We start from the raw sequence: 128,480 nt of genomic DNA, 5'->3' as shown, positions 1-128,480 counted from the left end.
ATTTTCATCTCCCTAGAATTTATCTCTATTGCTTTCTCTGTTAATTAAAAATATTTTTTCTCTTTTCATCGTATTTTTTAATTCTCAATATTCATATGTGGCAATACTATTAATAAGATATACTTGATTAGATTTTCTTAAGACATAAGGTCATAATAATTTTTAATAGAATCCCTAGTTTATCAAAATAAAAGAATAACTTTAACAAAATTACGTACAACTATGTCACAAGAAAGATTAAGTGGAGCAGACACATTATCTATTGAAAAAGATATATTAGTAAAATTTAATTAGTAATTTTGTATAAAAAAGTAAGAAAATATATTTTTTTTTAATTATATTATATAAATAATTAATTATTATCATTATGTTAATATATATAGGAAAGGGATCAGTAGACAAATTTTGGGCAAAAATCCAGACAAATGACTGTGTCCGTTGGATCTCCACGTATCCAATGGTAGATATCTATTAAAAAATAGATCGAATTATTTCATTTTTAACTTTTTGATATTTGCAATTACCTCCCCACGTCTTAAAAATCCCAAATCACCCAGCTCATCTTCTTCACTCTTCTCTCAATAGAACTCGATTTCCTCACTAACCCTAACCTGCGATTTGTAGCTCCACTCACCGGAGTCTCTGTCCCAGTCGACAATAACAACTCAAGCTACGACGATGGCTATGGCGGCCTAAAACCCCACCTTTATCTTCGTCATATTCTTCTCATAACGTTCCTCTACGACACTCTGGCCTCAACGAAAACGACGGACAAAAAACTCATCTCAATGTCGTCTTCTTCATCTCTGCCGTATGTAATTGTTCATCTCAGGTTGACTTTGATGAAGTTCATCTCAAAGGTATGATTTTTGTTTCATCTCAAGTCAACTTTGATGAAGCTATAATGGTGCACTTCTTCTAGCTTTTATTTGTTTATTTCATTTTTTCGATTTTCATTTCTCATTCTCTCTTAGGATTTCAATTTTGATTTTAAAGAATAAATAAAATTAATCATTCTACTTAAGATCCTCAATAATTAATCAAAATTGAAACCCTAAGAGATAACAAGAAATGAAAATCGAAAAATCTGAAATAAACAAATAAAAACTGGAAGAAGTGCACCATTATAGCTTTGTTAAAGTCGACTTGAGATGAAACAAAAATCATACCTCTGAGATGAACTTCATCAAAGTCAACCTGAGATGAAAAATTGCATACGGCAGAGATGAAGAAGACGAGATTGAAATGGGTTTGTTCTCTGTCGTTGTCTTTGAGGTTAGAGTGTCGCAAAGGAACTTTAGGAGAAGAATATGACGAAAATAGATGTGGGGTTTTAGGTCGCCACAACCGTTGTCGTAGCTTGATTGTTATTATCGACTGGGACAAAGACTCCGGTGAGTGGAGCTGCAAATTGCAGGTTAGGGTTAGTGAGGAAGACGAATTCTATTGAGAGAAGAGTGAAGAAGATGAGCTGGGTGATTTGGGATTTTTAAGACGTGGGGAGGTAATTGCAAATATCGAAAAGTTAAAAGTGAAATAATTCGATTTGTTTTTTAATAAATCTCTACCGTTGGATACGTGGATATCCGACGGACACAGTCATTTGTCTGGATTTTTGTCCCAAAATTTGTTTGCTGATCCTTTCCCATATATACATATATATATATATATATATATATATGCGTTTAATGGCCAACACATTTTTCAAAACATGGGTTAGAGGTCTTGGAATGGGCTGATTTTTGGTGAGGATGATCTCTACGGTGAGGAGATCATCCTCACCAAAAATCAGCTCATTCCAAAACTTCTAACCCCATCAAAAATGGTTTACAAAAAATGGACGATTCACGATTTTTCAACTTGTAAACTGGGGCTAGAAGTTTTGGAATGAGCTGATTTTTGGTGAGGATGATCTCCTCATCGTAGAGATCATCCTCACCAAAAATCAGCCCATTCCAAGAACTCTAACCCATGTTTTGAAAAAGTGTTTGCCAAACTGTTGGCCATTGATATATATAGATATATATATAGAAATCTCTCTCTCTCTCTCTCTCTCTCTCTCTCTCTTCTCTATATATATATATATATAGGGTGGCGTTCAAGGGCAACTTTTTAGCAAACTTTTTGGCAAAACATTTTTCAAAACATGGGTCAGAGGTTTTGGAATGGGCTGATTTTGGTGAGGATGATCTCTACGGTGAGGAGATCATCATCACCAAAAATCAGCCCATTCCAAAACTTCTAACCCATGTTTACAAGTTGAAAAATCGTGGACCGTCCATTTTTTATATACTGTTTTTTATGGGGTTAGAAGTTTTGGAATGGGCTGATTTTGGTGATGATGATCTCCTCACCGTAGAGATCATCCTCACCAAAAATCAGCTCATTCCAAAACCTCTAACCCATGTTTTGAAAAATGTTTTGCCAAAAAGTTTGCTAAAAAGTTGGCCCTTGAATGCCCCCCATATATATATGGGAAATGTTCAGCACCCTAAGTTTTACCACACACTTTAACAAACGTTTTTTGTCTTACATGGGTTAGAAGTTTTGGAATGAGCTGATTTTTGGTGAGGATGATCTCTATGATTAGAAGATCATCCTCCCCAAAAATCAGCCCATTCCGAAATGTTTAGCCCCATGTTTACATGTTGAAAAATTGTGGACCGTCCATTTTTGTAAACCATTTTTGATGGGGTTAGAAGTTTGGAATGAGCTGATTTTTGGTGAGGATGATCTCCTCACCATAGAGATCATCCTCACCAAAAATCAGCTCATTCCAAAACTTCTAACCCATATAAGACAAAACACGTTTGTTAAAGTGTGTGGTAAAGCTTAGGGTGCTGAACGGGACCCTATATATATATATGGGAAATGTTCAGCAACAAACATTTTGACAAACATTTTGGCAAAACATTTTTCAAAACATGGGTTAGAAGTTTTGGAAGGGGCTAATTTTTGGTGATGATGATCTCCTCACCGTAGAGATCATCATCACCAAAAATCAGCCCATTCCAAAACTTCTAACCCCATCAAAAATGGTTTACAAAAAATGGACGGTCCACAATTTTTCAACTTGTAAACTGGGGCTAGAAGTTTTGGAATGAGCTGATTTTTGGTGAGGATGATCTCCTCACCGTAGAGATCATCCTCATCAAAAATCAGTCCATTCCAAGACCTCTAACCCCATGTTTTGAAAAAGTGTTTGTCAAAATGTTTACCAAAAAGTGTTTACGACTCACATTACGACTCACATCGCGACAAACCGTAGAAATCGATATCGTCGGATTTAGCTCAGATAGCGGTCCAGATATAATTTTAGTTTACAATTCAGTAAACAAATGAAGTTTGGGAAATTAGAATCACCTCCCTCTTCGACAAAAACAAATCGACAGATTGCAGAGATCGTCTTCTTCCTCGTTCCTCTTCTCGACAGATTACAGAGATCGTCTTCGATTTACGAAGAAGACGAAGACATCTCTCTCTCTCTATCTCGTCGTTTACAGTGATTTACGATGAAGACTTCTTCTTCCTCATCGAAATGGATTAGACTCACCTGTAAAAATAAAAATAGATCTCAACTTCGTTCTTCATTTTTCTACAACATCGATTTACGACTTTTGAAACCGTCAATTTATGACGAAGATGAAGACATCTTCTTCCTCATCAATTTGGACATTTTCGATTCTCTATAGATTTGGGCATTTTCGACTCTCTGCAGATTTGGACAGATTCGATTCTCTGTAGATTTGCAAAACTTCATCACTCTCTTTCTCTCTCTAATTTGTTCCAAAGAAATCACAAATTCGATCTTTCTCAAAGGTAAGAAATCAGAAACCCTTAATTAGTTTTTTTTTTTAATTTTTTTTTAAATTTCATGTTCTATCTTTTATGTATTTATTATGAAAGATTGATTTCATGTTCTGAGTTTTATGAGGGATTGGTTAGCTTGGAAAACTCTTGGGGGTTAATTGGTGCTGAGAGAGGTCGCTATTCAGGAGTTGTTGCTTATGGTTCATGTTTGGCTCGGATTCAGCAGCTAGTTCGGGTATGCTAATTTTTGCCATTTTGAATAACATTTCATCACAATAGAGAGCTATATTAGACCTGGTTGTGTGATTTCATCGATTTATATATCAATGTCTGCCACTGCCTGGGAGCAAGTGGAGAGCTATATTAGCCCCTAAAAAATATATCGATTTATAGAAATGGAGAGCTATATTAGCCCCTCAAAATTTTTAATGAAGCTTTTACCATTTTTTCCATTTAAATCTCTAGCAATACATCCATAACAGCCAGTATCCAGAATTCCAACGCTTGCACCATCAAAGTTTAGCTTCATATTTACCCTTTTGTCTGTTTTGTTGGTGGCCACAATGATCTTATTATGTTCTTGCCTTGTTATAGTCACTGTTGAGTTGATTATGAATTAATAGTTAAGATCTATAGAAAAATTATTAGGCACACATTTTGCAGAGGTCAAGGTCCACCTCGCTATATTAGGTGCCGAGTTCGACAAATTTGGTCCACCAGAACTTGTGGAACAGTTTGGAGAAATTTTATCCACAAACCCGAGGTGAGAGACTCAAAATTTTGGTGGTTAGTCTTTGTATGAACCCTTGTTACTTGATTAATATTGGTGTATACCTATCATTTAAGGGGGTGCTGGTATCCTACAGGTTGATAGCTATGTGAAGATATTTCCTAGGGTTGCACACTGATGGAGTGTGCGATACAATCTTGCGATGAAGCAGCTGTGAAGTCTGCTGAAGAGTCCCATCAGAACATGCTTGATTGGTTCATCAAGTAAGTCAAGTAATTGAATATATCTGAAAAAAGTATGCCGAGTCTAGTAGTAATTCAGTATAAATTGTATTAGCTTGACATAATATTATTATCATATTAGTGAGCATAATGGGGGCTGTAATAATTGATCTTATAATCTTTAAAAGGGTATGAAGAAATTTGGGGTTTTCATGTTTTTCAAGCACTTTACATTTAGGGGAAAAGGAGGAAAGTTAGTGTGAAAAATAAGCAACAATAACACGTGGTGTGACTCACTTCCATGGGAGAATTTTGTTTTTGTTTTTTTGTTTCCTTCAAAAATCATTCTGAATTGATGAATTTGTCAATCTAATAGTGTTGATTGGCGAAGTAAAGTGATGCTTTTTAACATAAATGGGTATTCATATTATAGCCTTTTTTTTCTTGACCACTGGCAGGGTGTGTCTTGGATTTCAGCTCAAACAAGACCTTCTTCAGCATGTCAAGTTGCTAGTTCAGGATTGGGATTCAAATTTTTGGAGAAATGGATGATTCTTGGTTCATACAGACAGACTACTGGCATCACATAAAGATGGTGATTATTTATGGATTATTCCTCGTATGTTTAATTAATATAGTTCTATCACAGGAAGCCTTTGAGACACTTAAGAGGTATCTGAATTGAATTTTACATTTATACGAACAATTCTGAATATTTTACATTGATTTTCCTGAATTTTTTTTTTTGGATGAATTTTTGTATAGATTGAGTTGATCTGTTGGAATACTTACTGGATGGAAATGGGCAGTCTCCATTTGTTTATGCCTTAATGAGGAATAACCACCAATACAACAATCTCGTGGTTTAGAAGCTTGTTGACAGGAAACATGGCCAACCATTGCAAGGGCCGAGATCTTGTGCGAGTTGTGTCACTATGATGACAAAGCATTACAAGTTGATATTAGGTACCCAAGGGTTGCTTCACCATCCTTATATCCATTCGATGCTTGCAATTGCTGCTGTTTGTGTTTGTGTGCGCTTGTTTCTCCGAGGTGCCCCAGACATTGGTCGTGTCGATCCTTTCAAATTCTTCAAATTCGTCTTGCAGGCTAGCTTACCGTACAATGAGTACATTGTGTACAACATAGGTCATTCAAGTAAATTTCAATTATAAGAAGTGATGGGCAACAAGTTCAGTAATTCATTTTATGAAGCACATTTGTACACGCCGAATGGCTATTTTGGTTACTAGAAGGAAAAAAGAAATGCTTAGTAGCTATTTTGTGTTATGTAATTTATTTATCAAATTGCCCTTGGATTTAGTCAAAGAAACATGTATTGTGTGTTGTTCTAATGTCTCAATTATGATTTAAAGTTCCATGCCATTTCTGACTCTTTTGGTGGAATATTCTGGTTTCAACGTAGACAAGAACGAAACATTGAATGTTTTCTAATATCTAAAGGTGGCACAAGGTGAACCACAGCCAATGTCAAGAGAAATCAATAACATCACACAATAACTGATTGTTGTAATGTCTTGTAACTACCATGGATAATGGGAAGGTTTTGTAACTGCAGTAACCTCTTGTAACTGCAGTAACCTCTATAAATTCAAAGGAAAATGAACAACTAAGAAAGAAGACAGCTTTCTTCCATCTTTCTTTGCTTCTTTGCTGTAATTATATTACAGTACTCAGTTAACAGAAAGCGAATGGTTTCGCAAAACAAGGGATCAGACAACATTCCATAATTTCCATAATGAGAAGATTCCACAAAATATTATTTCATAAAATACGTTTAGATGACCCTCTTCACACAATCAACACACTACTGCCACACAAACTCCATCCAGAACACGCCCCCCCCCCCCCCCCCCCCCCCCCCCCCCCCAACATACAATAAGAATTAAAAACAAGGCTTAAAATGCAACGATAACAACTACAAAGTAAGGCTTAAAATGTCAGTAAAATCATCCCATCCCATCATGCAACAGCAACACCTGCAATGCAAGGTCGTCTTTCAGATCCATTACTCTCTAGCATCAAGTCATGTTGAACTTTTCTCTTGGTGCCTATTTTGCCTATTAGTGTTATTGGCCTCACATAGCTTCCCAACCTCTATATGTCTTAATTTCAAGGGCTTCTGGATGAAATCCTCAGCTCCAGTGGCAAGACACCTGCACAATTCAAAATCAAATAACATGTAGATGCAACAGTTGTTTGGTTATTGTTATGGCATATGCTTATTCATACCAAGCCTGTCATGGTCCCCACACATACTACAACTAGGTGGACCTCCCTTTTCTAGCTCATTTTCCTTTCCCAAAAGTGATCATTTTCAATGCATTTCACAGTAGCATGTAACCTAATAAAAATAAACAAAATAAAGTAAAAAATATATGAAATAAAATAAACAAATACCTAACTAATGGCTTTCCAACCTGCTACAGTGTCTCAGTAGCACTTCACTACAAATTAGCATTACTTTGGCAGGCCACATAGGCATATCAAATATCATAGTTGAATAAAAAAATGTAAATAAATAGAACAAATGAAACTGCCCATGTATATCACCACAGATCATCACAGGACTTTTCACAGGCTACAAAGGAAAAAAAACAACAAAAATCCAGATAAATTATGCATAAAAATACAACTCAGAAAACAAGGATAATCCAAACCTAAAAAGATATCCATTTATCAGTCCCCAACAACCTAGATTTATTTGAAACTAATTAATAAAACGATGTACTCTCTGGAATATCATGGAAATTGTACACCTAAAAATCATGAAAAATCTAATCACCTCAACATACTTCAAACAATTTGTCAAAAATCTCAGCATTTCATAGAATTTACAAGTAAAAAACATATGGGAAATGACTCCAACCAAAAAGTAGATGAGACAGTAAATCAATAGAACTCATAGTTCTCTCTGGAATATTCTTTCTGAAAGCTCAGATTCAACAACTAGAGAAGGGTCACTGAGTTGGGTAGCAGCTATTTGAATAAATTTATCAATCCCATAAGCTTTAATGCCTTCCATGCCCTGCGGATCACACACCAAAGAAGCACCATAATTGATGAAATTAATAAAAATACAGTGAAGTTTGCATGAGGGGATTAAAATCTGCCTAAATCAATTGGGCAAACCAATTGGGGATTAAAGTAACAAGCTAACCAATCCCTCATAAAACTCAGAACATGAAATCAATCTTTCGTAATAAATACATAAAACATAAAACATGAAATTTAAAAAAAATTAAAAAAAAAAACTACTTAAGGGTTTCTGATTTCTTACCTTTGAGAAAGATTGAATTTGTAATTTCTTTGGAACGAATTAGAGAGAGAAAGAGAGTGATGAAGTTTTGCAAATCTACAGAGAATCGAATCTGTCCAAATCTGCAGAGAGTCGAAAATGCCCAAATCTATAGAGAATCGAAAATGTCCAAATCGATGAGGAAGAAGATGTCTTCATCTTCGTCATAAATTGACGGTTTCAAAAGTCGTAAACCGATGTTGCAGAGAAACGAAGAACGAAGTTGAGATCTGTTTTTATTTTTACAGGTGAGTCTAATCCATCTCGATGAGGAAGAAGAAGTCTTCGTCGTAAATCACTGTAAACGACGAGATAGAGAGAGAGATGTTTTCATCTTCTTCGTAAATCGAAGACGATCTCTGTAATCTGTCGAGAAGAGGAAGTTGAGAAGAGGAACGAGGAAGAAGACGATCTCTGCAATCTGTCGATTTGTTTTTGTCGAAGAGGGAGGTGATTTTAATTTCCCAAACTTCATTTGTTTACTGAATTGTAAACTAAAATTAGATTTGGACCACTGATCTGCGCTAAATCCGACGGTTTCTACGGTTTGTCGCGATGTTAGTCGTAAGAACCCGACCCATATATATATATATATATAACACCTCATTTTGGGGTTTCGCATTAGGCCTCAACTTGTCTGTCACAAATTATTATTATTATTATAGGGTTAACATAAAGTTGTTTCACAAAATATTATAAGGTTAACATCAAGATGTTATGTTTAGAAATAGAGTCATGCTGGAGTGACCTCAGTGGGGGACATCTTGACGTGGTGGCATGTGCGTAGGACTATCAACGGATATATATCTGATCGGATAGTGCTATATTCGAAAAAAGTTATTGATATCCGAATTTGAATTTGAAAAATATATCGGCTATCCGATAATATTCGATTCGATAAAAATCCTACAAAAATTAGATTCGATCAATTCCATCATCTTCAATCTGTAAAAATCAAATCGAATTTTTTTTTTTTTCAAAATATTCAACCTATTTCAGTCTTAAAATCAAATAAACTTTAATTTTAAAAAAAAATGATGAAAAATTCGAATAAAACAACGTTTTTTTTACATCGACGTTGAAGAAATAGATTTTCAAAAAATAAATCAATATTATTTTGATTGAGGTTGAAGTTGATGGATTTTAAAGGGGAAAAAATAGGGTTTTACTATGTGTGTGTGTGTGTGTGTGAGAGAGAGAGAAAGAATTGGATGCTCATCGGCCAGAGAAAATGGTGGTTATGGAACTCGCACAATCGAAAAAAATAGGATTTTAGTTTTACTTTGAGAGAGAGAGAGAGAGAGGAAGTACTTACCTTGATGTTCGCCGACCTAAGAAGAGGGTGGCCACGGAACTCGCATAGTCGAAATCCACCTGCTGCTGGTTCTTTCTTGCGTTTTTGTTGAGAGAGAAGATAAACAAAAATTAAATTTAGTTGTGTAACATGAATACATAACACATGTATTTAAATCGAAGCAGATATTGTCGAATCAAATTTCGTAACATCTGAATTTGTATCTGAATCCAAATTCAATATCCGAAAATTTTGGATAATATCCAATTTTTTGAATTCAAATTTGGATTCGAATTTCAATTTCGGCTATCCAATGACACCCCTACATACGTGCACTACTACATTAAGATGTCCTCCGTATGTCTAGGTCACTCCAGCATTAATCTTAGAATGTAGTTAATTTATGCATATTAACACGTGTCCATCTGTGCGTATTAGTTTGAAGTCAACCAAAATCCATGTTCTTTGACCACTCATACAATGACAAGTTTAAATTACTTTCGTATTTAACATCTCTTTATTCAACTGGTCGGTGGACCAAATTAATTGTTCCGGTCGTGGCAAATCTATGAGCTCCAACTGTACACCAATTGATAAAGACATCCCGGCTAATCTTTTTAAAAGCTACTATTGGCACCACAATTTTTACCTAATACACCCATATTAAAATAGGGATTTTTTCCCTAACGTATGCAACCTATGTCTAAATTCCAATTTTGGTATATTGATCATTTTAATTCTCAAAACATGAATGTCGAGAGAATTCGTCACTTTTATAATTAATGAATTTTAAATTTGCTAATATATCTACGAATTCGTAGATATTAAAAGTGACGAACTCATGAGTTCGTAGGTTATAAAAATGACGAATGCATATTTTTGAAATTAAAATGAACAGTGTATCAAACTTGGAATTTCGTCACTTTCAACCATGAAATGGAGATTCATCCAAAAAAAACAAAATAAATAAATTAATGATTGAGAATTAAGTAAAAGTTGAGGTGCCAATAGAAATCTATAGTTCTTTTTATATTATAATTTGTTAGATTTAGGTTTTTATATGGGTCTAATTCTAACTGCAAACAACTGTTGTTGTTGTTTGTGTGTGTGTGTGTGTGTGTGTGATAATGGAGGTACTTGAACTTATGTCCGACTAGTAGGATTGGAAGAGTCAAAAGTTGGGCCAAGGTGTTTAGGTCCCTTCCCTTGGGCACGTGCAACGCCTGCACATCATATGCATCGCGTGAAAAGAGGGTGCACCCTCACAGGTGGTCTCAAGGAATAAATGCATATACTGGGTATCGAACTCACGACCCATGGACTTCCACTGATTATCGATTCAAAATTGCCATTGAGCCAACCCCTGAAGGTTATTGCACACAACTATTGAAGTTGTTTCAATGTATTAGTTGGTAAAGTCTTTGTGATGATATAAGATATCTGAGTTCAAATCCCATCAACAACGAGTTACTGAGCTCCTTAAGAATAGGCTTATTAATAAAGAAAAATGTTGAAGTAATAACTTGAACCAAACTTTTGTAATGTTTGAATGGTGTGTTTAAAATCTTTTGTTAGGGTGCCAATAACAGTTTTTTTTTTTTGTTTTACTACATTGATCGGTTGGCTAAACCGAGGTTCCATACCTCTTCTCAATAAAAATAAATAGAATAGGAGATGAAAAAAAAAAAAAAAAGGAAGAATGAAACTTGAACAAAGAAATTAAATTCTGATTCAAGAATGATACCAAGATGACTTAGGTGATCAATCAACTTGACCTCAATACCATTTCTAAAACCATGCAACCAATCACAATTTCCTTCAATTTTATTATTGTTATTTATTAGTTATTTACAACTAGAAGGCGACGTAGGCAAACACACTTGTATGAAAAGGATTTATCAGTAATTTAAAACATTGATTAAAGAGTTTTTAAATATTATATAGTAAAAATAATAATTTTATAATTTCAAAATTAACCATCATGATTCTTTAGTGTTAAGAATTGTAATTTTCTTGATTTTTTTTTATTATCAAAATGACACTAACTAACTTTTAATTACTCTCAATCATTTACTCATTTTTTTTTTTTTTTCATTATTTTTAATTGGATTGTACTAAGTAAAATTGGAGTGCCAATAGCAGTTCTCTAAAAGAACTCTACAGTAACAGGTAAATTCGTCATATCTTTGATGTCATCCAGTGTCCCCTCCACGCAAGAAGATACGAATCAATAAATCCAAACTACTTAATTCTGTACTACCGGGTGTTTAGTTGCAAACCTACTCTCAGTCTCCCCTTGAACACCACATGGCACTGTAAAGAATTGCCACGTGTTCATTATCAAAGCCACGCTGTCTCTTTTTTTTTTTTCTCTCTTTCTTCGTCGTCTTCTTCTTCTTCTTCTCTCTCTCTCCCTCTCTCTTTCTCTGTGTGTGCTTCGAAAATGGGAGATCAAGGGGCAATTACGTCAGAAAATGACAATACTGTAGTAAACATATATCCTCTGGGCTGTTACTACTTTGGATCCAAAGAAGCTCTTCCTTATAAAGATGAGACGTTAGCCGAACGTACACAGAGGATGAGGGCTAAGTAACTACAAACCCTAATTTCTTTCTTCTTCTTTTTCTTCTAATTTTTCCCCTTTTAATATATTTTCCCCCTAAGATTATCTTGTTTTTAATTCTCAGTTACGCGATCAACGGATTGAGGACTTGTGTGGAAGCTGTTCTTCTGGTCAGTTTTATTTATTGTGATCTTCTTTCACTTTTTCTTTTTTGTTGGATTAATTGATTCTTTTTTTTAATTTTTTAATTTCTTGATTCAGTGAAAATCAGATTTTGAATCCGGAACCCCTGATAAAAGTAGTTTTTAGCTTAAATAAGAAAAAAAAATTATCAAAGAAGAATTCAAGATCGATTGAAATGATCGATAATCGATATATAATTTGAATCTAGTTCACAAGTCACCTCGAAATTTGACCTAACTTGTTTTGGTCGAATTTCGAAGTGTGTACTTGGTATAACAACTCTAAAACGTCCATTTGCCTCATTGACTCGAAACCATGGTTTTAAATCTTGTCTGAGACTGAGATGACTCGCCCGAGTTATCTTGGTATCATCCATCAATGGGACGGATAGACAAGGCGTCTCACATGTGTAAAATCTCGAAAGACGAACAAGATGAGTCTGGACAACATTTTGAAAATCCCGGATCAACCAGGATTTTGTATATTTTAATTAAAATAATTAATTTTTTTAATTTAAATATTTATTATCAAATAAAATATGATTTTTGATTAAACATCTTCTAATCTACCTTATTTTATAAATAATAAAAAATTATAATTGTTTTAATATAAATATATGAATAAATAATTATAAAATGAGTTAAATGATTTATCTCGTCCAATTCGAGTTGTATCGTCCAAGACAACTCGATCTCGTCCATGAAACTGAGTTTTAAAAACATGCTTGAAACTTGTCTAAGTCATATTCAAAACATTGTGTGTGATATTCTCGGGAAATAGCAAGTATTATGATTTAAAATTTTAGACTATTTGAAAATAATTTTACAAAGTAAAATATGTTTGACATTATTTTACTGACTCATCTGAGTTAACTCAATGAGTCATCATATTGACTCATTTTTTGGGATTGTTGAGTTGAAAGAGAGAATTGCACGTGAATGTCTCCCCCACCCCATCCCCCTCCCCCTTGCCTAGAAGATGTCAAGACCTACGATATTGTAAGGTGTTGAAATAGGTAAACTGAAGGGGGCATGCATACTAATAGATTTTGCGTGGTTCAAATGGATGTCATGCCTTTAGTAGTAGGAATGGTCTACCCAATGTACCGCTCTTTCTTCCCATCATAAAGTAGTTCAATTTGTAGTTTTTATGATGCTTTTGGTCCCAACATAGAGTCGCTTCCATTAGATAAGATCTTGTTAGCTTGTGAAAGAATGTAACTTTGCGAGAAAGTAGAAAGTAGTTTCCTTTTGCTTTTAAAAAGTTAAGACTTTTTTACTTTTTAAAAGTGGTTTTTAAAAGTTAATCCAAAGTCACGTTTTAACTTTTCAACTTTCAGTAAAAAAAAGTTGATTTTTTAAGTGTATCCAAATAGGACTTGTTTTGCATGTTCCTGATTTATAGCTTATTTTTACAATATTTTTATGAACACGAAATTTAAAATCGTAATATATTATTGTGATGACCACTTTGAGAGGGCCAACTTCCTTACATGTTACCTTTTTGAGGGGGCAAAACCGTCTAATGGATTCTCTGAAGCATTTATTCTCTCCAACAGTCCAATATAAACCCTTATTTATAACTTAGCTAAAGATCCAAACTAAGCTAATGAATTACATCCTTAATCAAATACCAAAGGATCTTTATTCAATATAATTCAATTCTATTAGATAAGATAGCAAATATCAACTCTAATGTTAATTGTTAATTGGACTCGTAATTTTTTACCACTCTTTAAAGATGTGAGGGCCACTGTCTTACATCTTGGCACTTTGAGGGGCATAACCTCATAATGTACTTCTCTCAAACATTTTTTTTTTCTCCCCAACCTAAATCCTTTAGGCTTCTCCTAAAGATAAGATAGGAAAATCAAACTTTCTTAAAGAATCACATCCTCAATCAAATATTAAAGAATCGAAATCTAATATTAGATAAGATATTAAATATAAACTGTAATGACTACTAAAATGATTAATTACTAAATTTTGCTCAGAATACAGCCTAAGCAATTTCACCTTACTGGACGCAAGTTTTTCAAGCAATTAACCATTCAAAAGATGAAACTAGGAGCATCTGGTTGGATATTCATGGGAGGTAATCCGGAAAAAAGGGACTGACACCATACACTCCTTCAAATGCTTAGAAGGCTTAATTCTTTTTCGGTCCTCAAATGTTATACCAACCCTTTTCTTGTCTGAGTTGGCATAAAGGATAGGTTTGAGGTAGAATTGTGCTCTATGGTTGATTGAGTGGGTGACCTTGCCTTGGTGGAATAGATGGGGAATGAGAAATTATTATATATGGATTGCATTGATAATGATCCGTGTCCTATTGATGCAACTTTGTTTTATTTCATTATAATTCAATCAGGATACAATAGGAAAGTTAGCTCCAAGTGTTGAACATATTATAGATGGTAAACACTCTTAGAGCTTCGATGCAATGAGGAACTTAATCTAGAAATGTAAGTTTGATTAATGAGGTTGAGGAGGTCCTAATATGGTACGTCTTAAGTTTCTTGACGGTACATCAACTAGGACTAGTTAGGAGATAAGGTCATTAACATGTTATAGAAAATGACATTATGTAAACTGCTTGACTCCCACAAACTACGGCACCTTGCTTATGGTCCACTATAGCAGAGTTTCTTGTAACTAACTACAGTTTTTGTAGGGCCCACTTTATTGCGTTTCCTCTTCACCCCTCTAACTTGACTATATTTCATCTTTTACTCCTTTAACCCACTTTATTGTTTTTCATTTTTTACCCCTCAACCTCAATTTTTTTTAATAATACCCCCTAACTTCATTTTTTTTTCTGCTTTTCCCCCTTTAATCCCAAAGAGAATGCCCGTGCTGTAGGCATGGGTGAACCCTAGTCTATATACATATATGGATCAGGATCAAGAGCCAACTATTTGGCCAACGTGTTTTGTCCTAAAGGGGTTATAAGTTTTGGAATTGGCTGATTTTTTGTGAGGATGATCTCTATGGTGAGGAAATCATCCTCACCATAAATCAGCCCATTCCGAAACTTCTAAGCCCTGTTCACAAGTTGAAGAATTGTGGACCGTCCATTTTTTTATAAACTACTTTTGATGGGGTTAGAAGTTTTGGAATGGGCTGATTTTTATAAGGAGACCATCCTTACCAAAAATCAGCCCATTCCGAAACTTCTAACCCATATAGGGCAAAACTTCTTAGCTCTAACCCATATAGTTCAGTTGCTTGTCACAGGGCTAACAGGGTGCCTCTTAAGCTTTTTCAAGAGGTTTTTTTAAATGGTAAGGAGACTTCAATACCAACATTGAAATCAAATGTTATCCCAAGTGCCATGTGGCACACTGTTTTGGCTCCATTGATCTGTGAATGTTTAAACTTCCACTTGATGAACCTACACACCAAAAATCAGCTTGAATGTTGATGTTCGTCTAGGCATTCAAGTACTTACCCCAAAAAAATGCTAAAATCCAATGACTCTGAATCACCCTTGAAAAATGCACATAGTTGACAGCTGGAAATCACATATCAGGCTGATTTTTAGTGCATATAATCACTAAGTGGTGGACCAAACATTTATGAGTTAGTGGACCCTAATGAATGTGCCGCAATGGAAATTTGGATTCTACAAGGGAAAGCTTTATTGAAAAGGAAAGGAGTGCACAAAAGAGAAGGAGAATTATCAACAAACGAACAAGCAAGGCAATAATTACTTACAAATGTAACACCACTTCACGATAGAAACGTTCCTTAAGAGGCACCTCCTAGCATGAATCTTGGGAGCGGATCCTTTCTAGCCCATTTTCTCTGTAACTCTCTGTAGCTGAAGTTCCACAGTCCATACAACATCTTATTTTGACAACAACTACTGTCATCTTGTAATCATGGTTTAGATCAGATTTGGAAAAAAAAAAAAAAACTTTTTTTTTCCTCTAATCAAGTGTTTGAAAATGGACGGTCTATAAACTTCTAAATTTAAATGGTTGGATTTAACAGTCTTGATGATGTGGCACACCCCCAACCGTTTGAAATAGTTACAGAGAAAATGGGCTACAGAGGATCTGCTCCCGTGAATCTTGAACTTTTGTTTCATTCAGACAGAATTGTATGGAGGAACAAGATTTGTTCAGCCAACCCCAATTTTTTTGTGATGATGATGATTCTTTATATCTTTTCTTCTTTGTTTTTTTTTTTTCTTTTTATTAAGGTTTGTAGCACATGCTATTATTTTGGAATGAGCTTGTAATGGTTGTTAAAACAGGTTGAATTGTTTAAACAACCTCACTTGCTGCTGTTGCAAGTAAAGAATTCTTTTTTTAAGCTTCCTGGTGGCCGCATAAGACCTGGTGAATCAGGTATATATCCATAATATTCATCTTTTGTGGCATTTCTGCTTAATTTTTTAGCTATTAAGCAGTTATCAGCTAGTTTTGTGATTTATGTGGAGTTAGCCAATACCCACTCTTCTTGCAAGCCACGTGCCTCATGAAAATTCCAATTTCAAGTAATTTTTAGCTTGTCTTGGAATGCATAAACACAAGTCTTAGGGGCTAGAAACTTATCAAGTCATTATGTCTATAAATGCTCATGTATTTTGTATGCTTATCTCTCTTATATGTGTACATGTATACAGAGATGCGTATTTTAGTCTATTGCACAGCCTCGAAATCAAAACCGAAGCCTTTAGTTTAAAAGTAAGATACTCTTTCAAGATTTTAATGAACTTTAACGTGCACCTTTCTTCAGAGACCGATGGACTAAAACGCAAGCTATCAAACAAGCTCTCTGCTAACGAAGATGGCACGACAACCGATTGGGAGGTAAATATGATATCTGCTTTTACATTTATATTATGATATTACTCCTTATGGTGACATGAATTAGTGCCATGTTACGAGTCCTACCATACAACAGTCCAAGGAGTGTATAACCTGACAAATGAACTAAAAAATATTTCATTTCTTGATCTTTTTAGGTAGGAGAATGCCTTGGAAGGTGGTGGAGGTCTGATTTTGAAACTTTGATGTATCCGTATTTGCCACCGAATGTACAAAGACCTAAGGTGGTTGTTAGTTAGCACAAGCAGCAATATTCAAGTTTTATTAACATTAAGATCCTAATTTTTGTTAGTTATCCCATTTTCTAGGAGTGCACAAAACTCTTTCTTGTAAAATTACCGATGAGCTGCAAATTCATTGTGCCAAGAAACCTAAAATTGCTTGCTGTTCCTCTATGCCAGATTCATGAAAGCCGTAAGGTATGAGGTATCTTGAAAGTGGTTGCACAATTCTAGTAGATAACTGGTGTAGATGTGGCTATCTGATATGTTTTCACACGATTTTTTTTTTTTTTTTTTTTTTTCAGACGTATGGTCCGATAATCTCTGGAGTCCCACAGCTACTATCTAAATTCTCGTTCAACATCGTTGAAGTTTGAATCAGACCTCCCCATCTATGCTTTGGAGAATGATGTATATTGGACTGCAATCTCAATCGAAGAGCTTCAGATGCGTGCCATACTTTTTTGTTTAAAGTGTAGGTAGCCTACCTTGTAGAGTTACTCTCCGTCTCAATAAACTTGAGATGTTGAATGTAATGTTGTTTCATGTGTTGAAATGTGTCAGTACTTTACTACTCGTCTTTGCTGACTCATCCAGGTTCATTTGACTCGTCTTTCCAAGATTACCCATTCAACTTTATATATTATATATTACCTTTCCTCTTCTTCCCCTAATACCCCTCCAACTTTATTGTTTTTTCCATTCTACCCCCTTAAATCCAAAGAGGATGCTAATACTATTAAAAATGAATGCATCCTGACGATGTACAATGGTGCTTGTTCTAAAGTAATTAAGCTTTCTTAGCATTCATGTATCTTATGTTGTTTTAAAAAAATGTAAGGTTGCCTACATATTTAAGCATCACTAATGTGCTGCTCAATGATTCCTTTCTTTCACTATTTACTTCTAAGGGTCTTTTTGTTTGTTGGGAAAATCAATTTGCCCTCATGTATTTTTCTATTTGTCAATAAATGTTGCCGGGAAAAGTGATTTTCCCACAATCACAAGAAGAGCAGATTCTTACCCCCTTGGGAAAATAATTTTTCCCTGCGGTTGAAAATTTGAGGCTAATTCTGTTAGCTTGACCATAATCTAAATTCCAATCAGTTTGTTTTCTCGGAACCCAATTTTCTGTGTGCAATCAAATGTCAGCAAACGATTTTCAGTAAAAAAAAAACCCTTTGTCAGTTGGATGAGATTGTGATTTATAAATGCTTTCCCACCATGTTTTGCAGGATATATAAGAGAGGTTTGATTGTGCTCAATGGATGGGCTCTACTCTGCAAATATGTCAACTCTTCGGACTCCATATATCGCTGTGTTAGTAGTGGGATAGCAGGTAAGCTAGGTATACAATGTATAAACATCATCGTGTGATTTCTCAAGTAAATTTGGATTTTATTTTGTGTCGTTGTTACCTTAGAATACTTTCTTTGTACTTTGCATGTGTTCGACTTTGGGAAGTTCGTTTACGTATCTAATTAAAGTTTTTATGTCTAGATTGCTTAATTCACTTATATTGTGCCCATGCACCTCAATTAACTATTTTACACGAAAATCCATCTACATTTTCTTTAGAGAGCTGCTAGTGGCACCCCAACATTTATTTATTTAACCCCAATTAAAAATAAAGAAAACAAGTACATGGATGAGAATAAGTAAAAGTTGGGGTGCCAATAGAAAGTTTCACACTTTGTGTGTGTGTGTGCAAGCGCACGCGTATGCGTATTTCTAGTTTTTAGGTTTAAAATTTTATGAGCCTAATCATAATTATAAACAAAATTGAAATTGTTTGAAGGAGTGTTATCATGTTTTGTAATGTTGAGATAATAATTTGAGCCAAGCCTCTGACGTTTGAACGATGTGTTTTAATCCTTAATCAGGGGGTGATGAATAATTTAGGAAACTGGGGTTTAATAAGTAAAAGTTAGGGTGTCAATAGCCGCTCTCTTTCTTGATGGGTCTTGCAATTAAATTCGTTGGCCTAAAACAGCCTCGTCTTAAACCTCTTGGCCCAAAATAATATTCACATTTTTCGGATCAGGACATGGTTGATCGAGAACTGATCCGATACGTCAGCAAATCAGGCTATAGGAATGGATTGGATTTTGGGTCTGATATGATCCAGTTACACCGGTCAAGACCAAAGCCATGTCGGCCTCTACCTGACCTAGCCAATGCCAGCTCTTTTTGTGTGCTGTGCTCCACAATCCATAGGCAAGTGGGCCTCAGCTACAATAATCATTGTGAATCCTACATTCATTTACAGCGATGTCGATTTGGATCAGATCCAGAATTGATCCGATAAACATGAAATTTTGGGTCCATAACCGATTGGACTCTTATTGGATTTGATCCAATGGAAATCCGCTAACAAAGGGGTTTCTTTCTAAATAGTCGCTTAGTTTTGGGCAATATCTTAGTAGTCCATTTAGTATAAAAAAATACTTCTTAATGGTCTTTGACCCTTATTTCTCATCTTCTTCGTATGGTTAGGTTTTTCAATGATGATTGCGATAATTTGCAATGATTTGTTATGGTGAATGACGAATGGAGAATGATATACTCTTTATAGTTATGTGATTTTCGAGTTTGAAAGATTGACATTGTGTGGTTTGAAGTCGCCATCATTCATTTTTAAAAATGAGTATGAATGGCCACTTGAAAATTAGTTTCGAAACATGATTTTTGGCATTGGAGTGACTCTTGAAAGTGGATAATATAATGGTCTATCAAAAGTGGGTCCAACTGGAGAGTGGGGATGGTTTTAGGCATCCCTCTTTTTATACTTTAGGTGGTAATCTTGAAACATGGTCAATTTGAAGAAAAAATTCGATAAAACACGATTTTGTACCTTAAACATAGATGTTGGCCTAGATCATGAGGATCCTTTCATTGAGAGAAAGGACCGTAACCATGCACTGCCTTAAGAGCATACAATTTTGAAAAGTGTGGGTTTTTGTGATTATAGACCTATTCTTATGGAAAAAAGAGACTCAATAGCTTTAGCCTCGAAAAATGTTTGAAGTGTTGGGTGCATAAATGTGTATGGTTAAAAGAAATCATTTTTTTTTTTAAATGGTTTCAACCCCTACCCTTTTGATTAAGTAGAAACCCAATCTACCAGGTGTAAATGAGAGTAATCATCACATCGTGGGGCATTCTATATCGAAATTAATGAAAAGACGAAGATATAAGGGGGAGAGAGGCACAACTACATTAACTAAACCTTGTTCTATCTCCACTTTGTTCTTGATTGTCTTCTTTTCTTTAAGTTCTCTTCTTAGACTTCAAAAAAGACGTCTTTTGATCTTGATTTTAGGTGTAGAGAATTTGAGAGTCTTGAGATTAAATGGATTTAAGGTTGAGAGTTGAGAGGGTTTTAGTGTAAGGATTTGAGGTTGAGAGATATGAGAGAGAGTGAGAGAATTTGAGACTTGAGAGGGAAAGTTAAAGCATGAGATTTTCGTGGAGAGATGGTGGTATAGACTTTTGGGACACCTTTTAAGGTAAAAAAAAAATATCCCAAAATTAAAGATATGGTACAATGACATGAATTTTAGAGGGAGGAGAGGTGAGTGGAAATGAGTGATTGGGCCATTCTTAGACCTATATAGGTTGGATCTCATACCCATACTTTTGGGTTGAGTGTTGGTTAGGCTAAGGTGGGATGGTAGTTGTTTAGGAGAATGGTTAAGGTGAGGGATTTGATTTTGAGAGTGGAGATGGTGATGACATGTGTCCAAAAAATAAGCGTGTGTAGCTTTTTGATGGATTATGTGAGTTGATTAAGGTGAAGGGGTTTGATGTATTATGGAGGTGACTTGTGTGATGATTTTTTGAGAAAATAATGTGATTAGGTTTTTGACATGTGGCATGGTGAGGGGGTGATGTGTGTAGCTTTTGATGATAAAATTTTGTAAGATAGATTTGAAAGGATAAATGTAATGGTGACACGTGTCCATTTTATGATAATGAATTTTTTTAAGTCTTGTTGGACTTTGAGATAAATCAATAGCCATGGATTGGGTTGTTGGATTTGAATTTTAAGTGATATGGAGATGGGCTTGGGCATGGTCGGACATGAGTTGGATTTATAGAAGATTGTTGATAAGTTTAGTGATTGGACATGGGTTTTGAAGCGGTGTGGGTTAAGATATTATTTAGATTGCATTTGGAATTAGGATTAAGGTTGAATTAGTTAGAAATTAACTATGTTTGACTTTGGTAATTGGTTGGGGTAGAAATTGGTTGGGATTGAGAAATTGGGTTAGAAAGAGTTTAAGAGTGGTAGTGGGTTTAGGAAGCGGTTGGGCTTTGAGTAGGGGATAAGAAGTGAGTTTTTAGTAGGCTTGGAGGATGAATGAGCTTAGAAGGAGGTGGGTTTAATGAATGCAAAGGGTATGGCCCATAGGTCCATCTAAGGTCCTAAGGCTTTTTACCTTGAATAAAATGGTGGATTTTAATCAATTGAGCCTTTTGACCCTTTTGTTGGTAATTCAATTCGAAATACAATTTAGAGGGCTCTTTTCAAGGTGGGTTCATACAAATTGGGGTGTCTACACTCATAATTCTGAATATTTAAATATATATTTTTTAAATTTATTTCGATGATTTATTAAAAAAAATTGAAAATAAAGTTGAGATTCTATTTATTTTTTTTAAATTACGTCATAACTTTAGATTCCAGTGTCTATTTTGGGTATTTCAAAGAGTTTTACCTAGTATTAAAATTGAAAAAAAGAAGGGGGGGGGGGGGGGGGGAGAATAAGAAAATTTTAGATCACATTTATAGTGTTGAGTTTACCATTTTTTATTATTTTGTTCAATTTGTTTATTGTCAAGTTTGACAAATTTTTTATGAAAATATTGACGAACTCGACAGTAAAACATGACTTAAAAACGTTGAGTTCATCAATAATATAACAAATATCATCGAATTCGATAATATTAATATTTTGAGGTTGATTATAATTATCGATAAATTCAATCTTGTAAGTCATGTTTAAAAGTAGTGACTTCGACAATAAAAAAAGTTGATTTAGACCATAAGAAGTGGTGAGCTCGACGACAATGGATTATTAAGAAAGAAATTTTGTTATTAAATTGATTATTAAGATATCATCCAAAACTTAAGGTTATTTAGGAAAAAACCTCTATGCCAGGGTCCTTTAAGTAATTTTTCTTAAATTATATATCTGAATGGCATATTTATTATTAGATTTAATCCGAAATAATGGATTTCAGATCTGATAGGATCGATTGATAGCGACGCTGGAGCTGTTTCCAAACAGATGACGTACCCCCTTAACGTCAGTCTTGGGTAAGACTAACACAAAATGACCAAAACACCCTCCTATTCAACCTAATGACAAAAACCCCGTTATCTTCAACCTCTGTTGTCTATATATATAGAGTCGGGTTCAACAGCCAAATAAATAGCCAAAGAGATGATCAAAATGTCCCAACTGTTGGATATCCACAAACAACGGATCTCGTTTACAATAGTCATTTAAGTCATATTTCTTTAAAATTTTCACTATTTGCAGTTACCTCCACGTATTTTGAAAACCCAATAAAGAATGAACAACATTCATCTTCACTCTCACTCTTTCGTAAATCTAACCCTCTCACCATTGCTCGCGCAATTCCATCTCAGGCAATCTTTGCGACGACAAATATAACTCATCCCAGGCAACAACATTTTCTTCACTTTCGTCTTCACCTCTACCCCATCATCATTCATTTCTCAATTGTGTTCCATGTTCATATTGGGTACTACAACATAGAATATGTAAAAATATTGATCATCATCCATCTCTTAATTGTGTTCCAATGCTTTTGCAAACGTATCATTTTAGGTAGATTTTTAATTTCATACTAAAAAAATATATGATTTTAGAATAATTTTCCAAAAAATTATACTTTTAATTTTGGTGAAGGTTCACCATTATCTCGTGTTTTGAAGGATGATGAAGAGAATAAACATTAAATCATCTAGCGATGGTTCACCATTTTCGTGAGAGTGAAGATGAGATGAAGGCCCAAAAATTTTCTCTGAAAAAATCGCCTGAAATGCTAGAGAAGGTTTGGGAAGAGTGAAGAGAGATCCTTTGAGATGATGACTTCATCGTCACCTAAGATAAAAACTAAATTGCCAGAGAAGTATTAAGAGTCAGGGAAGAGTGAAGAGACGAGCTTGGTTGATTTGTTTTGTTTGTGGGTTTTCAAAACGCGAGGAGATGATTGTAAATAGATAGAAACTTTAAAAATCACGTGATTTAAGTGGTTGCTTTAAATGAGATCTATTGTTGGATTGGATATCGAAAGGTTAGGATAATTTGGTCATCTCTTTGGTCGTTGAACCCAACCATATATGTGGGAGCCAATACATTTGTCTTATATGGCTTAAAAGTTTTGGATTGGACTGATTTTTTGTTATGATGATCTCTATGATGAGGAGATCGTCCTCACAAAAATCATCCTTATCTTCAACTTCTAACCCCATCAAAAGTGATTTAGAATTGTGGACCGTCAATTTTTTATCGATAATTTGTAAATCACTTTTGATGTATTTAAAAGTTTCAGATTAGGTTCCTAAAAAAAAAATCAGCTCAATACGAAACTTTTAAGCCATATAGGATAAATTTCTTCATTTTTTTTCTTCAACCCATCATCTACAACCTCTAGGTAATAACTTGATTTTTCTTTCCAAAATTGTATCATCTTCAACCTCCCTCAAAACCATATCTTGTCTTGATGCTTGATGGTTGAAGGAGAAAAAAATCTTCAAATTGAAGAATAAGGTAGAAAGGGAAGAAATGGGAAAATTGGTGTGGCAATAGCAACTCTCTAAATTAATTTTTAGACTTTTAAAACTTGTCTTCAATCAGTCATATTAAATCTCTTGGAAAAATTCCTTAATTTTTTTCTTATCATTTGAGCATGGAAGAAGATAGAATCTTAAAGTTGCTAGTGAGAGGGAAAGAATTACCTTAGAAATTGAAGATGATAGTTTTGGGGAGAAAAATAAAAGTTTTTGGTAGAGGTTGAAGATGAGGGCCTTTAGATCATTTTTTTTTTTCTAGTCTTTACGAATAGAACAAAGTCAAGGGGTATGTCACTAGTTTGTAAACAGAAAGGGTATATAAAATATTCACCAAAAGATAGAGGGGGTATTTCTAAATCTCTTTTTCTATATATATTAATTTATTTATATTTTTGGGGAAAAAAATTCAAAATATATATCCGAAGAAAGAAAAGTCGCGGGTAAATAAAAGACAGCTCTGACTTTCATCTTCTCACCAACGACACTCGCTTTAAGTCTTGTACTCACAAACAAATTTTTTCTTTTTATTTTTTTGGGTTTTTGAGAGATAAAAATACAAATAATTTCAGTACTTCGCATGACTTGCAACGACTCTGGAGTAAAAGCTCAGACAAGAGAGACAGAGCTAGAGAGAGAGAGAGAGGCCATGAAGAAGAAAGGGGGCTCGAATCCTAAGCTCAAGCTTTCTCTCCCTTCTCCAGACTCGGTTTCCTTCGCTAAATTTCTGTAAATCTCTCGTGTTTCTATCTCTTCTGATTTAGTTTTTCTGGATTTCTAGGGTTTTATTTCGATGATCTTCGTTGATGCTTAGTTATGATTGAGAATTCTTAACAGGACTCAGAGTGGTACCTTTAAGGATGGAGATCTGCTTGTCAACAAGGACGGCGTTCGAATTGTTCCTCAAAAAGAAGACGAAGCGGTAAGATCTAAATTCAAATAGAAACAAATCGCGGAGTTTTTCATGATTTTGTGGTCACTTTTGCATTTCTTCTCGTTATTCTGCTACTCCATGTGAAGAATTTTTAAAAATGTTAATTTTTTTTTGCTACAAAATCGGTTTTATTTTGTATGAATTTGATAAACATTCTTAGATCTAATTTATGATGATGGAGAAAACGTGAAACAGTCTCAATTCCTCAATTTTGGGTTACATATAGTTTAATTTATAGTTTTTTATTCGATCAAGCTTGAGATTGGAAGTAAATTAGTTCTAACTTGTCTACAAGGCTTAAAATCTCGATCTGGCTGGGCATCTTGGTGATGTGGTGGAATGAGACGATCCAAACACATTTTACAACATCTCGTCATGGAAAGATATGGATACGATGTTTAATATTTACATGTTTGATACTTATTAAGCTGAAATATGGAGTTTAGTGAAATAATACTATTTTATAATACCAATAGCATAAAGACAAGTTTTAAATTACTTAAATTAAGGGAATTCATGCCCCTGTATTGTCTTGGAACTTTAACTAAACAAGACATCTCCACCATATTTTATAGTCCACGCTCATCTATCAGAGCCAACTACAATATTTTCTTGGAATTGAAGGTCATTTATGGGTTGGATAGAGGTTCTTTGTGTAGAAGTTTGTCTTGAATCTTTTTGAAAAAAATTAATATATCAAGTCGTTATATAGTAGGCGAATATGCTTGATATACTGACCTCTAGATTAAAAGTATATTGAGATTTCATTTTTCCTTAATACTTGTGTTGACTCATCATTAGAGGTTTGACTTACTTTACCCTCTGTTCATGGCATGCATGAGCCAAGAATATCACCTTGAAGTCATCAAAAATAATATCGTAATGCTTTTAAACTAGGATGATTTACCAAAACATGCTATGAAAATTGAAAAATTATCAAAACGGCACACACTGTTCATTTTTATTCTGAAATCGGTAATTTACCATTTTTGGAATTAAAATATTTTCGTTAAAGTGGGGAAAAAATTCACTGTCTTATAAAATAGAACATTTTTTTAAATTGGTTTACTGAAATTAAAACCGGGAAAGTACTTACTGTTTTATAGAGTAGGGATTTTTTTTCCCACTTTAACGAAAATATTTTAATTCCAAAAATGATAATTTACCTTTTTCGAAATTAAAATGAATATTGTACTGTTTTTGGAATTTTTCATTTTTTATCCACCTTCTTGGGAATTTTCCCTTTAAACTAATTCTTCGTCACAAGTTTGATCCTACATGTTTGTCTTGGGCTACTATGTTTCATTCCAAACACCATGACTTCCCCAAGAAAGAGAACTCATGGGATTGGAATATACCCCAATTAAGGCAAAAGTATAGATCCATGGATGGCTACTCTCCCGTTTTTGAGACTGATCTGCAGGTTTTTTGGAGGTTGATATGAAAACATACTGCTTATTTTGGTATTAAACTGTTATTCACTTATTCTTGATCCAAGTTCTCATGTCATAATTAAACTTATAGGAATTTCTTGGGAAAAAGTTGGTGTTGAAGATAATGAGGTAATATATGTCACATCTGAAGAACAATTTGTTGGCATATTAAGGAAGTGTCTTTCCAGGGAGAGATTTTTGTTTGTTGAACAAGATCTTAGTGATCAAACCAAGTGTTTTAGCTTGATGAAATTGGTAGACATCGTATAGGAGTACTAATATTTTTAGTCATACTTTCTATTGCTTTTATAAATCAGGAGCAAACATGTTTTATGAATACTTAGTTGAATTGTTAACTCTTGATAGGCCTCCATTACTTCAGCAATTGGTTCCATTTCAATTAATATTTCCTCTTTTGGCATTGTTTCTACTAATTTTTGTATCAGTTATCTGTTATTTTGCAGTTTAACTTTGAATACAGTTATAGGAAATTAACTATTAAAGTATAATTAAAGCTATGATCTAGAGAAAATTTGATAACTGATTTCTGTCCCTTAAGTAATGGCAAACAAATGAAGTCTGATAGCTTGATGTTTTGTTATTTATGTTTCTATTTGAGATGAGATAAACTTTGATCATACATATACGTTAGGGATGCTCAACGTACCTGTACTCTGGAATTCACAACTTCCATCCATGCTAGCATGTTGAGGTCTCATGATTGATTCACTACTCCCTCACAAAGTCCCTTAATGCATATTCTCATTGTCTGTTATCTTTAACGGATAATGTTACTTTTGGTACCACCTGAGTGGTAGAGCAGTGGTTCAAAGATCTGGGTGTGTTCCTCAGGGTGGTGAGATCGAGTCTCCCCACTCATAACTTCACGTGATACTCCCTTTTGTGGTGATTGAGCGTCTCCATAGGGATTAATCCCACTTCCAGAGGAATGGGGACACCATGTTGTATAAAAAATGTTACTTTTGGTGTATGCATTGTTGTAATTCCATTGTGCAGTATTATTCTTGCTAAAGTACTAGGTCATTTACGACTACAAAATTTTTCTAAGTTCCTTCTTGTGTGTGCTAATTTGTGCTCAGCCACCCCCTATAAAGCCAACGGACAACCAGTTGAACCTAGGTGACATAGACATAATTAAAGTAATTGGACAGGGTAGTAGCGGGATTGTGCAGTTGGTGCGCCACAAATGGACTGGTCAGTTTTTTGCTCTGAAGGTACTGTACAACACTAAACCAACTTTATTAGCTTTTCTACTGGTTTCAATCTCACATTCCTCAATTGCTTGTAACCTACTGCAAATAGAGTCGGTCTTTATTCTCATTGTCACTAACTGTAGCTTGCACCATGGTCATGTATCTTTTCCAAACAAGTTAGTCATAAGTTTTGGACATTGAGCATCTTAGTGTGGGTGAGAACTGTGGAACTTAGTGTCCTAATCCTAAATCCTAGAAAAGATGGCATAGATCAGGGACTGCTTCAAGTTAAGATTTTCTACTTGAGTTTGGAAATAAAAAAAATTCACTACTGGTGTTTTAGAAAAGGTATGTGGTCATCTAGGGATTATTCTAACCCATGACATGAAAAAAGGGTTGCTGAAATTTTTGATTGGACATCTTTTCCATCAGTTATTTATTTATTTATTTTTATAGGTAAACAGAATTTATTAAAGAAGAAGAGAGAATGTGCAAAAGAGGGAGGATGAGATATTCAACCCGATAAAAAGAAAAAACAATACAACAAACGAAACCAGCCCTACAAAAATTACTCCTCCAAATTACAAACCATATCCTATCTTACAAAGTCTCCGAAAAACACCCCTCTAAACACCTTAAAAAGCTTACCCCAGTAGAATTGCAAAAGAATACTAGGGTGGGTGTTCATCTCTTTATCACCAAAAAAGAGTTGGTCCAGCTTTCCACCAAGCAATACTGTTCAAATTCAGAGGTACTGAGTATTGATCCTATCCGAACCATTTCAAGCTGGCCAGGATGTCCATGTACAAGGATTAAAATACTACTGTCACGCCCCATATTTTAAACCTATTGATCCAATCTATAATCCGACCCAAATATCCATTTCAAAACCCGAGAGCAGAATAATGTAAACTTTAACTTTTGTGTCGCAAGATATTATATATATATATATAACAAAACACGCGGTCACATAAATGACGATTTTATTGCAATGGTTTATTAAGAAAAACAATTATGTCATCTAGCAGAAAAGTATGATGGTAACATGGATACCATCTCCCCTTTAAATATCAATTAAAGAGTATAACTAAAGTTCAAAAGAAAAATTAACATAGAGACATGATTTATTTGAGTTCACCATTAAATCCGAAACTAGCTCAAAATGTCATCCATTTATTCTTGTAATGTTAGTAAGGGTGAGACTATGAACAAACTTTCTATACATTATAAACATTAAAAATAGATTTAAATTGTTGAAACGCCAAAACAAGCAAACCTATATCACAAAGTAAATGCTACAATGAATGTATGAAATGAAATGAATGGCATGACTCAATACACCCAAACCGTTAATATCACCGGAATGACCACTGTACTTATGACAATTAATATCACCGGAATCGTCCACCGTCCTTTATCCCAAGCAAGGGATCTTCCTGTAGGACTTTTGGGATGTTCAACCCAAAGTCCTTTGAACCCACTTATTTCACATAATTTAAATAGTCATGTTTTCCCCTATTTTTTTTTTTTTTTAATTTAAAAAAAAAGAATATTTTCTTGATACATACTTCCTGCTCAATGGATGTAACACCTGAGTACAAATAAATATATGAATCTAACTCATCATGGCATATATTTATCTATGATCACAAATATTTATACCAAAGAAAATATTTTCAAGCATGAAGGGATATTCAGAACGATTCATGTATTCATTTTTAGATGATTATTCTAGCATGCAATATCATGAAAAGTAAAATATATGCTTAAAAAAACAATCTAGATCTACCTTTAATGTAAATTCTAAATAGAACCCTCGTGTCTCCCTTGCATCTAAAAGCAAATACTCCTAAATCGTCACTAAAGCCGATAACCTAAGATCATTCTTCTACAAAATCCTCTTCCCACAAATTTGGATTTGTTACCTTGGTCGGGTTTTACCTCTTCCAACGATTCTCTAATGGGTTCTTGTAAAAAGAATAAAATAAAATAAATAATATATACAAAAATTAAAATTAGTAAAATTTAATAAAGTTAAATCTTCTATTTGGCTTCCACGAAACACACAAACCTAACATTAAAGAAACTCTTGAAACTCCTCTCCTAATTTGACTTAACCAAGCCACATAACACAATTTAAGATGCTTAAACCTATCCTTAATTTGTTGTCCAACAAGATTTTGCCAAGTAAGCAAGATAATGTAGCCAACCCAATATTTTTAAATTTGTATTTTTTTCTTCTTTTATAGGAATAAATACAAATTTAAGGTTAATAAATATCTCAAAACAAATACTTGAATGATCCAAGAGTCGATATTAATAAAGACTAACATTTAAAGAGTTTGAAGACTTTTCAAACTTTCCTACGGTTTTGGCTTCAGATTAAGTTTCTAATTTTATTTAAAATACTTTAAAATTAAGGATTTAAATGCCCTCACAAGGCTTCCACCTTCAACCAAAATTGTGTGGCTCGAACAATAATTGAACTCATGGGCCATGAGCTTTGGCCCTATTTTTTATTATTTATCAGTAATATTTATATATTATTATTTTTCTTATCTTTATTATTATATTTTTAAGGGGTACTACAACTACAGTACATCCTGACCCCTGGACGTGGACCAAAGTAGTGGGGGAGACATGTTTAGTTAAATGAGAGTTGGAAAGAACGAGGGAAGAGATTTAATCTGCAAGGTTGAGCATGCATAAAATAAAACTTGTTTTAAGTAACCGTTCAAAAACTCGGTGAGTTGATTGAAACTTGGTCTAGTATACCGGACTATTCTAAAATGGAGAACAATTGTGTTAGTTGAGAATCTGTAATCTTAGTATCGCATGATATAACAATAGTTTATAAATGTCATAGCTGCAAGATTGTACACTTACACGAGGGATGGGACCATAATTCAATCCCACCTAGAAGATCTCTTTGTCAAATTCTGGTTCTACCAGTGATTCAGTGCAGTATCTATGTATTTGTTCATTAAGGTCCTATAATTGAGTCTATTCAGTGACGAGATCTTGTGAGTGGATCATTGAATGAATGGTCTCATCAACCTAAAACACATTTACCAGATGTACAAAAATGCCATTATAGACCGCATTGATGTTCTGTTTGACTCAAAATTCTTCCTGTAAGGACTTCGCTTCTGCTTCTAGTCTTGAGTCTATGCTTTGCAGTTATAAACCAATTCCTGAATCTACATTAACTTTCCTTGTATGAAATATTCATGCTTCTGAAATTGAAAGTTCACCTTACTTTTTTACATATTATCTGTGAATCAATCTAATAAGATGCATTAAATAATCTCTGTATGTTTGTGTCTTTTACCTATGGGTGGGAAGAATGTTCGCTCATGTGTCTTCTGAGATGCTTTCCTAATGCAGGCCATTCAAGTGAACTTTCAAGATGATCTTGTTAGACTGATCGCACAAGAGCTAAAGATAAATCAGTCTGCACAATGCCCATATATTGCTGTATGGTACCAATCTTTCTATGATAATGGTGTCATATCAATAATCTTGGAGTACATGGATGGTGGCTCTCTAGCAGATTTTCTGAAAAAAGTCAAAAAAATTCCTGAGCCATATCTTGCTGCCATCTGTAAGAAGGCAAGTCTTATGGAAAATTGTATTCTTTTTATTCTTGGACTCAAAACTTCTACAGCTAATTAGAATTTAAACTGACGTCATCTATTTGAATTGTTTCTTCATATATGCAGGTGCTTAAGGGTTTGTGGTATTTACATCATGAAAAACACATAATCCACAGGGATATGAAGCCTTCAAATTTATTAATCAATCACAGAGGAGAAGTAAAGATTACCGATTTTGGTGTGAGTGCTATACTAGCAACAACTTCGGCCGAGCGAAATACCTTTGTTGGCACTTACAACTATATGTCTGTGAGTAACTCTGTTGAAGAATAGTAATCTCTTCTTTTCGTTAAAAGATTTCTCCTACTAACTTTTTTTGCGGTTTCAGGGTGGATAATCTCCATATGGTAAACTTTAGCCACATTAGAAGCATTTAGTTAAGGTCATTTATGTGGAATTTTATGTTCAACAGCCAGAGAGAATCAGTGGAGGAACATATGGCTACAAAAGTGATATTTGGAGCTTGGGACTAGTTTTGCTAGAGTGTGCAACAGGCCACTTTCCATACTCTCCACCTGAACAAGAGGAAGGATGGAATAATTGTTATGAGCTCATGGAAGCAATTGTTGATCAGCCTTCGCCCTATGCGCCATCTGACCAATTTTCCCCTGAGTTCTGCTCATTTATTTCTACTTGGTAAAAATATATTACTCTGCATACTTGGGAACTGACTTAGAACCATGGAATTGAATTATGTACCTTTGTTTTTGTTTTTTCCCATGTTTTTTTAAATTGGAAACTTCATCTACCTTGCACACATTTTACCATTTTTTTAATATTTTCATTAATTGGGAGTAGGACTATATAGAAAAGGAGGTCGAGGGGACCTACCTCAGGGAAGATGCCTACCCCACCCAATCAAAAAAATGAAGTAAGACAAGCAAAAAAGAGAAAATAAAGCACACAACGACTCTGTACCACAAACAAGCTCCCATCTTTAAAAAAAAAAAAAACTGAAATAAAAGACTTCTATTGTCGGGGAAGGCCTTGTACCAGAAGATAATAAGAGTTTTGATGATACCCTCCTGCTCTGATGCTCCTTTCCTTCAAACACTAGATCTTTCTCTTTTTCCAGCCCCCAAAAAACTGCGAATGGAATCTAGCTCCACATAATTATCTTTTTAGAATAGAAAAGAACTCCAACTTTGGAAAAGAGAGAACACTGAGGATGGAAACACCCAAAAAAATATTTGTATACTAAATAAAATGCTTCCAAATAGCATGAGAAAAATTGAATGAATAATAAGATGATTAATAGACTCACTGCTAGCTATGCAGAGGCAACTTTCAAATATTGATCCTATGAGAAATAAGTTTATTCATGGTAATAATTCTATCAAAAGCAGCTGACCAAATAAAAAATGCTACCTTGGAGGGAATTTTAGAACCCCAAATAATGGGAGCTGGTGACTTTGATATGATTAAAACAGCTAGAGACTAATAGAAATATCTAACGAAGAGAATGTCATTACGGATTTTAGTCCACACCCAGATATCATCTTCAGAAGGTGAATTGGGATTTCAGATAACCGATTAAGAAGACTAAGATAGGGTTGACCTCCCAGTTTTGACATCTATTCTAAAACCAAAATCCTTAGAAATCTCCTCACCTGATTGAACCATGTAGTTTTGAATAAACATATTTTTCTTCTCTTAGAGAAAACAAGACAGGGAGTTATGCTTTTAGGGCAGAGACACCAGCAATCTTTCTAGAAATAAACCCTATTATTACCTTGCCAGTCCTGAAGACTACTCTCTCAAAACTTGACTGACACCCTGATGATGTCCTTATAAACCCTGCACCCATACGACAACCTCGACTTCCTCCTTTCCCAACTTAAAGGGCACTTCCATATGTTTCTCTAACAGCATTCCTTCACAGGCTATTTATGTCATTGTGAGATCTCCATGACCGTGTGCTATATTCTTAGCACTGAAAACAGAACTCATTTTATTTTGGTTGAAATGATTAGCTTAGACTCGAACTAGTAATTTTTATTTGATGTTGCATTTGCAACTGGTTGCAAGATTCACCTTCCTCAAATATGGAACTTCCATAATGGTTTGATTGTTTTAGGTTTTATCTAACTTTGTCGTCCTTGTTTACTCCACTTGTACCACATTTTGTTACATCAAATTAGTCAATATTTTGTTTAATTGAATTTCGCAATGCTCTTTGCACTTAGGAGATTTCTCATCAGTAACAAGGAATTGCTATTTTGTTTCTCTTTTAGTGTGCAGAAAGAACCAAAAGATAGACAGGCAGCCCATGAACTCCTGGTACTGATGCAACCCTGTATTTTATTTTATTTTTTCTTTGGGTGAACTTTGGTTTGGCCAGACCTCTACCAGAAACTATATTTAAAAAAAAAAGGATTTACTAACTCTAGCATGCTCTCGATTGGAGAAAGAACACTATGAAACTCCCAAGGACAAACCACTCAAAAGTTGCCAACCAATTCCCAAAAAACAAAATAATTGGCTGCCCTATTGACTTCCCTCTTCATATGACTAACCATTCAGTCCTAAACTTATTGAAAGTTCGGTTACTAGACAATCTGTATCTTTCATTGCCGTCCAAATTGTATTTACAAACTTCACCTCATTTGCCGAGTTAATGAAGCATAAACCACGGTAAGAAGACAGCCCAATATCTAATTGAGCTACTTACACCCATCAAAACTTTCTGTTTTACTGCCATCATCATCGAACACCTCTTTTCCTCACCTGGATTTGGCCACACACACCAAAAATAATATATTTCTATTTTGAGAGTTGTCCTCTGTGCTGTTTTTCCTTCTTCCTTGTGCTGATAGTGGAGCATGTCCATTATGAATTATGAATGTATGATACCTGTGTCCTGTGAACCTGCTATAAACTGATAATAGTTATTTATTTATTTTTATGTGAAAACCAGGAACATCCATTCATTAGCAAGTATGAAAACTCAGATGTCGATCTTGCGTCGTACTTCACAAATGCAGGGTCTCCACTAGCTACCTTCTCTACGTCTATCTGGTATGTCTGATTCTGAAATGTTAATCACTTCCATACACAAGCATATGTGTAACTTTTCTGAAATGGGTAGTGATCTAGTGGAAACGTGGTATAGACTAGTTTTCATGTGGCACCTCATCCCGATTCTTTAACTCTAAAGACACATCAAGAGCACACTAAATCTAAAACATTGCTTATAAACTTATAATGTAGAAGGTATAACCTACCTGGAGCCTCCCAGAAAATTGAAAATGCTTGGGTGAGCTTGAAAGTTGATGAATATATATATTTTTTTGTATGTGTGTTGGGGGGTGGGGGGGTGCTAATGGGGTAATGGGCGATTGCGATTAGGGAGATCTTATCTAGGGTTTTAGACTAGGTTGAGAGAGTGTTCCTCAAGTCTTTAAAAGGTCTCTTGTGCGCTCAAAAGGGTTGTTAAGGTAAAATGTTGGGCCTATGTTGGAAACTTTCTGGTTGATCCTAAGCCTGGGGGTGGTATTTATAGTCTTTTGGGACTGATTCCCAAGTTTTTAGACAGATCTGAGTGTCACTGATTGGAATTTTTCGAAGGAATTGGGTTCAGATTTGAACCATTCATGGACTTTGGTTTCTTAGATTTTGATAAGGTCCAGACTATCAATTAAGATTATAAGTTGTGGTAGGGGTTTAATCTGGAACACTTCAGGTGTTTTGGATGGATTTGAAGATTGAGGATGTCTCTGGGCAAATCTGGACTATAGATGTTTTACAGGTTGAATTTGTGCTATTGGTGTTTGTTTGAACTTTATCTAAAATTGGTGGTGAAAATCTGTGGTTTCTTGGAGTTTTGGAGGGTTTAAGACTCGATTTGGTTCTGATTCAAATGGAAAGAGATTTGGGTTTGAAAACTTGGAGGGGTGGAGTGTCAGACTGGCCAGGATACCATCCTACAGTCCAGCATAGTTCTGGCTGCACCTAGACCTTGGGTTTTGGGTTCTATTGATCTGGAGAGCTACTAAGAGGTTCAAGAGCTCTAGAAATGATCGAAATGTATCCTAATTTAAGGACGGCTCTAAGACAGTTTTTTGGGAATCTTTGTGGGATATTTCTCAGCTAAAGGGAGCCGTTCCTCTTCAGGGGGACTTGGATTTTCTAACTGGGGAATGGCTCTAAGACAGTTTTTTGGGAATCTTTGTGGGATATTTCTCAGCTAAAGGGAGCCGTTCCTCTTCAGGGGGATTTGGATTTTCTAACTAGGGAATGGCTCTAGATGCCTGGAATTGGTTCTGTGAGTACTTAAAAACTCAGATTTTGATAATGTTTTACCGTCTTCATTTAGTTTTTTATTTTCTCAACTATAGATGCATCAATGTTTTTTTTTTTCATGCAATAATTTCATCTTCATGTGTATCCACTCTTCAACGACTATGTCCAACACGTACACACATCTTGAGACAGTCTACTTTTTATCGACTTTCCAAAATCAGGTGTTTGTGATTTAATCGATAGGATCATCTAATGTTTTTTCCATCCACAGTCTGGGTTCAAAACCCGCCTTCACCTACTAATTACCGACCACTAAATCAAGAAAGAAAAAAAAAAAAAACAAGTAAGACAGACACTAACATTTAATAGAAACAATTTATCAACGTTGGAAGAACAAGAATTATGAGTTCTAAGGAATAAGGCTTTGATGATGATGGATGGGCTGACTAGTCTTACATATGAGGTATTTTTAGCCGACTATGGCTGTCTGAACCTGTGATGGACATGATTCTATTTTTTTATTTTTTTTTCCAGATCTCACTAGTGTGAAGGAAGAACATGTGGGAGCATAAAAAGGGACAGAAAACAACCATTATATAATGTTTCAGAGGTCAAGATCACAAGAGATCCAATGCATGAACAGAGTACACAGATCATTTGTCCAACCATTATATAGTGTTTTTGTTTACGAACTAGATATGCACGTCATCCTAAAAACCCAAAGATATGAAATGGTACTCAAATGACTATCCCACAAGCCCTCTGAACCACGTTTATAAAAGTCTTTTTGAGTTATTTTTAATTGTTTGTTGATGCGGACTATCTCAAGGAAAAACCTTTGAAATGATTTCAATATTAGACCTACAAGTTTGTATTAGAAGTGTGACATAAGATGCCCTTTTTTGGGTATTCAGTTAAGTGTTAGTGCTGCATCATCTCACAACCTATCTGGTTCTTTATGGCCAGCCTTTTATGGATAAAAAAGAATAAAAAACCTTGATTGTTCAATTTCAATATATTCATTTATTTACATTCTTTCTGTTAGTATTGAACATGGTTTTAAAACTCGTTTTGACGTCTCGTCTTGGATGAGTTTTCTGATACGTTTTGAGTCGTCTCATTCAACATTGAAAAAAATGAACCATGGTTTAAATCTTGTCCGATACATTTGACTTGTCTATCCATCTCATTGGTGGACGATACCGAGATGCATTAGACAAGTCGTCTCGATCTCGAACGAGATTTAAAACTATGGTAAGTGCAAAATTTTGATTACAACTCCATTGAAGGAATATAGAAGCCTATATTTTTTTATTGTCTCCATAGTGAACAAGTTCAGATTTGGCAATTATTCAGCGGGGAATCAGTTAGGTTTATTTAGGATAAATCCGGGTAAGTTTTGGAAAAAAATTCAGGAAAATTTGGGGGATTTCAGAAAATGATGGGTTGGGTATCTTTCCCAAAAAACCAATCATCTTTACCCTCTCTAAAAGCCCTATGTTGTGTTCTAAGATTTGAAGGTTGAAGAAGATAGAATCTCGAGGTTGAAGCTTTAGTTTCATGATCAACGAACGGCAAGTACTTTTCCTTCTGTAGATCTTATTTCAATGGGAATTTGTTGAGTCGATCTGCCTACACATCTTGCTTTTATTGCTATATTGGGAATTATACCACGTATTGCACAAGGTAAAATGTTTTTGTTGATAACCATGTCAAGTGGAGAAACAAGATTCATTTAACCAATCTAAGAGTTCTGTTAAACCATATTTCCTTGAGCCATCTTTCAGGGCACTCCCTCACTTACTTGGTGTGCGCGATGTGTCGGCGTTGACATGAAGATGATATTTTAACATTAAAATCTGTTTTTGAAAAAAAAAAAATTTAATTTTAATATTATATTTTGAGTCGTGATTATCTGAATTCGCCCTGACACACACCTCTTGACATGGCATGGGTTAGAACCATTAGATTCTTTTCCCTTGGGATACACAATTGTAGATCTCCATAAATATGAGCAATTGTGTATCCTGAGAAAAAGAATCTATGATTGTAGCACATGCCACATGAGGGGGCCTATGTTAGAAAATCATTATTCACATATGTATTTTCAAGAAGTAAACAGAACTCTTGTATCAAATACCAATAACTGGAATTAAGTGTTTTTATTTTTCTTAATATATGTTACGTACCTACTTAGATCAGATCACAAGAATAAATAAATAAAAAAAGATTGAGATTGATCTCGTTCGAGGGAGATCGAACCTCTTAAGCCACCGATTCGAGATGGTGAATCTTCAAATCTCAAATGACTTTTAATAACAATAATAATTATTTACATATCTTCATTAATCTCATAATGAATTTAAATATAAGAGAAACACTACCTTAATTATTCACCATTCCATAACTCACAACTCAACTTCTCCCATAATACAGATTATGATCCCATGCACCCAACCTATTTTAACTATTTTACCACTTATTAGGAATATATTTTATACATCATATATATTCAAAATTACTCTACTCTCATCCTTATAATTAGGCACGTAACAATATTCGATATTGAAAATTATTAACTAATTCGTTGTGGAACTGATTGGTGGATAGATATATGAAGATCATTCTATTTTATTGAAAAATTGTATGCGCCGATCATATTAGTGAAGGGTCTGGATTGTGTCTCATGGAAAAACATATGACCCCGATAGTATGAAAACCAAATAATTAATTAATTAAAGACTCTGCACATGAATTTTTCAAGAGACTTTTGTCCTTGTCGCACATGTCCGCACCCACCCCCAGTAAGTGGATGCTGCTGCTATTGGCAAGTCAACTTTTACTTATTACATCCCAATTAAAAATAAAGAAAATTAGTGAAGGTTGAGGTGCCAATAAAAGATCTCTCTTTTTCTTTTTATATATTTTAGATTAGAATTTTTTATTTTTTGGGTTTAAGATTTTATATGAGTCTAATCACAATTGTAAACAACTACTGAAATTGTTTGAACAAGCGTTATAATGTTTTATAACGTTGAGATTATAATTTAAGCTAAACCTTTGAGAAGTTTGAAGCATGTGTTTTGATATTTAATTGGGGTGTGATAAATAATCTAAGAAATTGGACTGTAATAAATGGGTCTTGTTAGGGTCACAAGATAAAGTGCAATAAATACACCTAGGGAATAAGCTCTTGGGGGTATTTTGATTTTTAAAAAAAATATTTCTTTTGAGGATATTTTTGGTATAAAATTCAATTTTTGGGTGTGTAATTAATGCACTTTAACGTGTAGGACACACATTAACAAGACCCGTGATAAATAATTTAAGAAATTGGGCTTTAATAAGTAAAAGTTGGAGTGCCAATAGCATCTCTCGTAAAAAAAAAGGAAGTTGGGAGTCCGTCACTCATAAAGAATGATATGTTAAAAACACGGATTCTATATTGTTAAAATACAAAATCAATAGTTTAGATTTAAATATGTCTCAAAAAAAACACATAAACTCCAACAATTCACTTATTGAAAAAAAAAAGTTTTAGATTAAGTGATTCGTGAAAAATGAAAACGAAATCCAAACCAACAAGTGTTGGGTGCAGTGGCCAACATCCCTCCAAAAAAGGTGAGGTATTTAAGTTAAGTCTTCTCATTGGCCACCCACAGAGATTTATCCCTACTTAGCTGGTATGTGTGATTTGTAGAGTATTGCATGTACTGGGGGGATTTGGACGAGATATGGCGCTCTAAGAGGTTAGTTGTCTTGCTTTGCTAGTCGAACCTGTGAAATCTGAATTTTATTAGGAATTCTTAGATGAATATTACATGAACCCTATTAAGGTACTTATGAGATTACATCAACCAAGATATTAGAAACTAACCTGATATAGATATACTAACTATCTATAATCCCTAATTTAGAATATCTTAATAGATATTATTAAATATTTTATTCTCAATCACCACCTCAACCTTCTTTTTATTATGAGATACATTGACAATAATACAATATATGTCATGCATCATAATATGATGAATCTCTTACATTCTCCCACAATTGCAAGATCTTTTAAAGAAAGAGTATGCAATTGATTTTTTTGAATGAATACTCTCAATCTCATCAATTGATATATTATTAGACAAGGGCGGCGTCAGGATTTTATTTTAGTGGGGGCAAGCTATAATTAATGGTACAGTTGAAAAGTTTGAATATGAATAGTTTTGGAGAGAAATTCAAAGATTTTTGGTTGGAAGTTGAAGAAAAAGCTATTTAGGTCTTTTCTAATTATTTCATGAGAGATGGCCCAATCAAGAGACAATGTCATCTTCAAAAACTGTAAGAGGGCTGGTTGGGGAGGGGAATTAGAGAGAAGTGATGTGGTGGAGGCAAATAAGGTGAGAAATGAGGGAGTAGGGGCAAATTCAGTTGAAACTACAGGATTGTCTTCTATGGGGGCAATTGCTCTCATAAGCTTCTTACTAGCTCCATCGCTACTATTAGATTGCCCAAAATTCTTTATGGTCATTGCATGTCTGTAAAGTTCATTATTGTTGCATCCTATTCTTCTTTGTTTTTTACTATATCGGAGCCGGTGATCTCTCCCAAGAGCATAGAAAAGAAGGATTACGCGGTTTAAATAAAAGAACTCTCGTTAAAGGGATTTTAGATAAGAAAAGAAATGAGATCGTAAGAGATGAGTGTTTTATTATAGGAAATTCGTAGAGATGTAGAAGGAGATGTGATTTTTATTGAAGAAAACTAGAACAATAGTAAAGGAAAAAAAAAAAGAGATTCTTAGATACCATGTGAAATCTGAATTTTATTTGGAATTCTTGGATGAATATTACATGAACTCTATTAAGCTATTTATAGAGAGTACATCAACCAAGATATTAGAAACTAACCTAGAAAAATACTAATTATCTATAATCTCTAATTTAGAATATCTTAATAGATATTACTAAATATTTTATTATCAATCACCACCTCAACCTTCCTTTATCAAGAGATTCATTGACAATGATACAATATATCTCATGCATCATAATATGATGCATCTCTTACAGGACCTATGGAAATCCAAACCTTTAAAATATGAAATCCATTGATCAAGATAAAACAATTAGGTATCTTGAAGATTTATTTACCCCATATCCCTAATATAAATATAAATATTCAGAATAAGTATTTTGAAAATTAGACCAAATCAATGATTCGATCTGGTCCAACCAAAATTCTCAATGAAATCAATTTGATATATATATATATATATATATGTTAGTTTTTTTTAAATAAATAATAGTTGGTCTAACAACAGTTGTTCGATTTGACCAAGTTATGGGTATAATCGGGTCTTAAAACATTGGTTTTGGGTAGGGGTGCAACTTGGTTTGGTTTGCTTCGGTTTTGGGCCAAATTAGAATGGAATCAACATTGATTGATTCCACTAAATAAGAATTGAACTAAAATGCCAGTAGAACCAAATCGATTTGAACCGAACTAAAGTCGGTTTGATTCAGTTCAATAGATTGCCAATATTCTATAAACTTTGATAATATATTTTTAATTGAAAAAAGAAAATCAATACATTATCCCCACCCTTCGGGTGAGACTAATCTCACGGTCACACGCACTGTCCCCTCGGAAAGTCCTACGTGCAACTGGTTGTTCAACTAGATCCTGGAGGGTGGCTACAAGGAATTCATTACTTCATGGGGTTTCGAACTCTTGACCTACCCCTCCTGAGGAGCTTATCAAGGCTTGAGTTGCCACTCCGCCAAGTCAATATATAATCAACATAAAAGTTCATCTAATAAATTATTAACCTATCCATAAAAAGTCAATAATTTATTTATTTATATTGTCTCACCAACTTTTGCTAACACCACACCAATACATAAGTAAATCATCATAGAAATAAGCTTACATTTGGTGTGGTGTTAGCAAAAGTTGGTGTGGTAATAAAAGCTTTCTAAATTAATATATATTTATCTAGTACATAAGAGTTCAGTTCTTGATTCGATCTGGACATGCTTTGAACGGAAATTAAACCAAATTGATTGGTTATTTATTTTCTTAACCCAAAACTAAACTGCAACTTATTCTAAACCAAACCAAACGTCTAAATTGGGCCAAAATTATAAATTTGGTTCAGCTCTTGATTCAAATTGGACCAAGTTGCACTCTTAATTTGGAGAAATTGGGATCAGATTATTATTAGGTTAAATGATAAATGGGATATTTGGGTTTAGAGTTTAGACTCATTGTTGAGGTGGTTTGACACATTGCAAAGTGACTTTGAGGCATGGTTTTAAATCTCGTCTTGAGACAACTCGTTCGATATGTTTGGGTATCATCCACCAACGAGACAGATAGACAAGTTAAACGTATCATATGAGATTTAAAATAATGGTCAATTTTATCTCATTGTTGAACGAGATGATTCAAACATATCGAAAAACTCCTCTTAGACAACTCAATCTCGTCAATGGACGAGACGAGACGTCAAAACAAGTTTTAAAATCATACTTTGAGGTCTTGCATTAAAATCCATCTTACCCATAAAAAATAAAATAAAATAAAATAAGCTAAAGACTAATGATTTTTGATGCCCCTTCTGACATAAACCCTCATCACATAATCGTGTAGATCATTTGCCTCAGGAGATGCATAATCATAAATCTTTTTCTTGTGTATCTAGAGGTAAATGATCTACGGTTCTGTGATGACCCTTCTGACACTCATCGCAGAACTATAACGCATTTATCTCAAGTTACGGATAATCATAAATCTTTTCTTGTATATGTAGAGGCAAATGGTTTATAGGTATGGGATGGGTGTAGCAGAAGGGGGGTTGGCAGATTATCATTGACTCTAAACTAAAATAGGAAACCCTAATATTCAACCAAATAACCCACTTTGTCCGACCCATTGAATGATGGGTGACATGGGGTGAATATAAGGACATAATAATACATCTGACCTGTATTTCTATCAAACAGCAAAGTTAACATTTGCCAATAGAAAAACCCTACCATCACTCTTCGCAGCACTAAAAGAAAAACCCATCCTCCTCGCTCTCTCTTTCTCTGCTACAACTTCTTACGCGCCGAAACAACCGATCTCTCTCTCTCTCTCACGCGCAGACATACATACACACTCACACAGTCAGCCATGGCGAGTACCGATCCTGAGCGCAGAGAGGAGGAAGAAACCGCGGGTGGCGAAGACGAAGACACAGGAGCACAGATCGCCCCCATAGTCAAGCTCGAAGAGGTCGCTGTCACCACTGGAGAGGAAGAAGAAGAAATTCTTCTCGATCTGTATGTTTTTTAATCCAAAACCTTTGTTTTCTAGGGTTTCATAATTGTTTCTCATTCTGGATTTGTTGTTTGATTGATTTGTTGTTGTTGTTGTTGTTGTGTGTATGCGTTTGTAGAAAAGCGAAGCTTTATCGATTTGATAAGGAAGGAAATCAATGGAAGGAGAGAGGTGTAGGAACTGTGAAGCTTCTTAAGCACAAAGAAACTGGGAAGGTTCGATTGGTTATGCGTCAATCGAAGACGCTCAAGATCTGTGCTAATCATCTAGGTTTGATTTCTATCAATTTTGTTTTTTTTGGACTTTTTTTTTCTTCTAGTTTAGGTTGTTTTGTTGTTAATTTTATGTGTTTGTTTGCAGTTCTTCCGTCGATTTCTATTCAAGAACATGTAGGGAATGAGAAATCTTGTGTCTGGCATGCTACTGATTTCTCTGATGGAGAGTTGAAGGAGGAGTTATTTTGCATTCGTTTTGCGTCAATCGAGAGTGAGTATATGTTGTGGATTTTTTTTTTTACTTATTTCTTACTGTTAGTAGTGTTCTTTATCGATTCTTCTATTTGTTTTTCATTTTAAAATTTTGTATATGATGACTTGTTTTTGTGATTCAGAGTTTTATGGTTCTTAGATTAGCTTATTGTAATGTCATTTGTAGCATATCTTTCTGATTTTTGTTACTTGTTTCCCCCCCAATTTTGTTATGTTGCACTTGATTGGGCATATGAAATAGTATATTATTCTTTTGAATGGGATCAGGAAAGAGGGGCTCCTCAGAAAAAACCCTTCTATGACCACGGTTTGGAGGGATGAGATCATGGTTTCAAAACTCGGTTTGGCGTCTCATCTCGTCTATGAGACTGAGTTGTCTCAGGAGTCAATTTTTACTGACTGCTAAATTTTTTGAAATGTCGTCCGAGTCATGTCGCTCATCTCATGAGATGTTGTGAAGTCTGAGATGCCATGTAAATCTGTCTTGGTGCTAAACGATACCGAGATGACTCAGGTTAGTCATCTCGGTCTCTGATGAGATTTAAAACCATGGATGAGGTGCTATTTGGATTTGTGCAATAAATAGAGAAAAATGAAAGTGTTTTTAATAGAAATATGGCATGAAAAGTCAGGAACTCAGTCACGAAAGTGTAATGGGCTAAAAGATGATTAATAGGGTGGTGTAATTACACTCAAGGGAAAAAAAAACTTTAGTCAGTTGACTCTGGAGTGTCAATTAGTTACTTGGTTTCATAAACAACCTAGAAATCTTGTTAATAACCACATGTGAATTTTTTAGAAACTTTACATTTAATGTAGCCGTTCTTAGTAATTCTAAATGGTATGTGTGGTGGGCATAAAAGGTCAACATGATCAATCTTTTCGGAGTGAGAGATATGATGATGGGAGTTAAATGCTTGGATAAAAGCTTTTATTTGTTGATGAGCTTGGATGGGTTTCTGTTTGATATCAAATTCTTGGAGAATGTATGATAGATTGGGAAAGATGAAACTTAAGTGTGCAAGATGAATTTGGTGGCACATAATACTAAAGAATGCTTGTACAGAATTGGGAGACCTCTTATAAATATGCGGGAAGAGATCAAAGTAAGGATGAAGTACCATTTTTTTCCTTCGAGAATTATGAGAAAATTTTCTTTAAGAAAATGTTTTAGATCTGTTGGGGTGATGAAGCACTTTTGAATATGTTGACAATTTTCTTGAGTTATCTACAAGAAAAGAAACATTGGAAATTGATGAAATGGTCTGCTAGGCTGAAGTTGATAGGAAATAGTGCTAGCCTCTAGAGTGTCTTTTTTTTTTTTTTTTTCATGATGAGTATAAAAATTTATTGAAAAAACAAAAGAGCGACCGAGATGGCCATCTACAGGAGAAGAAGTCAAAAGGAAAAAAAGAAACTAAGCTAGACGAAAGCAACTCCCCCGCCTAACAACCTAGTCATTACAGAGGCCAGCAAAAGCTAGCCTCTGGAGTGTTGACTTGAGAAAGCCTGTAAAATTGCTTTGAAGATTGAAGAGCACTATGAATAGTTCAATAAAGCACTTCATGACCGATCAAAAAAAATAAAAATAAAGCACTTCATGCACTAACCATAATATAGCAAGCCCACTTGAGGAATCTGATTAATTTATCATTTTACGGGTGACGTTTACTGAAATAAAAGCTGACACTACCTTGCATGTAAAGTTGTCTATTGGGGCGTATCTGTGTTTGTATATGTTTGGTACAGGACAAATCATAAAAGTTCCATAGGTATCAACAATCCCAAGTTGAGATAAGGGGCATGTATAATACTTGTGAAGCTAGTTCAATTCCACTTGACCACTAGCTCTATATGATGTCATGGAGATAAGTGCAAATAATAAAACATCCATACGAAACTAAATGAATGCAAAAAAAAAAAAAGTACCACATCACTAAAACAAAGCCCAACTATTAAAATGGGTTTAAGAAGGCCTACAGTTTACCATGAGAAACCTGGTATTTGAATTAAATCTTAGCCTCACAGTATATGAATCTTATGTATGATGTAGACAACGTCCTTTTCTATGATAAAAGATTCATTTTGTTCATATTCTGTACATTTTTTTGATAGGTCTGTATATTGTCTTTGTAGTGAATACATGGATTTCCTGGTAGATTGTTTTTTAATTATTTGCAAGTGTTACAAAACCATGTTATTCACTTATTATACCATGAATTATGGAGTAATTAGTTGTTTGTGTTACTTCTAGACATTCTTTTGTATTTTTTAACTCAAAGAAAATTATTTATGAATCTTAGGAATCGACAATTTGAACCCTGATTTGGTTGGGATCTTAATCCTTACTATTTCCGATTCAATTATATTTTGACTGCATTGATAAGAGGTCCCTTTGGGTGCACAGTCCTCTAATTTGTTGATAACTATGTGCACATTGTATTCCTTTAAGTTGTCTTAACTTCTTAATGTGGCTTAAGGTTAAATGTTGAAATTGTATCCATGTTTCCATCCTCAGTATTTTTGGCAAGGCAATGATTATGACTAACATTTTAATTTGTATCCAAATAGTTTGCATGTATATGTCAATTTCCCAGTCAAGAATGAGATAACTTCTAATACTACCATCAATAATACAATAGCATAAGGGGACTGACACAAATTATAAAAAATAATACATATATTTATTGTTAGGTGAAAAACTTTGGAATCAACATCATTTGATTCCTCTACTGATCTCTTTTAAGGGTAGTAAATAAAAAAGCACACAAACTTATAGTTATTCAAGTCCATGATAATGAATGATTGTTCCAGCCTCTGTTTCCAAGAATTATCTGACCTGATTGGTGGTTGTTTATTCTCTGTTTGTATGCAACTAATGTATTCCTATTATTCTTTTTTATAGTGATATTTCAAGTGTCTGCATTTGCATTTAACTTACATGGATATAAATTGTTGGCTGACAATACAATGACATGGGATATCATAATCTCAAGATATGTCATTTTCTGTTCAAGCAAAACGGATTCAGGCTCCACAAAGTTGGTTGTCCCGCTAAATTGTTTACAATGTAATCGCACCAGGATGGATTTATGTCTTAATGCATTCCAGACTATGTTATTTGGTGACGAACAGTTTCATTATAAAACATGACAACAGTTAGATGTTTGGTAGGTTATGTACTGATTTACATAAGAGAGATTATATTGCCATACCAATGTTTACTAAGAGCACCCCAGATTCATATGATATTAGCAAAGAATTGGCACACATCTTGGGGTGTTCTTAGTAAAAGTTGACGTGGCAATAGAAGCTCTCTTTACTTAAAACTATATGGCTATTAAAAGAATTGGATGGCATTCAAGTTCAAGTTAGCAATAGTAACAATAGTGTTAAGTTAGACATCATCAGAATCAAAAGCCTTGTTGCAACTATGTGGTGATGTATGTCATCACATTAAAGTGAAAAAAAGAAGAGTGTCTATTACCACACTTAACTTTTGCTAACGCCACCCCAAGATGTGTGCTAATTCTTTGGTGATTTACATATGAATTGGGATGGTGTTAGAAAATTTTGGTGTGCAATAGAATCTATAAAAAAGAGTTGTATGTAAAAGTTATGGCATTTGGTCTGTTTCTGAGTGTGGTGGGGTGTTTTTCTCTCCTGTATGAAGTAAGCCTCCTTGATGACCTTTGCTTTTGCTTTTGACAATTGTTATTCTATTGCTTATTGACTAGTTTTGTGTCTCAGATTGCAAGACATTCAAGGAGAAGATTGAAGAGATTGCTGAATCTCAAGGGAAGAAAACTGAAGAGAGTGAAGAGTCCACATCTGCTGCTCATCTTCTAGAGAAATTAACTGTTGGGGAAACCAAAGACGACAAAAAAACCAAGGAAGAAGTTCCTGTTTCTGAGGAGAAGAAAGATGAGAAAAAGGATGAAAATGAGCCGCAGCAGCCAAAATCAGATGGAGATAAGTAAGATGTTTTTTTTTTTTTTGCTTCCCTTTTCATCCTTTGATGGTTTCCCATTAAGTTGAGCATGATGAAGGTTGGGATTTGTGGGAGAAGCAGGTATTGTGTTGGTTGAGTCGGGTCAAGTCAAGTCTTAGGGTTAATGGGTAATGTTCTGGTTTGAATTTGGTTTGCATCAGAGTCTCTACTCTAGCCAAAGATGGTCTGGGTTTTTCACCTAAAGTTTGGGGAACAATACTAGGGATTCTAAATTTTATTGATGGATTTTTGTTAGAGGGTCATTTTGTAAGTTTTACCAAATTTTATTTTATTTATCAGTGGTGTGTGCATTGCCTTGTTTTTGTTAATTCTTTTTATTAGATAAAGAGTTTTGTTTCGTTTTGGAATATTTAAAATATTTTTGTTTTGGCATTAACTTCCATGTCCAAAAACCTATACAAAACAATTCATGCTTTTGTTTATGGCTTCTAAAGTCCATCACCACACCCTTGAAGATGCCTTAAAACCTTAAAACAAAGGGGAAATTACTTAAAGGAGACTTTAGTGGAGGGATTTCTTTCTAATTTAGTCCTGAAGTTTTAGGGCTTCTCTTAATAATTCATTTAGTAAAACTTTTTTTTTTTTTTTACTAATCAATCATTGAACCTCACTCCCCACATTTCTCACAATTGAGATGTCGAAAGTGCCCTAACTGTTTTCAATATCCTAATCTAGTTTCAGAGATTCCATTCCTATGTAAAGGATTTGAGGAGGAAGAAGTTATTTTCAAGGATCTTTTCAAGCATTTTGAAGACATGTAAAATATTAGGGTTTATTTTTAAAACTTTATTTTTGGATGGAAATCAATCAAGGATGGTTTTATTAGTTGGAAATCATCTAGATTCTAGACAAGTTATCATGTCAAGTTTTTAGTCAATATTATTATATATTTTAGTTGAAAAAAACTTGAAAAAGAATCCTCCGTTAGGGTCCTTTTAACTAATTTTCCCTAAAACATATCTTCTTCTCTACCTGTTTGATTCTTTCTTTCTATTCAACTCTATACTTATCCCTCTGATGAGATGATATCTTTGGCTGGTCTTCTCTGAGAGATTACAATGACCTAAATGCCCCACTTGCAATTCTTCCAAAAAAAAAAAAAAAAGGTATTATTTTTCCTCCCAAAAATCAGGCATCTTCAAGCTTTTCAATAGAGTAATGCTGGGGTGACATTGGGATTTACTGCGCTTGTGTGCACATAACCGTAAATGCTTTTTACTCCCATCTCTAGGAAACACACCATCTATGTCCACGCCTCCATGTCAGAAATGCAAGAATTGCTGTATATCCCAACAACACCCCAGGATTTTCCTTTTCTTTCAATATTTAGGGTAAATTTCATTTGTTCTTTTCAGCCTCTTGTTCTATCCCCCATCTTGTAGACTTTTTTGAACCCAAAAATCGCAAGATGTTTATATGATCAAAATTTTTTTTTTTAAACCTATTGGCCTCCTGTTGAAAAAAAAAAAAATCCTCAATTAAAATATTATAAATTTAACATAATTTCGTTGCAAATTGGCAATGTTTTTTTTACTCTGGACATACTAGTTGAGATGAGTTTTGAAAATACAAATGGCCCTACTTGTTTACACCCTCCCCCACAAACTTGGTTGTATGAATGACATGTACAGTAAGACTTCAATGGATAAAAGGGAATTAAGGGAGCAAGCAACAAGGATGAATGCTCATGTCACCATGGAGCTGACGTATGATAACCCTAGTAGGACGGCAAAAAGGATAGACTGGCCCGACAGACAGACGGACGGACGAACCTGGGCCAAGTTATGAAGAACATGGGTTGAGCCTAAGCCTGAGTTAGAATGGGACTACAACTTTTGGGGGGACTGGCTTGAATTCAACCGATTGATGGGGGCAAGTCTGAGTTGAGTTATGTGAAACATGAGTTGAGCCTGGACTATTCGGATTGAGCTCAAGTTGAGGGTTTGGACAACCCAACTCAACCTAAGGCTATATGATAATATATAAATAATTTTATATTAAAGTCTTTTAATTATTTCCTATTTAAGACATAAAATTTCTTTGCTAATCAAAAATAAAATTAGACTTGCTCAACAAATCCAAAACTCAACACGAGTATCGTTAATGAGTTTAAGCTCAATACTTGTATTGAGTTGGGCTCAAGTTGAAAGTTCTACCACTTGAGTTGAGCCTTGGCCTACCCTACAACCCACCCAGGTCGCAGTCCTAGGTAACAATAACTCAACCCGACCTTAATATGAGTTGAGTTTGAATGACCCAACTCAACCCTAACCCAAAGTTACTAATAATATGTAGATCTCTTTATATTAATTGGGTCGGGTTCCTGCAACACACATTGCGACACACATATAGACAACGTGTTTGTCTTATATGGGCAAAAATGTTTGGAATGGGCTGATTTTTTGTGAGGATGATCTCTGTGATGAGGGGATCATCCTGGTAAAAAATCATCACATTCCAAAACTTGTAACCCCATCAAAATTGATTTACAAAAATTGGACGGTCTATAATTTTTCAACAAAAATTGGACGGTCTAGAAGTTTCATAATGAGCTGATTTTTGGCAATGATGATCTCCTCACCACAGAGATCATCCTCACAAAAAATCAGCCCATTCCAAACATTTTTGCCTATATAAGACAAAACACGTTGTCTATATGTGTGTTGAAATGGTTGTCGTTTGAACCTGACCCATATTAATTATATATTTTACTTATTTTTAAAGAACTTCTCAATTATTTCTTGATTGAGATATGAAGTTTTTAATATATTAATTGTCTTTCTTGTTTAAGAAATAGAATTACTTTGTGTTAATCAATACAAAATTAGTCTTGTTCGATGGGCCCAACCCTTCAAACCATGGTTTTAAAACTCATCTGAGACCGAGACATATCACCCAAGTTAACTCGGTATTGTAACTCAACGAGACAAGCACACAAACCCATTTGAGACAGTCGCGTATCACAAGACAAATGAGACGTCTTGGACGAGATTTTACAAAATCTCATCCAACACAAATGAGACAACCCAAACAGCCACTTATCGCGAGATAAACAGTCTCAGACAACATTTTATAAAATCTCTCATCTAACAAGAAGTTTTCAAACTTGAAACTCTGCTCTTACCCCCATATTGATTTTTCTTTATCTCTTTTTTTTTTTTTTAGTTCATTTTTTAATAGAAATCATTTTTGAATTTTTTTTTTTTCAGATTTTTTAAATGATTAAAAACCATTATCTCAACCATGGTCTCAATTCCGAACGAGACGAGACATATCATCCGAGTTAACTCGATATCTTGGCTAGACAAGACAAGACGTGAAACTGAGTTTTAAAACCATAAACACTGCATCAATGCTTGGGTTGAGTTGAACTCAGATCAAGGGCTTTGCTACTTGAGTTGAGCCAGAAACATCCAACAAGATGCTTGAGAAACGTCGAAATCAAAACAAAAATAATATCCATCGCACAAACAAATGTTAATAATATAAAATTAAAAAAACTGACCTATCATCAGGTGGTAAAAAGGGGAAATTTGAAGGTGAGAATTGACAAAATAACAATAAGAAAGGGAGTTAACATAAACAAAATTAAAGAGAAACCAAAATAAAGTATTAGAGCAAAGCCCCATTTTGCCTTCCCTTTAACACAATATCAGTTATTTGGTTTCTTTAACACAGCTTATAGAGCTCTGTATTTGTATCTGTATCTCCCTGAACTGTCAGTAAGGTAAATATTAGGCCAGAAACTGCCACAAGAGAAGGCATGTGTTTTGCGCTTACCAACCTGGGCCATCCAGTCATAAATTCACCTCTCACTAATTCCTTCCCTAGACACAACAACACAACACAAAACCCCTTTCCTGTTATTACTTACTACTGCCACTGATTTTTTTTTTTTTTAAGCTATTATCAACTCCCAACCCATCACTTGGCTTCTGTAAAGTTTGCTCAAATACTACTGTACACTTAAAAGATGGTAGTCCTACCGAAGGCATGGTAGCCGACTTCATCTGAAACACAAATTAGGGCGAAAACCTGACTGAAAATAAGCAGGCGTTCCCACCATATCCACATGAGGAGCTCATGTGTTACAACAGATGGTCAATGCACCTCTTTACGGAGACATGGCATCACCTGATGAGACAAGCTCTCCACTTGTTGCTTTGGTAGAGCAGTCCATCGCAGAATTGCCTGTGAAAAAGATAAAAATATTGACAATCAGAATCAAATATGATACAAGAAATAGAATCGTCAGAGACATGGTTGGCTCTGTGTTTGGAATTCATCTCTCCATAAAGTTCAGATTATTGATCCATCTCAGATCCAGGAACCTTTCATGGAGGATGCTTCCCTTAAATACCCTATGCTTTGAAAGGAAAGAAATCATAGGGCTTTTGAAGGTAAAGAAGAATATATTCAGGGCATTGTTATCAACATAAAGTCTATGGAATGAAGTGGGATTTTCTTCGAAGATTTTGTATCTAAATGGAAAAAGGTTGTTAGTATGAGCTTTTGGTTTGCTGTTTTTTCATTGTTGTATTTGCATTTGCATTTACCTTGCTGGTTTTCTCAAGCATTTGGATTCTCTAGTATGTTATATTTTGCTTCTCAATAAAATTTCTTATCTTTAAAAGAAAAAAAAAAGGTGGGTATTTTAGAAACCCCCCCCCCCCCCCCCCCCCCTCCCCAAAAAAAAAAAAAAAAAACCCAATCGTAAGTCAAGGTTGCATTTTCTTCATGACTAAATGGTGAAATTTTGATTTTTTTTTTCAAAATAATCTTTAAATACTTGAATTACTAAATCAAAATTTGGAAAACATTAAAATTTCATAGTTAAATCATCAACTTTGACTTATGGTCAAGGGTGATAAACCTAATCTAGCATTTTGCAAGGGGTAAACCTAATACCACAGAGGGTTGTTTCTAAAATACCCAAAAAAGATATGCATAGTCTTGAATTACCAAAGATAGAATCAATTGATGGCCGTTTTGGTGATGTGCTCCTCTTCACATCTGCATGAGAGCCAAACTGTCAGAAAAACAATGATGAAAAGAGGGTCAAGGTATTTGGACTAAAAAGATGTGGGACACTGTTCACCAACGAATCCAGGTTAACTTGTTTCAGATCTGAATCACAAACAGGTTGCACCAATTCAAAATCTTCAATTTCCAGCAATTACTCAAACGAATACTATTTTCCTACATTAGTAGGAGAATCATGTCGATATGAGATTTTCCCGACTAATTATTGCACAAAAAAAAATGAGAGCTGCTATTCGCACCCCAACTTTTATTTATTGCACCCCAATTTCTTAAATTATTTATCACCCCAACTAAAGACTATTCTTCAAACATTACAAAGGTTTGGCTCAAATTATAATCTCAACATTAAAACACTCGTTCAGACAATTTCAGTCATTGTTTACAATTATGATTAGGCTTGTATAAAATCCCAAACCCAAAATAGAATCTACCAAAAAAAAAAATAGGGAGAATGACTCTGAAGGACTCTTTATTGAGAATATGTACCGAATAGTCCCCTAGTAAAGAATATGGACCATTTAAGTCCCACTTAATAAAATATTAGTCTAATAAGAATCTTTTGAAGATTTTTAAGAAAGATACTTGAAATACCCTTTTAAGGACTTTGATTTAAAAATATAGGGAGTCAAATAAAAAACTTGACCAATTTATTTAGTTATTAATATTTTTGTGAAAAATAAAAAATAAATATTTTATTTATTAAAAACTAAATTCAATATAATTTTCTTTGACTCATTTATGTCGACTTGCTAATTTTTGAGTTGAATCAATTCGATAAACATTCAAGTAGAGTTCTAAAATTATGTTTTAATTATTTAAAATTATTTATATATTTTAATAAATCTTATATACATAGACCAAATTAATTTGATGATGATCATACTCATCTCCATTATCAAAATTGGTGTAGGCATCATCATCTATGTGATTTAAAGATTACTAGTTTTGGTAAGAGAAACAAGTTTTTTGTAATTGATCTATAAGAAATGACCATAGTTAAGGGGCATGTCATTAATTATAAAACATAGGAGTAACTCAAATATTCTCAAATAAATATGTTTCTTTTAAACTTCAAAAATCATTGAAAGGGTAATTATGGTATTTTCACTTCAAAAATTCTTTTTAGACTAATATTTGATAAAGTGGGTACTAAAGAGTCCATATTTTTTAGAAGGGACTTTTTGGTATATATTTTCAAAAAATAGGTCTTTGCGGTCATTGTCCCAAAAAAATATGAGAGAGGTTCTATTAGCACCTCAACTTTTGCTTATTCTCAACCATTCACTTATTTACTTTATTTTTAATTGGGATGTAATAAGAAAAAGTTGGGGTGCCAATAGAAGCTCTCTAAAATAATTGCAATGCCACAATATTTTCATGTAAGTATAGAAATATATACATGTGTTAGACATAAAAAATAGGTTACATATGTTATGCATCTCATGTCATATCTGTGCCTCTGTGCCACCAACCCATGGTCTTAGACATGGATAGTGGGGCTTTACAGAAAACCGTGAAAAAAAAGAAGCTCTTAATCACTCTATCAGACATTAAAAAAAAAAAAAAAAAAAATGACTTTCATAGCCACTAATTCCATTGATGTTTTCACTTACGCTATGACCAAAGAATCTAAAAAGTATAGAGATACCTTGATTGATTTAAATGCTCATCTTTAGAAATTTCTAGGAATAAATGGAAATTCAATATAGGATCAAGAAGAACAGGGATGGCAACCTGGCCACATGGAGCATGTCGGCCGCCTGCACCCATCTGTGGCAGTCAGGCCATAAGGCAGACAGAAAGAGAAGAAATTTGAAGGAGAGGAATTTTTATCGGCATCTTATGTTCTATGTTCCTCTCCTGATTAGGATTTACACAAGCAAAGTGTCCACATTTGAAATTAATAAAAGAAAAAGAAAAAAAGAACGAACGAAAGAAAAGAAAAGAAAAAGAAAAAGAAGGGGGTGCACACTTCATACCTAGGGGTGGCACATAAACAAATAAACTCACAAATACCACAGGCACCAAAATTGGACAGCAGCCAATTTATACCAATGAAAAGTAACGTACTCGAGTAATATAGCAGGGGTTTCAAGTAATTCAAAGTAGAATAAAAATTGCATACCGAAAGATTGATGTAGCCCTTTGACAGCATCAAAGTTCTTGTATGTATATCCAACAAAACTTAAATCTTTGGGAGTTAGTAGCATCTGCCCAAAAATAGTAAATGAATCAGATGCCTTAGCAAGGCCAAAGAAAAGAAAAAAGTGAAGCAGCTTTACAAATGAAAGTTTATGAAGATATGTATTTGAAAATAGAGAAACAAATATAGCACCACAAATAAACAACAGAAGCCACTAATAATAATAATAATAATGATACAGCTTCAATATCATCTCCATTATTTAAAACGAATGGTGATACATCCCAAATGGGATATTCACGGCCCAAAGAAAAATACTTTCTTTTCTACTAGAAACTACAGACGAAAACATCATAGGCCACCCATGAAATTTCCATTGTAAGCTTTATTTCATCCTTTACTCCCCTTTTTAAAAGTTTCATCACTTTTATCAACTTCTTATCAAAACCTTTTAATGTGCCATTGATTTGACTAGAAGGCTTACATCTCACCACCTACTAAAAGCTCATGACCAATAATCTTGGATTTCAACACATTAAAGATTCTGTGTCATTGAAAAGATGATCTCCAAATTATTTTTGTAGAATTGAAGAAACCTTACAACGTAGTACCTAGAGAGTTAATTTTGTGAGTATTAGGGGAAAAAGAGTTTCAAGTGGATACAACATAGTTAACATTTTTTTATGGGTAAGCTGGACTTGAAACCACGACCACAAAGTTGCTTTGCACTATGTCAAACCAACTGAACTATGGGTCTAAGCCCGATACAAGATAATTAACATGTGTGAGGGAATCACTAGTTAGAATGAATTGCGATGAGTCAAATAAATTCCCAGTTACAATAGGTCTACACCAAGTATCTGCCATGTCCTTATCTTTTTGTTCTAATTATAGACAAAGCAATTACAATATTTAAGATGCAGTCAATTAAAAAAGAGAGAAACTTTATATTTGATTAATTAGCCCTAATTAGGCTTTAAAGGTTACATAATCTAAAATAGATGAAAAGACCAAAAAGGACACTACTACTTATTTTAACACTCCCCCTCAAGTTGGTGCGTGGATATCAACGACGCCCAACTTGGACAAGATACCTTCAAAGGTGATTTTACTAACACCTTTAGTAAGCACATCAGCAAGTTGTTGAGAGGTAGGAACAAAGGGAGTACAAATTTGTCCAGAAACAATCTTTTCTCTGATGAAATGACGATCAACTTCGATATGCTTAGTTCTGTCATGCTGAACCGGATTTGCCGCTATATTAATAGCTGATTTATTATCACAATATAGTAAAAAAGGGACTGGTACAGGAAGACACAGGTCATCTAATAAGATCTTGAGCCACAACAACTCACACACTCCAAGTGCCATAGCCCTGTATTCTGACTCAGCACTCGACCGAGAAACCACATCCTGCTTCTTACTGCGCCAAGTTACCAAGTTACCACCTACTTTGGTACAGTACCCAGAAGTAGAACGTCTATCAGTCATTGAACCAGCATAATCTGCATCTGTCCATGCCTCAACACGAAAATGACCATGATTACTGAATAAAATACCTCGACCAGGACATCTCTTAAGATATCTAAGGATACGATAGACTGCAGTAAGATGAGATGTCCGAGGCGAGTGCATAAACTGACTTACAACGCTAACAGCATACGCAATGTCTGGGCGAGTCATAGACAAATAGATCAATTTGCCCACAAGTCGTTGATACTGCCCAATATCCGACACACACTCCCCCTCAGAATCAGCCAACCTGTGATTCTGCTCAATAGGAGTATCAACGGGACGAGAACCAAGCTGCCCCGAGGCACTGAGTAAATCAAGGACATATTTTCGCTAAGAGATAAATATACCGGACTGAGACCGCGCAACCTCAATACCCAGAAAATAACGAAGATACCCAAGGTCCTTAATCTCAAATTGACGGCTTAAGTAAGTTTTTACCTCAGAAATGCCATGATCATCATCTCCAGTAATAACAATATCATCAACATAAACAATCAGAGCGACAGTTTTACCCTGAGAGTGACGTAAGAAAAGGGTGTGATCAGCAGAACTCTGATGGAAACCAAATTGATGCATTGCCTTAGTAAAGCGTTCAGACCATGCTCGGGGAGATTGCTTCAATCCATAAAGAGAACGACGAAGACGACAAACATGTGTAGGAGAAGCAGAGGTAAGAAATCCAGGAGGTTGGACCATATAAACCTCTTCCTGAAGATCACCATTGAGAAACGCATTCTTGACATCTAACTGATAGAGAGGCCAGCCTCGTATAGCGGCAATAGAAAGAAGAACGCGAATGGTGGTCATTTTGGCAACCGGAGCAAAGGTCTCTTGATAATCAATCCCATAAGTTTGAGCATAACCTTTGGCCACCAAACGGGCCTTATACCGAGCAATAGTACCATCCGGATTATGCTTAAGGGTGAAAACCCAGCGACATCCTACAGCCTTCCTTCCAGGCGGGAGAGGAACAAGTTCCCAAGTCTGAGTCTTTTCAAGAGCATTCAACTCATCAATCATAGCAGATCGCCACTCAGGATGGGCAATAGCATCTGCAACAGTTGTAGGAAGAGAAACAGCGGAAACAGAAGCAAGAAAACTCCGATAGGAGGGTGAGAGTGCAGAATCAGATATAAAATGAGAAATAGGATAAGTACAAGTACGCTTACCCTTACGAGTGGCAATAGGACGATCATCACCGGAAAGAAAAGGAAGCGGATCTGAAGGCAAGGAGGCGAGCTGGTCTGACATAGAAGTGATGGTAGTATCACGTGGACGCCGAGAGTAAACCTGCAGAGGAGGGGGTGACAAAAGGACAGGAGGTGAAGATGGAGGAACTGGTAAAGGAAGAGGAAAGGAACCAGGGAGAGGATCATCCGGGGAGTCTAAGGGAAACCACTCAGAGTGAGTGCTAACGGACCCATTATAATATGGGGTATGCTCAAAGAAGGAAACATCGCGAGAAATGAAACGCCGTCGAGAGGGAGGATGGTAACACCGGTAGCCTTTCTGGGTAGAGGAATAACCCAAAAAAATACATTTTACAGCCTTAGGGTCAAGTTTAGTACGAGATTGGTCAAGAATTTGAACAAAACATACGCACCCAAACACACGCGGAGAAAGAGGAAACAGGGGACGATCTTGACAAAGCTGAGAAAGGGGCGTAGCAAACTGAAGAACCCGAGAGGGGGTTCGATTAATAAGATAAACAGCAGTAAGAACTGCATCGGCCCAATAAGACTGTGGCACGTTCATACCCATAGAGATGGCACGAGCTAACTCTAGAATATGACGATTTTTCCTCTCTGAACGACCATTCTGTTGAGGGGTCTTAACATTGGACATTTGATGCTCAATGCCAGAATCTAAGCAAAGTTTTAAGACTTCACTATAGGTGTACTCAGTACCATGATCAGAACGAAAGGTCTTGATGGTACGACCAAACTGGGTACGAACCATAGCAAGAAACTGTTTAAAAATCCCAAAAACCTCACTCTTGTGTTTCATAAGATAGACCCAAGTGGTACGACTATGGTCATCAATGAATAAGACAAAATAACGAAAACCTAGAGTGGATGGGACTGGGGAAGGACCCCACACATCAGAATGAATTAGGTCAAATATAGCAGGTGCAGTAGTATTCATACTAACAGGATAAGAAGAACTCACATGTTTAGCTAATTGACAAGTTTCACAAGAAAAATCAAGTAAATGGGTATTATTAAATAAAGTAGGGAACATGTGTTTCAAATATCCAAACGAAATGTGGCCTAAGCGTAAGTGCCAACGCATTACAAAAGCCTTATTAGATTTACTACTACTACTAATCTGGGAAACAGAATGAGTGCTAGGTAACTCGGGTACGTCCAACAAATATAGTCCATTCACTTCACGTCCAGTGCCAATCGTCCTGCTCGACCCCAGATCCTGAAAGACACAATGAGAGGGATAAAAAATTACACTGCAATTCAAATTTTTTGTAATGCTACTAACAGATATAAGGTTAGTAGTGAGTTGAGGAACATGCAGTGTATTAGTCAAGGATAAAGAAGATGTAATAGGAACATGACCTTGACCAGCTATAGAAGACAATGAACCATCAGCAAGGCGAACCTTGCGATGACCAGAACAAATACTATAAGTATTAAATAGAGAGGACGTACCGGTCATGTTATCGGAGGCACCAGAATCAATGATCCATGGTGAGAAAATGGTGGAAACACTGTGTGCGGATGCAAAGTTACCTGAGTGAGCGAATGTAGAGACCGGCTGAGATGAGGTCTCCATCTGATTGAAGAATTTCCTGAACTTGTCAAGCTCAGCCTGGGAAAGAGATACCAAGTCTGATGAGGATGTACTAGCTGAGGGAGGTGCTGAATCAGTAGTCGACTGAGAAACTGCATGAGCTGAAGGTCGTTGAGACTGTTGACGTTGCTGATTTGGACGACCATGAAGTGCATAACATCGAGCCTTCACATGACCCAACTTACCACAATGATCACACTTATGTCGCTGACGGGTAGGCATAGACCCACTAGAGGATTGCGGTGAAGATAAACGAGTAAGCATAGCAGAGTGATCTCCCGCAGAATGAGGTAAGACAGCAGCGCGACGACTCTCATCAGCCAAGACATACGAATATGCGGTCTGTAGGGATGGAAATGGGTCCATACCCAATAAATGAACTCTCGCATACTCAAACTCATCCCGGAGACCAGCTAGAAACTGAAAAAATCCGATTCTTATCTAGAATCGACGAATATAATGTCTCATCAAGAGGGTCCTTCCAGGCATAGGACGAGGAATAGAAAGTCAACTCTTCCCACCGAGCACGTAGCTGTGATATATAGGTGGTAACTGAAGAGTCTCCTTGTGAAAGACGAGAAATCTCACGCTCCAAGTTGAAAATTCTGATGTTGTTCTGACGTTGCGAGTAAATGCTCTTTGCGGAATCCCATATCTGTTTTGCTGTCAAGGAAAACATAAAACCAGCTGCAATGTGTGGTTGCATAGAAGTGATTAGCCAAGAACGGACCATAGAATCATTAGCAAACCAATGTGAGTAAGAACTATCTGTCTGTGCAGGTTGTTTGTCCGCTCCTGTAAGGTAGCCAATCTTCCCTTTTCCACCAATGAACATTTCAACTGACCGTGCCCAAAGAAGATAATTCGGACCATCTAATTTAACTGTAGTAATTTGTATACCGGGAAAGTCGGTCAGATGAGAAGGAGGACCACTCGATCCATTACTATTACCAGTGATCGAGGAAGAAGATATCTCAGAGGCCATCAAAGAATCCGAGTACTGTGGTTGGATGAGAGTTCAAGTAAGATAATGACGCGACTCCCTAGAATAAAGTGATCGCAGCACCCTAAAGGTGACAATACACGATCGAAAAATAAGTGGAAGCTGATTAAACACTACTGTAGGTTATCCGAATAGTCATTCTCGCAAGTGTAGAAACTAAAGGAGTAATATTGCTGTTAGAACAGCCCCAAAATAACACTGTGTTGTACTCACAGACCTCCGTAGGTCTTTAAAAACAGCTGCTGCTGCCCTTATAAAACTCTTACTGTGATCGAAAACATAAATAACAGCCACCTGCTCTGGTCTCAAGGCTCATAACAGAGGTTATAGTTTCGTACCCAACAAAACACACACTTACTGGTAAAAAACAGCAGCCTGCTGTGATCGCAGGGTTTAACACACACTTACCAGCGTCGTACAAGAGTCGCCTGCTCAAAGGGTATCACCTACTGTGATCACAAGACCTGAACGAAGCTATCTTGGGTGTCGCAAGACTCACAAACATCTACTGTGGGTGTCGTAAGATCTGAACGAAGCTGTGTTGGGTGTCGCAAGACTCACAGACATCTACTGTGAGTGTCGTAAGGCCTAAACGAGGTTGTTTTGTGTGTCGCAAGACTCATATACATCTACTGCTGTGAGTACAGCATCACTGCTGTGAAGAAATCCAAATCGCAGGCTGTAAACAGTCTTAACTCCCTATCGCATGATGCGATTAGGGTGTGTATACACAGAGGACCCCCGTAGGGGTGATAAGAATTGAAAAACGAGAGAGAGAGTGCTGATTATAGGGATGAGTTTGTTGTCGGAGTTTGTCGCAGAAGAGGAAGAAGTGGAAGATCGATGGAGGCTCTGATACCAAATTAAAAAAGAGAGAAACTTTATATTTGATTAATTAGCCCTAATTAGGCTTTAAAGGTTACATAATCTAAAATAGATGAAAAGACCAAAAAGGACACTACTACTTATTTTAACACAGTCCATTGGTGTATGCAATTTGCTTACAATGTAGTGTTAGTCAATGTGACTAGAGAGAGAGATGGGGGCATGCAAATTAGAAGCTGGGAACCAATTATGAGGGGTAATGGCAACAAGTGATTGAGTTCAGTAGTTCCTCATAGAAAATTGACTCTAGAGCATTAAATTTCGACATGTCACCAGAAAATATATCGAAATATTTCCATTTCCACATGGTCCAACACGAAATTTAACCGTCAATTTCTTTGTGTATATTTTGGTGGAAATCACTATTCATTTCGCAAAACATTTCAGTGAATAGTGAATTCGATAGAAATAATCAAATTGTGTGTATAAAATGCAAGATTTTGGTGAAAATATTTCGATGAAGAGTAAATTCTGACCAAAATATTCAAACAAAGTAGGCAAACACAATCGTTCATGTTCTAATTAGTTAGATACATTAGTAACTTATTTGTACATATTTAAAAGATAAAAAAAAAAGTATGTAAGATAATATATATATTTTTTATAGATTATCATAATGTAATGAAGTAGTACATAATAATTTGTTCATTTAAGAAAGTGGTACACATTAAAAAATTTGTAACTACTCTCATTTCCAATAAACATATACTTGTTCAGGTGTCGGATTCTTAGATTCTCATGCCAACGAGTAGTGAAAAGTTACTAATCTTCATTTCCATAATTCATATGGCTGTTTTTTATAGTTTGATGAGTTATGAATATGTTTTCACATACATTTTATCATTTCCTAAACTTTCAATGAAAAATTCCTTAATTTTCTATCATTTCATAATATTTCCATCATTTCCTTAAACATTGTATGATTTCCACATTGGTTGAAAATCCATTTCCCAAGACGACGGAAATATTCATCGAAATTGAAATTTAATACCTTGCTCTAGAGATATGGTAATATGGAGAAAACAAAATTGTTCGACATACTGAGAGAACAGAAAGCACCCCTTGTTTCAAAAAGAGGATGGGTAATTCACATTTAATTTGATGGTCAAAGGTGAATTGAAAGCTGAGCAATAATAGTTCTACTCCTTGGGAAAAAATAAAGAGTGATGAACAAACTGTTGGAACTCTAAAGCAGCAATGTTGTAGTGTGTGTCGTTCCATGCCATGAAGGGAAAAACTTGAAAAATTGGAAGTGTAAAGATATTATTGAGGAAAAGTAGATTGAGGTGGTTTAGTCAAATGCATCAAAGATTGATGACAACACCAATGAGAAGGAACAAGTTGAAGGTTCTGAAAGAGAGAAAGGAGGACTAGAAAGGACGTGGATTCATGTAGTGAAACCAGAAGACACTTGAATTAACATAAGATACAGCTTCAATAGAAAGGAATCAAGGAACTTCGTGACTCATTCAAACTTTGAGGTCATTGGTTCAAGTCATTCAACCAACCCCAAGTATTTTGGGTAAGTTTTGTGATGACTGATGACAATGAGATGTTGCATTTTTCTTAATTTATAATCTATGGTGACTAAAATTCATAATAAACTTATTTCATGTATTGGTGTAAATATTCTTTTTCCTTTAAAAAAAATGTATGGATGGAAAAAAGTTAGAGAAAGTATGACACCAAAACAACAGCAAATTCCAAAAGTATTATTGCAAATCAGAAATATATCATTTCCAGAATCAATTAGTTGCATACCTTTCTAGATGGTCCTGAGCCAGTTCTTGTAGCCATTGGAGGATCCAACTATAAACCAATCCAAAGAATTCATTAGTAAAGTAATTAATATAGTTAATATAAATCTAGAGAACATAAACAACAAATTAGTACAAGGGAAAATATCACCATCCTAGGGCCTTCATTTACAGAATTATGACAATTTTTGCAGTGATTTGCAAGGATAAGCTTGAGTTTTCAACAGCAGTACTCATATATCAGAGAAACGAAGGAAGAATTTTCCAAAAGATGGGTCATACTCTTGGATTTGTGGAAAATTATAATAAAAATAAAAATAAAAATAAAGGGCCAATTTAAGGAAATCACTGGAAAAACAAAACCAAAAACAACTCTAGGGAAAAATACATGTTCTCAATCTCCATGAAAACATGCATGCTTTATGCATAAAAGCCATCGATTTTGCTAAACACACAAATCCTTGGATACCAAAATATGCCATGTAGTGCCCACAAAGGCAATTACAAACCTGACAACATCATAAAAAGGAAGTCATATGGCATTCATTTCAAGCAAGATTAAAGCGTCAATGCAACAGGTTAATAGCATTCAATTGCAAAGTAACAAACCACTCCAAAGTTGAAAAAAATAAGGAAAGCATTGAATTCTCATAGGTTCATACTTCATCGAACTTCAAAAAGTTCTGAGTATCTAGCTCCCCATTGATCTCTGGTTTAAACGCTGCCTCCGTTTCATAGAGCTTGTCCCATACAACATCCTTGAACCAAGGATGGACCTGAGATAGTCCAATTGCAATAAACATAAGGACGAAAAAGTTAATTGCAAGCAAAGGGATAACTATACAACAGATTCAGCACCATACTTTTATTTGGTATGCTCCTCCAGTACCTAGCCTGTGGTCAACATCACATAGCAACCTACAGATTAGATCCTTCGCCTCAGGTGTTAACCTTGAATCTTCTGGAAATTTTAAGTGATTTCTCCAGTGCACAATCTGAGAATCATCAAAGGAACACTGAGTCAAATAAGCAAATTTCCATCCTTTCAATTATACACGTGCTCAGGACATGGTGGACTAGGCACTGAATGAGGAGACAAATTGAAAGGATTATATATATACATAAGATACGAAAATACGAAACCATTGATCAATTTATGAAGGATAATTTGAAAGGGGTAGTTAAAAAAAACCAGTTACAAAGGAAACGAAATTTACCAACATCTATAAATCACTAAAACTCATAATTAACACGAATGGATTTAAAATGGTAACAACTCCTCATGGAGACTACATAGCTTTCTCATAGAATTGAGCAGAAATAAGTTGAGAACCACGATGCCATTGCATGACACTTAGTGCATGCTAAATTCCTTCCAACTAATTTTGAATAGGAATTTCTTGATTACAATGATTTTCAATTATATTGCAACAAAGATAGAAGTCTCAATGTATTTTTTGTCATCAATTCCCCGAGAGTTTGAAGGAGTTCAATTTGAGAGTGTTTTATTTATATGGATGATGCTGTATTAGTGATTTTCTTTTTAAGAATAGACATATATATATATGGGTAGCATGGGCTAAAGTTTCGGAATGGGCTGATTTTTTGTGAGGGTGATCTCTATGGTGAGGAGGTCATCCATACAAAAAAACTGCCAATTATGAAACTTCTAAACCCAGTTTATAAGTTGAAGAATCGTGGAACATCAATTTTTACTGTTAGTTTATAAACTGCTTTTGATGGGGTTAGAAGTTACGAAATGGGCTGATTTTTGGTGAGGAGACCATCAGCCCATTCTGAAATTTCTAACCCCAGTTTACGAATCATAGACTGTCCATTTTTTGTTAACCACTTTTGATGGGGTTAGAAGTTTCAGAATGGGCTGATTTTTGGTGAGGATCACCAAAAACCAGCCCATTCCGAAGCTTCTAACCCATATTTTCAAAACACGTTGACTATATCATTGGCTAGCAAACCTGTCCCATATATAGATTGTGACAACGCTTTTTGTCTAATATGGATTAGAAGTTTCGGAATGGGCAGATTTTTGGCAAGGATGATCTCCTCACCATAGAGATCATCCTCACAAAAAATCAGCCCATTCCGAAACTTCCAACCCCATAAAAAGTGGTTTGCAATAAAACTTGATGGTCCACGATTCTTCTACTTGTAGACTAGGGTTAGAAGTTTCGGAATGGGCTGATTTTTGGTGAGGATGATCTCCTCACAAAAAATCAGCCCATTCCAAAACTTCTAACCCTATCAAAAGTGGTTTACAAAAAGACATTATCACAATTGTTGTAAAAGAGGAAAAATTATAAAATTAGAGAGAGATTATTAAAAAAATCTTAAAGATGATGGGGTAAAAAAGGAAAGATAGTAAATTTAGAGGGGCATTATTGAAAAAAGGAAGGGGTTGGGGAGGAGGAGAGTAAAAAGAATAAAGTTGAAGGGGTAAGAGAAAAGCAATAAAGTGAGTCACTATTGCTAGATGGGACGTTTGTCTCTCACATACTGTTGTGTTTTATTTTATAGATATATAGGGTGGCGTTTGAAACTTCTAAATCAGCCTCACCAAAAATCAGCCTATTCTGAAACTTCAAACCCCATCAAAAGTGGTTTACAAAAATTGGATGGTCCATGATTCTTCAACTTGGAAACTAGGGTAAGAAGTTTCGGAATGAGCTGATTTTTGGTGAGGATGATCTCTTCACCATAGAGATCATCCTCACAAAAAATCAGCCCATTCCAAAACTGCTAACCCCTATTTTGAAAAATGTTTGGCTCTCTTTACGGACTCTGAACGCTTCCCATATATATATATGGGTGACGTTCCTACGACCCTTATTACGACTCACATTGCGACACCGTTTTTGTCTTATATGGGCAAAAAGGTTTGGAATGGGCTGATATTTTGTGAGGATGATCTCTGTGATGAGGGGATCATCCTTGCAAAAAATCATCCCATTCCAAAACTTCTAACCCCATCAAAATTGATTTACAAAAATTGGACGGTCTAAAAATTTTCAACTTGTAAACATAGGGCTAGAAGTTTCATAATGAGCTGATTTTTGGCAAGGATGATCTCCTCACCATAGAGATCATCCTCACAAAAAATCAGCCCATTCCAAACATTTTTGCCCATATAAGACAAAACACGGAGTCGCAATGTGAGTCGTAATAAGGGTCGTAGGAACCCGACCCTATATATATATATATATATAGAGAGAGAGAGAGAGAGAGAGAGAGAGAGAGAGAGAGAGATTATAGTATGCTGACCTTTCTGCAGGTGGTTATTGGGTCCTCAGAATAAAATGGGGGGTAGCCAACAAGCATCTCATACATAATTGCCCCTAGTGACCACCTGCAAGCAGTCCATATATACGTAAATGGAAAAGAAACAGTGTATATTCCACATAAGAATAAGCTGCAAGTTACGCAGCTATAAGTACTGTGAGTAAATTTTGTACATCATGTGGTTTAAAAAATAAATAAAGTAATACCCTCTGAGCTGCCACGGAAACTCACAGCTCACAACCAAAGGAAAAGCAATCATAAAGGCAATAATTCTTGCAAAAATGTTATACCAGAAAGAACACAAGACCTCATGTTTCACCCATGCGAGCAAGCAAATTACATGAAAATATAAAATTAATATTTTTGTGCAAAGTAAAGGTTGAATTCTTCATATAATAGAGTATGTGAGACACTGAACCTTTGTTGCACAAGGTTTAGCGGGTGACGAAGTGAGGAAACAACCTCTGCAAAAATAAGTCTGAACCAAACTATTTTAAGAAGCCAGCATGGGAGCTGCAACTTGAGTAGAAGTTTGCTGCAACTAAGCAATTGAACATAAATAATTAATTGGCAAAGCCAAAGAAAGAATTATTCTTTTCTTCCCCCTCAAATTGTGCATGGATACTTTACACGCCCAACTGGCTAAAAACATGTTCTAATTTTGTTTTAATGAATCCTTTAGTGAGAATATCAGCAAGCTGATTCTCAGTTGATAAAAAGGATAAACAAAGATCTTGAGAAACAACTAGCTCAAGAATGAAGTTATAGCACGATCATGTTGAGTTGGATTATATGTTATGCTAATAGCTGCCTTCTTGTCACAAACGGCTTCATAGGAGTATCAATTTTAACTCCCAAATCACGTAACATTACTTTCAGCCACAATAACTTCACTACACCATGCACCACGGCTGTTAATTCCACTTCAGCATTAGACCTAGCCACCAAGGTATGTACTTACTCCCCTCCAAGTAACCAAATGCCGCACCCCCCGCCCCACACACACACACCGACCCACCCACAAAGTGTAGTATCCTGTAGTTGACCTTATATCATCTACATCACCGGCCCAATTTGCAACAGTGTAAGTGAGAGAGTTATGGAGTCTGCATAAACTGATTCACCACACTTCTAAAGATGTTATGTTGAGTCATATAAGAGACATATCTTAGCATGCCAACAAGCCTCTGATACCTCTCTTTGTTTGGTAACAACTCCTCTCACTTTGACTCACTTATGGTTAGAATCAATAGCTCATCTGCTGGTCAAGATCCTGGCTTAATAGTATCCCTCAGTAAGTCTAAGCCTCTTAAGGTATACTTCCTCTGAGATGTAATGATACCTTTCTTTGGATCGAGTAACCACTATACCTAAAAAATACTTCAGATTTTCTAAATTCCTAATCTTGAATTCCTTTATCAGAAATTCCTTCAATATTTGAATATCCTGACAGTCATTCCTAGTTACCACAATATCATCCATTTAGACAATCAAGGTTATAATCAACGTCACAAGAGAGTACGACTAGCATGACTTTGAGAGTAATCAATCTTCTTCAGCGCCTGACTGAAACTCTCGAAACCTAAATCAAGGAAATTGCTTGAGTCCATAAATTGACTTCTTCAACTTACAGACTTTTCCTTCACTGTTGGGATTGGGAAAGCTGAATACAATGAGACATGAGATTATGATGGAGGAAATGAGAACATTAATAATAATAAAAATCCACATGGAATTGACAGACTTAACCTCACTTTATCACAAACTTGTAGTTAGATCAATAGGAGTACATGTTGGTCGAGAACTTACCTTAGCAGTATCCTTCAGTGAGCCTAAGGTATACTTCCTATGAGATAATATATCTTTCTTGGACCGAGTAACCCCTATACCAACATATGTGTGTATACACCCTTTAACAACCAACTTGACTTTGATACTAATGTGAATAAAAACTTAAAAGGAATATAGGAGAAAAATATAAAGAAGAAAGGGGGAAATTAGAGGAGAGAAAAAAGTTTATTCTGACTCTCCTCCCTTAAACATATAAAAGAACTTTTGAAGATTGCAACCACTCCCTTACAATGCCCTCAAATTACATAAAATACCATTCCACAGAATAAGTCAACAATCTTTTATGTAAACCAGGGTACACCATGGCTCAATAATAAGTTTACTAATTTTGATCTTCATATTTTTACCATTTACATTTTCCCCTTAATATGCTAGAAACCTTTTAACATGAGACAAATAAGAGAAAGTTGATGAAGATGGACAGATCATATATAATGATGACAGTTTGGATTGAGGTAGAAAGATCTAAAGAAATGCATGACAAAAGGTATAAACCTAGATTGAGTTCATCATATTACGTCTTAATCCAAAATATTGGAGTCAACAACACGAATTCTCTTTCACCATTCGACTCTTGGACCTATAACTCTTGCTTTTGGGACCAGTTAGTAGGGACTTCCCGTGCTCTCATCTAATGATTTTTATCTTGAGCCATATCTTCAATCAAGACATGTACCTTCATGTCTTTCTCCTATTACATTTGTCCACATAATTTTCGGCCTTTCTCTCCACCTTTTAAAGCCTTCAACTAGCACCACAGGTGTTGTTATTGGTCTTCTCTATACATGATTGAGCTATCTCAACCAACTTCTCTTTACTATATCATCGGTTGGGGACTATTTTACTAGATTTTCTCAAATACACTTTGTCTGAATTTGTTTTTCTTAGTCTTACCACTCATCCATATCAACCTCATCTTATATGAATATGTTGTTTATTTTATTTTTTTATCAATAAAGATGTTTTATTAGAAAAAGGAGAAGAAAACAACAGCGGGGTCGAGAAAACCCACCCAATACAAAGAAAAAAAAAAACAAAGAGAGCAAAGCACAAAAACACAAACAATCCAAGACCACCAACTACACTCACTACAAGGAACACATCCTATCCCATCTCACTACAAAGTCTTCAAAGAAGACCCCTTTGAATTCCTTGTAGAGTTTGCACCATGAGAACATAATCTCCAAGATAGAAAGAACTAATCCTTCCAAAGTGGAAACTTTCCCTTCAAAAATACTTCGGTTTCGCTCTTTCCAAATACCCCAACAGATCGCAAAAGGGGTCAAGTACCAAAGAATCCGCTTAGATAACGAGAAACAACCTCCCCACGCCAACCAAACCTCTAAAGTCGACTTGACTGAAGTAGGAAAACAACCCGCTAGTCCAAATAAAGACATGAAATGTGACCAAACGTGGTGAGCTACCCGGCAATGAATGAAAAGATGATCTATAGCTTCCGCCTGAGAGCCGCACATACAACACTGATTCGGAGAAATAAAGCATTTTTTGATTAATTGATCCAATGTTGCAAGTCTCCCCAAAGCCGCCAACCAAAGGAAGCAAGATATCTTGTGGGGTATCAAACCACCCCAGACAAGAGAGTGAGGGAAGGTAGATACACTTTTTGGAGCAATACCAACATACAATGAATATGTTGTTTATTGACTACCCAACATTCAGCTCCATAAAGCATGGCTGTTGTTATCATTGACTTGTAAGATTTCTTTCTAGGGTTAAATAATGAAATAGAATACATGTTGTGGGCATCAACGCTAGGCAAAATGCATAGTTGATGTTGAATACTTTTAAATTATGTTTCATTTTATAATCTTGAAAACTTAAATATCAATCGGTAACCTACAAACTATAAGGCTCTTTAATGAAGATTAGGGAGGATTGGGGATAATCTAGTCACTTTCATTTTTATTTTCTTTGTCAATATTCCATTTATTTTTAGTCAAAAGGTCAAAATTGATAGATAATCCATGGATCTATCTTTAATATTAGTGGGTCCATTAGTATTTAATCTACATCTTTCCAATTTGCAACACTTTTCGCTTTTTCCCTTTATATTGTGAATTATAGAAGACCTCAAGTATCAGTGGCAACCTTTCTAAATGCATGGCTCTTTCATATATTCCATTTCCGTTTTTGTCTTCTAATAATTAATTTTGTCTTTAATTTTTCCTTAGTAAGAAGATTTGAAAAATATGTTTTTAGGACATCATTGTGGTGGACAACCTTCAAGTACAATGTAGGTGATTTATCTGGCATCAAAAATTGGGGTAGGAGGGGGTGTTCACATTTGCAATAATCTCCAAGAAAGGAAAAGGGGCCATGTGGCCTGCTGCGAACAAACTTCTTTATGCTTATGTAAAAAGTGTAGCACATCTCCAGAACTCCAATTTCCTCACACTAAAAGAAATAAAACCAATTTCCGAAGAAGAAATAGTCATTGTAAAACCCAAATTTTCTTGGGAGTCATTTCTAGCTTCTATAGAATAAGAATGCATCTCAAAAAAGAAAAATTATGGTAAGAAAAAGGTAAAAAAGAATCAAAATTTAAGATCATGCAAGATGGTGAAAGAACCAATTCTAGTTCAAAGCTCTGGTTTATATTACAAACCAATCACATTCCATGCCATAGCCTTTCTTCAATAAAACTTCAGGAGCAATGTAGTCTGGTGTGCCCACAGTGGAAAATGCCTGTAAAGACAAAACCAATAACCTATTAAAGTAATACAAAAATTCTTATGAGAGCACAAGAACTACAGCTCACCACAAAACGGAAAGATCACAATTATGCCATTTGTCTTTAGTACAAGAAATAAAATATAAAGAAATGGTTGGTTCCCTAGATTTTTTTTTTGGGTAACTATAAATTTATTGTTGAAGAAAGAAGAATGTACAAGTTAGTCGAGATGTCAACTTAAAACAAGAAAAAGGAGATAAGGATACAAAAGCTACTTGGAGCACAACGACTCCCAACTAAAAACAAATCTTCAAAAAATACACCTCTGAACTCAGCAAAAAGTTTACACACACACAAAAATCCAAGGATCGACAATCTGATATCGTGATCGGAGGCTCCACTCCTTGAAAGCATCTCTTATTCATTTCCAACCACAAACCCCAGCAAAGTGTGAATGGAAGTAATCTCCACAATATTTTCTTCATCCTAGAGAAAAGGGAATGATCCCAGCTTTGTATAGTAGAAACAACCTGTAGACACCCAATTTTGGCCGGGCCCTTGATGCAAAGTGTCCCAAATCTACCAAAATTGGAATGGGCAACCTTCAAAAAAATCTCTCTTTCCTTCAATAAATGGCCTAAGGCCCTTCCCACATGGCCCATGGGCAACCATAGCCCAATTCAACTCAACCCCTTTACTACACTCACTCAACCCACCACCTAAGCCCATTGGACTCGACTCAACCCATCACCATACCTATTCAACCCACTACCCAATCATTCTACCCAAACCCAACTCTCAACCCAAGCCCTAAAATCACAACCAATCACCCAAGATCATCAAAGTGGGTCACCACCTCAGCTCACCTCTCTCATTCAATTACCTACCCCCATCACCTTTCTCTAAAAAATCATCTACCCACATCTCAACCCACACCTTTCTCCAACCTACTCTCATCATTCTCTACAAACCCATCTTCACAAGCCAAACCCACACCCATTCTCGCTAATCAACTCGTCTAAACACTCATCTCCAATCAACTCATCTAAACACTCCATCTCCATACCTTTTGGATACATGTCACCACATCCTTCACCCTCCCAAAATCTAATCACCTAATTCCTTACATAACCCATTCTTCTAATCAAAACCCACTCCATTCAACTCACCTAACACTCAATCAACAAACTGCCCTCTTACACCCCCCATTTTCTCAACCAAACACCACATATTCCCCCACCTAACACTCAACCCAAATGGGTTGAAGGATCCAACCCATTTGAGTTACAAATGACTCACTTATACCCCCTTCCACAAATACCCTTCCACCACTCTCAATTTACATACACCCCTCTCACAAACCTCACACCATTTTACCCCTTGTCATCATTTCACCCCATTCTATCCCTAAAAATAAATCCCAAAATTCTATAAAACCCCTCATTCTCAACACAATTCCTCCTCCCACATGCTTGAACTCCCAAGACTTAAATAAAAAAAGAGTCACTCTCAACTTTCTCTACTCACTCTCAACTCTCTACTTACTCTCAAGTAAACCAAGACAAGCAAAAGGAAGCACATCTCTTAAAAGGTCAAGAAGATCAAGGTGGGTTTTTGGACAAAAAGAAACAAATAATCCCCCTTCTCTCCCTTCCACTTCCCCTCTTCTAATTCTCATATTCTCCTTATACTTGTGCACACACCACAAAAGGTTGGAACCATAGAAAGGCCCCTTTTTCAATAAAGAGGCCTTCAACGATTTAAACCAATATCAAAATCCCTCGTATTCGAGGGCACAAATCGAATCTTTTTAACTTTTTTTTCTTTTTTCTTTTCAAATCGACTGAATCCAAGGTTACCACCAACGGTGGAGGGAGTAGGGTGCCTAACACCTTCCCTACTCCCTAATATGGACCACCTTACATAAATCTAAGGTGTGTCAATGGACTTTATCCGTACGAGAGTCACTAATAGAAAATGGTTTTTCAAAAAATACTTTCCGGGTGACCATTCACACCCTTTTTACAAAAGAATGGCGGCGACTCCAAAACCCAAAATGGGAGAGATATTTGGAAACGAGAAGCTCATGTCCACACAACCGAGTTTGGGAGTACCCAAGTGACATAAAAAAGGGATCGGAAATATGATCCAAGGGAAAAGGCAAAGGGACAGCTAAAAAAAATGAGGGTCATAGATTATGTTGGGTTCCATTCAAAAAGAAAGAAGGAAAGAAAAAACAATAGGAATATGTCCAAAAATTTTAAATGATTAATAAAGTTAACCAAGTCCTATGCATATTTCTTGTTACAACTCAGGCATATACACTCCGTCAAGCAAAGATTTTGACTTTTTTTATATAGATAAAGAGAATGCATTAAAAAGAAATCGAAACGCAATTGAGGGAACCAACCCAACAGAACAGTACATAAACCATACAACTAAATCAAGCACTAAGACAGAAATATTACAAACCCAATCCCACCTCTCTATGAAATAATCAAAGAACACTCCCCTAAACTCCTTGAACACCTTGCACCAAAGAAACAAGAAGCCAAAACCGATATGATAATATCAAACAACGAATTCTCTTTATTGTTAGAAATCCAGTTGTTCCCCTCTTTCCAGATGCCCCAGCAGATTGTTAGAGAAACGAAACTCGATAAAAATTCATCAAACAAAGAAATTTTGGGGGTATATAACTCATCAAAAGGGAAGCCTGTAGATTATATAGTTTTGCCGGCATTAACTAATTTTGGAACATGATTAGAAAGCCATATTTTGACTTGGACATTTTCAGGATGCCACTGGTAATGGCAAGTGCTTCTACTTGTGCAGATTCTATTACAATACGAACTTGATCAGTTGATACCAATTGTCTTGCTTTTACTTGTATATCAAGAGTTACTCCACGCATTGTTTGGGTTATGTTTAAGGTTTGTAGAAGCTTGTGCGCTGCCCAATTATAAGGTTTATATTCTAGCCCTGCCCCAGGTTTGGTGCGTCTCAAATTTGTGCAGTCGTTTTTTGAGAAATGTTAGTGATGACCAAATCAAAGAGGTGGGATAAGAAAAAAAAAACTAATTAGTTGAATAAAGAAATTAGTTACCTTTATTAGTAGCAATTTTATATATTCAAATTTGTCATAAATGAACTAAATTTCCCCTTAAACTTGGGATGGTTAACATTCTTTAAGGCACTGCTTTAAGAATTGTAACCAAGAGTTTCCACACTATGTATATGCATGAGTACATATATCATATTTGAGTAAATATACACATACAATTTTAAAGGCAACAATATGAGCAAAAAGTGATCTCAATTTTTTGGCCACTTTTTCATGTAAGATATAACCTTCACCTTCACTTTATCTAACATATATATAATAACAATTAACATAAAAAAATGGTAGAAGTTTCTTTAAAGCATCTTTTCCTCATTATGTCATTTCTGAACAGGTTCCTTGATGACAAGCATTAAGTCTTATTTTGAGGGCACTTCGGCAATATTTATTACTTATAACAAAAGGGGCCTGTTGAGGGAAACGGGTGCTTTTACCATTTTTTCCAACAATTCCCTTATAGTATTTTTTTCCCTCCCATTTATCACCAAAAAAATTTTGTTTTTGTTCCTTCCTTTCTTTTCAAGGAGTTTACATCCTTTCACAATTCATTCCTAGACAACAATATTATAAGCCAACCCCTCCTCCCCACTCTCTTCCAAAACAGTTACTACAGGAAAGATGTCTAAGAAAGAAAAAAAAAGTTGCCTCCCATATTTCTCTCCTTTAAAATGGCATAAAAGTATTTTCACTAGGATTTCCAAAACTTATAACCGCCTTTTTGATAGGTTAAAAGATTTATTAATAATGCAAAAGAGATAGGAGGCCAAGATGGTCTACCTACCAAAAAACATAAAGCAAGCAAAAGCAAAGAAGGAAGCAAGAAACAAAGCCTTCGAGATAGCATAATAGATCCCACTTACACCAAAAATCCTCAAAAAAGACCCCATAGATCCCACTTAAACTAAAAATCCTCAAAAAAAGAACACCCCCTCCTCCCCCACATAAACTCCTCGAAAACTTTGCTCCGGTAGAATATAAGCCCAATTATGAACATGGGGACCTCCTCAAGGGTATGCTCCTTCCCTCCAAAGACCCTACTGTTCTGCTTCATCCAAATTCACCAACAAATGGCAAATGGGGTTAAAAACTTATAACCTTTAGTCCATGATTCAATCCATTACGTCTAGTATCTGGGTACTATATGGGTGATGTGGATCAAGTGGAGCAACTGGCCATGAATCTGGACCTTCCCACATGCAAAGGGTACTCTTTGAAATTGTACTTCAAAAACCACACCACTTTTTTTTTTTTTGATAACCAAAATTTTATTAAAGGAGGACAAGAAGTCCTCGAAGGAAACCATGAAGGAAAGAGAAAAAACAAGAAGAAAGGAAAAAAAACCACCACACCACAAACACCTCTCAACCCACAACTCTCAAAAACCACACCACTTGAACCAAGCAAGTCTCAATCAAGACTGTTTCTTCAGTTTGTCAACAGAACATGATAGCGCACATCCATGTCATGCATAAGAGGGGACTTCATACATCACGCACAATATGGCCCACTTGACAATTACTCAATTCCTCCCTATTTTGTAGTTTTTATTTGTTTTCTTAAAACATGAGCGATATGTCCATGAAGTCCTCTGAGTATTGCCAATAATAGAGACTTGGGGGGGGGGGGGGGGGGGGGGGGGCATGAATCTTACAACAATTTCATTTACTGAAATGAAATAGTTGTAAGATTAGAAAACGTATTCAACTTTTTTTTGATAAATAAAAATGTATTCAATTTCATACCAGCTTTCTCCGGTTCATCTGCCAGTGTTGAAGTTGTTCGTGGGGGCTTTTCCACCTGCTCCAATTCTCTGTGTCTGGGAAGCATCCATCAATATCCATTGATTCCCTCAGGTTCTCATCAGCGAGGGGTTCATTTTCTTTAAGAGCAGACAGAGTTGAACAGTCAATAGGCTTGCAAAGCCCAAAATCAGAAAGCTTCATGTGACCATTCTTGTCCAACAGAAGGTTGTCAGGTTTAATATCTCTGAAAAAGACATAGTCGCAAACATATTACATATAAGTGAAATGCAATCTCAACTGTGCCAAGAACCCAATCACAAACGTTCAAACCCAATTCAAAGGATAATCTTGCTTCCCATATGTCAGTTTAACCCAACCCATTTTAAATTTCTTTTTAATCATAAAAAAAAAAACAAAGTTACCAACCTGTGAATGTAGTTATGTTGATGAATGGACTCTATGGCCAGGACACTTTGAGCAATGTAAAATCTAGCCACACTTTCAGTTAAGGTGTCTTCTCTTATCAGCAGAGTCATCATGTCACCACCAGGCAAATATTCCATAATAAGATACAAGTATTCAGGATCTTGAAATGAATAGTAGAGTTTCACAATGCAGTGACTGGCGACTTCTGCAAGCAAGTTCCTTTCAGCTCTAACATGTTCAACCTACGTGGAAAAACATATCAAGAACAATAACCAAGTTTGAAATAGAGAGGAATTTAAGGAATACAAAATGGATTACAATAATAAATGATGAGAACTTCTATTGCCACACCAACTTTTACTAATACTAAGCCAAGATGTGTGCTAATTCTTTGGTGATTTAAATATGAATTGGGGTGGCATTAATAAAAGTTGGTGTGGCAATAGAATTCTCTAAATAATTCATTCAAACTGGATAAATACAGGATTGGACAAGCCTGATAAAAATCGCATATAATGCAAGAAGAAAGTGATCATAGTTACTTCATAACACATTCAACTCAAGTTCAAAATATTGTAGCAGTAATCATATTGCTTCCAGTGCAATGCTATGATCCTATCATCATTTTCACAATCTAAAACAGGATATACGTGTATATCATCTCTCCCTAGTTCCAAATATTGTAGTCTGCAACATGAATCATATGTTGTAAATATATGGCTTTGCCTCGTCAGGAAGATAAGTGTAATCGGGGCCATTCATAGTGGCTGACCGGGTTGCAAGGACCAAAACATGAGTTTTATAAGCAGGCATTCTTCTTATCGCAGGATCCAATCTCCCGGTCTCTGTGGAAAGGAAAACAGAAATTCACATTCTTCCTTTCAGGAAGGAGGATTAGGGAAATCCAATTGATTGACAACTTGAGGCAGCTTGGTGGTCAAGTTCTATGAACAAACACCCTCAAGAAAGACAAGAAGACAAAAAAAATGGTTCATTTTTTTATGAGCAGCTTATTTTGGGAAAACGGATGGTCATGTGTGAATTCTTTCTAGATAAGCGTGACCTGATTTGTTCCTTATATCTGATCGAGGTCAGTTTCATTTACAAGAGTGAAGCAAGAGTAAAGGTCTTCTAAATTTCTCTAACCGTGCTCCATCTTCACTCTATAAAGTTTTGCAGATAATGAAACTGCTCTCCATGCATGCATACACACGTTGTTGTCAGAATCATTCCGAATCATAAAATCATAAGGACTGGGATTGGATTCAAATAGGTATTCAAAATGTAGTAAGATTTGACAAATATTTCCTTACGAATTAATAAAAAAAATATGAACAATGTCCAAAAAAAATACAATATGCCTTACGAATTAAGAAAAAAATATGAACAATGTCAAAAAAAAATACAATATGCATAAAATCTTCCATGTTTTGCCATATAGAAACATATTTTTGTAATTTTCCATAGTCCACAAAGCATGCAGTGCACCACAAAATATTGCCATGTATACCAAACCTCTTCATAAGAACAAGACCATAAGAATGAAAGAAAACACAATGCTTATGAATCTACCGAAGATTTGTACCAAAAAAATTTGGTTTTTTTTCAGAAACAGGGGAAGAAGACAAATCAGTCTCAATTGGTATTTTTCACTTTCTCGTATCTTTGAAAAATTGGAATCTTTGGTAAGTGTTTAACAGATATGCATAAAAAGAATGTATTTAGCTTCTTCACAATGTCTTGCAAACATCGGTGATATCTGAAAAAAAAATTGTGTTTTTTTCCTACAGTTCTTTTTCCCCACCAAAGTGGAGACTTTAGGGAAGAAGAAAAAGGAGATGCATGCGCGCAAGGGGAGAGGGTGAGCGGCAACAGTGTCAAGTTGCTTGAGAAGGAGTGGGCTCCACGACCCACTTACCAAAGAATGTGCTTGGAAAAACATAAGTGTTGTGAGACCCACACACACACACAATTAAAAATGAGGGCCTCATGAGGGTGTGTTTTTGTATATCAAAATGGTGTATTGACATATCCCAACCACGTATACATGGGTATCATTTTCACGAAGAAAAAAAACAGTCCTTGACTCATCTCCATGTGCACCCCATGAGCGTGTATGTTTTGTGACAAAAACAGTGCCAACACATCCCAACCACAGATATGTGGATTTATTCTATTAAGAATCCATGTTTAAATCGGGTTTCATTGTTTGGGGAGATGTAATTATCTATTGCTTTTGTTTTTTGTTTTAGTATTTCTGAGGCAGGTTACTTGGACCTTCCAAGTATGTACCTTCTTCTCATTTTTTTTTTATTAGTACTTTCTTCTCATTTGTTTTTGGTTGAGTGCACATTTTCCTCTACTCTCAGCTGTGTCATATTCCAGTTAAGCCTCGTGACCCTCTTATTCATAATTCTCTCCCTCTCCAACAAATCGGTCTTTGGAGTAGTTGGTTGATTAACATTTTTAACTTCCTCTCCATCCTTTAGAGAACATGTGAAGATGACTAGAACACAGTATAATCCCAACCAATATATTCATAGAAACTATACAAATTATACATATACAAGGAAAAAAAATTACAACCTCCCTTATCAAAGATTTATTAGTTTCAGAGATTCCGTGAGTAAAAACATAAATTTATCTAAGGTGTCTAAGAAAGCTGTAATACTAAATTGCTTGGTTTCAAAACCAGTGGATCATAGCAATGCTAACAAAGTGAGCAAAACATAAACTGTATCTGGACCATTAAGTAAAGTTGCAGCAAACAAAACAGAACTCATTCACCAAAAGACAGAATGTATGGTTCCTTCTGCTGAGTTTAATGAATACGACATGTAAAATATGGTAATGAATTTGATCTCACCTGGCCCCTGCTAAGCATTTCTGACTTCTTCAACTTTTTCATGGCATAAATATTGCCAGATGTCTTCTCTCGACACAACCTAACCTGTATTTAACGAACTATAAGGATCCAAATCATTTCTGAAAGACAACATAACCAAACTTAGATCAAAGGAAGGAAGAAGGTAAAACACATAAGTAGCCCAAAAATACTAAATTAAAAGAATTGCATAACACCCACACTGAAACAACTCTGAACAATTAAATTGCAGTCAAGAGGAGCATGACATCAACAAAATCTACAAGCTAAAATACCTCTAAAGTGCATTTTATACTTAGAGCTCGCCATAACATCCCAAACTCTATTGATCATCTATTCTATGCTGTCATATAGTTTTACCAAACAATTTTTCATGTTGAAAGGCGTGACAACTTATATTGTGTGCGCATTAACAATATATTTCCATGGATAACATTTATATTTGAGCCTCATGCATTCCTCAGACATCACGTAGATGATCTTCATATGAAACAAGTGATTGTTGTGATTTGTGCCAATGGTTGCCAAAATTAAATTGGATCATAAAAACTGTAAAGAGTAGGATTAAAATTGAGTTGGATTGAAATCATCTGACCATACTTATTAGTAAAAAAAATGTAAGATCATTGGATTCATAAAGATTTTTTACGAATTTAAAATAACTGAAATAATATAGCAATGCAAAATATATGAGAAGATTTAGCACAAACACCTGCGAATATGACTAAACAATCTACCTAAAAATCTTGATTTACACTATATAGACAATATTCTAATCTCACAATTATATATTTATAAAAATAAATAAATAAATAAAGTGTTTTCTCAAAGGAATCAAATTGCTTATCATTAATACAGCAATCTACGAAAGAAAGAAAGAAACAATTGCACAATCCTCACTTCTTCAGCAAACTAAACAAGTTCCTGTCTCTCATCAACTGTCTCAATTCTCAATCATGAAGTTGTGTGTATGTACATGCATTAATTGTCATTTGTGTTTGGTTTAGGTTTAGAAAATCATATAATAACTTCCCTTAGTATTGTTTTAAGGTTTAGAAAAACTAAAAATAGACATAAGCGTCATTGTCTTCACCTACAAATGTGCCTTGTGAATTCAAAATATAAGGCTCAAATTGTGAATCTTACTCAAACCGCAGGTTACAAAAGGAATCACATGGTTTTAAACTAATGGACTCAGAGATAAGATTCAAAAAGTTTGGGTAAGATTTGATTCGACTAAAACGATTCAAATTGCACGAGCTTTTAATAACACTAGCCATGAGCATGTTAATAACTTAAGCTTTTGGAGTGTTAGGCGATCGATTCATATCAATCAAATTAAAAGGCAAACTTATAAGATGATCGAAGACTAGCTATCCTATATGGAGCTTAATGTTGGGTGATCAAGAAGCATCATGTCAATAAATTGGGCTTAACAGAGACGATAATGTTGAGATAGATCAGTGGATGACTAGGGAAGATAAAGTTAGAAAAGAACAAATTGGAGAAAATGCACTAGTAGCTTCAATAATCAATAAACTAAAAGAAAGTTGGCTAAGATGGTTTGGGTGTTGCCGATAAAATAAAAAAGATGGTTTTGGTGTCTTCAGGAAAGGCCAATTACAGCCCCAAATAAAAGAATATTCAAGTTGAAATTTCCAGAAAAACAAGAAAAAGACCATGAAGTGAACCCACTTTCAATAACAGCAGACGTGGCTCCGGATAGAGTGGAATGGAGGAACAATACTCTTTTAGCCAACCCCAAATATAATGCTTTGTTGTTGCCATGATCATAGAAAATTTAAGCAAGGCAACCAAACTAAACTTGTATATGCATATGCACACATTATGCTTCTGCCCAATATTGATGACTCTTCAACAATAGACAAGCCTTCACATTTCCCGGTAGAATGCTATAGCAAATCAGAAGGCAGGGGCATTCATTTTAATACCATTGTTGGAGAAAACTTGAGGAATCACAAACCTTCTATTAAGGGGGTGGATGGGTTCAAGGTAAGAAAGAGGCTAATAACCACGACTTTCTTTCTTTCTTTTTTATAGGTTTAAGTGTGAAGGCAGGGTTTTGATCACAGGTGCATTTTTTTTTATAGATAAATGCAGATTTAAGAGTGGTCGATGTAACCAACAAAAGAGTTACAATAGACACCACCCTAAAACAGTCAAGATAATCCACAAACCCTCCCATCTACCCATGAAATTGTCAAAGAAGACACCTTTGAGCTCTTCAAAGGCTTTACACCAGAAAATAAAAAGCTTTTGATTGACACTAGGATGCTGTCTAGCGAGGTTTATTTTCCTTCGATGATCTGGCGATTCCTTTACTTCCAAATACTCCAACAAATGGAAAAGGGAGTTAAGTGTCCATAAGATTGTTTTGCCATCGAGAACATATGGCCTAAACCCTACCAACAATCGAACAGACCTTTCACAGTAAGTGGAAGGTAACCTGAGACACCAAAACGCTCGAGGAAGTACATCCAAAACCCATGGGCTACGGAGCAATGAATCAGCAAATGACTAGCCGATTCTCCATCACTCTTACGCATCAAACAAAAGTTTGGTGTACAATGGTCGTCCATGGTACCACCAAAGACAGACTTTACCACCACACTGAAGTGGCACCTTCCAAGGGAGAGAGAGAGTTATTGCTTTTGAGAATAACATAATTACAGAAGAATAATTCAACTCAAATCCAAAGAGAAGGTCTAAAAAAGGAAAAAAATAGTAAAATAAAATAAATAACATACAAAAATCAGGTGGAAAACTCATCTATATTGAAATGGGTAGTTAATGAATGAAAATTAAGGAAATGGTTAGAAGATATTGACAAATATAGTCATTTTGTAGTGGGAGCTCGGAGCGGCGTTTTGTACCATGTATTGATTTACCATATGTCTTTTCAAATCTCCAAATTTTCACACTCTTCGTTCATAAATTAAAAGATAAAACAGATAACACATTACAATTGAATCAGGAATATCTCTAACCTCTCCAAAAGCTCCTCTCCCAATAATGGTTAAAAGCTCAAAATCATCAACACAAATCTTGTGTCTTTTGAGGCGCATAAACTCTGTCTCTTTCCGCTCCAAATCCTTGATTAAATTGATTTCTTCCTCCTTAGAGACAGCTAAGGAAGCCAACCTCCTCTCTAATACCCAGCGTCTGCCATAAAACAAAACCATGTCAAGAATGTATCAATATCTGAAACTAAGACTGATTTGTCTAATCAATATCCACTTCTTCCAATGGTGTAAGAAATTGACATGGTAAAATAGTGAAAAAGAACAACAATAATGAAGTCAAACACTTAAAATATGAGAACAAAAACTGTTAAATCTACAAACTGATGCAAAGTAGACCGAAAATGAAATGAAAAATACAAAAGAGAAATTCCTTCATAAACTAATGAATGTTAGGTTTAAGTTTAGAGTTAATGTATCGTGTTGGCAGCTTAAGCACTTATCTTAATTATCGTGAGCATTTTGCATATATTCCTACCTTATTGTCATGCCTCTCTTATCATCAGTGGTAGAGCATATTATTTTAAGATAAGATGGAACAGACATCATCAATTGCTTCTCCTCCTCACCCCCACCTGCATCCCCCACAAACTGACATAACCATTCCTTTCAATGGGTCTTATTTTAGGTCCCCTATAATTTAAACAAAATCTTGTTCAACATGGTTTCCATTTTATTCAGATTTAATGTTTAACTCCTTCTCTACAGGCAAGGGATCCAGGTATTGTGCTCATTTACTTTCAAATTCAAAATGCAAGTTCACTTGAAACCTAGTAACAAGGACATGACAATTCTAGGAATTTTCCATGTTAGAAACAATCAATAGATATGTGAGATGGGCAGGACCATGCCTTAGGAAGCAGAAGTCCTGAGTTCGATTCCCCTCCTTGGTGGCCACCCTCTAGGATTTATCCTAGTACATTTGGTATGTGTGGAAGGGGTGACATGCGTGCCCCGAGGGATTAGTCGAGTGCTCTAAGAGGCTCGGATACCCAAGGTATCAAGAAAAAAAAATAGATAAATGCATACCGACACAAATCTATGGTACTATCACCTTTTATTTTAATGATTTTTTATAAATAAAATAAAATACAATTACTTCGGAAAAGATGTCACCGACCACCATAATACATCCCCCATATACTAAATTATTAAGTTATTAAACACAAACATTGTTTGATATTAGAAATGTACTTTTTATGGTATATAAAAAAAATTTCTTTTTACGTATTATTATATTTCTTTCTATTTTTACATCTAAAAAAATTTAAATACAGCTAAAACATAACATTATGAATTAAGATACATGTGAACGGACATGTTAGTGTTTCAAGATTCTCAAGGGAACCGTGTCAAACACCTCATACCCATTTCCAACACCAACACAAATGCATGTCCTTATTTAGTTTGAAATTGTCACCCCTGAATTAATCCTTTGGCTTCTCCTCGTGTTTTACCTCCTCATTGTCTCTATTCAATTTAGCTCCATGAAGTTCAATAAAAGAAGCTACAGACTTCGACCCTTCTTGATGAATAAATAGTTCCCTAAGAAGCTAATGCCTGTGGAGGGCCCCTTATAAAAACCCCAAAATACCCTCAAACAACGCAACCCAACACTTCAACTGGAAATAAACATGACGACATGCATGAAAATGGTGCATTTGACCACCACCCCGCTCCACATAACCGAAATCCAGACTTGAATCCAAATTAATTTCCATATCTTACCGTAATACAATCAATCCAAGACAGTACTATAAAAATAAAAAAATAACTGTTTAAACAAACCTAGCTTCATTTCCCATATATTAAATTAAATTTTATCAAAGAAACAAGCATTCCAAATCTGAGAAGAACCAAAGACACTAACAAACTACCAAAATTATCTCAATCTTAATCTCTCTGAACCTAATTTAACTACCAATAACAATCGTATCGCTTCGATTAAGAAAATGCATGTAACGAAATTCCCAAATTCTACACACGAAATCAGTGACAGATTTTGAAGCAAAATGAGAAATTACAAAGATGAGAATCATTAGAAATGAAAAAAAGATCGTATCTGGAGAAAGAAATCGACAGATGAAATGAGATCTTGAATTCGATTATGATTTTGATTTATTTTACCTCTCTTTCCGCTCTTGAATGTTCTTCATCTGAGCTCTGTAATGGTTCTCGATGAACTGTTTCGCTGCTGCCACCCTCTCCATCGTCAAGCTTGACCCTTGTGTCTCCTCCTCCTCCTTTGGTTCTCCATTCTCGTCCGTACGATCTTCCATCTCTCTCTCTCTCTCTTTCTCGCTCTCGCTCTCTTCTGGTTTTCGAGTTTCTATGGCGACAACGAAGCGAAGTCATATCATTACGAGGATGGAACCTTATGAAGATTAATGATCCTGTACATCGAAGAGCTATCGTTTAATCCACTCTCAGATCATTTTCTCGCCACGTTTCACATTCTTCATGGCCCACTCGAATGAACATTTTTTTACTCCATCTAAATAAGGTAAAATTAACTAGATTAGCTATTCTTAACCGTTGGATTCAAGTACCTATATTATGGTCTTTTTAATAGGCCTTGGTCAAAACCCATGATGATTTAGTGTGTAATCTAACGGTTAAAAATTACAATTTAGGCTGATTATTCGTTTGCAAGTTTGTAAAAAGTGAGCAAAACTTTCTCGGTCTGTGGGCCTAATTTGTCGCCTCGTGGCACATTATACTATGGGTTTATTCGACAGGCCTTCGGTTGATCCAAACGCATGAAAAAAATTTAATCTAACGGTTGGGAATTACTGACAAGTGGGCAGAAGTTCAGAGCTTTCATGTCTCAGTGGGCCCAAGGAGTATTCTGAGTGTGGCACAAAGAAGACTGGAAGTAGGTTTGTAAACTAACTCCCTGGTATACAGGATGTATGCTCACCTAAAAATGGCTGATTTATACATACCCTCCACGTTGTTGGCAAATATTTGAGATAACCTTTTATTTTTAAAATCGATGACATGTCCCTTGACCTCAGTCTTCTATTGTAGACTAATGCAAAATGATTTATACCCTCCACGTTGTTGGCAAATATTTGAGATAACCTTTTATTTTTAAAATCGGTGACATGTCCCTTGACCTCAGTCTTCTATTGTAGACTAATGCAAAATGATTTAAATGTCCTTGAATTTAGAAGGTTGAAAAAGAAAGAATCTTAAGGTTAAGAGGATGTTAATCATTCATCAGAAGTTGATGAATGATTTTGGAAAGAGAAAATAAGGGTTTTTGGAGGGTGTTTAAGTCATTTTATATTAATCTATAATGGAAGGCCGAAGTCAATGGTGACAAATCATCAATTTGAAAACAAAGGGGGTAAAATCAAAATATGCAACTTAGTCTAACAACCGAAATACCCTTGTACCGTTACTATCAATTAACACAACCCCTACCTTTGTTAGGATGAAAGGATTTAGGTGTTGTTTGTTAAATTGAAAAAATAAGTGTAAAAATTTATAAGCATTAAATTTAAGTGTTAAAAAAGTTGTTTGTTTAAATGTCAAAATAGTGCTGAATTCATTAAAATTAAGCGTTAAATTCACAGAATCATGTTTGTTACATATTGTTGAAAATTGATAAATTGTCTATTTTACCCTTACAATCATATTATACATTATTTGCATATTTCAAATGCCTATTTCTTATCAAACACAATAAAATATATTATTTCTTATAAAGTTAAAATACAATTCATTTTTAAATAATAAATAATACTAAAAATTTCAATTTCTAAATAATAATTTTTATTTCTAAAATCTCAATAATTTTAAATTAAAAATAATAATATCATACAAGTCACCGAAATTTGAAATCAATATATCCATTAAAATTTTGAAATCAACATTGTCATATAATCCATCAAAATTTAAAATCAACATTGTCATACTCAACAAAATAACATAATTTCATATATTTACAATACTAAGATATCGTAAGGTATTCATGAATGTTTGTTCATATTATCCAAATAACTCTTCCACACCGAGATGAGTGTTTTACCATTAGTTACTTTGAAAAGAATATCTTCATCATTGTATTAATGAAAAAATTCATTAATTATCGAATTTTTACGAAGAAAATTGTGAATTACCATGTATACAATCACTATATTTCTCTGAGTAGGAAAAACCATCATTTTTAAAATTGGGAACCGCTCCTTCAAAATTTTGAAAATCCTCTCAATTACATTTCTCAATCTAGCATGTGGATGGTTGAATATTTCCTCACTGCATCTATGAAGTCCACGACAAAAATCAAGTAACCAATAACGCATATTGCGATATGGTGCCATAAAACCTCGTGTGTGCGTGTAGGCAACATTAATCAAATAATATTTATATACATAAAAATGAATACATTGCTAAATGATAAATACATATAACTACTATATTCCTAATAAAACTATAGGAAATACTAATAGTATCAAATGAAGGTATTGGAAATTTGTTTGCAAAATCACGGATAGTCTCCATTAAGATCATTGAATCATGATCTACTCATTTCATCCAGCTTGCACATATGTAAATGTTATATCAAAGTTACAAATAACTATTACATTTTGATAGTATTCAGACTTTTCTCTTCCCATATAAGGAATTTGTCTATTGGATGAAATGCAAGCATGGACAAGTATTCTATAAAAAATATCATTGTTAATTAATTAAAAAAATACATTACTACTAATAAAAAATATAAATTATCTTAGGTAGAAAGTTAGGTACCTTGAATATTTGTCTAAGATGTCGATAAGTTTGAATTTCTTCCATTAGTTGATCAAAAGATAGTGATGGAAATATTTATTTGGAAAAGTACAATATAATTAATAGAACCTCATGGAAATGCTTGTGGATTGTTTACAATGAATGTTAGATCGATTTTTTACTAATCGATACCGATAATTATGAACCATTGTCATAAAAAACATTACAATCATCTTTAGTATTTTCACATGTCTCTATTCACAAACTATTCTTACTCTTTAAATAAATGTCAAAAGTTAACGAATGATTCATTTTCCATTATTAACAACTCGTAATAGTTTGATGAAAGACCCTTTAACAGTTCATTCATAAATTGTGTACCCGTAAGTGTTGATACATCGATTGCATCTCGAGTGATACATTGTCGTCTAAAATATTCCAATATGAACTTCAATATTACTATTATTAGAAGTCTCTGTTGTTGTGATGTCATACTCACTACTGCATAAATAATTTGTATACATATAAAAAGTAATACGATAATCAAACATTCCATAATCAAATATTTATTCAAAATAAGAGTATTCTAACATTCAAATCTAAAGAAACTCATTCAAAATAAATGTTTCAAAATGTCATAAATAGTCAAACAAACAACTAAATATTTCATAAAAGAAAAAAAATCACAAAACTACTACTAAGATATCACATATCAAAGTCTATGATAAGTGAATAATATTAATTCATGACAACCGTAATGTTGGGTCTGTCAATTCCATCCAAATTGTCTTATACTCATTTTTTCTTAGCAAATGCATTAAGCGCAATATTATAGAGGTGACTTTCTTTCTCCACTGTCGTCATTTCATTCAAAGATTTCAAGTAGTCTTGTATCGAGGGTCATTATCTGTATCTTTCACAAGAACATCAATAAGTGTTAAAAAAAAATTTTTAAGATCATCTTGATCATTCTTTTTATGATATTTTATCGATGATGAAGTATCCACATTTTCTGAAGGAGTTATATATTTGAAATACTATGTCCTAAAGATTCATTGTCCAAATTTCGTGTTTCAAACCATCAAAATTTTGTAAATCCTCTCCAACTTGAGATGATACATCTACGGGTATTGTAAAACCCAAGTTTTCAATTCGTATCTCAAGAAAAAATAAATAGTGGAATTTTGAGAAAATCTTGAAGTAGGACTTAGGATAAAATTTTAGGATATTTCTGATTATTTTTAATGAAAGCTAACCTTACCATTGGATTTAAAATGATCAAAAAATATAATTTAGCTTGTAAGCACGCTCAAATGCGAGTCCGAACATAAAAGTTGTAAAATCCTCGATTACGAGTCGGACTAGGCTAAAATAGTGATTTTTTACTAGAGAAAGAATTATTAAGATTTGATCATACTATTGGGTTCGTAACGAAAAATTATTAAATATGAACTATTTATTTGTCATTTTTGGAACACAAAAAGTCGAATTATTGTTAAAAATAAAAATGACGTCAATTTTAGGGGTCTAAGTTTATTATTTAGTAATGGAAATAGAGTCCATTACTAAGTTCAAGCTATGATAGTAATTCATAGTTATGTAAGAGTGGTTTTGGCTTATTCTGATAAGTGTTTTATTACGGATAAACACAAACGAGAGGAATGGACAAGGTAGAGGCCAAAACATAACAGAGACGAGACATATTCAGGATCAGACCACTGACTTGATAGTACAGCTAATGTCATTCATCAGACAGGTGGCTGAGTCTCATGACAAGTTTAGAGAAGAAATATGAATAATACAACCACCAACACTTCAAAATCAAATGAAAGGAAGACAATTAGTTTTCAATAAAGACAAATAATTACGAAACTAACTAGCAAATTCATATAAAAAATAATCACATATGAGGAGTGAAATTATAGACATACCAACTCAATGGATGAAAGATTTTTATAAGAAACAACAACTAACATATACTACTAAATCAGTCGAAAGAAAGAGTTGTGGTATGTTATGAATGTGGCAAATCGGGACATAAAGGAGAGCAAGGGTTGATGTCAACCGATTAAGGATGCGTGGCTCAGAAAAATGTTAGACAAACCAATTCAAGGAACAATAAGGCCATCGGATTTTAATAAAGCAGATAACGTACTCGTGCCACCCCTAACAGACAAAACTAATAGTTAGAAACAGAAATAGCACAAGACTTACCATAATTGCAAGGTGCACTACTAAATCCAAGAAATGAGGGACCAGTACCACAGGTCGTGCCTTTGAAGAATGAGAGAACTTCCCAGACCAAAGGACATGTAAATCCAAGAATGTGATTATAGAATTTCCAACGATTACGTCTACAAATATTTGGGGATTTTTCCAATCTGGTTGAGGTCAATGAGTAGATTTTGAAGACCTGAAAGATTATAGTGTCATGTAGTGTCCGAGAGATCAGTAGATGACGATGATTGCATTCTAGTTGGACGGGAATGCCAATCATTAGTAACGTTTTGAAAGGAATGTCTTGGGAGATGGATCGTTTGAGTGGGTAGACTTCGAGAGGATATTTGTTGATAGATTTATATCCAAGACTGCTTAAGAAGTCAAGTACTAGAAGTTTTTGAGATTAATGCAAGATAATCTATCGATTATAGACTATGATATGATGTTCACTAGGTTGTCATGATATGCGCCCGAGCTTATCCTGACAGATCTGCAAAAGGCCCGTAGATTCTTTAGAGAGATATAACCCTACCTAAGGGCCAGGAAGTCAATGATTGAGACTACCAATTATAGAGGTACGATGAATCGAGCTTAAAGGTAGAACGATGAAAGATGGAGTTACAAACCTCCAAAGGGCAAATTAGTCGACCTTAGACTTCTTTTCCTCCTAGATTAGATTCGGACAAAAGGCCGATGTATTCGAGGCCAATCTCCCCCGGATCAGTGTATCCACAATATAAAACTCCTCCACTACCAAGTTGTAGAGTTCTCCCATCACTGAGTTATAGAGCAGTTGGAATTCCAATGACGCCAACAGGGCCAAATGAACCAACAAGGCAAGTTCAGAGCATGCAGGCTCTAGTTACCAACTGCCTATGCCACAAAAACTTACGAAGCCAAGATCGTTGACATGTTACTCATGTGGTTAGGTGGGACGTATCAGGAGATAATACCGTCTATCACAGTTGCAAGCAAAGGTTGTGACCCAAAATAAATTACCTATTTCCGACGAAATTTTGGAAGGTACGATTTTTAATTATAATATTGGAAAGTGGAGTTATATTCAATACTGGTTCCTCTTGATCATATAATTCAGTCGAGATTTTGCATACTTGCTAGATCTAGAAACTATTGACATGAATTGAGTAATGAAATTATCTATACCATTGGGAGGCCTAACGACTGAACTATTAGATGAAGCAACTCTTGTTTTACGACTTCTTGAATTGATTCTCTTTCTTTAAAAAGATAGATCATCATTTTCCTTTCATCTTTCTATCATCGGTGTCGGTCTAACTCTTCTTTTGCCTTCTCCTTTCACGATCGTCTTCCAGTAGAGGACTTCATTATTATCATTCTCGTTACGTGATCAATGCCTTCTACAGACAAGCGCTTACTTCGAGACTTCGACCGTGGCTCATTTTCAGTCATCGAAACGAAAATACTAAGTAAAGATTATGACTCCGTAAAAGTAGCAACTATCACCTGCATGTGCCCACATCAATCCTAAGAGAGAAGGTCTACAATCAAGACATACCCTTCTTATAAGGTAAGGTCCATTTGTTTATACGAGTAATTTTTAGACGAGAAGGAAAAAAAAAACACACACACGTGGTTAATTTGCAAGACAATTTATTTGATGTGTTTAAAGGAGAAGTGTAGGTTGGTTGATATAATGTAGAATGGGAAGTACATATATATCTCGAATTAGAGTTGATGGGATGTAGGATTTATCCCTCGAGCAAGATTTTAAATTATAAAGGTTATGATAAAGATTTTAAGGAAATATCACAATAAATAGAAAATGTAATATTGAATCGAATATAAAAATAGTGGTATGTTTGCGGTAAGACTATGCATTGAGGAGTAATATTCCTACAAAGTATGAGTAAAACATGATAGACGGTGTAATTGATGAGAGAAATAAAGATAAAGAATAAAAAAGATGTGAAAAAATTATTGTTGATAGACATTGGTGGGGAAGTGATACAAGGTGAATTGATTGTTATTTTAGGGTTATGCAAATAATTGATTAGTTGGAGTATGAGTTTGAATTAGAGTGATTAATTGATGAATGTTTTGGGTTGACGGAATATGGGAGACATAAGTCTACGAGTTATAAATGAGATTGGCTTGGGACTAAGAATAGATGGTAATCGAAAATAGGTGTTATTTTTATACATGTCGTGTTAGTGGAATCACGACAAAGCTCGATAGGGTATGATTTTAATTTCGAGGACGAAATTTTTATTAAGGGGGGAGAATGTAAAACCCCGAGTTTTCAATTTGTATCTCGAGGAAAAATAAATAGTGAAATTTTGAGAAAATCTTGAATGTGGGACTTAGGGGTAAAATTTTAGGATATTTCTGATCATTTTTAATAAAATTTAACCTCACCATTGGATTCAAAATGATCAAAAAACATACTTTAGCCTATAAGCACGCTCAAATGCGAGTTCGAACATAAAAGTTACAAAATTCTCGATTACCGAGTCGGACTAGGCTAAAATAGTGACTTTTTACTAGAGAAAGAATTATTAAGATTTGATCATACCATTGGGTTTGTAACAAAAAATTATTGAATATGGACTATTTATTTATTATTTTTTGAGCACAAAAAGTCGAATTATCGTTAAAAAAGAAAATGACGTCAGTTTTAGGGGTCACCTCAGGCCAAAAATGTAAATTTCTGTTAGAGATAGAATTTGAAGAAATTAACTATACCATTAGATCCGGAATAAAAAATTAGACGAAATAGAGTATTTATTCGTTACTTTTGGAGTCCGAACGATCAAGTTATCATCGATCAAAATAATATGCGAAATACTGATTTCGTCCCAAATTTTATATAAATAAAATTTTAATTTTTTTTTTACTTCGTCTTCTCCAACCCATCCAATAGCCAACGAAATTATTTAAAAAAAAATTTGTTTTTTTTTAACTTCAACCTCAGATCTCTTGTAAACGGCTAGCCGTCGACGATAGACGCAGAAAAGAGAAACGTCGGCAGCCTTGACATCTACAAAACCCACCCAAGATCTCTTCATTTCATATTCTTTTTCACCCGGTATCGTTAAAAATCAATCGTATATATATATACGGGGGTTTTGAAACTTTAACCTCGAATTTCGTCTGTTTCGGGGTCAAATCGTCTTCCGTCACAGAAGGGAGAAATGACGACAGCATTGAGATTTTCAAAATCACCGGGTCAGATTCAAAAATCAGTCGCTTCGAAATCCGATCCATCTCAATTTTCGCATCGATCATCTCGATTTCTGCACACGTACTTCAATTTCTTCGCATAGAGATAGTAAAGAACTCTCAATTTCTATTAGTAATCGTAGATTGTGAAAATTACATTTAGGATTTTATCGAAAATTTTTGATGTATTTTCAAAATATAGAATTCTTTTGTTATTTTAAAATTCACGCCAGAAATTGCTTGTTTGATATGTTTAATTGTATTTTTTAACAAATCATACGTGGGTAGGATATTTTAACGGGTTATTTCCATTAGTTGAGTCTTGTACACTACTCAGACCCCATTTTGATATAAAATTTGTATTCTTTTTCAATATTATTGATAAAAATAAATTCTATAGTTGAAAAATATGATTTAATATTCAATGAACTCATATTGAGTTGATGAATATCAGAAAATGGATATTTTATTGAAAAGATTGAAAACTGTAAAAATAAAAAAAGATAAAAATGGTATGAAATAGTAAAATGTCAGAATCACACTTGAGGGTGATGTTTGCATTTTACATTGTTGTGTTGTGTGTAGGTTTGTGAACGGGTATCCAGGGATAATATTACTGGTTGCATGTTTATTTACTTTCTGTTAGCACGATGCGTTGTTTACATTTCCGTTCTGTTATTTATTTTAGGCCGTTTGACCACACTTGCATGGTAGAAAACTGGATATACATTCTCAATTTTGTATTATTAATTTCTCTTTTATTTTCAAATGAAAATAATATATATATGTAGCTATTTTGTGAGCTGTTAAAGAGTCTGTGAATGCCTGAAGGGATAGTGCATCATATCATCCAGAGTGGTGTACTATCTTGGGATGTACGGTAGGGACCACCAAGCTCATACGTGATATGGGACACGTATGAGAATGGAGTCACAACTAGAATCCGGGATATTCATCTCTATCTTTATCAGTGAACTTGTAATGTAAAGGTGGTCGTATACGAATGGTTTATATATTTGGGAATCACATGCACGCCTGATAGGCATAGACGAAGATAATTAGTCAGTGATCACTAACAATCTATAGTAGTCGAACGTTCTGACACATCGAAAAGAGACTCATTACTTACGGTCACGTCAAACGGCCAGCCTGAGCTCGATAAATGGTCAATCAAGCGTGGTAAGTGCAGCAACCGACTACAAAAATCAAGAACTAAAAGCTAGAGAAGAATTGTAACATCATGTCCCGACTGGAAACGATCCAGTCGTGAATCCCAACTCTCTAATTCCAATACTCCACCATAGTGTATTATGTATCTGTTGCTTTACTTTGATATATAAAATGAAATGCATGTTTAATATTTTTATTTGGTCAATTAGATTTGTATATAAAGAAAATGCTATCGTGAGTACTGTTGGTTGATGTAATGTCAGTTTTAAAATGTTTAGTTGCTCATCCCTGGCTATATGTACCAGTTAATCGTAGTTTTTTTCTGTAAAATTTTGTATATTTTAAAATGATTCAGTATGCTTATTCGTTTATGTTAGAAGAGGTTATTAGTAAAAATTTTGTTCTTCCTTACTGGGTAACCATTGTTACTCACCCTTTCCTTCTCCATTTTTTTAGTTTCAGATTCAGAGCTTGGCAAGACAGGTATAAAACATGAATGAGAATCATCTGGTGGGTCAGATAGACAATCAGAGTTCATCACGTGGTGAGTACTGGGGTTATATCCCCTAGTGGTGTCGATTTGTCCAAAAGTATTATAGATTGTGTTCTGCGCGTTAAGACTTTTGTTAGAGTGAGGAATATTTGTATAATCCTGTATTCTGGTTATTCTTCCACACTCTGATTTATCGTACGTGATTAATATATGTAGGCTTCCGCTATTGTTATATTTTGTATATATATATATATTGTATGTCGTTTATTAGGTACAGGTTGATCGCCTTGAAATGCTAACATAAACAGAGGAGACCATGCCGAAATTTCGAGGTGCCACCTAGTACCTCGAGATCTGACATGGGGATTTGTGTTAGTGTTTGGCGAGGTGCCACGGGTAACCCTTCTCTGTGTAGACCACATCCAATGATAACAATTATAACCATTGAAAATTAAATAAGCAAATAACTAGTGGAGGAAACCAAGTTATGTGGCTACCCTGAGCTTACAGCATGATATAAGTGTACTTTATGGGTACAACAGCTTGGGCAAGTATTATTAATGTAGTCATCTTCCAACACAAAATACCAAGATTACTTATTGCTTTATAAATGACACAAAAATAGTGAGGAACATTCCTTAAACCAACAAATAAGAAAACACGCGAAGTTCTACGTGTTTCCAAGGCACGTAAAGCATAATCTACGAGAGCTTGATTTTTCTACTACTTTTTCATTAAGAAGTTTACATTTAATGGTACTTGAGCCAACAAAACTCCTTTACAATCAAGAATCATGACCCTTCTTAAGGGTTGCAGCATAAAAAATAATCACATTCCATGAGGATAATGGAATATATAAGCTAAATTAATTACACACCATTAGAAACAAAGTTGATACAAAAAACCAAATTGTTTTATTGACAAAAAAAAAAAAAAAAACAAATTACTAAATACGAAATCATATAAATTGTAATACCACAAAATTAGCTTTCTCCCATACACAAGGCTCAATCATCTCAATATAAGATTCATGGACAAAGAAAATAATTTTAATACTAGCCAAAAAGGATGTTATAGAGGCCAAAGACTTTACTCCTCGGGACCATTGAAGAGATACAAGAATAAAAACATAATGTTGTTTCATATTGAAGCTATAAGAACTCTCTCGCACCCTATATTATAAAATAAAAATTAATTTAATCCCTCATTGACAATTATATCAAGAGAATATCAAGAACCCCTTATTGAGATTTGTGTCAGATGGAGGTACATCAAATGTAATCATCCTCAAACACAAGATTGGCAAGAAGAACCAACTTCTTGTAGATTACTTGAACAAATTAAATTCTTAGATCCCAACAAACCCATTTAAGTGCATTATTGTATATGAATGACCAATGTGGCTATAGTAACTAGGCTGCCTCTAAATTTCAACATGGCTCAAATCTGGACAGTGAACGCTGAAACAATGGAGAGGTTCCTCTTCGACATGGCGAAAGAAGACTTATTAGATTAACTACTCAACAACTCTATAATTTCACTAATAATTACTCAATAAGGTTGGGTTTTGGTGGTTTTGGGGTTATCTACAAAGAAGAGTTCTCGAATGGAATAAAGTTTGCAGTAAAGATTCTCAATAAAACCTCGGACAAGAGAGCTGAAAAGCAATTCATAGCAGAAGTGTGCACAATTGGTATAACTTACCATATCAATTTAGTGAGACTTTATGAGTTTTGTTTAGATCACCATATGAGTGCACTTGTATACGAATACATGGAGAATGGTTTCCTCGACAAGTTCTTATTTGGTAAGAATCCAAGGATTGAATCGAAGAAGTTACACAAGATTGCTATCGGGACAACAAAAGAACTTGCATACTTGCATGAAAAGTGCCAATAGAAGATAGTTCACTATGATATAATGCCTGGTAATATTCTCCTAGACACTGATTTTTCTCTTAAGGTTGCGGATTTCGGACTCGCAAAACTATGTAGTAGGGACAATACTCATGATATTATTGGTAATACCAATATAAAATTACTTTTGTTTCAATGTAATCAAGTTGAAAAAAAGACACTTAAAAGAGTCAAATTAATTTTACATAAAGAACTCATAATTTTGTTTTTACAAAAAATTTCCAAACTTAAAAAAAAAAAAAAAATTACTGTTATTTGACTCAGTTATCTCGTTATGATATCTCCGGGTATAATTCAACAAAGGGACCACAAAGACCAACCTATAATCATCCCAAAATCACGAATATTCAAATCAATGACAGATTCATAAACTCGACACTCTAAAACTAACAATCGACACTGAATAACCGATTAAAATATTTGGAAAAAAAATATAAATCATATTCTAAAAATAGCCTAAACTTCAATTACTGGAAAACGTGGAGAGAATAAATCTTTACAGCAACATTAAAACTAATTATCAGATTATGAATTTGATATTTGTAAATGTAGATCTATAGATCAAGAAGTAGATTACAGGTAGCATTTTAAGATAAAAAAATGAAATCCTAACTCACCTGAAAGTGTAAGATCTACAATAAAAATTAATTTATTTTTAATCTCTCTTTGTTCTACCATATATTTTCAAAATCTAAGGTTTTACCTTAACCAAATCCAATTCTTTTTAAATAAGTTAATATGAAAGACAAATCTACAAGGTTGTTTGAAAAGGTGATTCTCACCAGTACCAACTACGAAGTTACTAAAATCAAATAAAAATTCTAACCTAATGTATTCCTCAAGTGATTTGGATCTCTAAAAAAGATGATGGAAAGGTCTGTGAAGAGAGACGAGAAAGGTCTATGGAGACAATGGGTTATTCAATGGATCTGAAATTTATGTGGAGAGGGAGATGAAACAGACTAATCGATCTAAAATTTCTGTGAAGAGAAAGACAAGAAAGGTCTATCGATTGGGAAGAGATAGAAGATGAGGACATCAGAGGTAATAAAATACATTTTGGAAGTATATACTTGTCCACGAGGAAATTGACCGGTGCTGAATGCAAATAGCATTTTTTGCTGAATTTTTCCAATAAACAAATAGGCTAATTTTCAGGAAGTGCTAAAACTGAATGATTTCAACATTAAGCGTTGAAAATTAGTGTAAACAAACAACTCCTTGGTACAACAATCTTCTCATCTCGATGAATTTTGTTATTCCCATAATTTGAGGTATGATTTAATTTATTGATTTTGAGAATAACAGTGATACAACATCTTGATTATACTTACTTAATTGAGCATTGGAAAATTTCAAAATTTGAGCCAAAGAAACTCGTATTTGGAGTGCAACACATTCGGTGTAAAGACAAATATTTATCATCATTTTCGATAACATGGAAGCTCGTAGTGTTGAGGATTTTAAGTTCATATTAAAAAAAATACTTAGCAAACACAAAAAACCTTGATGCTAATAAAATATTTCAACAAACTAAGATATTTTATGTGGAATCTATTGTGCATGAAGACTTTGAGCGTGAAGATGGATATATCATCATTTTCGATAACAATGATGTCAACAAAGTCAATCGAAAATTTGGAGAACCACTTAATGGGATATCTATTTGAGACTATAAATGACTTTTTGGAGGAGATTAACATCTATGCCCCATCCCCCTCCCCTTTAGAGAATATAAGAGGCCCTCTTTATGTAAACATCTTCATCACTATCATCATAAAAAAAAAAAATGCATAATTGACATCCAAATGATGAACAGTCCAAAACAATGCTAACAACTTCATGGAGACAACGAAAAATTATCAATTTTATCAACTAAGGTGAAGATCTTGTAATAGTCTATGATTTCCCATTGAGTATAACTTTAGGTCACAAAGCATGATTTATGTTGTTCAATAGAAATGGAGATGTTGGAATTGCACTCAACCTTGTGGACACATTTTCAACTGACGAGTGTCTTATTGATTTATAATGATGCGAGAATCCACGTGTGCTTCTGCTCCCAATTAAGCCAAAATCTATATAGCCATAGCATTTGTCCAAATGGGTCTTTCAAATCTTGAGAAAATGTAGTAGGCTCTAAAATAGATACTACAATAAAAGTTCAATATACGAAAGAGAGATTACCACAAGAAATAAACTTGTAGAGGGGATGGTGGGGTGGTGGACATGACAAAGTTGAAGTGATAGTCAATAAGGTAATTGTGTGCCTAGGATGGTCAGGTGGAACGACGTAGGACATGAGTCATAAAAGTGGTGAGTCCAATTGTAGTAAAACGTTGATAGGAATTTGGGAATACAATCTGTCGATATTGACAATGAAAGTGATGAGAAAATGTGGAGTGGTTTATGATAACAAAAACAAAACAAAGTGATCTTGGGCAAGATGTGATAATGTATAATGGGTGGTATGATGCTATGGTGTTTTGAAATAGATAAAGGTGATCATGAAAAGTAACAACATGAGTAGAAAATATTGTTCGAGTATGAAGATCAAATTATAGGAAAAGTGTTGATGCAACTAACAAAACAAAAACTCAATTGTAAGAAAAATTATTGAGGCCTAATAAATCATTGCCCTTATGAGTATATCGCACTCCACAAAGATTGTATCTCGGTGCAATAGGTATAGCAGAATACCCTCCAAAGTACAACAATCGGAATATCTAACCAAGCGTGCACTTGCAATGGTTGACAAAGTTGAATACCTCAGATTGCTCATTTTGAAGAAGATGGGGAAAAAAGTAAATGTAAGGCAACTCAAGAAAAAAAAAGTTTTTGTATGTCTATTGGGTTAGAGAAAAGTCATTTTTATAAACCGCCCTATGACAGTTTAGTTGATTTAATTAAAATGATAAATTAATGGCTAGATTAAAACGTTCTAATTGTTAATTAACATAACGACTAAATTAAAATGATTTAATTAATTAAAACAAGTGGATCAGATTGAAACTGTTTGAATCAAATAAAATCCAGTTAAAAAATAATTCTTTGATTAGCAAAAATGAGCCAATCTTACGCACACACACGAGGCATTCCAATTGGAACCTTAGATTTTTATCCTGTGCCCCGATGTGTGCATGGGCCTCCTATCTTTTTTAATTTACCACACAAGTAAAGCAATATAGTATATAAAGACATAGTTAGTCTTTTTCATAATCGATGTGGGACTAAACATTTTAGAGAACAAGTTAAACACTCATCACTTGTGTATTGAATATATCCAATATAATTAAACAAGTAAAAAATTACATTTGTCTTTGATAACACAAAAATAGATTAAAGCTAAGAAACACCACTTTATAACCAATATAGCTAATACCACTTTATATTTGAAAATATTAAAATAGTTAAAATTATGACAATCACCCACAATTTTCAAATTACAAATAAGGAAATTTTTTAAGGAGCATAAAAATTCAATGTTTCGGAGTTGGTGTCTTTTAGACTATGAACCAACACCTACGGTGAGTAAGTAGTGACCCACAAGAATTTAGTGAAACTAATAGTTTTTATGAACCATAATTTTTTAGTATGAATTAATTGACTCACAATCTACATTGACTTCTCGAAATCTGAGTTATTCTAATCGGGTTGGGACAAATAAGTTGTGCATCATACCTAGATATTCATGAGTACTCTAAAGAGTTCATCAAAACTTTAATAAGAAGTGACCCCACTCCCACACTCATATAGGTGGAACCATCAAGTATACATTGCACTTAAACACATCATCTATAAAAAAATATGACATCCATCAAAAGTGCAACTCAACTTTATACAATGCAGATTGTACTATCTACACCATAGGAAGGGACTCTCAATATTATAATTAGTGATAATGAGCTATCAGATCAAGTAATGATTTGTTATTACCTATATGAACCTAATTCATAGGATCTCTAATCACATAGCTTGAGCTACCATCACTGTTGATCATTTGATATAAGTATAAGTCCCATTCCCCTCTATGTATCATTCACTAGCTTTTTACCTAGTGATTTTGTTAGAAGATGAGTCAAGTTCAACTATGACCTCACAAAATCAAGGGATATAATCACACCATCAATCATCTGACGTACAATATTATGTCTTTAACTCATGTGCCTACTCTTCTTATTATAGGATTTATTCTTAGTTTGAGCTATTACAACCTGGTTATCATAGTGTAACGACACAGATGAAGTTGGTCTTATCTACAAAAGAATAAAAACCAATTTTTTTTAAAGTAATAAACTCTGAATCCATAGTAGAACGAATTATACAAATTTTCTTGGAAGATGTCCAATATATTGAACATTGCACATCCTTCAAGGGTGAATATATAACCACTTGTGAATTTCGTCCCATCTAAATCAGAGATCCAATTAGCATTGTTGTATCCTTATAATATAGTAGGAAATCCACTATAAACCAAATCATAATCCATGGTTCCTCTTAAATACTTAAATACTATATATAAAACATTCCAATGGTCCTTATTAGGATTATGTGTATAACGACTTAGTCTACCTACCATATAAGTAATATCAGGACAAGTACAGTTCATCAAATACATATGGCTACCAATAATTTGAGCATACTCATATTGTGTTACACAATGTTTTTTGTTTTTCTTTAATCTAGAGTTTCATCATAAGGTGTAATCGTTGGTTTATAATCAAAATATCAAAATTTTCTCAAAATCTTTTTTACACAATGTTTTTGTGAATTGATTATGCTTTCAAATGCTCTAACAATTTTAATACCTAATATAACATCTCCTTCGCCCATGTCTTTGATATCAAAATTGAAAGACAATTTATTTTAGTTTAAATCACAATGCCAGGATTGGTTCTCATAATATGTATATCATTAATATATAAGCAAATTAGCACACCAACATTATCAACAAACTTACTACAAACACATTTATCTGATTCATTAATCCCATAATCATTTGATAATAACACCATATCAAACTTTTCATACCATTGCTTGGGAGCTTGCTTAAGTCTATACAAAGATTTTACTAATTCACATACTTTGTACTCATTACCTATAATTATACTTCCTTAGGTTAATCCATATAAACTTTTTCATCTAGATCACCATTTAGGAATGCAGTCTTGACATCCATTTGGTGAATCGCTAATGAAAATTGGGAGTGCAACTTGGTTCGGTATGAGGTTAAATTGGAACCGAACCGACATAGGTCGATTCCACTAAATAAGAACCATAACTAAACCAACCCAAACAGAACTAAAGTCGGTTTGGTTCGGTTTAATTCTATGGGTTGCCAATACTCTGTAAATTGTAACATTTTTTAAGAAAAAAATAAACATATAATAAACATAAAATTTCATACAATAAATCACTAACTATCCATAAAAAGTCATTAGTCTATCCATAAAAGATCATTAATCTATGTCCTAACTCCTGAAATAATTCATAATAATTATTACACACATATATATTTATGCATAAGGGTTCGGTTCTTAACAAGCTTGATCCGAGAATTGAACCAAATTGATCGATTCTCCATTTTCGTAACCTGGAACTGAATCGCAACTTGTTCTAAACCAAACCAAATCACACCAAAGTTATCAATTTGATTTGGTTCTCGGTTTGAACCAGACCAAGTTGCACCCCTAATGAAAATTAAAGTTATTGAAACTTTAATTGAAAAAATTCCAATTACTGAAGCAAAAGTGTCAAAGAAATCTATGTATTTACATTGTTTATAGTCTTTAGTTACCAACCTAACATTAAACTTATCAATTGACCTATCAAGTTTTAACTTTTTTTTTAAAGAACCGCTTACAACCTATAGATTTGATTCTAGGAGGTAAATCCACTAATTCCCAAGTATGATCATACTTAATTTATTATAACTTATTATTAATAAAAAAAAATTCACAAAGGTGTATTTGAAGACGTAATAACTTCACTATATGTTTGAAGGTCATTATCTATAAGATAAGTATAAAAATCATCTTTAAAGTTAGTTTATTTTTTTACTCTCTTACTTTTTTTGGTTTTATATCGATTATCACTAGATTTTTCTTTTGGATTTAGTACTAGGTTCATGAGACATGTAATACCCCGAGTTTTTTATTCGTATATCGAGAAAATCAAAAAGAGAATTTTAAAATTTTTTTGAAAGAGGGACTTTGGGTAAAATATTCAGATTTTCTTATGTTCATTTTTAATGAAATTTTACTTCGTTATTAGATTCAAAATGGGCAAAAAACATATTGTATGCATACTCGAATTCGAGTTCAGACGGAAAAATTACAAAATCCTCAATTTTCATGTCAGACGGAATTTAAAAAAATAAATTTTTGTTAAAGCAAGAATTAGTAAAATCCGATCGCACCATTAGGTCGTAATAAAAAATTATAAAGAATAGAGTATTTATTCATTAATTTTCGAGTTCGAAAAGTCGGGTTACCGTTAAAATAAAAATAAATGAGAAAATACGAACTATGCCCCTCAAGTATTTATATAAAAGAAACTTAAGTTTTTTTTTATTTCATTATTTTTTCTCCAAACAAATCAAAACCTAGCCGATCAAACCACCAATGGTTTCAACCCTCTTCGCCTCAAGATCCATCGTGAAATGAGACATCGTTAAACCTTGACGAAGAAAAGAAAGTTACCGACGTCAACAAGCTCTACATTTTTATGATCTTTGATTCTCATTTCACTTCCTTCTACCTCATTCTCCATCAATAACCAACAAGTGAATTTTGACACATTTCACTCAGGGTTTCATCTACTTAGAGGAAGATTCGTCATCTATCATAAAAGTAAAATAGAGTGCCATCATCAAGGTCTTCGTAGCCACCGATCGTTTTGCACCCAAGACCACCCAACCTCGACTTCCGTGCTATTTCTTCACCTCGATCAATCGTTAAAAATAATTTGAAATATGATGTATTTTCTTCTACCCTTTAGATATACAAAATTTTCATAAAAAATTATTGAAATCTTTGATATTGTTATTATTTTCAATTATCGATTACTTCATGAATTTCTTGCATTTAGAATAATTGAATCGAATTTGTTATGTGTTTCATATTTCGTATTTTTCAAATTCATGATTTGAACATATCAATTGGTTTAATATTTCTTTTATATCTATATTTTAGATTATAATTTATGAAAATTTAGGTTGAATTGGAGATTTGATCAGATGAAATTTTGAAGAAAATCGATTCTGGTTCGTGTCTAATGGTAGCACTATTTTTGCTACTGCCAAAAATTAGGGCCCGTGTGGATACAGGAGCCAAAAGTACTTAGAATATATGTACTTTCATAAGTACTTTTTGAAGTACTGTCTAGAGTAGGTGGATAACTATTGTGTGTTTGGATGCAGGTTCTGAAAAGTACTGTCAGAAGTACTTTTGATAGAGTTTTGTGTTTGGAAACTATTTTGGATTTTGTTAAAATAATCAAAATGCCCTTATAAGTATCAGTTACTATTTTTAACATTATAACTCTACAAATTATTCTTCAAAAGAAATAAAAGTTATGGTTTTTATTCATAAAAACTAATATAAACACCCAACAATTATAAACAAATATAAGATATTGTGAGCAAATATATACAACCACTAAAAATATGAAGAAGCTTTCACCAAATCAATGGATAGTAAATTTATGTGTAATTATTCACATCAATCTTGCAATAAGAAAATTTCAACTATGGTTGGAATGCTCATGGATAAATCATTGAGTGAGCAATTGGGAGAGCAAGAAATCCAAATTCAAATGCTACACTATAAGGCTACCACCACATCAATGGATAATAATAAAATATTACTTAATTACATTTTTGAGGGTATACTTGTAATTTTTAAAATTTATGAGGGGCATACTTGTCCCAAATACTACACCAAAAAACTACCACCACATCAATGGATAGTAATATAGTATTACTGCAATTGCATTTTTTAGGGTATGCTTGTAATTTTCAAAATTTATGAGGGGTATATTTGTCCCAAATGTTACACCAAAAGGCTACCACCATATTAATGAATAGTAATATAATATTATTCTAATTGCCTTTTTGAGGGTAGGTTTATAATTTTCAAAATTTATGAGGGGCATACTTATCTTAATCTCGTCATTTTGACAATATTTTGTGGCTTCGCGCAAGAGTAGTTTAGAGAAGTAGCATCATTGGTACTCCGTGAAAAAGTACTAAAATGACTCCACAGTAAAGTAGTTTTTTTCAAGAGTTATTTATCCAAACACATTTAAAGTGCTTCTGACTCCCCGCAAAAGTCAGAAGTACTTAGAGAAGTCAATCCACACAGGCCCTTAGTTTCTACCACCGTCAAATTTATATTGGCGGTGGCACCGTCAGGAATAACTTTCTATCACCGTCAATACTATTTGCTCACTTTGTATTCCAACTATTTTTCTAACCTTATATTTCATTGTCTTTTTTAATTTTTAATTTTTATTTATTTTAAGTTCTTTAATAAAATTAAGGTTTTACTCCCATTTGAAAACTTTGGGAGTGATTTTAAAATTCAAATCTCATCGTATCAAAATGTGATTTTTGATTTTAAGAAAAAAATTACATGACATTTTCTCATGTTATCGAGGGCTTTCATTTACAAAAAATTATTTTCAATTTAAACAAATTTAAAAATCACTATTTCCAACACTTATATAAAATTTCATAACTTTCTCAGCTTTTACGTCATGTGGCTTTATCGTGTTCTTCTGAGTTTTTCTACTCAACCAAAATTATCGAATTGAATTGATTGATGTTTTAGAATCACAAGCATTTTCTAGAATATTATTTACTTTAATAGATAGGTAGGAAGTTAGACGATGAATTGATCGATTGATTGAGGGATGGATATAGAGAATGTATGTTCTCGCTAATTGATGGGATAGTGCTTCTAGTTTTATGTAATGGCCATGTCACATAAGAAATGATCAATAGATAGATGAATGCATATCTCACATTCCCACGATCACGTGAGATATGATAGATGGATTGATGGAGTGACAGATAGATGTCACTAGAAAACACTACCGAACCTTGCTTGTAATTTTCGATAAAAATAAATTAGTATATATTACAAAATAAAAATTATTTTATTCACTAGTAAAAGATTGTAGAAAACCTAAAAAAAGTGATACGTTATTATATTTTCAGAAACGGTAGGTCAATCTAAGATAACACTTGATGTTCTATTTTCTTTAGTAGTATGGGATGCATTAAAGTGTAATATAACTTGTGAGATTCAAAAATTTCTATAACTATTTTCTAGAGAACTTTATTTGTAAAGGCAGTCACTATATAGTATAGAAGTAGTCAGGATTCATATGCATTATCTCTTAATAGACTTCGACACGAGAGGTCTCTTGGGATAGTTAGTGGTTATTGTTATTATGTAGTCGTCAAACGGTCGACTTCACTATTAGATGAACTTAGTATTGGATTCTTGGTTAATGGCTAGTTTGAGCTAGATAAATGGTCTCAAAATCATGGTATGCTAGATCGACCATGAAATCAGATTATAAAAATGAAATTTCACGTCAAATTTGAAGTCTAGAATATCGAATTGTCATAGTTGAGGCGGTTATATCAACATATTCCTTTATTCTCTTATCGATTATATCGTTTTGTTTATACTATGTACTTTTCCTTTATTTTGTGATGTTGATAAATGATTTGTAATTTAAATGTAGTATGAATTATTTTTAAATGACAGAAATGATAGATTGAAGCTTATATCAATTATTTATTAATTTTTCTTAGACCTTTATTATATGTTATATTATGAAAAATCTCATATTTAACTGTTTAGATGATTACTCGTGCATATATGACTCGTTGTTAGAATGAGTAAGATTCCCCCGTTACTCATTCTATCCTACATTTCAGATTATTCACTTGTTGAGGAGCCTACACGTAAGGAATCACTTGAGGAGGTTCCTTTGAAAAATATATTGAGGATTTATCACTTCCGTCAGTTTGAGAATTTTCTTAATAGTTTAGTGGTTATGTTATAATTTATATTGTGAGACTTGATGTATTTTGATAAGTTACATTTGATAGATTGTTATTGTGTAGTTTATTTATAGATTATGGATTTGATGTAGTTGATTGATGATGATTAGTTTCTACTTTACTCTGATTTCTGATAGTTTATCAAATATTTGTTTCCGTTACATAGATTTCATTTCATAAATATCATTGTTTATGATTGTTCCATTAGGTTGGTGTGTGTTTATCTTACTTCGAGATTCTGACTGATTCATCGGGATTTGTGTTGGAGGTTTTTTGAACGTGATAAGACAACTTTTTTAAATTAGATTTCAAAGGAAAGATATGTTCAAAGAAATCTGCATTCTTAGATTTTACAATAGTATTAAGTTCCATAATATTGTTTTCACTCTTAATAACTAGAAATCTATATGCTGCATTATTTTGAACATAGCCTGTAAACCTACAATCAAATATTTTCGGTCATATTTTTCTTTTCTTAGGTTCTGGTAACAAGCCTTTAACTAGACATTCCCTTTTAAATATTTATAATCTGGTGCTCTACCTTTCCATAACTCATAAGGTATCTTACCAGTTTTCTTAAAAATTATTCTATTTTGTATATAACATGCTAATAAGATAGTTTCCCCTCCACATGTTTGTAGATGTTCCTAGACTAATTAACATAACATTTATCATTTTATCAAGTGTTCCATTTTTCTTTTTTGATACTCCATTAGACTCGGGTACCTTGTTCTTCACAAAAGTCATTAAGAGGATTATAATCATATTCTCATCTTTTGTGTGCCCTAAGCCTTTTAATTTTTCTATTGAGTTGGTTTTCAACTTTGACTTTATATTTAATAAACATCTCACAAGACTCATCTTTGAATCTTAACAAATAAATTTTAGTATACCTAGCATAGTCATCAGTTAATGTGATATAATATTTTTATCCTCCTCTTGTTAAGTAACTCTTAAAATCACTTATGTTACTATGAACTAATCCTAACAATTTAAATCTTGTTTTACTGATTTATATGAATTTCTAGTAAACTTAGATTTTACACAAATTTTGCATTTATCAGAACTAGAAACAGATAAATTAGGCAACAAACTAATTTCTTTCATTTTCTTAATATAAGAGAAATTCACATGTGTCTCTTCGGAGACATCCAATAAAATTGGAATGATATAGAGAAGATTAGCATGGCCCCTACGCAAAGATAACACACACAAATTGAGAAATGGTCCAAATTTTTTACTGATCAAAAAAAGAAATTCACATGTCATAGTCTAACATGCCATACATCAATAGAGTCAATCATATAAGCATAAGAAGTAGATGCATTTCCATTAATAAATTCAGGTACATTTAAGACAGACAGACCTTGGTTACAATACCCTTTACCAATAAACATTCTATTTTTTGTCAATACAATTTTATTAGACTCAAAAATTGTCTTAATCCCAATATTTCTGAATAAGGAAACCGACACCAAGTTGGAATGAATGTCTGGTACATGAAGTACATCACTGAAGGATAAGATCTTTTAAGAAGTTAACTTGAGAATGACTTTTCTTTTCCCAACAACAAGCGAGGGAATCAAATTGCCCATAAACACTTGTTATTTGCCTTTTCCTGCAATAGTGTAGGAGTTAAAAACACTTATGTTTCGAAGTTGGAATGAATGTTTGGCACACGAAGTACATCACTGAGAGACAATATTTTTTAAGAAGTTAACTTGAGAATGACTTTTCCACTCCCAACAACAGGCGAGGGAATCGAATCGCCCATGAACACTTGTTATTCACCTTATCTTACAATAGTGTAGGAGTTAAAAACACTTATGTTTTCACAGATATGTTTAGTGGCCCCATAGTCTACTACCCAATCCTTAACACTTTACACCATGTTTACTTCCGAAACCACATCAGCAATGACTTCATTTGCCTCTACTAGATTTGCATTTAGCGAATAATCATTTCTTTTCCTGAATTTGCATTGAGGAACATGGTGTCCAGGTTTCCCACAAACAAAATAGTTACCTTTTATCTTGAATGTAGGGTTATAGAACTTTTGATTAGGTTTAAATTTTTTTTGTGTAATTTGCTAGGTCTATTACTAGGTTTATTGTTATAAGATTTAGTTTCTAACAAATTGGCCTTTGAAGCTAGTTCTTTGTCATTTTCTAATGTCTCTAATTCTATTATTTTCTTCAATTCGAATGCGAACAATCACATCTTGAAGGCTCATCTGTCTTTTTTTATATTTTATTTTAGACTATTCCTACAAAATTCCCTATTACATATTTTTTATTTCTAGCATTTTCTAAAACATATTTTTTAATTAAAATTTTTCAAATTTTCTTAGCAAATTTATACATGCAATATATATAAAACAGTTCGTTAAAAATAGTGCGAAGAATAATATGTCTACATATTTTATTACCTCTCTCCCATTATTTGTAAATTTATTCATAATTTTTCATACCTTCCCTCGGCTTAGGTTCTGTTAGAATGTGGGTGAGGTTTACAATGTCCAGTGAGGAAGAGATCCTTTCTTGCTAACGTTTGAAGAAGATATCGTTGAATTGTTCAACCTTTGAAACATCCGGAAGAGATTTCGTATTAGCCATTACAACGTCCATGTTAGTAGCATTCACCGATATATTTTAAGATTATAGGAAAAATATTGATGCAACTAACAAGACAGAAAATCAATTGCAAGAAGAGTGATTGAGATGTGATAAATCACTCCCCTTAAGAGTATATCCCATCCCACAAAGATTGTACTTCGGTGCCATTGGTATAACGGAATACCCTCTAAGGTACAACAATCGAATCCCAAACCAAACGTGCACTCGTAATGACTAAGAAAGTTGAATAGCTCATATTTTGCTCATTTTGAAGAAGATGAGAAGAAAAGTAAATTTAGGCAACTCAAAAAAAAAGAAGAGAAAACAAAATGTTTGTGTGTCTGTTGGGTTAAAAAAATTAAAACAAATGGATTAGATTGAAATGGTTTGAATCAAATTAGATATGGTATTAGCAAAAATGAGCCAATCCCGCGCACACATACTGGGCTAGAAAACGAGGATTTGCACCCCCTTACGTGCATGTTGTGCACACACTCACTAAGGTTTTCAAATCAATGGATCTAAATTTCAATTAGAATATTGGATTTTCTTCTTAGGCCTTTGTGTGGGCGTGAGCCTCCTATCCTTTCTAATCTTACTACACAATTAAAACAAGATAATATATAAAGATATAGCTAGTCTTTCTTATAGTCGATGTGAGATTAAATATTTTAGACAACGAGTTAAACACTCATCACTTGTGTGTTGGATATATCCAATATAGTTAGACAAGTAAAAAGTTACTTTTGTGTTTTCTAATACCAAAATAGATAAAAACTAAGAGCCACTTCTTTATAACCAAAATAGCTAAAATCACTTTGTATTTGAAAATCTTAAAATAGTTAAAATTACAATACAAACACTTCGTATTATTTTTTGCACGTGGGATGGTTTATTTTTCTTTGGATGTTGTGATTGATTAATTAAGAAGTGCAACTTAACTACTAAAATGATTTGCATTTTTAGTTCTTTTTTGGAGATTGGTTTGTCTTTGTACTTGTTGTTTAAATTACGCACGCAAGTATACGTATCGAAACAAGTAATAAAATAAAAAAAAAGTATCGTTCCCACGGAGACTAAATACCAATTAATTACTAATTATCAATCTATCTCACTCTAATTTTATCCAAACAATAGTGAAAATAAGATTTAAAAATAAAAAAGGAAAATAACACAGATAATAAATTTGAAGATTTAAAATCAATGAGTAATAAAACCTAGGTTTATAATTTCCCCTAAACAATCCACTTGATTAAATTCTTCTTCTTTCTATGATAAGTTAATCCACTATGATTGTCACCCAAGAGCACTAAATTCTCTACAAGCCTCTGTCAATGGTCATGTAAAAATATCATTTTAGTATATGTCTATCTCAAATTAGCATATGTTATTTTATCTAGGTCATGAACACAAAACAACTGTCGATATTATTAAGATTCACCAATTCAATTCAATCAATGGCCAGTTAATTAAATCGCATTAAACATATGATAGGATAAATAATTACATGTAGAAATAATCATAGAAAAAAGAAAGAAAATAAATCAAGCATCATGAATGAGTTCTATTATAACTCTAGAATGAAAATTAGTTCATCATTGAAAATAAAACACAATCACAAAAGTATTTAGTCATTCTTAGAGATCACAAAGATCAAGAAAAAGAAAATTTCAGAAAAATAAAATTCTAGAGTTGATCTCCAGTTCTCATCCTTCTTCTCAACCTTGTGCCTCTAAGAAAATAAAAAAATTAAGAACCTCCTAAAAAGCTTAATTTTTCCTATTTATAGGTATGAAGTCATTAGGGTTTAAGAGTTTCAAAATTCACCTCTAATTCGATCCCAAAAATTAATGAATAATGATAGAAACGTAAACGGGCCATATCCTCAAAACATGCCATGCCGCGGTCCGTATTTCATCTCCATGCTGTGCAATTTTTGAACTGGTACTGTGACCTCGCTTTTTATCAAGTTGTGGCTTGAAGACTTTTTAGCTTGTATGCATATCTTCATTCTTCCGAGAATGAACCAATTTTAAGCTATAATTTCTTCTAAATGTTGGCAATTATCTCAATGTTCCATAATACTCATGAGTTGTAAAATAAGCATAAAAACTAAATAAAAACACAGAATCACTCAAAAGTATAAAACAAACTAAACTTAAATAAAAACAACTAAAACAATATAAAATTAACAAAATATTATACCGAAAAGTGATTAATTCGCATGTATAAAACCCACTCATCAGTACTTTGCACTTCATTGATTGAAAATGATACTTTAATTTCTCTAGATGAGGGTTTATGGAATTTTATCTTCTATAGAGATTTTGAATGGTTTTTCTTATATTTATGTTTCGTGCATGTATGATCGACTGAGAATGATGTTTTGTCTGTATAGAAGGGTTTATGAGCTTAATATTTTTGGAGTTGGTATTGATGTATTTAAGATAATTAATGTAGGAACCCTCCCCAAGGGTTTTGGCTTTGATATTATATGCCTAATGTGAGAATGGCTTTCAAAGTATTCAATTGAATTGGTGTGCTATGGTTAATTGGTCTACATGTCAAATTGGTCCCATCTCACTTTTGGTGTTTTTAGAGGCTTCATGCCGTTACCCGTACTCATCTCATTGGATGTGAGGTCCATGATAGGCTATTATTCCTTGATGATAAATAAAGGAAGGTTGTTGATCAATTTAGTTATTGGTTGAAATATGTTGATGGCTTGATCATATGTTGATCCATTTTGATGGATTTTGTGGGTTTGATCATAAGTGCATCTAAAACTGATACTAGAGGGATCAAATGGATGTCCATTAGTCAATATACTTCTATTTAACATCTTTAATCGATCCCTATCAAGAGAAAGACTATTTATCAATGGACAAGCACAACCTCCGTGTATATTGCATGTTTGTTCCAATCTGGGTTAATGACGACATTTGCCTTTCCTTAACTGAAAGAACGTGTGCCTTTGATGTTAGTACTACTTCAATGGATTATGGCTAAACAGACTGCTTATTTCTCAAATATGAAGGGATGTAGGGATTAAGAAGTTCTAATGGGATTTGCCTTGTGTCTTCATCAGTGCCTATCTATTTAATGGGTATTTGCATGGGTCCAAAGCTATGAATATTTGGAATAAAGTTTTACATGTTGACCCATGCTTGGACCGTGAAAGGTTCATGTTTAGCTGACAATCTAATTTTGATGTGTAGGGCCCATTTTTTATGTCATTTATGATTTTTATATGGGATTTTAGCATAAAAAATCTTTTTAGTACATAAAGCATGTTTGAGAATTCAAACTTGTGGTAGCATCATGGGTTCAAAAATTTGGATCTCATGTACAAGTTTTGATCCTATGACAAGTTCTAAACTAGAACCAATTCAAATTAGATAATAGGTCCTTGCACCAAACTTGTTTGAGGCCATCTAAGTGAGCTTCAACTTTGTGGTTTAACATATGACAACATTGAGTTTTAGAGCTTGAAGAAAACAATGAAACTTAAGATAATGTAAATATCCGTATACAATCGATCTCTCATGAATTTATATTAAATAGTGAAAAATAAATACAAGTAGTCAAATAACAAGATAACTACCACAATCAAATGATCTAATTCTACATAATATGATTCTATGCATTTTGATATCTGTATAATAAAAAACACAGGTGGATCCCACTTCAGTTATAGTTGTGGGGGTATAAACATCCCACTCTTACTATAATGGAGTAGAGTCCACACTACCCCACTTAGTGCCTTTTCTCTTCACCTTAAGGTTTTAAAACTCGGTTTAACGTATCATCCCGTTCATGGACGAGATAAACCATTTAACTTGGTTTCCAATTATTTATTCATATGAAAATAATCATATTTTTTCTTATTATAAAAGTAAGTTAGATTAGAAGATGTTTGGTTATAAAATTATATTTATTTAGATAATATGAATTTAAATACTAAAAAAATAATTATTTCAAGTAAAATATACAAAATTCTGGTTGACTTGTCCGAATCATCTCATTTATCTCGCGAGATACATGGTAAGACGCCATGCCCATTTGTTTCGGTCATGAATGATACCGATATGACTTAGGCAAGTCTTGATTTCGGATAAGATTTGAAACAATGCTTCACCCCATTAAAGTTTATTGTCTTTTCTCTACTCGCCACCATTCTTCAATGTTCCTCTCCAATTTTACTATCTTTCCTATTTTACCCTTTTTCAATAATACCTCTCTAACTTTACTATCTTTCACCCAATATTTACAGTTTCAACCTTTTATTCCCTTTTTCTCGTCCCTTTTCAAAAATGCTCCTTCAACTTTATTGTCTTTTATTTTCAATTTTATTTTTAATAATACCTCCCTAACTTTATTGTCATTTTACCATTCTACTCTTCTCCAATAAAAATGCCCCCTACAATTTTAGTGTTTTTCATCTTTTACCCCCTTTAACCATAAAGATGATGGCTATGCGATACGTACGGGCAAACTCTAGTACTTTAATATAATGCAACATAACCAATCCTTCAATAGAAGAGTCATAATTTTACTTGTTCCTTGTATAACATAGAGCACGATTTTGGATCTCGTTCGAGACAGAGATGACTCGCCATTATCATTCACTAATGAGTCAGATTTACACTACATCTCAAGCTTCACAAATTTTAAAATCTCATTCAAGTCAATCAATCTCGGTTGAGTGAATCGGGATTTTGTATTTTGAAATTAAAATAACTGCTTTTTTTTATGATTGAAATAGTTATTACTAAGGACCTACTAAAGGTTAAAATCTTACTTAAGTTAGTGAGGAAAATGTTTTTCATAATCTTATTATCTACTTTTTCTTTATGAGAAAAAAAAAAAAAAAAAAAAAAAAAAGCCTTTACTAAGTCTCATACATCGTCAAAAGACCTTAATATATGTAAAACAAAGACCTCGAGATGTGCAAAATCTCGCTATCTTTCAAGAACGAGACGTGAAACGGATATTTCGTAGAGAGATCCAAAGAGGGAGACGTCAAAAACTCAAGTAAGAGATCCTCCTTGAGCTGCAGAAGAAGCATGGCCGATCCCTACTGGAGATATGCCGCTGGTGCTGTTCCAGAAAGAGGTATTTGCTATGCTCTAACCCTAATTTTACTTTTCTTATTCTTCTTGAACACCTAAAACAACTGCATCGAATGTTTGATTCAATCCATAATGAGGGATAACTAGTTTTTTACAATCTCTTGAACACCATTCGATTCGAAATCTAAAATTTTCAATCGGTTTATAGGTTCTGTAGTGGAAAATTATCTTCGATCCTTAATAACTTTTATTGTTTTGTTCCATAAAAATTGTTGGAGGTTTTGGGAATTAGTTTGATATGTTATATATATTGCATGCTTTATTGGGACTAGATTCTATAGTCTTTAGAAGTTCGTGTTTGCTATGTTTCGCGGACACATTACAAAGGGTGTCGAACTTGTGTTGGAATTGAAATGCCGTGTCAATGTGTTACAATGCTATTATGACCCCAAAGATATATTGTCTGAACTTTGTGCACCACTAAGACCTATGTATTTTTGGTGTATTGGTTGAGTACGTATCATTTGGTATTAGAGCCAACACCACGTCTTGGTTCAAATCCCGTGGGAGCGGGTTGGGCAAAGGGTTACCTAGGGGTCCAAAGAGAAGCCTACCAGAGTGAAAGGTGACACAATGTGGGCACTGGGGGATTTAGTGGAAGAGGTGATTTGGGGCCTAAAAATAAGAGTACCATAGTGAAAGCTAATACAAAGTGGGTCGCATTATGTCATGACCCCAAAGTGATATGAACTTAACTTTCTACATCACTAACACCTAGGTGTTTTTAATTTATTGATTGGGTTCATATCAATGATAGTGTTTTTGCCTCACCTAGTAACATAATGCACTAGTCATAATTGAATGTTTTAATTAGGAGTATAGTTGGAGAAAAAAGAGGCTGGCTTCGAATACGTACAAAGAAACTACTGAGAATCTTGCTCCATTTAATATGTGATGATTATTATCCAACATGGTTGCTTCCATATAGTCAAAAGTTATGAGGCTCCTCGTGTTTTACTCTTAATGGATGAAGTATAACTTGGGTTCCTCATAGTGGCTTGCACGGAATCCTACACAATCTGCATTCAATTAAGACTGTCAAGTATAGTAACCAAGTTCAGATTTGACAAGTATTTGGCAGGGGGGCCATTATGTTAATTTGGATAAATTCAGAAGGAGGGATAGAGAAAAAAACCAATTGGAGGGATAGATAAAAAAACCACCGATTTTAAAGGAAAAATTGATGATTTCATAAATCAATACTTATTTTCCAACTAGCTGATTAATTGCGGATTTTTTAGCAGTCTCATTTTTCAATAATTTTTTCAATTTTCACCAAAAATTGATGAAGTTTGCAACTATACTCTCAAGACTCAAGAGGCCCTGTCATTTGACTTGATAGAAGTGCCTTTATTGGATCACCACTTTTGATATATTAGTGTATGTATCATACTCTAGTAATGATTTTTTCCAAAAAAAGGTAGTAATTCTTGTGAAGCAATTCTTGAGTGACTTTAATATATATTATGTAAAGTTGGTTCTTCATCTTGCATGATGGATCACATTGAGCTACATTCTACTTAGATATATGTTTTTCTTGATGATTACTAGTAGGTGCTGCTACGCATAGTAAGCCATCGTATAGGGGACTACTTGGGTTTGAGTAGTGGGTGATTTATTTACGATGGGTAGCTTATTATTATAACTTTGCATTTCAACAACAACGCTTGTTTTGCACAGAACTATTCGTGATTCTACACATTGATATTGGTTGCTTCCTCGTCATTCTTTGATTCTCATGTTTCCTTGTCATTTATAATTAATATAGCTCAAGTACATGTAATAACTATCGTCGTAAGGAGTTTTCCTTAGTAGACAACTTGCACCATGCTATTTTTTCATTGTACTCACTATCATGTTTTGATTGGTGGATCTAATTTTGACAGACAATGATCCAAGAGCCGTCTTTCCTGGTTTCTTGTCTTCTGAAACTTCTTTCTTATCATCTCATCACATGCCAAACCCTAATGATTTTCTAGGGGCTTCTTCAGATTACCTTCAAAAAGATGTAACACTTTCACCTAGCAATGACTACTGAGTTCCTTCTTTTTCAATATTGTTATTGAAAACTTTTTAACAACAGATGGACATTTTGGTGATATTATTAGATCTTGCCATTACGACATGGAGCTTATGGTTTAGATGATATTGTTGGCATTGGTGCTCGTTCAACACCAGGACTTGGTCGATTAACACCTGGAGTAAGTATACAAGGGTTTTCGACTCCTTTAGAAGACCCGAATCTGATTAACCAAACAAGGGATGGTGCACTTGGCATCAATCCAAGCATCCCAAACATGCTTAATGAAAGGCCCAACACTTTGAGAAAGGTCGATGGCCTGTTAGGGGAGGAATCAAACATTCTCTTTGTTGACGGGCTTCCAACTGACTGTACTAGAAGAGAAGTAGCTCGTATCCTTTGAATTTATTTTCTCATGTAGCTTTTGACTTGTAATTGTTGCAATTTGTGATACATTTGGTTTTATTATCCTGCTTTAATCCTTGACTTCTAATTCAAGATCTTTTCCGCCCTTTTATTGGCTTTAAAGAAATCAGAGTAATTCACAAGGAGCCTAGACGTGTATGTAGTTTCATCAAATACTCATTTTTTTATTGTCTTAATTTATTTAGAGAGCTGCTATTGCCACACCAAAATTTTCTAATGCCACACCAAATCCTATGTAGATCACTAAAGAATTGGACACTGTTGGCGTGGCAATGGTAGCTCCCTTTATTTATAGCTCTGTTCTTTTCATAAATTCAAGGAACCATTCGCAATAAAATATACACAAAAATCAAGAGGGAAAGATACGACATAAAAAATGATTCAACAAATGCAATATCAGCTAGTTTAAGCTATAGAAATGAGAAGATGAAGGGGTAGTGGAAATGGAAACCTCTTAATCTATTGGAATATGGAACACCATCCTGTTCTAAACATTGTTAATGTCGCACTTGATATTGTAAGGTAACAAGAGGAAATGCACAGAAGGTTTGGTGTTTTGCCCATGGGATGCTTTAATGTTTATTGTAGCGAATTGTGAAGCTCGTCCCCTTATTCAAGAAGCTGGGGGAGATTATGTGTCGATATTCCATTGTCTGTTGCATTTTCTGTATTAAAAGCAGAACAACTCGAAGGAGAATTTATTTTCCCGATTTAATTTTATCGTACAAATCTTTAATTTATTTCTTGCAGATTTCAAGAACTCTACTATTCATGTGAATAAGTTTTGCTTTTGCAGGTATTTTATTTTCATTAAAAATCATTAATATAAGGCAATTTAACCTCATGTTTTTTTTTTCTGCTGTGCTAGAAGGCATTAGGAAGTTTTCAGATATTTTAGAATGAATTTTTTTTTATCTTTTATTTTAGTTTTATAAACAGAGGTTGTTAAATTTGTTCTTCAATTTGTTTAAAATGTATCTCAGTTTTTAATTCATCAATAAATCTTTCTTTACAAGGAATTTTTTCTTTAATTTAAACATTATTTTATTGATTCTTGTTCGGTCACCCAATTTAAAGGTTACTTTTTTTCTATTAGTAATGGTATGAATTCCTGTATCATTTGTAAAAAATGGTTTGGTAAAAGCTAGAATTGGTTAAAGTAGTAGTTACACATACTATCTTGTTACAAATATGAACTTTAGGAAGTCTAAATTCACCTGAAGTTTTTTCACTATTAGCAACTGTAGTTTTGTAGATATCAACCCTTTTCTAACGTAGTTTATGTCAGCACCAGAGTCTATTAACTGACTTCCATAATAAATGGAATGGAGGCAGAGAACTTTTATGAAAGAGGTTTATTATGAATATTTTATTCTAGGGTGCCATTTTTTATTATTTAGTTATTGAATATAGTTAATGAATTCATTATTAAATTCATCTTCTCTGTTATCAGAAGTTTCATTATATTTAGAAATTTCTGCATGTAATTCCAAAATCTCTATTATTTGTTTTAACCAACTAATTTATTTTTTTAGTTTCATTTAATTCTCTTTTTAAGCTAGAGATAAAAGTTCATTAATATCACTTATCCTAAAAAAGTTCATTAAAATTGTAATTTTTTTTGTTTTTTTTTTTGATAAGTAAGCAATTTCATTAAAATGGTGGTCGAGGAGACCGACCATAAAGCAAGAAATTATAAGAAAAGAAAGAAAAGAGAAAGAAAGAGAAAGAGAAAGAGAAGACAACTCTACAAAATACAAAATCCTCAAAAATAAAAGACTCGCCCAACAAGACCTAGAATGGCCAAAATTACATCTTGGTCCAAACTTTCAACCCTGGAAAAGATTTTCCTATTTCTTTCCTTCCGCACACCCCAACAAATAGAAAATGGGAGCAAGGCTCAAAGACTTCCTTTTGCCTGTGAAAAGCTTATGATTCCAACTCTGAAAAATTGGTAAGGTGGATGAAGGCATGACTCAGGAGGAATGGAACAACCTTAAAAAATGAGACCAAATCTTGAATGTAAAAGGACAATGTAAGATAATATGGTCCACCGATTTGCCATTCGAGAAACATAAAGCACAGAAATACCCCCTCTTAATTATCTGATCTAGAGTAAGAACCCTTCCATGGACTGCCAACCAAACAAAGAGATCTTAGAAGGTACCTTCGCCCCCAAAATGGGGATCACAGGAAAAGTCTCGGAACTTTGAGGGGATAGGGCATTCTTGAATGAACTGACTAAAAACCTCTCTCCTTGTTGCAAGTCCATTCCCAACGATCACTCCCAGAAGCTTCAAAGCGAACTTGTTCTAGAATTGAGGATAGATCCGTGAGATCCTGAACTCCCAATCGTTGAAGGTCCTTCTAAAACCCAAGTCCCAAGAGGTTTCAATAGCATTGTAAGAAACAAAGGCAGCTATTGGCATCTCCTTTTTGAAGGATAGATCAAAGAGTGCTGGATACTGCAATGATAGAGGAATCTCGCCATACTATCTATCTTCCCAGAAGTGAACTCTCTCACCCGTATTGACTTTAAATGTAACCAACCTTTTGAACTCCCGGCCGACCTTTGCAATACTCCTCCACATCCCACACCCAAAGGGAATTCTCACATCCTCACACTCCCATCGAAATCTTTTCTCCCTAAACTTCGCCTTAATCACTTTCCACAATCTTGAGTTCACCCCAAAACACCAAATACATTTACCAAGCAAAGCTTTATTAGTCATTCTAAAACCCCTGATACCCAACCCACCATCCTTCTTTGGGGTGCACACCACCTTCCACTTAACCAGATGATGCTTTCTCTTCCCTTCTCTGTCATTCCACAAAAAATTCCTAATAATCCTTTCCATTCTGATTTCAACACTCTTGGGGATAGAGAAAAAAGCCAAATAATAGAGCGGTATGCTCTCTAGAGTGCTCCTAATTAAAGTGACCTTAACACTTTTGAAAGATATATGGAATTCCACGAACTCAACTTCTTGCCCAATCTTTCTATCAGCGGATCCTGGATAGACTTACTTCTAGAAGGAGCACCCAAGGGAAGGTCTCCACTTTGCACCCAAACATTGCCGCTCACTCCTGAACATCGGGCACCAAACCAACTCCCAAGATCTTACTTTTCCTGAAATTAATTCTAAGATCTGAGATCCACCTCAAAACAACACAGGAGCTCTCTAAAGAATCTCAACTGATCGATGGATGCCCCTCAAAAGACCAGGGTGTCGTACGCAAATTGAAGGTGAATCTCCTCCGGACTTCTGGGGTTAACCCTGAAACCCGTCAACTCCCCAAGACTAGCCTCCCTATTCACTAACCTACCCAAGGCTTCTGCCACTATCACAAACAGAAATGGAGACAACTGACCCCCTTGTCTCAGTCTTTTGAATAGATTAATTCTTTTCTTTATGAGATTTTTTCTTGTTATATATTTTTTTAAGTATTTCCTTTTTAATTCTGGTTAATCCATAACATCTAATGAGACATTGTTTTTTTGATGTAAGAACATTAATTATTTTATCATTTTCTTTTCAAGAAGACCTGCCGAGCATTGCTGGAATGACATGGGGATTTTTTTTTTCAGATTCTGAATCAGAGTTTGAATCTATTTGTTTCTTTTCAGAATCATTTAATTCATTTTAGAACACTTATTAGGATAGCGGCCCCTCTTGCCACATTTATAACAAGTTTCAAGAAGCAAATCTGACATTCAAGTGAAAGCATGGGGACATAAATCAGGAGAAATTGTTTTAAAGGGTATTTTAGTTGATTGGATTGTCATTATAACTGTACTTTGTGTGTTGGCTTTATTCCTAATTTCAAAAGCTTGATGATTATCTCTCTTGATCAATTAGTTTCCCATCTTCTTTCCTTGTTAGTAGTTGATGGTTTAAATATTACTTGCTTGTGAGATAATATTGTCGACATGCAAAGTATAGTTGTAGCCAGGAAGGATAGAAGATAATGTTGCATGTAGAATCCATTTATATGTTCTAGATCTTTGAACTAATTTTGTTACAAGTTCGTTCATCACTTATAATGTCCGGATGATAATATTTTGACATGTATGAATGGCCTTCCTAGTTGGTACTCATTCTTTGTGAAACTATTGAAATGCAGTCTGCAGATAAGGCCATGGTCCTATGTTTTGTCGAGTTTACTGATGCAAAATGTGCTTTGACTGCTTTGGAAGCACTTCAAGGTTGGTATTTAATAACACATAAGCTAGCCAATTTTCTGTCACTTCTGTTTAAACATTGATCGATATGTTTATCAATTTTTTGCTATTTCCCAATCCTTGATCACAATGTATCGCTAGATCTAGTCCCTTTGGGCAAATATTTGAAGCATGATTTCAAATATTGGTAACAGAATTGGAATCATGCCTGTTATAAGAACACCCTTTGACTTTTTCGGACATAACAGAGAGCAATTACAGGGTTGTTTTATTGTTTATAGTGGCAGTTAGTGTAAATAACAGTAAATAATGGTCTTTATAAGAGCAACTTGATGCATGACGTGAGGGAGATAAGAAAATAGAATTTGATTTAGGCAAAATAAGGGATTTAGGGAAATTTGGTTGGGGATTGGGTTAGAATAGGGTAAACTTAAAAGGTAAGATGCAAATTTTATTTCAATTATTGTAGGATAGAGAATGGTTAAAGATTAAAAGAAAAGATGAAGGATTCAAGAATCAAAAATCAAGAAAGGGATTTTAAGAATCAAGAACAAGGAACTAAAAGAAAATCAAGAAAAAAAAAAGAATAAAAAAAAAAGAAAAAAAAAAAAAAAAAAAGAAAAAGATTAGAAGAAAATAATGTTATAGTGGATTCACTCCAAAATGGCTTTACACCACACCATTAATGAGAATATCAAAGCTTCAATCTCAATTTTATTCATCATTGAAGAAAATTCAGTAAGAAGCAAGTATTTATAATGTTCTCTTAACCCTAAACCTAATTTCAACCATCTAACTAAAATAAGGAGATCCAATGATTGTAAATAAACTTAAAACAACTTAAATAAAACAAAAGCAACAATACCATATATTTCCTAATCCCGTAACTTTATTTTTTCTTGAATTTTCAGCCTATGAAAATTCATTAAAAAATTAATATAAAGTTATCAAATTGTCCATAACACCTATACTAACATCATAGGCTAATAAAACATTAAAATAAGCTCAAAAAACATAAAATTAAAGTCTTAAAATAGAAAACTAAATAAAAATTAAAATCTACTCTTCAATATTTGATGTCCTCATCAATTCTCATCGACTGGGAAGATTTCGCCATTGACGAAATAAAATTATAGTAATTCTCATCACTAGTTGCATTCCGCGTTACAACTCCAACCAACATCTGACGTAGTGGAAGTGTGTGAATCAATAGCTTGGAAGAAGATAAAGTAAAGAACCAGAAAGTAACTAAGAGAGAAAAGAGAACAAATTGTATGCTTTTGAATTGATTGAATTTCGTTCTTGAAGCGCTTTTTATAGATAGTTCCATCATAACAACTTAGAAACCTTCGAAAATACTAAAAAGTAACTTTTCTAAACTATCTATAACATAATACTAATTTTCTAGACTTATTATAATTCAATTGAAACATTTCTAATTCTAATCTAAAGAATAAAAATGAATTTAGAAAAAAAAAATAGAAACCTAAAAACAAATTTGAGAATTGAGAGTAAACAAATTAGTAATTTCCTAAAGTTGAAATAGAAACTAACTAAGCAATTTCTAAATTATTTAAAATTGAAATAATTTAACACATAGGACTGAAATTAAAATTGGGTTGAGTATGGATCCAACCTGGTCAACCCAAACCAGGCTGGTTAAATTGAGTTGACTTGGTCAAACTAAATCAACTCGACCAGATCTTGATAGGTTGCTTTGGCCTTGCAAATTCTTTCTCTTTGCCTTTTTTTCTGGTTCATTTTCTCTAAAAAATTAAGAGCAATTTGTTCTAATCAATATATCTGAAATTTTTGTCCAAAGTACCATCTTCTCTATATTTGAAGAAGATGCTCACCTTCAAACCAATTTGAACTCCAACTGGCCCCTTTTCTAAAACACTATTTGTTTACTTAAAAAAATAAAATAAAAACAAGAGATTTGCTATTGACACTCCAACTTTACTTTACACCCTTCGAGAGCGGCCTGTATATCCCCCCAAACCTGGACTTCTAATGCCTCCCAAAATAGTGCATTCGTCCTTTCTCCGAACCCTTTCTCCTTAAGTATGATTAGATTAGCAGGATCCTTAATAGAGTTCCTGTCTTCAAGCACTTCACTTCACTTCACTTTGCAACCCCATTCTATCTTTCTTGACACTCAGTACTAACTTCTCTTTCTTTGCATTAACTTCCTCAACCCCTCATGATACACCCAAATTCTCAGGCCCTGCGGCAACCTCTAAAGTAGGCCCTGCCCTCTAAGCCACCCACAACTTTCCACGCGTTACCTTCATCACTTCTGCCCAACAACGATAATGGTAACCCGATTTGTTCCTCTTTTTCAACTTCAGCAAAGTCTTCGGTCAAACTCTTCCACCCGAAATCCACTTCCCTCTTGGAATGAATAGTGTTGGTGAACCTCTTCCATTGCTCAAATTCAAAATCCGAATAAAGCAGCCATTTTTTTTTGAGCCCTTTTTTGCGATTCTACTGCTCATCACTGAAATAGATTTTCTTGCGACTTCTCAGTTTGAATCGTCAAAGATTCCATTAGAAAACCTAGCAGCCATTTCACTTCTCCTTGGTTGAAATCCAACGAAAATGAACCTCTCTTATTTACTTCCCCTACCGTTACAACGAACTTGTTTTTCTGCCATTGTTTTCTTACTGAAAATCTCTTCGCTTCAACAGTTGTTTACAATTAGGATTTGGCTTATATAAAATCCTATATCCAACCAATAGAAATCTAACAAATAAAATAGAGAGAATTTCTATTGACACTCCAAGTTTTACTTATTCTCAATCCTTATTTTTTTATTTTAATTGGGGTGTAAGAAGTAAAGTTTGTGTGCCAATGGAAACTCTCTTGTTATTATTATTATTTTTATAAAGTGAACGAATAGTGTTTTAGAGAAGGGGCCGGTTGGATTCAAATTGGTTTGGAGGTGAGTATCTTCAAATTTAGATATGATGGCAATTTGGAGGAAAATTTAGATACATGGGTTGGAGTTGCTCTAAACTAGAGACTGTTTGGACGTCTCCCCCTCTAAATTTATGGTTTTAGAGACTGGCTGGAGATGCTCCAAAGGGATGTTGTGGCATTATTTTGATATATTCTGTTTTCTTGAAGAAAAGGAAGATTTTCGAACTTAGATAATACCATTTTTTTATTATTATAAATAATGGTCATTATTTACTGTTATTTAAGTTCTAATTCAACTTCAAAAGATTCGTTCTTTTCTTGGTATCCCACATTTATAGAGCTCACAATGATTCTGGTGTTATTTTAATATAATGCATTTTTTGTGTGTGTGAAGAAAATGAAGGTTTTCAAACTTAAGTGATGCCATTATTTTACTTAAAAATAAAATAAAATAATGGCCATTATTTACTGTTGTTTAAGTTTCAAAGTTTGATTCTTGTCTTGGTATCCTGCATCATCTATAAGCTCAAAATGATTGGACATGTTTCGAAACTCCTTTGGAATATGGGGAAAGCTAAACAATCCCCTTCAAAATTTTCATGAACTTCGACTGTCCACATATCACAATTTCATTCTTCACCTACAGATAAATCACAATTCAGTCTCCACCCACCTTATGACCCGCTACAATCCTCTACCAACTTACCAATATATGTGGTTTTGAACTATATTTTTCCAAAATCATCTTTGGTGGCTCCCACCGTTACAATGGAAATAAACACTGATGTTCCCTGAATTTGGCTGAAAGTATTTGATGCTTTTTAATGTAGCCTACATCGATTTGAGTTTGAATTTGGAAATTTTCATGTGCAGGTTATAAGTTTGATGATAAGAAACCAGATGCCCCCATCATGAGGATTCAATTTGCTCAATTCCCTTTTCGTCCACCGTCCATTCGTGATGACAGACGACATGGAGATCCACGCTAACTATCTAGCATTCCTAGGCTGATGTTGATGAATCTGTCCGCCAGTCACCTTGGATTAGTTATAATTATAGCTTAGAATCTTGTTTTCCCATCTTAATCATATAAAATTCATAGAAATGATTTCCGAATTTCACTGAAATATAAAAATTGGGTTGCTACGAAGATTGTTTTCTGGTGTCGGCCGAGGTGATTAATCATAACTAATGATTGCTTTACTCTAAATTTATTAGGATATGTGGGGTACCTAATGAGAGTTGGGTGCAGTGCCAAGGTATCCCTCTAAAAGAGGGAGAGGTCTTGAGTTCAAGCCTTTCGTTGGCCACTCACAAGGATTTATTCCTACTTACATGGTATGTGCGATCTGTGAGGTGTTACATGTAGCAAGGGATTTGGATGAGATATGGGGTGGTTTAAGAGGATAGTTGCCACTGCTGGTCATAAAAAAAAAAAAAAAAAAGAAAAAGACCCTGCATTATGTTATGCCATGTTCATAATTAGATGAGAAGTGTGAATATTATTAAGCCTTCCCCTCCCTCCATTACCAAAAACCTATATCATTTGCCTTGAAAGATTTGTGGTGAATTTCACCTATGTGGTGCACTACTCACAAATTAAACAGATATTATAATTTAACATGTATTTTCATGATATTTAACACAAAAAATTTAATATCATAAATATACGATCATTATATTTTAGATTAGCACCATACATTGACTTCAATATGAAATTGTAGTTTTCAAATGAGGTGGTTTTTCAACAGTACCAGGGAATAGACAAAATACTCCTCTACCAAGTCCCCCCTCAACACCACTGTTTGGAGCTATGTTACCTAATTCGTGGGTTCGTTTGGATCAAATTCGGGTTCATGGTTCACCAAGCAAGAATGAACCCGATTCATAGGGGTAGACAAAGATGAAGGTATTTGAAGGTTGAAGTGATGAGTAGGGTTAAAAAGATGTTGAAGATGATGGATTTTAGGTAGAAAAAATCTGGATTTCTATTTTCAGGTTGAAGATGAGGGTATTTGGCCAATTTTCATCAATCTATTAGTATAGACTAAGGTCAAAGGGGCATGTTATCAGTTTGATAATTAGAAGGATATCTCAAATATTATTCATATGTGGATGGGGATGTACATTTTTTTTAATAGTAAAATAAAAATGTTTACGTTTGTTTGCGGGATGTGGGTGTTTGGATGCTAAAATTCTAGTGGATCCCACCGTAAAACAACACAAAACTTAATTAAAATTACAACGCTGCTTGTTTGCAACGTAAACTGTCACAAACACAAAATTTTGTATTTGTAGAATTTTGTGTTTACTGAAATTTACATAGTTTTATGATTAGAGTGCTTAGTTGTGTCAAATGGAAAATTTTACGTTTGCTTGATTATCACGTAAATGTAAAAAAAAAACTGAAAAAAAATTATTTTTCTTTTTAAAACCTTGTTTAAATTTAAATAAAAAAGGATAAATAATTACATATTACTTTAAAACAAATCAAAAAAGTATAGACAGATCATTTTCATATAAGTCATACAATGTTATTCTCTTTAAATCAGGATTATAATAGAAATCCAAAATTTCTTTAATCACCTACAATTTACCTTAAATATCTACTACATGATACCAACTTCCACTTACTAAGTTTCCATTTTGGAAAAAAATCCCATTGCTCCAAGCATGTCAATATTAGTACTGATAATGCCTAATGTAACTCGCCCCAAACTCATGTTAATACCTTACATCTAATGAAAAACATTTTTTTTAATTTATAAAAAATAAATATAAATTAACGAGGTAAGGTTTTAAGCCCTTGTTTTTCTTATATTTATAAAAACGTCAATATTTAAAAAAAAAATATATATTTTTGTTTTGTTTTGCAATTTTAAAATATAAATAGAAACTAGCTCCAATTAGGATTCTATCTCACGATTTTTTTGTTTAAATAATAATTATATTAACGTTAGGTAATGTTTAAGAAGTTGGGGAAAGCCAGAGAAAGTGAAGAGAGAGAGATAAAATTTAACATAACGTAAATTTTTATAGAGGTATTTTCTCCGCAATACTTTATGGATTCTTGATTTGCTGAGTTTCACGGACCAAGAGCGAATCGAGGGCGGACTGATTCTCGGTTCTTTAGTAGAAAACTTAGTAACCTTGGGTTTGAAGCTTGTGGAGTTAGGGGTGTCAATGGATAGTCGAAAATTCGAATTCGAAAAATCGGATATTATCTGAAAATTTCGGATATCGAATTTGAATTCGGATAGTTTTATATATTCGAATCCTTATCGGCAACGGATTCAGATATTAACATTTCGAATTAGATAATATTCGATTCGAAATAATATATAATATATATTATTTTATTTTATTTATCTTTTATATAAATAATATAATATATATTATTTTATTTGATTTATTTATTATATATACATAATATAATATATAATAGTTTTTTACTAATGAAAAATCAATTGGATAAGGAAAAATTGTATTTTTTTAAATATACAAATTATTTGAATTCTAATTGGATATTATCCGATATCTGATGGGATAATCAGATTTGAATTCAGATAGTATTTTAGAACATCCATCGGATTCAATTTTGAATTTGGATATATGATAAAATTTTCAAATTCGGATTCGAATATTACTGTATCTAAACCGATAAGCATCCGTTGATAGTCCTACGTAGAGCTGTCAAATGGACCAGATTAAATCCGAAATCCAATCTTTTCTAATCCGTTAACTTCCGGGTATGAATCTGGGATTTAGGTTATAAGGATCCAATCTGTTAAGGATCTCAGGTCAACTATGTTCCAATCCAATAGAAAGTGAGAAAGTAAGTAAATTATAGGACAATGACTGTGAAAGACTCTTTATAGAGGATATGTACCAAATAGTCCCTTAGTAATAATATAGATCATTTAAGTCCTACTTAGTAAAATATTAAATCTATTAAGCACCTCTTGAAGATTTTTTCAAGGAAAATACCTGAAATACCTTTTTAATAACTTTTCAGAGTGGTTTTTCATCTAAAAATATATCGATTTAAATAAAAAACTTGATTAATTTATTTGGTTATTAATATTTATGTGAAAGCTATTCATAATTCAATATAATCGTATTTGACTCAACTTGCTAATTTTTGAGTTGAATCAATTCGATGACCATTCAAGTTGAATTTTAAAAGTACATTTCAACTATTTTAAAGTATTTTTATATTTTAATAAATCTAATATACGTAGATCAAATCAATTTGATAACCATACTCTTCTCTATCATCATCATCGTTATCATCATTTATGTGAATTAAAGATTGTAGCTCTGAGAAAAGAAAAGAAGGAATTTTTTTTTTTACTTGGATCATTTTTTCATTGATCTATAAAAGATAATCATAGTCATTAATTTTAAAACATATGAGTACCTCAAATATTCTCAAACAAACACATTTCTTTAAACCCAAAAACTAGTTGAAAGGGTAATTACAACATTTTCGCTTTAAAAATCCTTTTAGACTAATATTTGATAAAGTGAGAACTAAAGAGTCCATATTTTTTTAGAATGGACATTTTGGTACATATTTTCAAAAACTAGGTATTTGTGGTCATTGTTCGTGAATTATATTATGAGTCGTGTTGGACTGACCTTAAGATTGTACCTCATATCACATATCCAGACGTGAAAGTGTGTACGAACCATAAATGCTTTTCATTGTCATTATTCTTATATTATATGTGTTTTTGCATATATGAAGTTTTATTAAAATTTGTATATCGAACCGGATTTGATTCTTTCCAACCCGATCTGATTTTTATCAGACGGGTATGGATCTTAACATTGTGGACCCTTTGCTTTTTCATTTTGGAATAGCGATTTCCCAAAAAATTGTAATTTGTTGTCTGTTCGGACAACACATTTCTATAATCCGATCCAATAAAGTCTGATCTGATTTCATCAGATCGAACCCTAACCTGATCCGTATCAGATCATCCCAATCAAATTAGACCGGTCCATTGACAACCCTATTAGCTTGTTGGATCCCATCCAATCGACGATAAACATGTTCAATGTCAGTGTTTTCGTTAGCTAGATAAATGATCTAGTTTTAACATCTTGTTTGGAGATAATATTTCTATTATTTGAACATCCCGAGACTAAACCAAAATATTGAATGTTTTAGTGTCACTGTTTCACTCCAATCTTAGCCAAAATTAAGATGTGTTATTCGGAACATTTTAAAATGATAAGAAATTTTAAACCATCGCCATTTTTCTTGTAGGACCTTAAAATGAGATTGGAGCCATTGGACTATGATGAATTCAATAAGTCAAAGTAGATAGTATGGTCAAAATGAAAGCTTAAAGTCATATATATATATATATATATCTATGTACTTTCCAACAATACCCTTACCCATTTTGTTTTTAAGTGAAAAAGATGAGTGTGTTGATTTTTTACATAATAATTGCATTTATCATGTTGACATTAATTGCCAAAATATTTATAATAAAAGGCATTTAAATCTAAAGAGCGTAGATGGTGCGAAATGAGGGGAGAGCATTTAAGTCATTTCATTTTTGAAATTAGGGCACCAAAGAGGGAGGGAGGGAGGGCTCCTTTTCTCCTATATTTCTCTATCCTGATTATCATTATTTTTTTTTTTTGCTAATCGAGTGTCCGGACCAGCTTGCATGCACCACGACTAATCTCTGGGAGGACTACCACAGCAACCTACTGTCATGGTTCCTCAGTTAAATCATGAAAAATCTAAGAGGGGAATCAAACCCGTGATGTGCGTCTAACCCACACTTCACATGCTCGTCCTTACCACTTAGGCAACTCATGGGTGGGTCTGATTATCATTA

General features: G+C 34.2%; 5 protein-coding genes, 2 long non-coding RNA genes and 1 other non-coding gene across 13 annotated transcripts; 6 read left to right on the top strand and 2 right to left on the bottom strand.

Moving 5' to 3' along the window:
• The first annotated feature begins 3,324 nt into the window (after positions 1–3,324).
• Positions 3,325–6,147, top strand: LOC147410497 (uncharacterized). Of its 3 annotated transcripts, XR_015176808.1 has the most exons (6): positions 3,325–3,819; positions 3,946–4,045; positions 4,474–4,573; positions 4,677–4,803; positions 5,220–5,433; positions 5,527–6,147. It is a non-coding gene; the product is annotated as an uncharacterized LOC147410497 (long non-coding RNA). The 3 variants fall into 3 exon arrangements; XR_015176805.1 differs by having other exon boundaries at positions 3,326–4,045; positions 5,527–6,096; XR_015176807.1 differs by having other exon boundaries at positions 3,327–4,045; positions 5,220–5,356; positions 5,527–6,096.
• A 486-nt stretch (positions 6,148–6,633) lies between these two features.
• On the bottom strand, positions 6,634–8,650 carry LOC147410496 (uncharacterized). Of its 3 annotated transcripts, none has more exons than XR_015176810.1 (3): positions 8,063–8,617; positions 7,015–7,810; positions 6,634–6,938 (listed from the first exon to the last, which is right to left on the bottom strand). It is a non-coding gene; the product is annotated as an uncharacterized LOC147410496 (long non-coding RNA). The 3 variants fall into 3 exon arrangements; XR_015176811.1 differs by having other exon boundaries at positions 7,652–7,810; positions 8,063–8,612; XR_015176809.1 differs by lacking the exon at positions 6,634–6,938 and having other exon boundaries at positions 7,433–7,810; positions 8,063–8,650.
• Positions 8,651–11,781: 3,131 nt separating this feature from the next.
• Positions 11,782–18,677, top strand: CFIM-25 (homolog of CFIM-25). The gene is made up of 8 exons (XM_086436049.1): positions 11,782–11,963; positions 12,062–12,107; positions 16,381–16,474; positions 16,866–16,939; positions 17,095–17,181; positions 17,266–17,376; positions 17,484–17,653; positions 18,414–18,677. Exons 1-7 carry the CDS (start codon positions 11,818–11,820, stop codon positions 17,553–17,555), a joined length of 630 nt encoding a protein of 209 aa, XP_086292175.1. The 5' UTR covers positions 11,782–11,817; the 3' UTR covers positions 17,556–17,653; positions 18,414–18,677.
• A 5,840-nt stretch (positions 18,678–24,517) lies between these two features.
• MKK2 (MAP kinase kinase 2) lies at positions 24,518–36,499 on the top strand. 2 transcript variants are annotated; one of them, XM_086436030.1, is made up of 9 exons: positions 24,522–24,733; positions 24,842–24,926; positions 27,472–27,606; positions 30,973–31,197; positions 31,308–31,490; positions 31,654–31,877; positions 33,476–33,521; positions 34,159–34,259; positions 36,018–36,499. In XM_086436030.1, coding segments are annotated over exons 1-9 (1,149 nt in total). In that variant the 5' UTR covers positions 24,522–24,584; the 3' UTR covers positions 36,019–36,499. The 2 variants fall into 2 exon arrangements, with proteins under 2 accessions (XP_086292164.1, XP_086292156.1); XM_086436038.1 differs by lacking the exons at positions 33,476–33,521; positions 34,159–34,259; positions 36,018–36,499 and having other exon boundaries at positions 24,518–24,733; positions 31,654–31,881.
• A 5,996-nt stretch (positions 36,500–42,495) lies between these two features.
• LOC147410493 (ran-binding protein 1 homolog b-like) lies at positions 42,496–47,608 on the top strand. The gene is made up of 4 exons (XM_086436018.1): positions 42,496–42,802; positions 42,919–43,070; positions 43,161–43,286; positions 47,039–47,608. The coding sequence occupies exons 1-4, from the start codon at positions 42,654–42,656 to the stop codon at positions 47,266–47,268; spliced, it is 657 nt and encodes a 218-aa protein (XP_086292144.1). The 5' UTR covers positions 42,496–42,653; the 3' UTR covers positions 47,269–47,608.
• Positions 47,609–50,811: 3,203 nt separating this feature from the next.
• Positions 50,812–83,846, bottom strand: LOC147410492 (uncharacterized). The gene is made up of 13 exons (XM_086436007.1): positions 83,633–83,846; positions 81,473–81,647; positions 78,447–78,530; positions 75,581–75,822; positions 75,155–75,398; positions 70,226–70,305; positions 65,731–65,815; positions 63,315–63,446; positions 63,114–63,227; positions 62,456–62,503; positions 54,469–54,553; positions 52,263–52,313; positions 50,812–51,491 (listed from the first exon to the last, which is right to left on the bottom strand). The coding sequence occupies exons 1-13, from the start codon at positions 83,782–83,784 to the stop codon at positions 51,415–51,417; spliced, it is 1,569 nt and encodes a 522-aa protein (XP_086292133.1). The 5' UTR covers positions 83,785–83,846; the 3' UTR covers positions 50,812–51,414.
• A 22,609-nt stretch (positions 83,847–106,455) lies between these two features.
• On the top strand, positions 106,456–106,558 carry LOC147410491 (U6 spliceosomal RNA). The gene has a single exon (XR_015182845.1). It is a non-coding gene; the product is annotated as a U6 spliceosomal RNA (small nuclear RNA).
• A 6,332-nt stretch (positions 106,559–112,890) lies between these two features.
• Positions 112,891–123,769, top strand: LOC147410490 (RNA-binding protein 1-like). The gene is made up of 6 exons (XM_086435996.1): positions 112,891–113,050; positions 114,954–115,075; positions 115,176–115,479; positions 115,587–115,648; positions 119,639–119,720; positions 123,493–123,769. The coding sequence occupies exons 1-6, from the start codon at positions 113,002–113,004 to the stop codon at positions 123,606–123,608; spliced, it is 735 nt and encodes a 244-aa protein (XP_086292122.1). The 5' UTR covers positions 112,891–113,001; the 3' UTR covers positions 123,609–123,769.
• The last annotated feature ends 4,711 nt before the right edge of the window (positions 123,770–128,480 follow it).

This window comes from Akebia trifoliata, chromosome 1, assembly GCF_017979445.1.
Source record: "Akebia trifoliata isolate Shusen 1 chromosome 1, ASM1797944v1, whole genome shotgun sequence".
NCBI classification, from domain to species: Eukaryota; Viridiplantae; Streptophyta; class Magnoliopsida; order Ranunculales; family Lardizabalaceae; genus Akebia; species Akebia trifoliata.
Note: the sequence above shows the minus strand (reverse complement) of the source record. Positions and strands in the feature narration are given on the sequence as shown.

Excerpts from the sequence above, each read along its gene's own strand:
- CFIM-25 (XM_086436049.1), top strand. The coding sequence starts at position 11,818 with ATGGGAGATCAAGGGGCAATTACGTCAGAAAATGACAATACTGTAGTA. Across the intron at positions 11,964-12,061 it reads ACACAGAGGATGAGGGCTAA|TTACGCGATCAACGGATTGA; the intron begins GTAACTACAAAC and ends TTTAATTCTCAG. Across the intron at positions 16,940-17,094 it reads GCACGACAACCGATTGGGAG|GTAGGAGAATGCCTTGGAAG; the intron begins GTAAATATGATA and ends TGATCTTTTTAG.
- MKK2 (XM_086436030.1), top strand. The coding sequence starts at position 24,585 with ATGACTTGCAACGACTCTGGAGTAAAAGCTCAGACAAGAGAGACAGAG. Across the intron at positions 31,878-33,475 it reads TGCTCATTTATTTCTACTTG|TGTGCAGAAAGAACCAAAAG; the intron begins GTAAAAATATAT and ends TTTCTCTTTTAG. Across the intron at positions 33,522-34,158 it reads AGGCAGCCCATGAACTCCTG|GAACATCCATTCATTAGCAA; the intron begins GTACTGATGCAA and ends TGTGAAAACCAG.
- LOC147410493 (XM_086436018.1), top strand. The coding sequence starts at position 42,654 with ATGGCGAGTACCGATCCTGAGCGCAGAGAGGAGGAAGAAACCGCGGGT. Across the intron at positions 43,071-43,160 it reads GATCTGTGCTAATCATCTAG|TTCTTCCGTCGATTTCTATT; the intron begins GTTTGATTTCTA and ends GTTTGTTTGCAG. Across the intron at positions 43,287-47,038 it reads TCGTTTTGCGTCAATCGAGA|ATTGCAAGACATTCAAGGAG; the intron begins GTGAGTATATGT and ends TTTGTGTCTCAG.
- LOC147410492 (XM_086436007.1), bottom strand. The coding sequence starts at position 83,784 with ATGGAAGATCGTACGGACGAGAATGGAGAACCAAAGGAGGAGGAGGAG. Across the intron at positions 70,306-75,154 it reads AGATGAACCGGAGAAAGCTG|GCATTTTCCACTGTGGGCAC; the intron begins GTATGAAATTGA and ends TTGTCTTTACAG. Across the intron at positions 63,228-63,314 it reads GAGGAGCATACCAAATAAAA|GTCCATCCTTGGTTCAAGGA; the intron begins GTATGGTGCTGA and ends GGACTATCTCAG.
- LOC147410490 (XM_086435996.1), top strand. The coding sequence starts at position 113,002 with ATGGCCGATCCCTACTGGAGATATGCCGCTGGTGCTGTTCCAGAAAGA. Across the intron at positions 113,051-114,953 it reads TGGTGCTGTTCCAGAAAGAG|ACAATGATCCAAGAGCCGTC; the intron begins GTATTTGCTATG and ends TAATTTTGACAG. Across the intron at positions 115,480-115,586 it reads TACTAGAAGAGAAGTAGCTC|ATCTTTTCCGCCCTTTTATT; the intron begins GTATCCTTTGAA and ends TTCTAATTCAAG.